The sequence below is a fragment of the Triticum urartu genome, chromosome 3A (genome assembly GCF_056163025.1).
Source record: "Triticum urartu cultivar PI428250 chromosome 3A, HENAU_Tu73, whole genome shotgun sequence".
Classification (NCBI taxonomy): Eukaryota; Viridiplantae; Streptophyta; class Magnoliopsida; order Poales; family Poaceae; genus Triticum; species Triticum urartu.
The window spans coordinates 664,309,984-664,423,328 of NC_141875.1; the positions used below are offsets into that span (position 1 = coordinate 664,309,984).

General features: G+C 45.8%; 15 protein-coding genes, 1 long non-coding RNA gene and 1 pseudogene across 20 annotated transcripts; 10 read left to right on the plus strand and 7 right to left on the minus strand.

Moving 5' to 3' along the window:
* Positions 1–17,891: 17,891 nt before the first annotated feature.
* On the minus strand, positions 17,892–18,473 carry LOC147981196 (uncharacterized). Its single transcript, XM_087515893.1, has one exon. The coding sequence runs from the start codon at positions 18,471–18,473 to the stop codon at positions 17,892–17,894; it is 582 nt and encodes a 193-aa protein (XP_087372019.1).
* A 2,422-nt stretch (positions 18,474–20,895) lies between these two features.
* On the minus strand, positions 20,896–24,350 carry LOC147981197 (short-chain dehydrogenase/reductase 2-like). Of its 3 annotated transcripts, none has more exons than XR_015598894.1 (4): positions 23,933–24,350; positions 23,415–23,609; positions 22,826–23,328; positions 20,896–21,627 (listed from the first exon to the last, which is right to left on the minus strand). XR_015598894.1 is itself a non-coding variant. In XM_087513881.1 (4 exons), exons 1-3 carry the CDS (start codon positions 24,302–24,304, stop codon positions 22,930–22,932), a joined length of 966 nt encoding a protein of 321 aa, XP_087370007.1. In that variant the 5' UTR covers positions 24,305–24,350; the 3' UTR covers positions 20,896–21,627; position 22,929. The 3 variants fall into 3 exon arrangements, 2 of the variants coding, with proteins under 2 accessions (XP_087370007.1, XP_087370006.1); XM_087513881.1 differs by having other exon boundaries at positions 22,929–23,328; XM_087513880.1 differs by lacking the exon at positions 20,896–21,627 and having other exon boundaries at positions 22,741–23,328.
* Positions 24,351–26,054: 1,704 nt separating this feature from the next.
* Positions 26,055–26,375, minus strand: LOC147981198 (uncharacterized). Its single transcript, XM_087517049.1, has one exon. It carries the CDS (start codon positions 26,373–26,375, stop codon positions 26,055–26,057), a length of 321 nt encoding a protein of 106 aa, XP_087373175.1.
* Positions 26,376–26,779: 404 nt separating this feature from the next.
* On the plus strand, positions 26,780–30,422 carry LOC147981199 (uncharacterized). Its single transcript, XM_087515894.1, has 3 exons — positions 26,780–26,872; positions 27,202–28,152; positions 28,263–30,422. Exons 1-3 carry the CDS (start codon positions 26,780–26,782, stop codon positions 30,420–30,422), a joined length of 3,204 nt encoding a protein of 1,067 aa, XP_087372020.1.
* Positions 30,423–33,488: 3,066 nt separating this feature from the next.
* Positions 33,489–40,517, minus strand: LOC147981200 (uncharacterized). Of its 2 annotated transcripts, XM_087513883.1 has the most exons (16): positions 40,201–40,514; positions 39,857–40,040; positions 39,517–39,769; positions 39,144–39,366; positions 38,920–39,040; positions 36,999–37,163; positions 36,414–36,791; positions 36,199–36,222; positions 36,036–36,109; positions 35,890–35,944; positions 35,546–35,612; positions 35,129–35,448; positions 34,844–34,975; positions 34,609–34,757; positions 34,205–34,297; positions 33,489–33,849 (listed from the first exon to the last, which is right to left on the minus strand). In XM_087513883.1, exons 2-16 carry the CDS (start codon positions 40,013–40,015, stop codon positions 33,753–33,755), a joined length of 2,310 nt encoding a protein of 769 aa, XP_087370009.1. In that variant the 5' UTR covers positions 40,016–40,040; positions 40,201–40,514; the 3' UTR covers positions 33,489–33,752. The 2 variants fall into 2 exon arrangements, with proteins under 2 accessions (XP_087370009.1, XP_087370008.1); XM_087513882.1 differs by having other exon boundaries at positions 39,144–39,769; positions 40,201–40,517.
* Positions 40,518–41,891: 1,374 nt separating this feature from the next.
* LOC147981201 (uncharacterized) lies at positions 41,892–44,739 on the plus strand. The gene is made up of 4 exons (XM_087513884.1): positions 41,892–42,312; positions 42,479–42,674; positions 44,003–44,203; positions 44,281–44,739. The coding sequence occupies exons 1-4, from the start codon at positions 42,005–42,007 to the stop codon at positions 44,527–44,529; spliced, it is 954 nt and encodes a 317-aa protein (XP_087370010.1). The 5' UTR covers positions 41,892–42,004; the 3' UTR covers positions 44,530–44,739.
* Positions 44,740–46,034: 1,295 nt separating this feature from the next.
* Positions 46,035–48,211, plus strand: LOC125534996 (putative disease resistance RPP13-like protein 1; annotated as a pseudogene).
* A 311-nt stretch (positions 48,212–48,522) lies between these two features.
* On the minus strand, positions 48,523–50,610 carry LOC147981202 (uncharacterized). The gene has a single exon (XM_087517050.1). The coding sequence runs from the start codon at positions 50,404–50,406 to the stop codon at positions 49,351–49,353; it is 1,056 nt and encodes a 351-aa protein (XP_087373176.1). The 5' UTR covers positions 50,407–50,610; the 3' UTR covers positions 48,523–49,350.
* Positions 50,611–52,655: 2,045 nt separating this feature from the next.
* Positions 52,656–54,224, minus strand: LOC147981203 (uncharacterized). Its single transcript, XM_087517051.1, has one exon. The coding sequence runs from the start codon at positions 54,138–54,140 to the stop codon at positions 53,148–53,150; it is 993 nt and encodes a 330-aa protein (XP_087373177.1). The 5' UTR covers positions 54,141–54,224; the 3' UTR covers positions 52,656–53,147.
* A 6,198-nt stretch (positions 54,225–60,422) lies between these two features.
* On the plus strand, positions 60,423–61,931 carry LOC125528766 (2'-deoxymugineic-acid 2'-dioxygenase). The gene is made up of 4 exons (XM_087513885.1): positions 60,423–60,698; positions 60,787–61,039; positions 61,121–61,442; positions 61,520–61,931. Exons 1-4 carry the CDS (start codon positions 60,488–60,490, stop codon positions 61,784–61,786), a joined length of 1,053 nt encoding a protein of 350 aa, XP_087370011.1. The 5' UTR covers positions 60,423–60,487; the 3' UTR covers positions 61,787–61,931.
* Positions 61,932–72,090: 10,159 nt separating this feature from the next.
* Positions 72,091–73,045, plus strand: LOC147981204 (uncharacterized). Its single transcript, XR_015599880.1, has 2 exons — positions 72,091–72,424; positions 72,639–73,045. It is a non-coding gene; the product is annotated as an uncharacterized LOC147981204 (long non-coding RNA).
* A 1,039-nt stretch (positions 73,046–74,084) lies between these two features.
* LOC147981205 (uncharacterized) lies at positions 74,085–77,298 on the plus strand. Its single transcript, XM_087513886.1, has 3 exons — positions 74,085–75,259; positions 76,102–76,197; positions 76,980–77,298. Exons 1-2 carry the CDS (start codon positions 74,176–74,178, stop codon positions 76,176–76,178), a joined length of 1,161 nt encoding a protein of 386 aa, XP_087370012.1. The 5' UTR covers positions 74,085–74,175; the 3' UTR covers positions 76,179–76,197; positions 76,980–77,298.
* A 3,166-nt stretch (positions 77,299–80,464) lies between these two features.
* Positions 80,465–82,803, plus strand: LOC147981206 (uncharacterized). Its single transcript, XM_087513887.1, has 2 exons — positions 80,465–81,485; positions 82,055–82,803. Exon 1 carries the CDS (start codon positions 80,583–80,585, stop codon positions 81,363–81,365), a length of 783 nt encoding a protein of 260 aa, XP_087370013.1. The 5' UTR covers positions 80,465–80,582; the 3' UTR covers positions 81,366–81,485; positions 82,055–82,803.
* Positions 82,804–83,561: 758 nt separating this feature from the next.
* LOC147981207 (uncharacterized) lies at positions 83,562–84,477 on the plus strand. Its single transcript, XM_087517052.1, has 2 exons — positions 83,562–83,924; positions 84,039–84,477. Exons 1-2 carry the CDS (start codon positions 83,769–83,771, stop codon positions 84,195–84,197), a joined length of 315 nt encoding a protein of 104 aa, XP_087373178.1. The 5' UTR covers positions 83,562–83,768; the 3' UTR covers positions 84,198–84,477.
* Positions 84,478–87,024: 2,547 nt separating this feature from the next.
* Positions 87,025–87,461, plus strand: LOC147981208 (uncharacterized). The gene is made up of 2 exons (XM_087517054.1): positions 87,025–87,168; positions 87,303–87,461. Exons 1-2 carry the CDS (start codon positions 87,025–87,027, stop codon positions 87,459–87,461), a joined length of 303 nt encoding a protein of 100 aa, XP_087373180.1.
* A 518-nt stretch (positions 87,462–87,979) lies between these two features.
* On the minus strand, positions 87,980–91,941 carry LOC147981209 (uncharacterized). Its single transcript, XM_087517055.1, has 3 exons — positions 91,311–91,941; positions 90,759–91,109; positions 87,980–90,668 (listed from the first exon to the last, which is right to left on the minus strand). The coding sequence occupies exons 1-3, from the start codon at positions 91,818–91,820 to the stop codon at positions 90,639–90,641; spliced, it is 891 nt and encodes a 296-aa protein (XP_087373181.1). The 5' UTR covers positions 91,821–91,941; the 3' UTR covers positions 87,980–90,638.
* Positions 91,942–105,818: 13,877 nt separating this feature from the next.
* On the plus strand, positions 105,819–109,860 carry LOC125528765 (CBS domain-containing protein CBSCBSPB3). Of its 2 annotated transcripts, none has more exons than XR_015599881.1 (14): positions 105,819–106,024; positions 106,106–106,271; positions 106,423–106,555; positions 107,047–107,217; positions 107,350–107,428; positions 107,516–107,629; positions 107,750–107,816; positions 107,920–108,025; positions 108,100–108,158; positions 108,425–108,528; positions 108,600–108,726; positions 108,833–108,915; positions 109,064–109,153; positions 109,327–109,375. XR_015599881.1 is itself a non-coding variant. In XM_048693204.2 (14 exons), exons 1-14 carry the CDS (start codon positions 105,888–105,890, stop codon positions 109,513–109,515), a joined length of 1,620 nt encoding a protein of 539 aa, XP_048549161.2. In that variant the 5' UTR covers positions 105,819–105,887; the 3' UTR covers positions 109,516–109,860. The 2 variants fall into 2 exon arrangements, 1 of the variants encoding a protein (XP_048549161.2); XM_048693204.2 differs by having other exon boundaries at positions 108,605–108,726; positions 109,327–109,860.
* The last annotated feature ends 3,485 nt before the right edge of the window (positions 109,861–113,345 follow it).

Here is a 113,345-nt window from a genome sequence, read left to right on the forward strand (position 1 = left end):
TGAACACTCCTGGAAGTAGTGTCGTAGTTTGCGGGATGCCATGAAGACCGCGTATGCTATCTTTTGGTAGTCGGGGTACCGGGATTTGCACGGTGTGAGGACAGTTGATACGTAGTATACTGGTTTTTAGAGAGGAAATTTGTGTCCGTCCTGTTCTCGTTCGATGACGAGCACAGCTCTTACCACCTGATGTGTTGCCGATATGTATAACAACATGGACTCGCCAGTGTTTGGTGCGGCCAGGATTGGGTTGCTCGCTAGGAGGGCTTTTAATTCCTCCAGTCCGGCAGTCGCTGCGTCTGTCCATTTGAAGTTATCAGTGTGCCGTAAGAGGTGATAGAGTGGTAGTTCCTTTTCTCCTAATCTGGAGATAAAGCGGCTTAGCGCTGCCACGCATCCAGCTAGTTTTTGGAGCTGTTTGAGGTCTGTTGGTGTAGCCAACTGTGACAGAGCTCGGATTTTAGCTGGATTTGCTTTGATTCCTCTATTGGAAACAATGAAGCCCAGCAGTTTTCTAGCGGGGATGCCCAAGACACACTTTTCCGGGTTGAGCTTAATGTCATATGCCCAGAGGGTGTCGAATGTAAGACGTAAGTCGTCTATTAGTGTCTCGGCATGCCTAGTTTTGATGATGACGTCATCAACGTAAGTTTCTACTATTTTGTCGATCTGTTTCTCCAGGCATGTTTGAATCATGCGTTGGTATGTGGCGCCGGCGTTCTTGAGCCCAAAGGGCATGGAGTTGAAGCAAAATGGCCCATATGGGGTGATAAATGCTGTTGCGGCTTGATCGGACTCCTTCATTTTGATTTGATGGTATCCGGAATATGCATCGAGGAAACAAAGTGAGTCGTGTCCTGCGGTGGCGTCGATGATTTGATCAAGGCGGGGGAGGGGGAAGGGATTCTTAGGGCAAGCCTTGTTGAGGTCTTTGAAATCAACGCACACACACTAGGATTTGTCCTTCTTTGGTACCATCACCAGGTTTGCCAGCCAGTCTGGATGTTTGATTTCTCTAATGAATCCGGCCTCGATGAGTTTGGCCAGCTCCTCCCCCATGGCTTGTCGCTTGGGTTCGGAAAAGCGTCGCAGTGTTTGCTTAACCGGTTTAAACCCCTTTAATATATTGAAGCTATGTTCGGCCAGCTCGTGTGAGATCCCTGGCATATCTGAACAACGGCTGCTAAAAACGATCAAGAAGTGGGGGCTCCTAAGGTCGGGGAAGGCTCTGATTACCAACTTGTAACGCCCTCGATGCGGCTATATCTCCTACGTGTCGAAGCACGACTTAGAGGCATAACCGCATTGAAAGCAATGTCGCAAGTGAGGTAACCTTCACACAACCCATGTAATACATAAGGGAAAGAGATACATAGTTGGCTTACACTCGCCACTTCACACAATTACATGAATAAAACATTACATCATCCAAATACAATCAAGGTCCGACTACGGAACCAAAATAAAAGAAGACTACCCCAAATGCTACACAGATCCCCGATCGACCCCAACTGTGCTCCACTACTGATCGGCTAGAACAAAACAACACAAAGGACGAGATCTTCATCGAGCTCCTCCTTGAGCTTGGTTGCTTCATCTGCACGGTTCAACGGCACCTGCAAGCTGGTTATGGAAGTATCTGTGAGTCACGGGGACTCAGCAATCTCGCCCTCGCGATCAAGACTATTTAAGCTTATGGGTAAGGTAAAGGTATGAGGTGGAGCTGCAGCAAGCGACTAGCATATATGGTGGCTAACATACGCAAATGAGAGCGAGAAGAGAAGGCAAAGCACGATCGAGAAACTATGATCAAGAAGTGATCCTAGAACAACCTACGTCAAGCATAACTTCAACACCGTGTTCACTTCCCGGACTCCGCCGAGAAGAGACCATCACGGTTACACACGCGGTTGATGTATTTTAGTTAAGGTCAACTTCAGGTTTTCTACAACTGGACATTAACAAATTCCCATCTGCCCATAACCGCGGGCACGGCTTTCGAAAGTTCAAATCCCTGCAGGGGTGTCCCAACTTAGCCCATCACAAGCTCTCACGGTCAACGAAGGATATTCCTTCTAGCGGGAAGACCCGATCAGGCTCGGAATCCCGGTTACGAGACATTTCGATAGGTAAAACAAGACCATCAAGACCGCCCGATGTGCCGACATCCTGATAGGAGCTGCACATATCTCGTTCTCAGGGCAACACCGGATGAGCGCTCCGTACAACTAAAACCAGCCCTCAAGTTTCCCCGAGGTGGCGCTGCAAAGGACTCTAGTTCGGACCAACACTTAGACAAGCACTGGCCCGGGGGGGTAAAATAAAGATGACCCTCAGGATGCGCGACTCCCAAGGGAAAAAGGCTAGGTGGCGAATGGTAAAACCAAGGTTGGGCCTTGCTGGAGGAGTTTTATTCAAGGCGAACTGTCAAGGGGTTCCCATTATTACCCAACCGCGTAAGGAACGCAAAATCCGGGAACATAACACCGATATGACGGAAACTAGGGCGGCAAGAGTGGAACAAAACACCAGGCATAAGGCCGAGCCTTCCACCTTTTACCAAGTATATAGATGCATTAATTAAATAAGATATATTGTGATATCCCAACAAGTAAACATATTCCAACAAGGAACAACATCTCCATGTTCCAACAAGGAACAAACTTCAATCTTCACCTGCAACTAACAACGCTATAAGAGGGGCTGAGCAAAGCGGTAACATAGCCAAACAACGGTTTGCTAGGACAAGGTGGGTTAGAGGCTTGGTTCACAATATGGGAGGCATGATAAGCAAGTGGTAGGTATCGCAGCATAGGCATAGCAAAAGAGCGAGCAACTAGCAAGCAAAGATAGAAGTGATTTCGAGGGTATGGTCATCTTGCCTGAAATCCCGCAAGGAAGAAGAACGAGTCCATGAAGAAGACAAAACGGACGTAGATGAACGGATCCTCACAACACGACGTTATCGGAACCAACCCGAAGAAGCAACACCGGAAAAAGCAAACAACACAGTAAACAACCAACACATCAACATGGCATGATGCACAATCGAGTATGATGCATGTCCGGTTTAATGAAGCATGGCATGGCAAAGTGCACAAACAATCCTACAAATTTAGTGGAGCTCATTATGCAACGGAGTTACATATTGAAGAAAACACCACATGACTTATTTAGTTCTCTCTCGTTTATGTACCCAACAATATTAAATGTTGTTAGCATGGCAAGAGGTGAAGCATGATGAAACTATCTAAGCTAGGCAAGTTTAAATGAGGCCGGAAGCAACGAACAACAATTCCGGAAAACTCCACATGAGCATATTATAGATTTGGTACTGTTCTGCCCTAAACACAATTTTATAGTCGTTCAACATGCAAAGTGATGCCACCATGTTAAACTAGGCAAAATTCTACCCCATTTACATATAAAGTTTGTTAGGTTTGAAGCTACGGTTATTTAATTATGAAATAAAGCATTTTAGCAAGTTATTTAAACAAATATAAACAAACGGCATTTTAAACATTTTAAACATGGATGAAAGTTGCATATTATTAAACTAGATGAAAATCTAAGCAAGTTTCATATATAAAGTTTTTACATATGATGCATGGTTGGAGAGTTATTATATGCATGATCATGAAGGGGTTTTCTGCAAAACTATTGCCTCAGGAATAAGGCAAAAATCACAGACAAGGGAAAAAGAAAATACATTTGGCCGAATCCGAGGCTGGCCCAACAGCACAGGGGAGGGGTGGTTTGGCAGCTGCTGACCATTGGGCCTTGGCCCAACTGGTGGAGAGGGAAGGCCTGCAGGGGGCGCGCAACTAGGCCTGTTAACCCTGCGCTCGGTCAACGCGCGAGCGAGAGGAGCGGGCGAGCTGCTGCTGTTCGCTTCTGAAGAACAGAAACAGCAGCACGTCCATGGTGATGCAGGAGACGACGGCAGGGGGGTCCCGGCAACGGGGACGGCAGGAACCGGCGGGAACGGGCGGATCGAGACGTCCGGCGTCGGTTCCGGGCAACGGTAGCGGACGGAGCTCGGGTGCGGGGCTCCAAATCCATGGCGTTGTCCAAGATGCAGAGAGAGAGAGAGAGAGAGATTATGGACAAGCGGAAGCTTCAGCGGAACAGAGACAAGGGAAGGGAGCAGGTGCAGCGAGGACGACCTGGCCGTGACCTTCGTCGACGGCGGGCGTGGGTGCTCTAGGTGGTCATGGGGGGTGCGGGCAGATGAGAGAGGTTAGGTTGGACCTGGCGGTAGGTAGTGAGCTGTGTAGACGGTCTCGAGTTGAGAGAAGAGAAGAGAAGGAGGCCCGGCGACTGTTTCCGGAGACCGAAAACGTCCGACGTTAGACCGGCTACTATTGCCGCTATATTTATCCGTTAGGGCATCAAACGATCTCCGAATGCGATGAAACTTGACAGGCGGTCTATCTACACTATAATAAGACCACACGTCAACTCTCATCCCATTCCAAGAACATTTTCCGACCACTTATAAAATACTATTTCAGACATGCCGCGGGCGCGTGCAAGTGTGGTTGGGCTCAGAACGGACAACGGACGGAACGAGGAGACCGGGACAGATGCAAGTTTTGAAAACATGATGATGCAAAGCGGATGATGACATGGCAAGATGCAACACGCAAGCAAAAGACAAGGCAACAACAGTGAATAACTGGAGGACACCTGGCACATCGGTCTTGGGGCGTTACAACACTCCACCACTACGAGAGGATCTCGTCCCGAGATCTAGAATGGCACCGGAGGGACAAACGGAAGAGAAAGAGAAGAGGTAAAACTAAGTTGCTTCTTTGACAAACGAGTGAGACCAAAGAACCTTGAAAAGGTTAAGCCATTTCGAGAAAAGAATACAACGGATATGACGAAGTTCAAAAACACTTCGTTAGAAAAGAGGAACAAGGAAGAACAACTTTGAGCAGCACTCCGGTTGAGAAGGGATGCAAGATTTGATAAAGCGAAAAGAGCTTGAGGAAAAAGGACACAACACTCGGGTTAAATGGATAAACCAAGAAAAGAACACGATCCTAACAAAACGAAAAGATGGGTTGAAGAGAGCAACATCACAAAGCCTCCGGAACAAAAGTAAGAATGGAATGGGATGAACGAAGGGAAACAAGATCTCGAGGGAGCACGCTTACAACAAATGCTAGAACGGAGTTGTTGGAAAACCAACAACGAAAAGAATAATCTTGATATGGTCTTATGGAATACATCTCAAAAATTATGAGGTGACAACCTGCCACTCACGGGGAGAAGAATTGGATTGGCATGAACAAGGAGACGAGAAGCTTATTTCACCGGGAGGGTAGATGAAGAACTTGGATCATATATGAGCACCATTATAGCAACAATCCTTAGGGAAGGCTTTAGGTGAAATATAACCCAATATAACTCCAATGAAGAGATTGATGGATTTAAAATACCTCATTCCTAACAATATGTGAATCATGAAGCATGAACTCAAATTATCAAGAATGATGTAATACCATCTCAAAAGATGAGATATGAAAGAATTACGCTTCGGAATGCAAAGAACAATTGAAGAATGAAAAGAATCCTTGGCGAACCATCATATAGAGCCTCCACGAAGAACTCCGGTAAACAAAAAAATAATAACAAAAATAAAGAGAAGTTGGAAAACACAAGGTGAAACCTTGTAATGATTTAGATGGATCTCCGTGATAATTAGAGGTTGGAACTCCGGGAAAGAAAGATAAACAAATGAGATCAAGAAATTTTGATGAGCCTCCGGAATAAGGAATTGAATTTACTCGATGAAGCAAGAATAAGAATTACATTATGCTCATCCTTCACCACTTATGTTGATTACAAATAATGGATTTGGCATACTACTTATTCTCGTAGAAAGGATTAAGATAGATATAGCGCGAACTTGAGAAAGCCTTCAACGAAACACCGGTAGAATTGAAACCACGAATGAATTAATAAGGAAGAGAAATCTTGAACGAACCACCGTAAGAATTGAAAATGAACGAAGAAAAGATGAAGAAACACCGGGAAAAATTATAAAATGAACGAAGATGCTTGAGAGGATTTAGATACAAATGAATGAAGGGATCACGAACTGATTAGAGAATATTGAATGATGCACCAGTAAGATTTAGGAGAACGATAACTGAAAGCTGGGAATGAATAATTATGAGATGATGGGCTCCGGAGAAAACAAACTGAAAAGAATCTTGAATTGCTCCGGATAGGTGAAAAGAATTCTGACAATCAAAAACAATTATGAGAGGATGGCAACAAGCTAGCACCATGAATCTTGAAGAGAATGAAGCAAGATTAAAGAGAAACTCTACTTCGGTCTTCAAATGTCGAGAGTGACGACGAGAAACACCACCAATAATTGTAGAGGCACTCCGGAAGAATCAAAAGCGAAGAGATTGAGCCAATGATAAAAAGAATTTTGAAAGATCTTGGAGAAAGACATTTGACTGATGATAATTCATTCTTACGTCAAACTTGGAGAAGAATATGAGAGTAACTCCGGGAAATCGAAAGAGTCAGGTAAGATCCTGGGAAAAGACCTGTGGGTTAGGGCCCACTCAAGAGAAACACCGTTGAAGGATTTGAAGAGAGATAATGCACCGGTTGAAATAAAAGACTTGAATGAGAGAGCATCCTCGAAAGATTTTGAATGAGAGCTGAGTGTAAGCACGAATCTTCAAGATATCTTGAGCACCCCGGAACGATTGAGTAGCAAGAGGAAAATGATTATGAGGTCCACCGGTAAGATAAAACTTCTGAAACAAGGAAAAGGATATGATCAACACCAAAAGCTTGAATCGGATCCATCGGAGAAGAAAAGAGAATGAAGAATGACGAACTTGAAGCTCCGTTAGAATCTTCATGAGAATCACCGGATAAGAAAATTGATGGAAAAGAATGGAGAGACTTCATAACCAATAAGATGGATACTTGATTAAGAATTCTGAGTCCTCGAAGAAAAAAGGGTGGGTGGGCGGGAAAAAAACAAAGACAACTTGGGGTGGATGAAACGAACAACGTTGAGAAGAAGTGATAATTGATCTTGCGGGAGTTGAAATGATCGGATCCACTTGAAGAGAAAGACGCCGTTTTAAAAGAAATTGGCATGACAATCTCGATTATCATGAAGGATTAGTATTCACATCGGAGTATGAGAACACCATTTGGGGAAGGTATGGAATCAACACTTGACTTCGAAGCAACCCGAATACCACAACTCAAAACAAAACAAAAGGATAGGCTTGCAGAATAAGCCGGAACAAACATATGGTAGAGATTTCGTCTGAAGTTTTCGTGGTGGGGCCTACACGGGCTCGATCGTACAGCACCATCATGTACAAGGCAGTGCACATGACATACGAAGCGTCCCCGAGTCGGCATAGCCAAGGACTCTTTAAGACACAACGAGACCACTGTAAAACCGACCGTGAATAGGCGGACCACTAGACGTCGAACCCCAATTTCATATCATACATTTGTCGGAAAGATATCCTAAGAGCTACTTGAATTCCCACTTATAAACTCCGAAACTTCCCAGTTATGCAATCAGGTGTTGGGGATACAGGGGAAGCATAATATCTCACCCAAAACTAGCAAATCCTACATCCAGCTGTATCCATCCTTCAACACATAACCAAGAAACCTTCGGAAATCGTCTACCTCAACCTTCGAAAAGCATCCGTTATACGAGTTATGGCAATACTCCCGAACTCCCGCCCCAATACTGGGTGGCGTCGAGGTTATCTCACCAACAACTGCATAAAAGAGATTTTCGATGTCGGCGAACTAAACTCAGGTATTCCAGAACTGCAACGATAAAATTGTGACGACAACACCTCGGAGCTCAACTCCCCGGGACACTGCCACAACCCCTAAATGTCAGGAGGCACCAAGAACAATGTTCTCGTCACAAATCCATCGGAACGATTACAAGATACCCGCGTGATCCTAAAAAAAATTTAGTGAAATTTGAGAAGAGAAGAGTCAAAACTCTACGTCAGTATGCCTTACCAGAGCGATGAAGGGACTGGGGAGTAAAAATAATTCCTAAACTCTCCGATATATAATTCCTAAATGACTCAAAACATTTTTCTAGACTCAACAACGGCTGCTAAAAATGATCAAGCAGTGGGGGCTCCTAAGGTCGGGGAAGGCTCTGATTACCAACTTGTAACGCCCTCGATGCGGCTATATCTCCTACGTGTCGAAGCACGACTTAGAGGCATAACCGCATTGAAAGTAATGTCGCAAGTGAGGTAACCTTCACACAACCCATGTAATACATAAGGGAAAGAGATACATAGTTGGCTTACAATCACCACTTCACACAATTACATGAATAAAACATTACATCATCCAAATACAATCAAGGTCCGACTACGGAACCAAAATAAAAGAAGACTACCCCAAATGCTACACAGATCCCCGATCGACCCCAACTGTGCTCCACTACTGATCGGCTAGAACAAAACAACACAAAGGACGAGATCTTCATCGAGCTCCTCCTTGAGCTTGGTTGCTTCATCTGCACGGTTCAACGGCACCTGCAAGCTGGTTATGGTATCTGTGAGTCACGGGGACTCAGCAATCTCGCACCCTCGCGATCAAGACTATTTAAGCTTATGGGTAAGGTAAAGGTATGAGGTGGAGCTGCAGCAAGCGACTAGCATATATGGTGGCTAACATACGCAAATGACAGCGAGAAGAGAAGGCAAAGCACGATCGAGAAACTATGATCAAGAAGTGATCCTAGAACAACCTACGTCAAGCATAACTTCAACACCGTGTTCACTTCCCGGACTCCGCCGAGAAGAGACCATCACGGTTACACACGCGGTTGATGTATTTTAGTTAAGGTCAACTTCAAGTTTTCTACAACCGGACATTAACAAATTCCCATCTGCCCATAACTGCGGGCATGGCTTTCGAAAGTTCAAATCCCTGCAGGGGTGTCCCAACTTAGCCCATCACAAGCTCTCACGGTCAACAAAGGATATTCCTTCTAGCAGGAAGACCCGATCAGGCTCGGAATCCCGGTTACGAGACATTTCGACAGGTAAAACAAGACCATCAAGACCGCCCGATGCGCCGACATCCTGATAGGAGCTGCACATATCTCGTTCTCAGGGCAACACCGAATGAGCGCTCCGTACAACTAAAACCAGCCCTCAAGTTTCCCCGAGGTGGCACTGCAAAGGACTCTAGTTCGGACCAACACTTAGACAAGCACTGGCCCGGGGGGGGTAAAATAAAGATGACCCTCGGGATGCGCGACTCCCAAGGGAAAAGGCTAGGTGGCGAATGGTAAAACCAAGGTTGGGCCTTGCTGGAGGAGTTTTATTCAAGGCGAACTGTCAAGGGGTTCCCATTATTACCCAACCGTGTAAGGAACGCAAAATCCGGGAACATAACACCGATATGACGGAAACTAGGGAGGCAAGAGTGGAACAAAACACCAGGCATAAGGCCGAGCCTTCCACCCTTTACCAAGTATATAGATGCATTAATTAAATAAGATATATTGTGATATCCCAACAAGTAAACATATTCCAACAAGGAACAACATCTCCATGTTCCAACAAGGAACAAACTTCAATCTTCACCTGCAACTAACAACGCTATAAGAGGGGCTGAGCAAAGCGGTAACATAGCCAAACAACGGTTTGCTAGGACAAGGTGGGTTAGAGGCTTGGTTCACAATATGGGAGGCATGATAAGCAAGTGGTAGGTATCGCAGCATAGGCATAGCAAAAGAGCGAGCAACTAGCAAGCAAAGATAGAAGTGATTTCGAGGGTATGGTCATCTTGCCTGAAATCCCGCAAAGAAGAAAACGAGTCCATGAAGAAGACAAAACGGATGTAGATGAACGGATCCTCACAACACGACGTTATCGGAACCAACCCGAAGAAGCAACACCGGAAAAAGAAAACTACACAGTAAACAACCAACACATCAACATGGCATGATGCACAATCGAGTATGATGCATATCCGGTTTAATGAAGCATGGCATGGCAAAGTGCACAAACAATCCTACAAATTAAGTGGAGCTCATTATGCAACGGAGTTACATATTGAAGAAAACACCACATGACTTATTTAGTTCTATCTCGTTTATGTACCCAACAATATTAAATGTTGTTAGCATGGCAAGAGGTGAAGCATGATGAAACTATCTAAGCTAGGCAAGTTTAAATGAGGCCGGAAGCAACGAACAACAATTCCGGAAAACTCCTCATGAGCATATTATAGATTTGGTACTGTTATGCCCTAAACACAATTTTATAGTTGTTCAACATGCAAAGTGATGCCACCATGTTAAACTAGGCAAAATTCTACCCCATTTACATATAAAGTTTGTTAGGTTTGAAGCTACGGTTATTTAGTTATGAAATAAAGCATTTTAGCAATTTATTTAAACAAATATAAACAAACAGCATTTTAAACATTTTAAACATGGATGAAAGTTGCATATTATTAAACTAGATGAAAATCTAAGCAAGTTTCATATATAAAGTTTTTACATATGATGCATGGTTGGAGAGTTATTATATGCATGATCATGAAGGGGTTTTCTGCAAAACTGTTGCCTCAGGAATAAGGCAAAAATCACAGACAAGGGAAAAAGAAAATACATTTGGCCGAATTCGAGGCTGGCCCAACAGCACAGGGGAGGGGTGGTTTGGCAGCTGCTGACCATTGGGCCTTGGCCCAACTGGTGGAGAGGGAAGGCCTGCAGGGGGCGCGCAACTAGGCCTGTTAACCCTGCGCTTGGTCAACGCGCGAGCGAGAGGAGCGGGTGAGCTGCTGCTGTTCGCTTTTCTTGAACAGAAATAGCAACATGTCCATGGTGATGCAGGAGACGACGGCAGGAGGGTCCCGGCAACGGGGACGGCGGGAACCGGCGGGAACGGGCGGATTGAGACGTCCGGCGTCAGTTCCGGGCAACGGTGGCGGACGGAGCTCGGGTGCGGGGCTCCAAATCCATGGCGCTGTCCAAGATGCACAGAGAGAGAGAGAGAGATATATTACGGACAAGCGAAAGCTTCAGTGGAACAAAGACAAGGGAAGGGAGCAGGTGCAGCGAGGACGACCTGGCCGTGACCTTCGTCGACGGCGGGCGTGGGTGCTCTAGGTGGTCATGGGGGGTGCGGGCTGACGAGAGAGGTTAGGTTGGACCTGGCGGTAGGTAGTGAGCTGTGTAGACGGTCTCGAGCTGAGAGAAGAGAAGAGAGGGAGGCCCGGCGACTTTTTCCGGAGACCGAAAACGTCCGACGTTAGACCGGCTACTATTGCCGCTATATTTATCCGTTGGGGCATCAAACGATCTCCGAATGCGATGAAACTTGACAGGCGGTCTATCTACACTATAATAAGACCACACGTCAACTCTCATCCCATTCCAAGAACATTTTTCCGGCCACTTATAAAATACTATTTCAGACATGCCGCGGGCGCGTGCAAGTGTGGTTGGGCTCAGAACGGACAACGGACGGAACGAGGAGACCGGGACGGATGCAAGTTTTGAAAACATGATGATGCAAAGCGGATGATGACATGGCAAGATGCAACACGCAAGCAAAAGACAAGGCAACAACAGGGAATAACTAGAGGACACCTGGCACATCGGTCTCGGGGCGTTACAAGGGCGTGATATCCGCTGTTGAAAGGGGTCATTTGGAAAGTTATTTCTTCAGACCGATAGTTGTCTGGCATGCCAAATACTACATCAAGTGTGATTTTGCCTGCACACCGCGCCTCCCGACTGGGAATAATTCCTCGGAAGGTTGCTGGCCAGCTGCTTGTTCTCCGGCCCATGAGTGTCCTAGCCATGATGTCTGAGGAGAAAACCATACTTACCATCCACGAGCCATGGACACAGCACACGATCCACCATCTTCCAGATGTCGCTGATGTAGACCATAATCTGCATCTGCTCCTGGACTACCTCCCGAGCTCCGCACCGGTGTTGGAGCAGCGCAGTGACGGAGCCCAAGGATACATCTCCACCACAAGGATGTCGGCGTCGCCGCACCATCCTTACTTGAATAGACTGGTTTCCAAATCCATCCAAAACCATAGGACCGATCGCCCCGGTGGAGTTGGATCTGAAGAATATTTACCATCACCACCGTTGAAGCCAAGACAATGAACCACCCAAAACCTATATCTTTCCCTAATAATAAAGAACGGATTGATTCTGTGGGTTCACCGTCACAATACGCTTTTTCTCGTGAATTTACGCTTTTAATTCGAATTTAAAACATATACGTGAGGTGATACTAAATTTCGTCAGTCTGGACCTGGGCGCCGCACGCACACGGCTGGCCATCTCCAGTGGCATCACCCAGCCTCTTTGGTATGTGACGATACCATGGAACATGAGTTGGAGTCAAACTTCACCTTCCTCGCCGCCTTTGCTACCCTCCAATAAATATCGTTTCCCAGAAGAGGGGAGTAGAGGAGAAGTGGACGAGGATGCATACGTTGAGATCGATCCCGGTGTAAAATTTTATCAAAACATCGGTGCCCCTCCTTCCTAGCAGAGGTCTGAGCCGAGTGTGCCGTGCGTGATGGCCCCCTTCTTCCCGGCCGTCTCGGCACCTCTCTCGACTGCGCTGCCACCCCGGCTACTCGCGCGCCCGCTGCCGCTTGCTCCTGCGCGCCACCGCATCTTCTTCGACAGCAACGGGACGCGTCGTTATGGCACACGGGCGGCGCATCTCCCTCTGGCCATGAGCATGTCGCATTTGCCATGTCCATCGTCAACTGCGAACCACATCTACCAGTGCCCCTTTTGCCTTTTCTCGCCAATCTTTTGCGGCATGAAGATGCGTCCTCCTGAGGGTGGACAGGGGTCGGGCCCTCATCGAGCTGCCGTTTGGACTGGCCGCCGGCGGTTAGACCGGACCGGACCGAGCAACTTCACGCTCCTGTTTTTAGGGACCAGACATGCGGCGTCAAAGCTCGGTCCGGACGGAGAGGACCAGCCATGGCGAGGTGGCAGTAACCATGGCGTCAGCTACGGGTCCTAATCAGAGGGGGAAACAAAGGTTAAAGCTACGGGGACTCACGATGAACCCGACAGCGAGGTCGGTGAGGCCGGGGAAGCAGCAACGGCAAGGTAATCGACGACGAACGACGATACTCGGACTTGGAGTTGGAGGATGATGGCGAGGGCTTCAGGGTGAATTCGGCCGAGTCCTTGCGCGGGGAAGGAGATCTCAAGGTTGTGGACCTCTTGGACAAGGTTATTCATTGCGGGGAAGCCGATGGCCATGTGTGATGTGCGTCGGTGGCCATGCATGCTCTGCTTGTGCCTGCCCGCACCCAGCCGTGCGTGCACTGGTTCTCCCGTGGGCTGCAATTTGCACCATGATTCGTTGAGCTTGACCCGTCGGTCCTAGCTCCAGCTGCACCGTGGCATGTGGAGTTCAGCGCCACCGCATCAGCCATCACACGGAGCTGCTACTGCTGCTCTTGTGCTCTAATTTTCTTGGATGCTTAAGCAAAACTAATGAGAAGAGAGAGAGAGAGAGAGAGAGAGAGAGAGAGAATCGGTGATTACAGGAGCATAGGAATCAGAGGATAGGATAGGCACGTGTGTGGTGGAAAGAAATCAAAGATTTTTAGTGTAAAATATAATTGCTTTCCTATTGCAGCACGGCGCTGGAGCATGGCAGGAGCGGCGCGGCACGGCGCGATGCTGGAGACGGACTCGGGACGGGGAGAGAGATGAGAGAGATACAGATTTTTGTGGCAAATAGCTGTTCGTGCAGCTCCGGCGGTGTAGTCAGATGGAGACAAAGAGAGAGATGAGATGATATTCTTTTGTACTATGCTGTTGTTCAATGAGATGAGATGGAGCAGGTTGTTTGATGCTGCTTATAAGATGGATCAATGGGGTTGAGAGAGAGAGATATATCAGAGGGAGAAGAGAGAGTTGTGGTGATTTTTTTAATTTTATGATGATCTTCGGTGTTAGTGCTACTACTATTGGAGCTGAACCAGAGACGCACTATATTGAGTACTTTGCAGATGAAAAAGAGAGGAAGATCGTGTTGCATAGTGCTTGTTTATGATGTTTTTCTGACGGTAAATTTGTTGGTTTGTTTGTTACAACAGACGCAAATAAACGGATTTACTGAGTGACTGAAACACAGTTCCGATGTAATTTAATAAGACTATTAATATATTTTGGGTTACCACAAAAGTGAACCGATGATATAGTGTGGATGTACTCAAGCTGAGGTATGCACCAAATATTAACCCAGATTAGCCTTTTGATCCCAATGCTCATATAAAGTGTTGTTAAGTATTGGCTTGAATCCTTCCTTTTAACGAAAACCCTCAATTCAAGTAATTCAAACCTTCTTAGTTCGTAACATTTGATGCATGAAGTCTTGCTCGTACTTTAATTTTGTTTTACTATTTTTAGGGTAATTGCTACTTTATTTATTCTTTAGTTCACGACCATTTCGTCCAAGATACGTCATGGATAAAAAATGAGGATACATTAAACCAAGTTTTTCACAACTTATTAACACAGCCTTTCCTCACAAGAATACCGGTCGCTTTGTTCGCCGGTCGCCTCGACCAGATCACCCGGTGCTCATTCACACCAGCAAGCAACTCCTTGATCTCTTCTATAAGAGGGCTAAACCTCGAACGGTCTTGATCTCTTGATTGGAAAGCATGTGCCACACCTTGATTGTTTGTCTTGAGACAAAGTTTTTCAATACCCAATTCCATTGCCAACTGAACACCCGTTGTAATATTTGAGTGGTACTCCCTCCGTTAATTACTTGTCGCAAAAATGGATGTATCTAGATGTATTTTAGTTCTAGATACATCCATATCCGAGACAAGTAATTCCAAACAAAGGGAGTAATAAATTACTTTTCTGTTTTCTAAACATTATGTTGCACCCGTTGCAACGCACGGGTACGGATTGACTTTGTCGGGTTCACCGTCACAATACGCTTTCTTCTCACGTCATAATACGTTTTTACAATTTGTATGGACAAAATCGTAATCGTAATCGTAATCGTGATCGTAATTTTTTTAATTTTAATAATAAATCACCTATTGCTTCTGCCCGCTCACCGTCATCGAAGTTTTTTTTTACAAAATTACCCTCAAAAGTTAATGGTTCATACGATCGGTTTTCCATCAACGCGCAGATCGATTCCTCCATCGCTCGCCTGGGCCTCAGGTCGTTCTATTGACCATCATCGCACCCTAATCCTGTGTGGATCCCGTGGAGGCTGAGGAGACGCCCGCCGAGGCTGATCCTGCGGGGCACTTCATCTAGGTGCGTATATTGTGGCCTGACTTCTTCATATAGGTGGTCCTCGACACCTAGCCCAAAGGCACGCGCGACCTACTCATTGCCGGCAAGCTGCAAGTCATCAAGATCGCCTGCAACCTCTGTGACATCTGCAACACCGACAAGTCCGACAAGCAGGCTTTTACGGCGCCTCGCGCTCTAGCTGCATGACGACCAGCCCCCGAGGCTCACCTGCAACGTTGTCATCGTCCAAAATTTGAGCGACGTCGCCGGTAACAATGTTGTGCGCATAAAGTCTGAAAAAACCAACCGTTGTGCTCCTTCAACTGGAATCATTGGAAGTTGGTGCGGTCGAGCGATGAAAGCAGATCGGTGGTGTGGCAGAGAATCGGTATCTTATTGTCTTGCTTTATTCGGTGGTGTGGCAAGCGAATCCAGCGGCAAATAATCTTATTGTCTTGATTGATTGATTCGGTGGTGTGGCGAGAGAATCCAGCGGCAAATAAATCAAGACATAACTATGATCACATAGACTAATCCATAGATTGGCATATAATCGGTGGTACTAATAACAAGACGTTCATTGGTCTCTGAAAAATAAAGAAGCAGCGAAACATATGTGAGTCTTCTTTGCATCTTTTGAGTACTACAACTAGGTTTTGGCAGTGGCACACAATGGAACGCTAGAAACCATTGTGGGGGGTGGGAAGCCAAGCATGTCGGAGACTGATGACTGAAGAGAGTTATGGATGCTAGCAATCCTGATTCCCCTCGGTGGATCAGTGAATCATATAGGGATCAATCAGCATCAATGGAAAAGCCTGGGAAGTGCAGAGAGAAATCAAGGTACATGTGTGGTTATGTGTTGCCTACGTACAATCTTATATAATTTAGTTTACGCTAATTGTGCATATTGATAAATTTCTACAACAAGATGCAAAATAATTGTTGTGTGAACATGTGCTAGATCCTTTTGTAATAATTTTGTACTACTAATAATTTATCAAATGCTTAGAACCGAGTTCTGGTTTGGATGCCCCTGATGCTCTGATTAGCCTTCTGGCTTCCGATCCTAATCCTATCAGTAACTAAATAAAGCTCTTTTTTTCACCGCAAAAAAAAAGCTTTTAAGCAGTGCATGACCATTAACGTTGCTGCTATTTGTTTGGCATGTAAGGACTGAAGTCTGTTGTTGTAATTAGGCTTGGTGAGAAGGGAGGCGTACATGGCTGAGGCGATGACGTTGTCGCATTTGTCTCACTGTATATGACCTTCCTCGAGTAGTAGGGAAGCACTATAAATACTATCACCAAATATTAATTTTGGATATTTCAGACATAGTATTCAGTTCAGAGTGGCGAACGAGGTTGGCGACGATGCAGTATCCAAGGTTAGATCATTCCCTTTGTTCAAACCTCCCTCTCTTGCTATACGATATGTAGACGGACTGAATTTGATATGTGAAATGGTCAGCAGAAGATCGTACTATTTTGGCCTCGGATTCACTTCTGTAATACAAAGGTGCATGTGTTATTTTGGAATTGTGTTTTCAGGAAAAGGGCCGGGGGCCAACATTTGGGAAAGTTGGACCGACTAAGCCTCGTGGTTGTCCAAGGAGGGACATTGCTTCCAAACTCCCCTTTTTGATAACAAGGTCGCTCTTTATTGTAGTCAATCCTTACAAGTTACAAGAGGCGGGTATGGACCAGGTGCAAAGAGTAGTTTAGGGGGGGGGGGGGGTACAACTCAATGAGGTCAATGAAGTTTGCTTTTAAAGTTTTAAACATTCCATTATGTTGTGACACAGGTGTATCACCGTGTTGAAATAGAGATCGTAGACTTGTGCGGGTCGTAAGCCATGCTTATTAAGTTATGGGCATGTGACTTTTTCCCCGTTGCAACGCACGGGCATATTTGATCGTAAGCTACTAATGGCTAAACGATCCACATGTGTGAATCCGATGACTCCACTCACCACCGACCACCGAGGTCGTCGGCAGAGGGGAGCCGTCGGAGGACAGCAGCGGAAGGAAGCGCTCTTGGCGGCGGCGGCGAGATCGCTTTCTATAGATTATAAAAAAAAACATGCTCCCTCTGTAAGCTAATAGAAGACCTTTTAGACCATTATAGACAATCTAAAATGTATTATATTAATTAAGACCTTTTAGACCACGATAGATAATCTACAATGTCATGTATGTATGTCTCCGTAGCAAACGCAGAGTCTTAGAGCAACTCCAATGGGGCGACCCATTTCGTCCGCCCACGTCCGTTTGGGTCGGCGCGGGCAAAAGTGGCGGCCCAACGCGCCAACCCAAACGGACGCGCGTCCGTTTTTCGTCCGCGGGCGATTCATTTCAGGCCCATTTTTAAGCTGGATTTGCGTCGGCGCGGACACGAGACGGACACGCGCGTGCTCGCCCGCTTTCCTCATCGGGCCCGCTGGTCGGTGGCACATTGGATTCACACCCTCGCCCGCCTGCTACGTCGCTGACGCCGCCGGCCATTTTTTCAGATAAAAATGGATACATAGATAATTCTAGCGTACACAGATAAAAAGAAAAGACCACTACTCGTCGATTTCTGACTCCGACTCGGTAATGTCCTCCTCCGATGTCTGAATGTAGGTGTCCGCATACGCCTTGTCTTCAAAGTCCCAACCCGCCGTTTCTCGTAGCTTCAATTTCAATTGAGCTGCCTGCTTCCGCGAACGCTTGTCCTCCCGATAGGCGGCTCGCTCCCTCCTCCTCGCGTCCCTCTCCAATCTCAATTGCTTGTAGAACTGGCGCTCGTCGATGATGTCCTGCGGGTAGCCTCCACGCCACAGCACCAAGGCTTCCACGTCCTTCTCTGCGATGGCGAGGCGACGCTGCCGCCTCCGATGGGCACGACGATCCTTGTCGGTGAAAAGCCGCGGGAGAGGCGCCGGATCCTGCGCCCGCTGGCTCGACACGTTGGGAAAATACATATCCCGACGAGGCCTCAGGAGGCGCCACGCCGCCGCGTTGTGCGCGCGGGCCGCCTCCTCTGCGGTGTCGAAGGTGCCGAGGGCGAGACGTTTCTCGCGAAACCAGATCTCGGCGGAGAAGGCGCCGGAGCGGCGCTCGCGGACTCCGCGAAAATCCGAAGCGCGTAGGCGGCGGATCGACATGGTGGCGCAGAGGCGGCGAGAGTGGGCGACCGACAGAGTGTGGAGAGAGAGCCTTCTTTTATAGCGAGCGCCGGGCGCGGCGCGCGCGCGAACCTTTCCCGCTGGAGCGTCAAAATCAGGGCGACGGTACGATGTTAAACGCGCGCGGTCATGAAAATGTGTCGGCCCGTTGGGCGCACCGCCGACGCAAAACTAAAAAAGGGCGGACGGCTCCAAAACTAAAAGAGAACGGATGGCGGGCGGGCGGCCCATCCAAACGGACAAAAATGCCGTCCATTTAGGTCGGCCCGCTCTTAGTGGTATTCTCAGTGACTGGGTATTGTACTTAGAAATAAAGGCAAGCCCGCTAGAAGGTGGTGCATGGACGGAAACCGAGCCGGACTCAGCCTAGCGCACCGTCTTAATTCCCAAATCCCAAATAAAGGGGCCAGCCCAGCCCGGCCGGCAGGACCCCAACCAAACAAACCAGCACGGGCTTGAGGGCTTGTGGTCTAGGGTAGGTATCCGCCATGAATCCCCATCCCGCCGCTGCCGCTGCCCCTAGAACATCTTGTACTGGTACATACTTTTGGGCAATCCTGAGGTAGGCTTCGCAAACTGCAGGAGATCCGAATCAGGATTGATGGTTTTCAAATATTTCTATCTTTCTTTGCGAACAAATTTTCGCTACATTACATTTATGCAATAGTTTTTTAAACTTGTTCGCAGAGGCTGATCGACCTCCCGGGATTACTAGGGCTGCTTGACGTCGCCCCTTCCCCAGGTGGTTCCGGCCCTAGGCGTGCTGGCCCGGCCATCCACAAGAAGGCACCACTCGCCGCCACTAGTCCGATTGAGTACCTCCCAGCCGGCGGGGCGGCGGCGCGGTGGTCGCCTGGCAACCAGCCGCGGCAGCAGCAGTAGCTGCCACGGCCTAGCTGGTCCCTCAAGAATCACTACGGCGACCCCCTGTTCGAGATATTTGGGGTGTATGCGAATTTCCCCCTCGTTGGCCAAGTACTGGCCTCCGGCGGCATGGTCACCGACATCATCTGCCAGCTCCAAACTGCCAAGCCGTTTTACTCACAAAGAGCACGATGGGCAATGCAACATCCCGAATCCCAACTTGTTGATTTCAGGGTACGTATGTATGATCTTGCCAAAACTTGCTCATCAGTCTCTTCTAGTTGGTATTTGTCCGGCTCACATATACAGTACTACTATTGCATGTATATATGCAGATGAAGCTGCCTCCGACGGGGCCATCTACTTACATCTCTGCCTGCTCAGGCGTCGCCCTCGGAGTGAAGATGGACGCGTCCAAGAACAATGCCGAGGAGGAGCTATCCAGCCTGGTGCTGGACTGGGACGACGACTCGCCAATGTCTGACAAATGCAACACCGTCTCCATCGAAACAAGCAAAGGCGTCGTAGACGTGGTCTGCGCGGTGATAAGTGACGCCGTCGAGCTCGGCCTGTGCATCCGGAATTCCGGATGTGCATACCCTGTCAGCCTGTAAGCTCTGCCAGTGTATACGGTTCCATCACCGCGCGCACAGACACGTTTGATCCCAAGATCACCATATTCACCAGAGATGCCAAGTCGGCCATCAATCTTCTTCGGCGTGTTGCCCATCCGGTACCGCACTTTCTGTGCGCTGAATCATACCGCCATGTGACCCTCCCATTGGCGCGGACTTTTCTGGCCGTGCCGACTCAGGCGACGCGCGTTGATTTTGAGTGGGAGCTGGCGATGGCAGGGGGATCGGAAACCATCAGTGTCACGCAGTCCATTCCTATCGATGCCGAGGAAATTAGGACCCCGTGGGTCAAGCACGGAGACTGCTATACTAGCCTGTCCATGTGTGTTCACTGGGCTCGCTAGTGTGCACTACATATGATATGATGCTCAGGCATGGCCCAAGATGGCTAATCAAACTACATACTCAAAATGTTGTGCGCGCTTTTTATTCCTGTGGATCTACATACCCAAATGCTACATGGTGCTCAGGCATTGTTTCCGTATCGCGCGGAAATGCCTGAAAACACCAGCTGGATGCGAACCAACAATTGCAATCACAACCCAATTGTCCGGCCTGAAATCGGCGTGCCACAACGAATTTCTCTGTCCCATGCGGCATGCTGGAGTCGATGTGGATTTCCTCTGGCACTAGAGAGTGATACATTGTGTCAGAAATGAACAAAGCCTTCCGACCGGTATATAAAGTAGCATGACATTCAGTGTCCTATGGGGTTTACCTCCTCGGGTCTCCTCTAGTGCATCGAGTGCAACTGCATGCAACTTTGTAAGAGTTTTCAATGAAATATGACAGTTTATTCGCCAGGGATTTGTAAATCTATTTATTTTACTATATCTTATCATTCACGCTTATATAATCGCACAACAGGGGTACCTGTCACTACATTCCTCCCTATAATGTCATGAAAATCATCATGGGAGTAATTCTCAGGATCGTTGTATTACGTTCGTAGTTAACAGCTCTATATCTTATTTAATCGTGAGACACGCACATATATTGTCGCCGACGGACAGCATAGTTGCGATGTTGTACGTGAGCCCGGTCAAGAAAAAGATGCAACGGTACTCTTACTACACAGTGCATGCCAAATCACACGATCCAACCAAAACATCAAAATCGGCAGCTATGCATATCTTGGACCAACACAACGCGTCACTCGCTTCAACAAACCAAAGCCGGCATGAATGGCATAGCCATAAGCATACCTCTGGAGTTCCCAAGGCAGGCCACCGGTTCCCAAACATATCGATCATCTGCATCAGCGTTACATTGATCCGATCCATATGGTTGTAAGAATCCACCTGCACGTGGAAGATGATGAGAGGGTCTGACAGTGGAGCTGCTTGAGATCCAGCCTAATCATATATTCGGTGCGGCAGTCCAGCTTGCCATGCCTGCCTGCTGCCGTTCTGGGCTGGTGGTCCTGGTGAACATTCCCCTGTTTCCAGCCACTTCATTCACGGCCATGGGACATTTGGTATGACATCATTTATCGAGAAATTTTTAGAGAATGAGCCTTCTATTAATGTGAAGACTCAGATGCTCTTTGGCCACCTAGAGTCACTCAATCATCTGGATTGTTCTTCATTAACAGGCCACTGGCAGATCCACCATTCCAGCCATATAGCAATGACCTACATAGTGTGCATAGGTACGATCAAATGTATGTTAAGTATCAGAACAGTAATTCTGATAGATGAATCAGTTACTGCAAAAATGTCAATACATGAGGTTCAACTGTTCTTCAATCACCTACATAGTTTACATAGGTAAAGTCAAATGTATATTAAGTCTGCTCTGAGCTAGAATCCTGCCACCATTTATTTTTTGGGTGTGTTGTTTCTTTAGAATTCTGGAGAACTATCATGCAGCTGACTCGTTTTAGAGGGGATATCAGTATGTTGTCCTTCTCTGAATGCTGGTCTAGGGGTGATAGTTTTGCTGCTATTAATATTATGCATGCAGCTGGTTTTTGGACTATCTGGAATTTAAGGAATGACATGGTTTTCAACCACAATCCTTGGCCTGGTCTACAGGTTTTTTGGCGCGGGACGGCAGCAAGTCTTTCTCTATGGGAGCGGCTGTCCTCCGACTGTGTGAAATCCCAACTGCAAAACATGGCGTAAAAGCTGAAAAAGAAGACAAGGGAGCCGCCGCTACTGATGTGGCCAGACCCAGGCTGATTGAGTCGGGGGCAGGGGCTAATCTACTGGGGGGCTTTAACAGGCTCAAGTCCCCCTCCAGCACTGTAAAATTTGTATCTACTACTAATTTTAAGGCCCAGCCCAGCTACTTGCAGGCCCAGTTCAACACATATTTGCACGACCCAGGCAGCCCAGCCCCCCCTCCATTTTTTTTCTAGCTGCGGTTATGTAATATGTGTGTGGGAGCTCTGATAGTTTCAGATTTGTATCTGTGCTGCTAGAGTCGCTGCATTAGTTTACCTCTGTTTGTTTCAGTTTCTTTTGTTATGTCCTACTAGTTTTATTTAGTCCTTGTTGAGGTAGCGGTGGGGCTGTCCTCCGCGTGCTGAATTGGTGTTTGTAAGACAATTTGGTTTCTTTGCTATGCAATGGAACCAGAGCCCTGGTGCTCTTTTCCTCGAAAAAATGTATATTAAGTAGTATCAGAACACCAATTCTGAAAGATGGATCCGTTACTGCATTAAATATCAGAGGAAATGGGAACACATCTCAGTTCTACTGCTCTTCAGCTAACGTGCAAAATAAAAAGCAAACCACAAGCCCTTTAAGAGGACATAGATAAAAGTAAGCATGTATCACTTCTATGCCAATAGGTGCAAGTAACACAAAGCAATTTGAACATACGAACCTTGGGTCATGGCTTTTCTCTACTTATAGCTGGGGGCAAAACTATGGAAAATTTCAACTTGTAGCTCTCTAGCTGGAGCAAAAGTATGGACAAGACTAGTCACCTCAGAAGCTTATCTCGCGTCTCTCAGCATAGAACTTTCCAATTGTTGCTTGTGCCTGGGGTAACAGAGCAAGCCACACTCCAGTATCAGCACCTTCTTCGGCTGAAATGTTCCCTTCCCAATCAGTCATGGCAGTCTTTACCCAGCCAGGACAGAAACAGTTAATGTAAATCTTTTGGCCTTCAGACCTGTCAGCAAGCCTCTTAGCCATGAGTCTTGTATACACATTAACAGCAAGCTTTGAGATAGAATAGTCCGTGTACATCTGAGGCCACTCAATGGAGGACCAACTATTTTGCTTCACTTGTTCAAGGAATTTAGTGACCATCCCATCAATCAATTCCTCAGATAAGCAATCATCAGTTAATAGTTGCTCTCTTAGGATCGCATCGCCGATTTTCTGATAGGTTAAAAAAGCGAAAAGACAAGTCAAGGAAAATTCAGAATGGGTCACTTGGGAAAAAAGAAGTTAATGGTGAAACTTACATTGCGCCTGCCATTGGCCCTACCAAGCCTTGAGCTCACATTCACTATCCGGGCACCATACGGAGAAGGTTTCAGTAATGGTAGCATGGCTTCAATCATCCGCTTTGTACCAAAATAATTTGTCTCAATTACTTGCTCTGCAAATTCAACAGAGTTATCTGCTCCTCTGTTGAAGTTTACACCTGCATTGTTAATCTGTAGCTGGGTTACCAGAGATATTCAGACGGGCACCCATGGTTTTCAACTATGTCCAAGCTATTTTCTGCCCATGTCCAAGCTATTTTCTGCTAAATATTCAGACTTCTATGCATGGTAGTAGGAATTTTTTGAACATAAATATTCAGATCTTAATGCAGCTTAGGCAATTAGGCACCACTACTCTCAGCCGCTCCATCACTCAATTGGATAGAGATGAAATAAAATTGAAACCACAGCCGTGTATGAAATTGTCGAAACCAAATTGAAGCGTTCCATGGTACTCCGTATAGAGGAAGAGCATGGCAGTTGTGGAGGCTCACAAGGACATGGATGCCGCCGTGGGTCCGCGCCGTCCAGGCGGCGAAGGCCTCCACCGACGCGGCGTCCGCCACGTCGAGCTGCCGCCACTCCGCGCTCGTGCCCTCCTCGCGGAGGATCCTCTCTGCGGCGTCCCTGCCTCGCGCGGCGTCGCGCGAGGCGAGGACGACGTGGAGGCCGTGGCGCGCGAGCTGGCGGGAGATCTCGTAGCCGATGCCGTGGCTGGCCCCCGTGACCACCGCCACGGCGCGCGCCGGCGCGAGGTCGTCCCACCACCGCTGGTGGGGCTCGTAGGGTACGGCGCGGAGGAGCGTGACCTCCCGCCGCCGCTCCTCCCGGCGCTCCCTTGCCGCCGCCTTGCCCCTCTTCCCCATGTATCTCTCCCTCTGCTGTACTGTGTTCGCCGGAATCGAACTCAGATAGGGGTGTTTTTTGGGACCACAGCCCCAAGACCATTAAGCCCAACAGAAAAGAGCAAATAAGAGTCCATGGGCTTGTTTAAGGTGGGCCGTTAGCCTGGTCAGCTAAAAAAATAGATGCTTCAACTTGAATTTATGTTAGTTTAAAAATATACTCGAATTTATGTAAATAAAAAGATGGTCGCTCAAATACTTTTTTTTTGCGGAAAGATCAGAATTATTATAGAAGTCATTGGAAGTACAAGGCATCTCAAGCATAATAAAAATTACATCAAGATTCCGAGACCACCGAAAGAGTACTACTGCCGCCAGAACGAGCCCTTGTCATTGTCACTGCTTCCCTATTGGAGACGGCTTGACCTTGTCGATGACAAATGGGAAGTCTGCGTGCACATGCCCCTAAGGACCAGCACCCTGAACAATTACATGAATCTAAAGCACCTGACACCAAATCTCGTCACATGACAAGAAACCCTAACCTCACCGTCCGAAGTAGACGGCAGGAATGTACGTCAGAGCTCCGTCGAACAAGAAGTGTCGTCATCTGCCCGAGCACCGCACCTGCGAGGACTAAAAACCCCTAACTTAAACTACTAACCAGAGCGAAGGAATCGAGATTCTCCTCCCCATCACCGGCCGCCGAAGCAGCATGCAGAGGGGAGACAAATCTACAGGCTCGCTGGTGAAGTCTAAAGGAGAAAGTTTTCTCTAGCCGCCTAGGGTTAGGGGAGAAAAGGAGAGAAGGTTGGTCGCTCAAATACTAATGGCAGAAGAAAAGTGATGAAATTTCTCAAGAAAGAAAATGAAGTGATAAACATATGCCATGAAGGTGGCGTCGTGTGCCCCTTGATGGCATGTCTTTTTTATAAGTACTCCATCTGTTCATAAATATATGATGTAGTGGATATTTCAATATGAGCTGGAATGAATGAATAATACACTAATACTACAAGTCTATATATATATATTCAATTTGCAAAAAAAGGCAATGCAAAGGTTACAGGATTCATGGTGATTTTTTCCTTTCTGCAAGTGTGTCGTCTCATATTTTTTGAACACAGTACAGACGCAAGTGTTTATATACACAGGCACACGTACACCCTACCCTTATGAGCACCTCCAAAAGACTGAGGCGGCATATCATCTTAAAATTTAACATCTCCTCCCACTGAATGCGCATCACCACAAATTCTAAAATAAATCTAGAAATAAATGCGAGGATTAGGATTTGAACTCTGGTGTGCTGGGAATACCACAGTCCCTCTAACTATCCAACCACAGATTGATTCGTGTGTGTTGTCTCATATTATACCCATGTGTGAGCATGATTGTAACCTTACTATTCCTGTTTAATACTATAAGCTTTCTTCTACACCTAAAGAAAAGATAGAACCTCTTATATTTGCGAACGGTGGGAGTACTACATTTTCTCGTTCTTCCATCATATAATTGGTTAGTATTTGAAGTTAGAACCACATAAATAGAGTGGGATAGAGTCATTATGTAAGTACATAATAGCAAGCTGTGTATATTCACCACTTCAGCATACAAGCTCGTGTCTAGTCGCACGTGTCGACTGAAACGAAGTACAACTGATCTTATTCATACGTGAGAGGGTCCGGGGTGGAACGTGTATACTTGGATGCGGTGCGTATGCGTTGATACATCGCTAGCCGGATGGATTGGTCGATGGATTGATCGGGAATCAGAGCCCCTGGGTGGTGCAGTCGGTGGCGCAGAAGACGGCGTTGTTGGTGCATCCGAGGTAGCAGATGGGCATGGTCCCTCCCGTGGACGTGTTGTAGCAGTCGAGGAGGCACGATGCGACCTTCGTCCCGCACCCGCCCATGCACTGCGTCAGCCCCGCTGGCTGGGCCCGGCCGCCGCGGCGACCGCCGGCAGCAGCCGCGCTCATCTCGTAGCCACCAGCGGCCGCGTCGACCGCGGCGGCGCCCGTGGCCACCAGCGCCAGCAGGAGCAGCACCGCGGCAGCTGCCGTCGTGGTCGTGGCGCCGGTGCGTGCCATACTTGCGTCTGCGTCCGTGCGTGCGTGCTTCTTGTCTTGTCTCGGGTGTGCGGTGTGGTGAGATGCAGAGGTGTGCTGGGTTGGATCGCTTATATAGGTGCTGCAGAGCATCGGGAGGGAGGGTGCGGGTGCAAGGGAGGAATGTATGAGCTCTGTCTCCGTGGAGCAAGCAACGGAGGCATGCGATGCAAACGCAGTATGTGTGAGCAATAGAAACCGGCCCTTTTCTTGTCGAACTGCACTACTGATTTTTGCAGATAAGAAATTTCCGTAATACATAGCTTTATTTTCAAATCCCACTGTCAACAAATATTTTACTTTATTTTTTAAAATTCATATAATATAAGCTGCGTGCTCTCAGGGATGCTTTTTCCGGCTGTTCCCCCCGGCTCAAGACCAGGGTGATGAAAGATAGGCTGCTGGACTCGGTGATCGCCCCCCTGGGCATGAAGCCTGTGTCCGATCTGCGGGCTGCCACTTCCATCCCTGCTGCCCCGGTGACCGCGAACGACGATGTTTAGCTCGGTCTTCTGTCGCACGTCCGACGGCGCGTGTTCCCGCTGGGGGAGCCTCCTTGGCCTCGTCGCCTCCATGCATGTAGCTCGTGTAGTCTGCATTTGCGTGGATGGTTGTATCCTTTCCCTTTTTCTCATGTGTCATAGTGCTCGCCTCTTCTGTCTGGGTGTTGGCTGTTGTAATGGGTAGTTCTCTTGTTCTGTCTCTCTGTCTGTTATCCTGGAACGTCCAAGGCCTGGGAGACAAAGATAAATGTCGTGTTGTTAAAAACTCCGTTTGTTGAGCGGATCCCAGCTTTGTTTGTCTTCAGGAAACCAAACTCGCTCAGCTCGACTCCCGCAAAGCTGTCTCGTTCCTCCCTGGGCGTCTATCGCAGTTTGTTGCCAAACTTGCCGATGGCAGCCGTGGAGGGGTGCTTACGGCCTGGGATCCCTCCTCCTTCTCTCTTGTCTCCTCCTTGGAGTCCGCCTTCTCGCTCACGGTCATCCTTGCCTGTGCATCCACGGGGGAGCGTCTCACGCTGACAAACGTTTACGTGCCCTCAGACCACTCTTTTACGATGGATTTTGTTGACGACATGCTCACCCTCCCTCCTAGCGTTTCGGGGGCTTGGCTTGTGGTCGGGGATTTCAACCTCATTCGTCACCGCAGCGAGAAGTGTGGGGGGGTTTTTCACGCCGGGCACGCGTCCGTTTTCAACTCGCTTGCGCTTCATGAGCTGCGCCTCTCTTACCGTCTTTTCACTTGGTCGAATCGTCAAAACCCGCCGATCCTGGCTAGGCTCGACCGGGCGTTTTTCGACAACTCCTGGGACGTCGCCTTCCCAGACACAAACCTTCAGTCGCGCCCCCGCACCACCTCGGATCACATGCCGCTCCTTGTCACTACTTATAACAAAATTCCCAAACCGTCGCGTTTTTTCTTTGAAAATGCCTGGCTCCTTGATCAGTCCTTCCTCCCTACCACTCTCCTCGCCTGGTCGGGTACGGTCCGTGGCTCTAGCGCCGCGGGTGTTCTGGCCGCCCGGAAAAAAGCATTCAGGTACGCCGCCAAGGTATGGAAAAAGCAACACCGGTTCATCCCCACCTTCGATAACGACTGTCGTTTCTTGATTGATCTTTTCGACTTTTGGGAAGAAACACGTGATCTCTCTACAGCTGAGGCGTCCCTCCGCTCGACGCGCGGCTTGCCCTTGCCGCGTCGGTTCGCCGGCAGTGCGCTCACTGGCGGCAGCGAGGGAAACGCCGGGCGGTCCGCGAAGGTGACGAGAACACCAAGTTCTTCCACGCCTCTGCCTCCACCCGACGACGTCGAAACACGATCGGTGCTCTGGAAGTTGAAGGGGTGCGGGTGGTGGATCATGCTGGCAAGGTCGCTGCCTTGCTGGGCTTCTACTCTAAGCTGCTGGGCCGGCCCAGGCCCCCCACCTGGCGCTTCGATCTGCCGGCGCTCTACGTTGACGCTCCTGTGGTGGACGGGGCGGCGCTGGTGGCTCCATTCGACCACGTCGAGATCAAGGCCGCCGTCGACGCCCTAGATCGCACCAGCGCCCCAGGCCCGGACGGGCTGGGGCCTGCCTTCTACAAGGCGGCGTGGATGGAGGTGGCACCGGACATCCACCGCCTCTTCGATGAATTCCATGCCGGAACGGCCCGCCTCGATGGGATCAACAGAGCCTACATCGCCCTTCTGCCCAAAAAACCGGCCGTCCCAACCCCGGCTGACTTCCGGCCCGTCTCGCTCCAAAACGACGACGTCAAGATCCTCTGCAGGGGGCTCACGACGAGGCTTCAGCAACAAATCGCCCTCCTGATCGACGAGGATCAATCCGGCTTCGTGCGAGGCCGCAACATCTTGGAGAATTTCGTGTATGCCACGGAGCTGGTGCAGTGCTGCCACAGGCGGCGCGCGCCGGCCGTGGTGTTGAAGCTCGACTTCGCCAAGGCGTTTGACTCCATCAACTGGACTAGCTTGCGGGCTATCATGGAGGTGCGGGGGTTCCCGCCGCTCTGGTGCGCTTGGATGGACTCGTTGTTCCACTCCTCGCGCTCGGCCGTCCTCCTCAACGGTGTGTCGGGTAGGTGGTTCCAGGTTGGCTGCGGCCTACGGCAGGGGGATCCCATTTCCCCCTACCTCTTCATCATCGTCGCCGACGTCCTTCAACGTCTCATCCGCCACGACGAGGAGCTGCGCCACCCCCTGCTGCCGGACGCCCCGGCGGTGGTGCTCCAGTACGCCGATGACACCCTGATTATCATGAGGGCGTGCGGGCGGGGGGCGGCGCGCCTAAAGCTGCTTCTGGACCAGTTCGCAGAGGCCACCGGGCTGGTGATCAACTTCGCCAAAAGCACCCTCGTCCCTATGCATGCCGATGTCGACGTGGTGGAGCAGGTGGTGGCTGCCCTGGGGTGCACCGCCGGCGTGTTCCCGCAGTCGTACCTGGGCCTGCCTCTGTCGTGCGAAAAACTGCGCTTCGCCGACTTCTTGCCCATGATCACGAAGGTAGATAAATACCTTGCCGGATGGGCTGCTCGCCTTCTCTCGCCTACTGGGCGGCTCGTCCTCATCAACGCCGTCCTCGACGCCCTGCCAACCTACGCCATGGCGGCGCTGCTCCTGCCGCCTGCTGTCATCCATGCTCTGGATTGGCTCCGTCGCGCGTTCCTCTGGAACGTCGCTGAACGGGCTTCCGGCGCACAATGCCTGGTCGCATGGCGGCAGGTCTGCCGTGCTAAAGCCGAGGGTGGCCTGGGTGTGCGTGACCTGGCCACCCAAAATGAGTGCCTCCTTCTCAAGATGATACATCGGCCGCATGCCTCGCCACGGTCGAGATGGGCGTCGTGGGTCTGGGCTGGCGCAGCCGGTCACTCTCTCCTCTCGCGCGGCGAGTTGGCGCTGGGCGAGCACCGGGCCTCCATTGTCAAGTTGTTGCCGCTCTACCGATCCCTTACAAGGGTGGACGTGGGGGATGGCAAGTGCTGCTCCTTTTGGTGGGACTGTTGGCTTCCCTGTGGCGCAATCGCCTCGGCCTTCCCTGCTCTCCTCTCGCACGCTGTCGAGGTCGAGGTCACAGTGTGGCAGGTGAGGCGGGACGGGCTTTATAGCTTTCTGGTCCCAAGACTCACGGCCGTGGGGGCGCGCAAACTGCGGGAGGTTCAGAGGCTGCTGGGCGAGGCGCCGCGCCGTGATGGCACCGATGAGCGTCAGCTGATCCACGCTCGGGCGCACGCGGAGGGCTTGTCCTCCAGTTCGGTCTACGCCCTCCTGCGGTTTGGCGGGGTCACCGTCCCCTTCGCCGCTATGATCTGGGGTGCGCGAGTGCCGTCCAGAGTCAAAGTGTTCTGCTGGCTGCTGGTTCAGAGACGCATCCACACGCGGGACGTCTTGCTTCGGAAGTGCATTCTTGCTGCCGATGAGGCTGGCTGCCCCCTGTGCCCTGCCGTGCTCGAGACTGCAGACCACCTGATGTTTACCTGCCCGTTCGCGGCAGGGTTCTGGCACAAAGTGGGGGTGTGCGTGGACGGGGCGTAGGCTTCCAACCTGAACACCCTCGCTAGGGCGGCAAGAAATGTGGTCGCCTCTGAGGGGGAATTTGTGATGTTGTGCTGCTGGCAGCTATGGAAGCATCGCAACGCCGTGGTCTTCCAGCGGCTGGTGCCGTCCTTGGCCAGGGCCCGTCAGTGCTGTAGAGAGGATGCCGATCTGTGGCGTGTGCGCTTGCAACAAGACTATCGGGCTCACGTCGACTGCTGGCTTATGGCCCTTGCAAACTAGGCTTGTCTCCCCCTCTTGGGTGGTTTGTACCCTTGTTTATCTTGTCCTGTCTGTAAAAACTCTCTCTATGTAAAACTCTGGAGGCCTAGCCGCCGTGATCAATATATTCAGGTGGGGGAAACTCTCCCCCCCCTCCCGGTGAAAATTCAAAAAAAAAAAGATGTTTCACATCCTTACTTTAGCAAACGTTCCCCTTTTCCATTTGTGAAAACAAAACTTCTGTGAAGCACTTCTTTTTGGGGAGGGGGGGTTGCTATGTTTATGCTGGTCGATCCAATGTTACAATCGGATGTGTGCAGTGCTCTAATATCTTCTCAATCTAGCTCGTGAAATTCACTCGGTATTTAGCATGTTTTTGCTACCACGCGATACTATTTTTTTTTTGAATTTTCACCGGGGGGAGTTTTTCCCCACCTGAATTGTATTCATTTTTTGCCTATAGACTTTGTAGCCTAATACAAGATAGGGTTCAAGTGAACCAGAAGAACAGGGGGGCACAGGAAGAGAGATAAAGTGAAAAAACACAAGGTGGAGGGGGGGCACAACACAACGGGGGGCACCCCCGAGCACTCGACTGCAACAGTCAGCCGAGACCAAACCATGACACTGTACCGTCGACGCAATCGAAAGGCGCCAGCCAACCAGGACTGCATAATGCCGAGACACTACCGATGTTATGGGGTACAGACTGCACAACGCCGCGACACCACATGTGTCATGGGGTACAGAACGCGATACTATTTACTCCGTGGTTAAATAGTTTGGGGCTTGGGGTCCCTAATATTCAGGGGATTGACAGTTCAAAAAAAATATTCAGGGGATTACCATCTGCCTACTAGGAATTTGGATCAAAAGTTACTCTGAGTTGATCTGTGAGGAGTAGTTGACCACTAGTGTGGATTCATTTCATGGCACAGAGCAAAAGGACATAACATTTTGGCAAAGTGTGCATGATTGGTTTCATGAACAGAAGTGATCCATGTCCGTAATAAAGTCGCTAGCCCATCGATGTTACATCATTCAAGAAGACTCAGTTAGTCCTAACAAGTGCAAAACCGTTGGCCAAATGGCACATCACTCCTTGAGCTTGTAAGTTTCGTGGCTTGTTGCTCTATAGCTACAAGGAAGAAGTCTGAGGACATCATGACCAGAAGGCAGAGCTAGGTGCCAAACCCTACGAGGTCAAAGAGGAAAAGAAGGCGGAAAGGTTTGGCATGTTCATGGACAAGTAAAACAAGAAGCTCAATCTCGAGGAGAAGAAGCTTATGATAAATGCCATTATCGAGGAGCCCAAAATGTTTATCGTGAAGGCGCCAGACTTGAATCCTGATGCGGCCAAGTATGTGCAAGATCACTGTGCTACCATGTTGAAGCTCTTAGTGCAAATGGATGGTGAAAAGGAGGCCAAAAATTAAGGCCTTTGGCACGGACAACTAGACTTGGAGTTTTTGGGATCGATGGATGTAAAAACTGGTTGAACATCTGGTGCTTTTGGTTGCGATTGCATATATTTGCAGCTATTTAAATGTATGGTTAAATTATGACTGATGTAGATATCCATGTTAAAGGGGAAGCCGGATAAATGACAAATATTTGATGCCTACGGTTGAACGACCGACACCCTGTCTACTATCTGCGAACAGGTCCGAACGTATTATGTGGATATTTGGTGATATCCATTTAACACATCTCCAAAACGGATCTGTAAATCGTTCGTAAATGTACGGTCTGAACACTTTTGGACATCCAACAATGATTGTTTGGTGCCTATAATTGAATGACGGCCCCTACTTTCGTTTTGTTTGTTTGGGAGTTGGGTTAGAGTTGGATGGATGCTTATATTTTTCGACATCCAACAGAACGTTTATATTTTTCTTCTATTTTCCGTATTTTTTATCTTCTTTTTCTTTTTCTCTTTTTTTATATTTTTCTTAAATTTTTACACCAAAACACCCCCCACAAGGCCGAAATGCAACGCAGGCCGGCCCACTCATATATGGCAATAATCGCTCTATCTCTCTATCACTTCTCCAATTTCTTAAAAACCTGGTGGGCGCTGCGATCATGAGGCTTCTTCGTTTTTGTTGATCCGTCGGTGTCGGCATTTTTTCTTTTGCTTTTCTCTGTCGTTTCTTTTGGGCGTGACTGTACTGCTTCCGCCCCAGCATCTATCCATGTATGGTTCGGTTGGTTGCTTTGTATACAAAGCGGGGAAACCCTTTTTCGATAATCGGTAATTTTTTTTAAAAAAAACTTCTCCAGTTCCCTCAAAAAAAAAAAATTCGCCAGTTCGCCCTCTTCTCTCCCAGCCTCCCAGCTCCCACCGCGCCTCCCGCCTCGACAAATCCCCCTGCTCCCGGCCGTCGCCGCCACCATCTGCTGCCGGCTGTGCGCCCCTGCTCCCGGCCCCGGCCGCCATAATCTTCCTCCGGCAGTGCGCCCTCCGCCATCTCCACTTCCTGAACCATGCGATGCGCGTGGCAATCTCATACGAGAGCTGCGCGCGGGCCGCCCTCCTGGTGGACGACCACGAGCCACACGGTCGTCGCGAGCATGAGCCCTGATCAGATGTGCTGAATGTGGCTAAAGTTCAGGTTGAACTGGCTGCAAATTTTAGCGCATACCAGCCAGGTATGATGCTTTTCGCATATCAACTTAATGTGTCGCTTTACTGATTAGCTGAACCTAGATTATATATCCATTATTCCTAGAGAATGCATAGCACGGTATTTGTCAGGATGGATTTACAAATTAGCTGAAGTCTCGTGTGCTCGCTGAACCTGGTATGAAACTAAACAGAAATCTGAACATAACAAACAGGTGTAAACATCTTAAAGTGCTCTTTTATCGGACAATGAACAGAGTCAGCACCTCTCCTGAACAGAAAGCAAAATGATCTCTGAATAAATCCACACTGCACGTCGACATATGGTTCACCAAAATGTAACCTCGGATTTGTGCCAAATACTAAAATCCAGTGCCAAATCAAATACACAAACCAGAGTTCACTGCACAAACGTGCATCTGCTAAGAAGTTGTCGATTGACCTCAGTTCGCGTGAAAGTTGTCCATTTCCTAGTACGTCCCTCATATGGGGTTTTCATTGCTGTCCTCACTAGCAAATGGTTCATCTTCATTGTCGATGGCCATGATTGACACTGTGTACTCTTGTCCGATTACAATCCTAAAAGATAAAGTTATTTAGTATTATGCGTTTGGCATCACAAGAAATGGTAATGATATTAAAAGGTGTGGCACATCCTATAAAAAAGGCAGAGTGCACGCATATACGATGCAGAGGTTGAAGATTAAGTATCTTTCATCAAGAAAATAAACATCCTATTCGAACAAACTACAACATTGCCAATCCTTATTCAATCAGAATTTCCGTAAGCCCTGGTCAGATCTCATACGAACTTAGCCTACAAATTCACTCTTTTTTTTGTCTTGGTGCCAAAACTCTATTGTGTTTTACTATGTGACAGAGATCCAACAGTTGTCCGTCAACAAAACAAAACAAATAACATGAAGTTGGTTACCTTCTTGACCCCATGAAACATCCGAGACCCCAAATAGCTCCACCAGAGCCAAAGTTAACGATTCTCTCCAGCCTAGGAACCATGCAGAAATCACTTGCAAAAAAGAAAACCAAAAACATCAGTAAGGAGCAGAGGTGAGAGCAAAGTAAACATGGTTCATAAGGCTAAATTTCTTTTGTTTTGTGTGGTAGCTGGAAGGTTTGGGTTGTGTGAGCGTTAAGTGGCAAAAGCATGTTTGAGCCTGTTTTTGTTTCTTGGATGCTGTATTGTTTGATAGTGGAACTTGACCCGAAAGTCGTATGAAAAAGTGAATATGTGCAAACTAGGCACCTATATATCACATCTAATACCATATTAAGTCATGAGGATGTTAATAGTTCAAAAAAGCTCAGCCAATATGATACCTGAATTCACTGGAGCTCCAGAAATGAACAGAGCCATCTCTTGAACCTGTAATTAGATATGAGCTATCGGGAAAGGCCATGACAGAAATTACTGGAGACACGAAAGCTTGCATCGTATGAACACAAGCCTTTTCCTCCATGTCCCATATCTGTTGGACAACAAAAGCGCACACACTATTATTAGCAATGTTACACTCGTATGATACCATTGTATTTGTCAATGATAATGGCATACCTTAGCTGTGTGGTCATCAGAGCCAGTAATCAAATATTGTCGATCATTACATGTGAAGAAATTGAGACAGTTCACTTTGTCCTGATGCCCAGACAAAGTATATTTTGATTCAGGAGAATCGATGCTCCAAACCTGAACATCAGGTATACGAATTGCAATTAAAGGTTTTTGGATTCCGAGAGAATCATTATTCTCCAAGTCCCTCTATCATACGGTGTACATGCCAACAATTAAGCTACAGGAGCCAAACTGATCAGTTGGCAAAAAGGAGAAACCCATATATACCTTTACTGTGTGATCATCTGAAGCACTTGCAAAGATATTGGAGTCCACTGGGTTAAATGCGACTTGCTGTATAGTATCGGAATGTTCCTGCACGAATGATTGTGTGCAGTCCCAGTCCCAGAGCTTCATATCACGATGAGCCGATGACAATACATATGGATGGGTTGGATGGACGGCCATTGATGTGATGAAGCAATCACTGGCGGCTCTGAAACTCCTGAGTTTTTGTATTTTGTTGTCGTAATTGTACACATGGATCACACCATCAGATGTCCCAGCCACAAACCATTTCTTTCTTGAGATAACCTTAACAGAATGAACTGTATTGAGAAGAGTGATCGTCGTATTAGCATGCAGTGTATGATGATGGGAAATTAGGGAACTTGGTAAACAGAGGAGCCAGAAAGATAGGCTTGCCTTTATTAGACAATGAGTAAGAAGGCATGATTGACTCCTTTGAGACATTAAATGAATCTGTCCGTCTCTGCCGGTAAATATAAATGACAGTGTCAGTTGAATGCAGACCGAGTTTTCATTTGCTAATACAAATTGAGCTTTTTTGTGATATGCATTTGGCAACAGTAATCGGAAAACCGTCATGGGAAAATATATCGTTACAGCCGGTACCATCCGGTATCACCAAAAGGAAAAACATCACCCTTCTTCGATGACAATAAACTTCAGTAATCGCCAAAAATAATGTGTGTGAACTGCAAGCACATGGTAGTATGTAATATAGAAGATAGCATGCATTAACTTGCCTGCGGGTCATAGTTCCATACGCAAACATCTCCGTGCTGATGACTTGTTACAATGCTGTGTGACAATAAGATATTTATCATAATCCAGATTCATTTGAACGGAGGGAATTATTCTGGTGCCCATATTATATATGCCATGCACTCACCATGGCTCGGTGGTCTGTGCATCAAGGGAGCACAGCATGCCATGAGTATTCTTCAGGGATATGATCCATTGATCCTGATCCAACAGAAGACAGGGTCAGCATTAGAAAGAAAAAAGTAGCTCAAAATTGGAGCATGTATGCAGGCAAAAAGAGAACTCTGTACCTTTAGTCTTCTTGAGATTGTCGGCTGCATCGCATGTAGTACCAATTAATAAGATCAGTAAAGCAAATGCATGAAAGGGAAGATAACAAAAAGATATATCAGGGTACAATAGCATAATTCCAGTAGCTTAGCTCTTAGACCATGTGCAGAGACGGACATTACATCTTGTTCGAATGGTAAATATTCCGAATTGTATTGATTAAAAAATGACTGACCTCTGATGTTGTCGGTCCTTGCGAAGCAAAAACAGTTTTCAGCATCACCTCACACACTGCATTCCCTGACTCTTTAGCTTCGTCGAAAAACTTGTCATACTTAGATTGGTCCCTCAAAGTAGGGATGCTTTTATCCCCTGATAGACTACTCTGCAGGATCAGATCGCACTCCGTTTCTTCTGGTAGCCTCTCTTGTTGTTGTGCTGTAACAACGAGAGTGTAAGTAGTGGACTTGGGAGGTACAATTCCATATACTGGGAGACTTGCGAAGCAACGCCAAGGCTTGGTGCTCTTCTTCATAAGCCTGAATACTGCATGTTCATCTGTGTCGGGTTCGACAGGGAAGTGAAGCTCGACAAGGTAGACGTCAAGTAGATCCTGCAGAACAACAACTCATGTTAAGCGAATATTGTAGAGTTAACTTCTCGATGGATACTCCATATGGATGTATCAAATTTGGTCAAGGAATTCTATAACAAGGGAAATATTTTTCGTTTGCATAACTAACTTGACCTCATCCAAAAGCTACGAGCAACCAACAACAAAAGTAAAGGGAAAACACAAAAGCTTAAATTTTAAACATACCATTGTTCCCGTGCTTTCTGTTTCAGTAAGCCTATCAACTACATATTGCGTACTAGTTGGCCTTCTCTTAGGACTGCGTTCAGTGCACTGTAATGCTATCTCAGTGCATACTCTTACTTGTTGTCTCTGTGATTTCTCCAACCTATTGCTCCAACTTTCAAGTACCTGTAAATTTGCAATTATGAATTAGCATTTCTTTTATATAGATAACCCTTTCATTAATGCATCAAGATAATGTATAGGACACCGGAGTTGGCAACAAAAATACGTCAAAGGGATGTTGAGGAGGCACACACTAAAAAAAGAACATAAAAAGAGAGAGAGAAGAGAAAAAGGAAAAGAAAACATTATGGCTTCAACAATAATTTGCAACTCCAACCTCCTATTTCTTGAACAACACCAGGCATCGAAAAAGGTCCTCAACGCAAGGCCTTCAACAAGGAAACAACGTGTCTATGTCGTCATTGTCATCAATCCACTAAAGGTCAGATCAGGATTTTCATCAAGAGACGTCAAAAGAATTCTAAGCACCGTCTTTGACAAAGAGACAACACATGCGTCGTCATTACCAGTGCAACCAGTTAAGGCATGACCTAGAGTTAATATTTAAAAGGCAGCATCATTTGAGATTAAAAAACAGAATAGGTATATTATATTATGTGAGTAGGGTGTTTTGGAGCTCGCGCTCCATGAAGAATTTTGTTTTTGCCATTCTAGATTTTGCCAATTTTCCTTATGCCACTCTAGATTTTGACATTTCACTTTTGCCACTCTTAGTTGTTGACAATTATCACAATTGCCATTCCCGCGGCAAAAGCAAAATTTTCAAAGTGGCAATTTTCATACATTTCAAAAGCTAATAGTGTCAAAAAATGAAATAAAATTATTTTGCTTTTGCCACGGAATGGCAGTTGTGATAATTGTCAAAAGCTAAGAGTTGCAAAAGTGAAATGTCATAATCTAGAGTGGCAAAAAATTTCCCCGCTTCTTTTTTTGATAATTTCGACAGTTAAATTTTAGAATTTCAAAAAATTCTGAGAACATTTCCACATATACATAGGATGTATTCTCTATGTGTATAAAGTTTCATGATAAAACCCTTTAACACGTGAGCTAAAAATATTCGTGGAGGTTAAAAATCCACAAATTTGTTTTTTTTGTGTGTTAGCCCACACGTTAAAATATCTCATCTCGAACTTGCACTGTTCACTGTTAAACCACTTTTTTTTGTACCTCACATGTTAAGTATCTCATCACGAAACTTGATAAAAATTTCAAACCTTCATTTTGTTTCTCCCTTCTCCCATAAGGAAAGAACAAAGGAGTGAGGGAAATCCTAGGATTTTTTTTTTGTTCAGTTGGAGGTAAGGCCGGGTTCACTTCCGAACTTGGCCTATATGTCCGTTCAATTTATGTCAATTATCCAATCTAACCCAAGCTACACTAAGGTTAATTAGTTTTCTAAGTGTTCTTGTTTAGCAGTTGGATGAATTTACCCCTTTCAAATGATAGGAGGTGTGTGTCCATGGCTGAGATGCGGAAGGAGCCCATGGTTTCCCAAGTCATTGCTATATCAGCATTCGGTGTGGCAAAAATAAAAGAGAACCATTATAGAAGGTTATTTGCACTGAATTACTAGCGTCACCGCATGGAAAGTTTCTAAATAGTACTATAAAATAATCCCTCTATTCACTATTATAAGATGTTTTGGATATTTCAATATGCACTGCATACGGACTAAAAGGAGTGAACGAAGACACTAAAATGCGTCTATATACATCCGATTCAGAAAAAAGTTGGAACATCTTATAATAGTGAGCAAAGGGATTATTATATTCTTAAAAATTGCATCAGTCACAGTAAAAGCACACATAATTATATAAAATAAAGCTTTTATCTGGGGATTGCCCATAGTTCTTACTTCATCAACATCACTATAACCTTTTCGTCCGGTCAGTATCTCTGTGATTATTACTCCAAGACTGTACAAGTCATATTTATGTGTAATTATGCCGTCGCCGAATTCTGGTGCTAGATATCCACTGCATGAAAAGGTGCAAGATGATCAATTAATGTGCAGAGATAGTGCATGTAAATCATCACTAGCAAGAAAGGCTGAGTTTTCAAGTAGCTTAGCTAGCTTACAGGCTTCCAGCAAATGTTGTAGCAATAGTGCGGGTTTGCTCTTCCTGAAAGCACCTCGATAGGCCAAAGTCACCAATTTTCGGCACCATTTTAGCATCCATGAGGATATTTGCCGGCTTAAGATCAAGGTGAACAATATCATTTCTGTGAAGGTAACCCAATCCTTGGCAGATTCCTTTTATTATTTTGTAGCGGTCTCTCCATTCAAGTCCACTGGACGCATCTACATAAATTGGACACAAGAAAGGTGGTTTAGTATCTGGAATGAAGTCCTTGATATTCAAACTGTAGTTAGTACATGACATGGAATGTAAAACTGTGTATGAATGTTCATGAACCAAATAATCTTTAGCAAGGAAAATTGTGGCCCTACCGGAGATATAGTTGGAAAGATCCCCCTTGGGTAGAAACTCAAAGCAGAGTAATCTTTCTTGTATGTCAGCCATGACAAAATTTCCTTCATGCGTGGCTACTTGACCTTGTGTGTCGCAGCAATATCCTAAAAATCGTACAACATTTCTGTGCTTCACCTTCATCAGACATTGAATCTCCGTCTGGAATTTATTCTCATACAAATACGTGTTGGACAGCTTCTTCACAGCGACCATGCCATTGTCAAGGACCCCCTGCAGTGCAAGCATGCCTTGCCTCTTCTTAGATTAACTAACTGGGACTAAGGCAAGTAAGACCGGGTCAGTTTCGAATTTCCTTACCTGATAAACCACCGCGAATCCGCCACGTCCAATCTCATGGTCAGCGGAGAAACTCTTTGTGATGTCTTCAAGGAGTGGCAGCGGCAGAGCCCTCGGCTCTTTGGTTTCATCCAACAGCATACACTCCAGGTCGATTCGCGCACTAGCTTGGCGATCCATTGCTGATTAGATAACCATAGTACCCCTGAAACAAGAGCATCTCTTGAGTCTGCGGGTGCCCTCGAAACAAGAGCGCGAGAACGTTTTCATTTCATACAAAACATGATTATAGGTCGGTGCTTGCTCTTCCGTTTTGCGAACAGAAGAAAAACTATCTTCTCAAGGGAAGAGAAAACGGGAATTACCTGGAGGCTGCTACCACTGTACAGAAAGTACAGTAACTCTTCTTCCCTTCCCTCTCAGTAAAGAAAGAAGCAGAATTCGCCTGGAGAAGCCCGGCTGTGTAGCTAGTGATGAAGACGGGTTTCAGATCGATGTTATCCGCAGCTGGGAGACGGACGGGCCGTCTAACGAAACTATCAAACGGAGGAGACAGATCTGCATCTACCTGCCTACATCCTGCTTCCAAACAACTAACCCACCCGCTGTACAATTAATTATTATTATGTGAGATCTTAGATTACCTAGATGAGTGTTTGCTCAAATTTCAAGCAAAAAAGCTAGATGAGTGTTTGCTTATCATTTAGTTCACGATAGACATGTCTATGTGTGACGCACTGAACCGCATTATTATCTTCACAATCTTTTTCTTTCTTTTTGGAAAGCCCCGAATTGCTGAGATGCTTTCTGTCGGTCCGGCATTCTTTAACGCTCCACCAAACCGAGGAAAGAGATGAGAGTCCTTCTTGAATAGGAGTACATCAAATCTGATTTGATTCGTGTATTAAAAAAGGAAATGATTACCCCCCCCCCCCCCCCTCCCCCGTTCTAAAGAAGAGCCTGCCTAACATTGTCGACGACAATTAGGAAATCTCCGTTCACATGCCCCAGGGATCAGCTTCCCAGAGCCGCAGCCGTCATTGTTGAACCCTTGAATCGATCCGGCGCATGTATTGACAACGGGAAACCTTAACCTCGCCGTTTCGAGGAGCCGACATGAACTGCGCCGGAGCCCCATCGAATCCGTCTATATGGACAAACTCAAGGAGGATCAGAGCCTCGTCGAATCCGTCTTGACAGTAATCCGCGAGGACTAAAACACTAACCTATCTCCTAGTCGGGTTGAGGCATTGAGATTCTCCTGCCTAGTACGAACCACCAGACCGGCGGACATAGGGGGATGAATCCATGGGCTTGACGAGTGGTTGTTTCCACCTTAAATCTGAAGTTGTAGCTTTGTTCTAAGTCAATTTTTTTAATTTCGGACAAATCAATAAAAGTAGTAGCATTTACAATACCAAATTATCTTCATTAGATTTGTCGTATTTGATATTGTAAAACTATTAACATTTTTTTGATAGATTGTTTATATATACTTGGTCAAACTAATATTTTTTAACATAGGGGGAAACAAAACTAAAAATGTCTCACAAAATTGACAAACTTATTTTGGGACGGAGGAATCAAGGAGCAACTGATTACCAACACTATGCCCACACGTGTGACTCGTGAGCATCGAGACTCAGTAAAAAATTTCAGAGACAAGGCCTTTCGATCCTGCTTTATAGAAAGCAAATCGCACCACGGCTCACGCACACAGAAGCACTGCCTCCTATCTCAATATAGTACTACTACTGTACTTTCTAGGCAAAAAAATATTCAAGGTGAGCCATGATGATGCGCCCCATAATTACCCTGAAGCGACTTTTTTTCATAAACTGCGATTATATTTATATAAAAAAATCAGGGAACCATCTCTCGAAACAGGATCCCGCCCGCTTTAAATCAAAGTACATTTTGAATATGGCTGCCTCGAAGCATATAGTTGGTGTATCCACAAAAAAAAAAGAGCATATAGTTGGTGGAGAACGGATGACAATTGACAAGTACAGGCAGCCAAACTGAACATCATCCTTATTTTTATGGAGAAAATTGTGACAGATACATCGCATCCCCTCCCTTCTTCACCACTGCGGCTCCCTCTTCCACCTCCAACGCAAAGACACAAGAGGCCTAGCTAGGTAGGTAGCTTCCCCATACCCTGAAGCCATGGCCGCCAAGAACCCTTCATATTTCCAAAGTATTCCTCTTCAGCAAATCATCGAGCAAAAGGAGCTTCGCTTGCACTTGTACATATTCCAGCAATGGAGCAAAGGCCCTCGACAGAACCAGCAAATTATGACAAACTTACAGCTCCCCAATCAGTGCGGTCTCAGCACTGTAAATGACTGGCCTATACGGGATGGCCCCGGCCACAACGCAGACATTGTTGCCCGTGGCCGAGGCCTGCATTTCGGGACCGCTATCGACGAAGCAGACTATTTTCACTCTTTCGTCATCATTTTTACCGACGAGAGGTTTGTCAACATCTTTTCTATTTTGTATACTCTTTAAAAAATTATACTGAAGCCTTTTCCCCATTGTTGATATTGCCCGCATATTCTTAATTCAATACCCATTGATCTTTTAATTCTCCATGCATGCATATTCTTAGCCTTCTCATTAATCTTGCGTGATATTTAGGTTCAAGGGATCCAGCCTTCAGGTGCTCGGAACTTCGAAGGCTAGCAGTCCAGATGGTGAATGGGCGATCACCGGTGGGACCGGAGAGTTTGCCTTCGCACAAGGTGTTGTTGCTCACAAAATGTTCGGGAGAGATCACGCTTCTTGTTTCAGGGAGCTTCACATCCGTGTTTTGTGCCTCGCCTTTCCAAAACCAGTGAGTGAGATAAATTCATCCAATGCCTTCTTTTACTCTAGCTAGCTTTTAATTATGGGAAATTTAATATACACCTAAATGTTTGTTGGACTATTCACTTTCTCTAGAAAGTGACATTTTTCGACATCAATATGCTCTCCAAGTATCACTTGGACACTTAATTTCTACTACAACATATTTAAAAGTCCAAAGGAACAATATATTGTCAAGATTTTTTTGAGATAAGTTCATACACATTACTTCCAAATTTCTGACACAAATATTTGTAAATACATTCATTGTTAAATTTCCGAGATTTTGACTATTTGTAATGATATTAACTGTTAGATTTTACAAGTTTGATTGTGCTCTTGCTTAAAAATGATAGCTTTTACAAGACCATACTGAGTAGGAGGTTATATTTTAGAAATGACCCTATCATGGTTAGTATACATTTCCGCTGCCTTTTATGCAAAGAATGTACAAGAGATGCAAATAATGGTGACTCAACGCTAGCATGAATTCGTACTACTGACTTTGAATGCATCATAACTTGTGAGAATCTGGACGTTGGCATACAGACGATCGAATTCGGCTAAAAACAACAGAGAGATAACTTAGTGGAATGAGCAATAAAATTAACATAAAGAAACATGTTTTAAGATTTTAAATCCTTTTGAGTGTTTTGCATGTTTGCATCTGTTTCTTTAAGTAAAAAATAGCATGAGACAAAGTTCACCCGGCAAGCATGCTCCCAAATTAATGCTCTGGAAATAAAACAACATTTCAGGTCATCTCCTAAGGTACACCCGTTGCATGAAAAAAACTGGCATTAACCAGACTCTCCATCTCAAACACCAGAGATCTCGCGGCATAACCTCGCCACATTTAGAGGAAGTTCCAACGTCCGAACACTTGCCAAAGGCAGGCATTTTGCCCATTCTATTAAGATAGAAAAGGCGAAAACAATGCATAGTTTATGTACATATGACTTGGCGACCAGGAAAACAAAAATTAAAGATAAAACAGCTACCAGATTTACATTGTCGCCCGAACACTTGCCTTCTCTGTGTGAGGTCCTCCACTAGACTACATGCCACCTGCAACACAACTATGAACATCCCTTGAAAGATATACAGCCAATCCATATATTCCGGAGAAATGTTTGCGTCAGACAGTTAGGATTTAAACTTCTGTCTCACCTCTGTACAAATAGGTTGGAACGTCTTCAAAGAGCCCCTTAATTGTAGCCTGCTAATAATTTGCCCATACACAAGTGTAGGTAGTTTGTTCATCTTTTTTTCTTTTCTTGCTGAAACAAGATGTTGTTCCTTCGCCTATATTTGTAGGTCCTTGTCACCAAGATTGGACCATGGGGTGGGCATGGAGGAAAAGAATTTGATATCCCAGAGTTGGTACCTCAACATCTAGAAAGTGTGACAATTAGAAGTGGTGTTGTCATTGACTCCATTGCGTTCTCCTACGTTAATCAAGCTGGAAAGAAGCAAACTCTTGGTCCGTGGGGTGGTGATGGTGAACTTAGTGACACGGTGAGTGAATGTGCAGCACAATGCTAGTTCCATCAACTTTTGCCGAGAAGATAATCGATTTATCTATTTCCTTGTAGATCACTTTTGCCCCTTTAGAGATTGTGAAGGAAGTTTCGGGAACAACCGGTACTTTCGGCGGAGATACTGTTGTGACATCGCTTACTTTCGTCACAAATGTGAGGACATATGGACCTTTTGGAAAACCAAGCGGTGCTGCTTTCAGTGTCCCTCTTACGGACACTAGCGTTGTGGGCTTCTTCGTCCGTGCTGGAAGACTTGTTAATGCTATCGGGGTTTATGTGCGTCCTTCTGTTCAAAATTATTAGTACATATGTTGCTCAAGAATAACCAGCTCTTGGACGAGCTGGCATGTTATGGGTTGCACTGGTCTCATGTATTACAACTTGGTTTTCCTTTTAGGGTTTCATGCATTTGTTACATGTTATATGTATGGCTACTAGCACGGATCAGGCAGTCTCACGCGCGTGGCTGTGTTGAAGTTTCTGGATTTAAATTAATGTTGACTTTAAGAGCAATTGTCGTTTATCTTCGGTTTATTTGGATATCTACAACTCAGTTCAACTTGATTTTAACTATATAACAATAAGAGTGGTCCAAAAATATTTGGCAAAAATATTAAAAACCCCTTACAAGTGAAGACCGTAAATAGGTCCATTATTGTTCAATTAAAAATGATACCAAAACAAGTTACATAGATATGTGGATAGAAAATAAGTCAATGTTTGTAAAATGACATCAACAAAATATGGATTAGCTTTACAAAGAAAAGTTGACCTTTCCATCCCTATCGCAGATTCACACGGGACATGATGAAATACTACTGGATATCAACCGGTGTCACATAAAAAACACAACACTCCTGTAGAACCAAACTGGAAACATGAAAATGGAACAACAGCTTCATTCCTCTGATAAACCTGTAAAACATACTAATACTAATAAGTAGGCATAATCAAATTAGTCCCTCTAGAAACTCGTACTTCACCTCCGCTGTCCATATATATCCACAACCGTCACAGTAAAGAACATACGGACATAATAATCTTACATGATACTATACGAAATTTTGACTTTCATTTAGCTCACAAGATGGCAACATCATGTCTAATTCCGTTACTCCCATCCAAGCAACACGTGCCTAGAAGAAGTCCTGATGTGCAGCAGTATGCAGAATTTCTGATGGAAAATGCGAAATATAAAGTATGGATGTGTGTATGTGTGTGGGTGGGTGGGTGGGGGGGGGGGGGGGGGGGGGGTGTCGGCGAAAGTTCCGCCCTGGTGGTACGGGCTGGCAAATTGTGAAGAGCTGGCAACTATTTCTTACAGCCTATACCTGCATCCTATATCCATTTTCTTGATTTATGTTTGTATATCAAGTTTGTTCTGTTCTTCAGACCTTCAATCATAAATTGAAGGTTTGAGATTAAATTCCTCATCTTATACATTTGAATTTTTGTTGTAAAGCAGTGTATTTGCTTTTCTAAAAAAATCATGGCCATACCACCGGAGGCAGGGCAGAGCATATACAGTGAGGGAAGCCCTTGGGTGTGGGGGCATATACAGTGCTAGTGAGACTACTATAACATGCGTGAATTAAACATGTTCCCTGGAGATGCAAATGCTTGGATTACATAGGGCATATATAGGGGTCTTTCGGAAACTCTCCGCTTCTAACACCGCTGCGGGAGCGGAGCGGCATTTAGTGTAATTTGAGCGAGCAGCCAAATGGGCGCTCCGCCGGCTCCGCTCCCTGGTGAAGGAGCGGAGTATTACCGAACACGGCCATAGTAACTAAAAGTTGCTAAATTTTTTTCCGTTTCAAAAATAAAATAAAATAGTACTATTAGATTCAGATTTTGTCTGTCATGTCAGCTTCAGGGTAGATTTTCCCGCAATAAATACAAATACATAAAGGAAAAGGAAGTAATGCCACCTGTTCTTTAGCCAAGAATCAGTCAAACTAGCGACAACTAAATTCCACACGTCTTATGGCGTGTTGATTCGTCCAGCATTGTGCTCCACTAATTGCAGTCATCAGTCAAGCAGTCACCTTCAAACCTTCAATCCAGAAGCCTCTGCGAGTCTTTAGTCAAGTCCAAACACCTTCCCCAAACCTGACACCACCCAGCAGCTAGCACTCGTTGCTGTTTACCCCGCCATCTTCCGTCGCAGTACCACGCCTGGTGCTGGAGTCAAGGAGGTTCACATAACAATGGACATCCTCGTCTCCGCAATCCTAGGTGACCTCGTCAGCAGGTCGGCGTCGTTCGTGATCGGCAAGTACTTCCGGCAGCAGCCTGGCATCGACATGATTCTCCAGAGGCTGCAGCGAGTCGTCCAGAGAATCGACACCGTCGTCGAGGAGGCCGAGGGACGGCGCATCACCAACCAGGGGATGCTCCGTCAGCTGAAGACGCTGAGGCAAGGAATGTACAGAGGCCGCTACATTCTTGATGCCCTGAGCTTCCAAGCCGCCCTTGAAGATGAGGAGGGGGTGAGCCACCCACTGACTGCTGCTCTGCTGTCTGAATCCAGTAGTCTCGCCAAACGGCTTCGTTTCTCCGGTGGTGCCGGTGGCGGTGGTAGCAGCAGCAACAGAGAAGCAGCAGGAGTGTTAATGTTCGGTGCAAAGAACAGCATACGAGAAGAGCTGCAACGTGTGGTTTCTTCTCTTGAAGACACCATGGATGCAGGTATGAAGGAGTTCCTTCTCTTCTTGGAGTCGTATCCTCGGGTACTCCGCCAACCATACGCCGCATATTTGCTCTTGGAGAACTGCATGTTTGGTCGCCAAACGGAACGGGAACGGGTCCTGGATTTCTTGCTCCATCCTGCTGCTACTCCGATCTTGGCTGTACTTCCGATCGTCGGTCCCCTAAGAGGAGGGAAAACCACTCTTGTTGAGCATGTCTGCAGGGATGAAAATGTGCGCAGTCGCTTCTCGACGATCCTCTTCTTTCCAGAAGGCAGCCTTGAGGATGAAGGCAGACTTGAGAGGGGGCAGCAACTTCAAAGTCAGACATCAGAATCACGCCACTCAGTCTCACACCAGGTTTCTGATCATTGTCGAAACCGCCAAGGACATCAACGAGGGAGCATGGAGAAGTCTGAAATCGTGCGTCACCCGTATGGCACCTTGCGGTGGGAGTAAAATCATAGTCACCGGTCGGTCAGTCAGAATAGTGGATCTTGGAACGACGGGAGCGCTTTCACTGGGCCGTGTCCCTCGAGAAGCCTACTGGTATCTCTTCAAGTCGCTCGCGTTCGGAAGCGCGAACCCTGACGAGCACCGAAGCATGGCAGCGATGGCCATGGAGATCGCTTCGGAGCATAGACAGTGTTTGATCAGCGCGCATATGGTTGCCGGGTTACTGCGAGATAACTTCAGTCCCGGATTCTGGCGTGCAGTCCTTGGAAGCGTGAGAGCGTATAGAAAGGCACGTCACCTTGCGTGCGAAGATGGACAGCGGTATTATTGGAGGCTGGGAAGGAGCTGCAAATATTTCTTGATTTGCAGCCATCACCAGTCAGATTCAAGTGAGCAAGTCTCCAAGATCAGTGTGCAGGAAATCATCTCGGGGCGTGGTGGTACATTGCCCAGAGGGAAATTTGAGGCTCTCGCATGGAGGTCTTGCATACCGCCCTACTACAACTATACGGTAAGCTGTATGATGCCAGCACCGCAATCTACGGTGGGAAGGAAAAGGAAAGAGGTGTCTGCTTCAGAAGGAAGGACACTTGGTTTGAGCTTGTGAGTCAGTGACCGCATAGTCTTGCGAATCACAAAATGTCATTACATTATACAGTATATAATTGCTTCCATACTGACTATTGAGTACGGCGTGTTTGGCGAAGTATAAGTCAAGCTGCCGGTTATTTTTTTACATCGAGAACCATGACAAGTTGTATTAGAAATTTGAAGTATGTATTCTCTTGATTGATGTGGATACTATAGATCCCAGGCTCCATGGAGCCCCTTTTTTGCAATGACGGAACAATATTGAAAACCTCAAAATTTTCTGAAGAAAAAAATATATAGTAGTATGATTTTTTTCATTAAACTATATTTTTCTTTTTTTGAGTGAAGGCCATCATGGCTAAAAATATCTTTTCAGTTATGTGCACACAAATAAGACAAATATATGGATGAAATATAGATTGACTATTTGCTATTATATGGATATTCAAATTTGCCATTTTGTGTAGCTTACAAATTAACGTTGTAATTATTTAAAATTTGTACAAATACACATAACACACATTCACATATTTTATGTCTTGTCAGCGCAAACTTGTTCTCTGGGGGTGCATAGGGTTCTAGGGGCACATATTTTCTATCTTGTCGGCGCAAACAGGAATACTATGAATGTGTGTACTTTAAACAGCAATTTCCTGATCCTGCTATAACAAGGTCAGATTCACGGTGCTCATTGCGCTCTTATGGAACATTTGGATGCGAAGGAATGCAATGCCATTGCGCGAGGGACTGTATGTCTCCCTGATGACTTGATTATTTGGTCTAATCGATGCCCCAATGATGTACAAGCTATTCTTCTCCGAGATTGGGGGTCGATGTTGTTTCATTTATCTGAGAGAATTTAGCCTTTCTTCTGTTGGGGTGCGTTCAACAACCCTGTAATTAGCAGATAACTTTGTATCGCTGTTCTGTAGGTTTCTCCTCTGATCTTCTCAATACAAGTTCAGGCCGGCACAAGCTTGCCATAGTCAGCGTCAAAGAGAAAAAACTTCATTGAAGAAATAGCCAAATTAATCAAAGAGCTCGAATGCTGAATGTGGTGGCGTAAGAAGCATATGCAAAGGAAGCATGGATGAGCGGCTGCAATTCGGATACTTGGAATGTGATGATGTATTGTGTTGAACTGTAATAAGTAGTTTAGCTCTGCTGCTTACTCACTCTACCTTTTGTCTCTACATTTTGATGTGCTGAACTCTGTTACTGGCGGGTTTTTTCTAATGCAAACTGGAGAGCCGGCTCGTTTTTATTTCTAAAAGAATATCGCAAAAAAGGATATATTATTTTTTAAACTTTTAAATATCAATCATACTGTAAGAACTAATCGTGCTTTACATGTAAAATTGTAAATTCAAGATGAGTATCACATTGCTTAATCAATCACGGAGGATTTAGCTATAGCTAGTTTCGTCCTCGGTTGAAGGACAGCCGGATCATGATGATGCTCCATGCACCGGTGGTAGAACACCGCGGCCGCCACCGTGGACAAGAGCTGCACGCCGACGGACGGGAGAAGATATCCATGGAGGACACCGATGATACCGGCATCGGGTGCCCTCTGAGAACAGTACATGGCAAACGCGTACGCCGGGGAGATGGCAACCGGAAGGAGGCTCGCCACGACCACCATCACGGCGGCCTCCTTCCTCCTCGCCCTCTCGGCCATGAGCCGCCACGCCAGCCGGAAAGCAGCGCGTGTTCCGCCTTCCCCGTAACCTTCATCTGCCGCCGACGCGGCGATCGCCACTTGGAACACCGCGGCGAGGAAGAGGTGCGAGAGGAGAAGGAGGAGGAGGAGGAACAGCACGTAGCCCGTCACAAAAGACGCTGCGGCGTCCGACCGGGCAGCGGCACCGCTCGTCCACCAGCGCCACGACGCGAGGGCGAGGCACGACGCGAGAAGAGCCGCCAACGACGCGTGCTCGACGACGGCGACGAGGGCGGCGGTGGCCAAGGTGCCGCGGACCCTCCCCGCGGCCGCCTTGCCGCGGACGAGCTCGGCCAGCGAGCGCGGGCGCCGGTCACCCCGACACGTCGCGGAGGCGGCGAGCGCGACGGCGACCCGCGTGGCGAGCTGGCTGGCGAGGTACGCGAGGTAGACGACGAGCAGCTTCTTGGCGTGTCCCCGGATCTCGTCGTCGCTTTCCGACGCGTAGACGACGTGCTGGCTCCTCCCGGGGCCACCGTCGTTGTCCCTGACCAGCGAGTACACGCGGAGGAGGACGGCGGTGGCGAGGGGGTGGGCGTAGAGGACGGCGACGGAGAGGGAGACGAAGGTGTGGACGTAGACGAGCGCGAAGGCGGACGCGAAGAGCCTGCCGTTGCGCGTGGGGAGGATCAGGGAGTCCGCGACGAAGCTGGTGCGCGGCGACGACGAACCTGCGGTGCTTGCTTCCCTGGCGGTGGCGGCCATGGTGGATGGATGCATTGGCTATGCTCGATGAAGAATCGGCGGAGAGGTTGGCCAGAGCTTGATCGCTGACGTGTCGTATCTTAATGCCGTTGTCACGTTCATGGTGGTCATCGGACGAAAATTCTCGGGAGAGACTTTGACCTTTCGGAGTCACAGGCCAGTTACTGTCATTTATTACATCCGATGTGCCACTCCATGGTTGAACAAGGACAACGATGCTTATGAGATCCAGCAAAAAAATCTCTACAAATATGAGCTAAAAACCATAATGAAAGAGGACGAGATCGAGTGGATCTGGAGAGCCAAAGGATAAGGATAAGGATAATGAGCTTGGACCTTACTTCACAACTTATAAAGGTGTGAGGCAAGGTGTTCCTTACCACCCCTTCTATTTAATATTGGAGTGGATACACTTGCTTAGTTGATTCATAAGGGGCAGTGGGGTTGGGTTCATTAGAGGTTTAGCCTCTGACCTTCATGAAAATGGACATGATATCCTGCAATATGTAGATGATACACTGTTTCTCCTAAAGGAAGGGGATGAGAATGCTAGTAATTCAAAATTATTTTTATGTCTCTTTGAACAACTGGGTTAAAAAATTTCACAAAAGTGAGGTTTATTGCTCTGCAGATGTTGTTAAAAGAGCATTTATGAGAATATTTTCACTTGTCAGGTTGGTCAGTTGCCTATTAAATATCAAGGCATTCCAGTTAGTAGTGTTAGGATCTTAAATAAAGATTGTAAATCTGTCGAGGATGGGATAAAGAAGAAACTTAAATTTTGGCAAGGGAAGCTACTTCTCATTTGAGGTAGGCTGACCTTGCTCCTCTCTTAGTAAGAAACCTCTCTACTTGCTATCTTTCTATGGAGTACCTAAAGGGTTGTAAACCTTGAGTTTATGAAACATAGCCCTTCTTGGAAAATGGTCATGGAAAATGTCATTTGTCGAGAGTTGCTCTTTAAGAAATATCTCAGAAGGCGGACCTTGTCAAAAGCCAACATTTTATTTAGCAAGTCCCAATTTTGAAATGCCTTAATGGACGTCTGTTCTATACCTTTTGTAGAAAAGAAGTCCATGATGGTAAGGCTACTAGAATCTAGGAGGATCTTTGGATTGGAGATCAATCCTTGGCTACTAGGTTTAGTAGATTTGATGTGTTTACTTTCTCATTGAATATTATGGTTGATAAGGTAATCATGAGTGCTTGTCAGTGTTTGAGTTTTAGAAGAGCTATGTGAGGTGTTTCCTAGAACAATGAGTTGCTTTGAAGGATCTTGTGTCAAATTTCTCCCTCTGAGGAGGCAAAGATATATACTCATTTATATGCCTAACCCAACTAAAGGATTTATTGTTAAATCCTTGTATCAACAAAATTATTCACACTCGCCCTTTGATGGTTGTCGTTTCCTTTGGAAGGTTAAGATTTCACCAATGATTATTGCTTTCTCATGGCTGGTTCTTAAGCATCTGAACTACAGATACCCTACTAAATCGTGGTGGGTTGGAGAAAAAAGTTGCAAGATGAATCTACTGACCATCTGTTTTTTGGGAGTTCAGTAGCTAGGTTCATCCGGGGGATTGTACAATGCACTTTTAAAGTTGCATCAACCCTTGCTAGCTTTGATCAATGCTTGACAATGATCTAAAGTTTTCCTCCAAAGAGAAGGAAAACACTGTAGTGGGGACGGCTCATGTTATATAGGCTATCCGGAAGACACGCAACAAAGTGTGCTTTCATAAAAAAAAAGTACCCTAATGATATTGTTAGTGTCATTCATTTAATATGTCGGTATATTGATGACCGGTCCGACTTGCAGAAGGAAAATGTGATGGCGGTTCTCCAGCGAGGATCCAGAAGACTCACGGTGGTGGTGGCTGAGGTGTTTGGCCAGCAGGCGAAAGGATGGGCACCACTTGGGCATCGTGCTGTTGGATGATTGTGTAGCCGGTGGTGCATTGGCTTGCCCACGTTTGGTCGTAACTCTGAAGTTTTGTTTTGCATGCCATGTTTTCTGTAGTGTTCTGCATATGCAATTTGGGTGTGTCATTTTGCTGAGTGATGAACCTCCGACTATGTTAGAGATGCTGCAATGTTAGCTATGATGCTGCAATAATTAGTTTAAATCTACTATTTATTCACTTTACTTTCTGTCTCTATATTTTGATGTATTGGACTCAATTTCTTCAGTGGAGTTGTTTAAAAAAATCAAGAGGATTTTGTAAGAACTCTAAAAGCATTTACCATTGTAGAAACGGAAGAGATTCATGGAGCCCAAATTGGCACTCATGTCTATCAACTTACACCACGACAGAGAATTTTCAGCACCCGGGTGCCCCTACACAAATAAAAAAAAATCTGAAACTTTGGGACATCAAACTTGATCAAACTTTTGATGATCTTGAAAAGTTTTAGTTAAAAATAACATTCGAGGAGCCCTCACCTAAAAATCTAAAATCATTGTTCAAAGTTGATGTACATTTTTGAGCAGTGATTTTGTTTTTTTGTGGTGAGGGCTGCACGAAAGTTATTTCTTGCTGAAACTTTGCAAGAAAATCAAATTTTTGAACATCTTTGATCCCTGAAAGTTTCAGATTTTTTTGAACTTTTTGAATTTTTTACAAAAATACTGTTCATGAGGGTGTAGGGGCACCCGGGATCTGTTACACCTTTCTCCTTACACCAAACACTCAATCAGTCTCGTTTTTCCGTATCCAAATGAGTACTATCGTATATCTTCAGACCAGAGGATTGACCTAGCTAGCTTGTTTCATCGTCAATGGCATGACAGATTCATAATGATGCTCCGTGAATCGGTGATAGAACACGGTGGCCGCCACCGTGGAGTAGAGCTGCACGCCGGCGGACGGGAGAAGATATCCATGGACGACACCGAGCACAGGGGTGTTGCAGACACAGACGCCGCTCTGCAAACAGTACACGGCGAACGCGTACACCGGGTAGATGACAACCGGCAGGAGGCTCGCCACGAGCAGCATCACGGCGGCCTCCTTCCTCATCGCCCTCGCGGCCATGAGCCGCCACGCCCGCCGGAGAGCAGCACGCGTTCCGCGTTCACCATAACCTTCATCTGCCGCCGACGCGGCGATCGCCACTTGGAATACCGCGGCGAGGAAGATGTGCGAGAGGAGAGCGAGGAGAAGGAGGAACAGCACGTAGCCTGACACGAAAGACGACACGGCGGCGGCCGTGTCCGACCGGGCAGCAGCGCCGCGCGTCCACCAACACCAGGACGCGAGGCACGCCGCGAGGAGAGCCGCGGACGACGCGAGCTGGAGGACGGCGACGAGGGCGGCGGTGGCCAAGGTGCCGCGGATCCTGCCTGCGGCAACGAGCTCGGCCAGCGAGCGCGGTCGCCGGTCGCCGGCGCACGTCGCGGAGGCGGCGAGCGCGACGGCGACCCGCGTGACGAGCTGGCTGGCGAGGTACGCGAGGTAGAGGAGGAGCAGCTTCTTTGCGTGTCCCCGGATCTCCTCGTCGCGTTCCGCCGCGTAGAAGTCGTAGCCGTCGTCCTCCCTGGCCAGCACGCCGACGTGTTCGAGGACGGCGGCGGCGAGGGGGTGGGCGTAGAGGAGGGCGACGGAGAGGGAGACGAAGGTGTGGGCGTAGACGAGCGCGAAGGCGGACGCGAAGAGGCTGCCGTTGCGCGTGGGGAGGATCAGGGAGTCCGCGACGAAGCTGGTGCGCGGCGACGACGAACCTGCGGTGCTTCCTGCCGTGGCGGCCATGGATCAATTGGCTATGGAAGACTGGCGGGAGCTTACAGCTTAGCTTGACGTGCAGCAGTATCTTGTGAAGCAGCGATGGGCGGATTTGTATCGCGATCACCGTGGTCATCCGAAGAAAATTCTCGGTGGACGACCTGGACTTTTCGGAGTCGTCGGTCGGTAATAAATGTGACATATATCGTCAGATTTGCCACTTTACAATTTTCTCAACGGAATTGCTAAATTTCAGTCGACTGAGTTTTAATAGATGTTATAATTATGAGATCTTAAATGGAGATCTGTCCATGAAACGTTTAATTTTTCTGTATTCCTTTTTAAATGTTGTGTCACTTGATTATGCCTTAGTTAAGTCTCATTCAAGTGAGATTTAGCTACACCTTTTTTTCCCCTATAAATGACTGATACAATGTCTAGCGGCACAACACACCCACCATGACTACAACTACACACAAACCCCCTTATCGGTCTCAAGCCACGAACGATAAAGAGGTAGGACACAGAGGCCAAGGCCGCGTCTTAATCAATGTTGAACACCTCGGAAGCATGAACAAAACTTCATGCCTGACTGACACAACACATACCCCATCCTTGGCGCGTAGGAGTACAACAGGTGGACAACAGTTGTGCCTCTCTGAAAGAGAAAAAAAACTCCTTTTTCTCTTCCGCGAGAGGCGCTGATTTTCTTCGTCGTGGAGGCACAAATTTACATTCGCGAGACACAGAACTGTGCCTCTTAAAAAAGGAAAAAAGTGCATTTTTTTTTCTTTTGCAAGAGGCATGAATTTGCTTCTCGTGGAGGCACAAGTTTGTTTCTACATGAGTCACAGCTGTACCTCACGGATAGGGGAAAACACGATTCTTTTTCTATGAGAGGCACGTATTTGCTTCACGCCATGGCACATATTTGCTCCCACCACAGGGATAGTGCCTCTCGAAAGGGGAAAAAATGGAGGAAAGTCATCCTTCTGTCTTGGATTTTTTACCGGTTTTTCGTGATTTTTTTTATCGAAACCTACTAACATGGGATCTAATGACTAGGACCTTGACATGAAAAATCCATAGGTGAAAACTTTTCACGATTTGAATGTAAGATTCAAGAGATAAAATATTTTGAATAAACGAACCTACAAGAAAAGGAAAACTCTAAATATGTCACTCGTCATAATTTGGGAAGGTAGGAGTGACCTTTGTGAGGCATACCCATTAGTTAGTGATTTTGCTCCTTCGGTCTCCTCTGAAACTTTGTCCTCGTGCTATAACGACTGGGCAGCCCATTTACGTCTGTTTATTTTCGTTCGGGAGCAACTAGTTGACGAGCGCTCCTTCGGGAGCCTCGCAACGATCATCGCCACTTGCCGCGCTCTCAGCCATTTGCCACGTGTCGCGCTCTGAACGCTCCCTTCGGATTTTAATTTTTTATTTTTCCGCACGTGTTTTCGGCCTTTTAAACGGGTTTTTGCCGGTTTTTTCTGACGTTTTGGTTTTCGCCCGGTCTTTCTTGGCTTTTCGACCAAAAAAAAATTTCGAATTTTTTTGCGCGAGAAAACGCGTTTTCTTTTTTTCCCTTTCGCGAAAGTCATGGTTTTTCTTCCGTGAGAGGCACGGTTGTGCTTTAGCAAGAGTCACGGTCGTGCCTTTCGGATCTACTTTTGAAGATCTCGACGCGAGGAATCCAACGGTGAAAACGGTTCGAGATTGGGATGCACGGTTTAAGAGATAAAACGTTTTGAATAAACGGATCTACGAAAAAAGGGAAAACTCCCAGGTTGCGACAAGTGGCGCGCTGCATGTGTGCCACTTGTCGCAACCTGGTAAAGTGGAGTGCTCTTAGCAACGAGTACCTCTTAATTAGTGATTTCGTCCTTGTACTTTGTTCGAGTTTTCTAGTTTTCTTTCGTGGTTTTCTCGGCCTTTTGGTGTGGGTTTCTTCTTTGGGTTTCACTGTTGGTTTCTTTTTTTGTACTTTTCGGTTTTTTATTTATTCACCGGCTTTCTTGTTTTTTCTAATGTTTTTGTTCTTTTCCTACTTGGTCTTTTTCCTTTTCACTATTTTCTTCGGTTTTTTCTCTTTGTTTTTTTTCATTTCCTTTGTATTTGTTTTATTTTCTTAGGTTTCTTTCTTATTTCTGATCAGTTCTTCATTTGTCTTTGGTTTTGATTTGTTTCCACATATGTTTTCACGTTTTTTTGTAGTTTCTGTTTTTTTAGGTGTTTATTTCCTCCATTTATTTGGTTTGCACCGCTTTTTTTCAACACATGTCTGTATTTTTCATACACTCTTGTACATTTTACTTATAAATCAGGAACAATTTTGATACATGCTTAATATTTTTCTAATACATGATTAACATTTAAAATAGAATGGCTACATTTCTAATTCACATTGTACATTTTTGGTATATGCCAGGAACATTTTTTAATATTTTGAATATATAATTAACATTTGTTACACATGACAATATTTATTAAAAATTATGTTTTTTTAATTTTTTAATATGCGTTCTACATTTTTTCCATACATAACGAACATTGTTTTACACTTTTTAGATTTTTGAAATAAATGATTAACCTTTTTTCATATTTGTGTTCGATGACTACATTTTCATACACTTTCTACATTTCGGTATATATGAGGAACTTTCTTTATGAAAAAATAATATTTTCAAAATATATGATTAACAATTTTTTGATACACGATCATTTTTTTTTGTATTTACGTTTTTCATTTGAAATTTTTAACACACTTCTACATTTATTTTATAAATCAGGAACATTTTATACAAGCATTGAACATTTTTAAAATAAATTAGTGACACTTTCCAAATGATTGATTAACTTTTTAATGCATGGTCAACATTTTTTCCTATATATATTTAACATGTTCAAAATTCGTCACTAACAGTTTTCAAATATAATATTACGTTTTTAATAGATTGTCAATATTTGTTTCTTTACATATTTAATGTTTTTCAAATGTTTGGTTAACATTTTTCTAATACATGGTCAAGATTTTTTTCTATAACCATTTCACTTATTTCAAAAGATTTATTAATATTTTTAAAATACTTAATTTAATAAATTTAAATGCTTGATTAATAGTTTTTTAAATACATAATAAACTTTTTTTTCAAAAACGTTGTATATTTTTTGTATAGATGAGAAACATTTTCTCTATTCAAATTTAATTTTTCTTGTAATGCTTGGTTAAAATTTTCTAAAATGTTTTATCAAATTTTTTGTAATACGTTTATGTAGAATACTTGGAACTATAAAGTAAAGTAAAAAAAAGAATGCAAATATTAACTTCAAAAAATTAACTGAGGTGGCCTCCTGTGCATCTGGGCCAGCCCATCTCGCGCACGCCTTCGCGTGAGACTTGACTACTTTCTCTTTTATTTATTTAGTTATTTTTACCTAAAAAAATAATCTATTTAGTTATTTTTGCTTTTGTTTATACTTTCAAATATTTCTACGAGAGCCCCATTTCTATTTTTTAGATGTTTCAAACAAGTGATTTTACAGTTTTATCCTTCCTGTCTTTCCACGGTAACTCCTCCACCCGTATTGTTTGCTTTCGTGGGGCTTTGCTGCGCTTTGGATCTTAGCAGGGTTGATGAAAATAGATCCCATATCTAATAGTATATGTACACTCCAATGGGAAGTGGGATGAAAAACACATAGTAGCAGATTGCCTACCTACCACGTCTCGTAGGAGACCCAAACCTCGCATACGGGTGGACAGAGTCATGTGAGTAAGCTGGATTGCTAAGTTCTACCTCCTGCCTTTTGACCCTTTTAAGAAAATAAAATCAGATGGAGGAACGCATCAACTCTAGTGCCTATCATGGCCGGAGAGGTCAAGGAGGCTTCTGGATGGGCAGTTCTAACTAAAATATGTTCACCCCCAAGAGAAAACTAAAATATGTATTTCAGTTACAGCTGAACACAAACACGAACACGAACACAAACAAGATCTGACTGATCTCTGGTTCTCCACGTTTATCATACTCACGTTCCAAAAAATTTAATATTTAAAAACTTGAAGCGATCGCACAAAGAACAAAAGATAGATAAATACTGTATTTTCTTTTGTCGGATACGAACCATTTGTTAGTTTTTTTTTAAAAAAACTTTCAATCTATTCATTTTCAATCATAATAATATAGCGAACACAGGAAATAGTAAAAATTACATCCACATCCTAGACCATCTAGCAACAACTACAAGCACTCAAGCAAGCCGAAAGCGCGCCGCCGTCATCGCCCCACCTTCGCCGGAACCGGGCAAAGCTTGTTGTAATAGGCAGTTCGAAAGTCGTCATGCTAATGCCCCATAGGACGAACGCACTGGAACAGCAACCGCCGCCATTGAAGAGTAGCGTAGATCGAAAGGATCTGACCTGAAGACACACAAACATAGATGAACTACGATAAGATCCGAGCAAATCCATCAAGGACAGATCCGCCAGAGACACACCTCCATACGCCCACCAACGATGCTAGATGCACCACCGGGACGGAGCCTAGGCGGGAAGAGCCTTATTTCATCTTCGGAGAGCCGCTATCGTCTCATCTTTCTCAGTAGGACACAAACCCTAATAAAACTCAAAGAAATTCCTCAATGTTGTTCACGACATGATGGTCTCAAACTCCTCGATGTTAGTAGTAGTCAACTTACTGTTTCTTTGCTGACCATTCTTGGACTATTGTTTATTATCTCCGTCCGGGTTTCTTAGTCTCTTTCTATTTTGGGTAAATTCCGACCTTTGATTTAACTCCAGAAAATAAGGTATATACTACAAAAATAGTGTCATTGAAAACTTCTTTGGAATATGAATATAACAATATAATTTGTATGACATACAGTTTATATTTTCTTAGTCAAATCTATAGTTAAAATTGGGCATAAAATACAAATGAGACCAATAAACCCGGACAGAGGTAATGCTGGGTTGTCAACTTGACACTATATATATGATCAGAGTGGTTGATCGACGTCTGGAATAGCCGGATTTATTTACTGAGTTGTCAACTTGGCACTATATATTCCCCCGGATAGGCATGGTGGGGGAATACATAGGCATAATGGTCAGAGTGGTTGCATCTTGCAGACATATGATATGCTTGTTGCCTAACACTAGGTTTTATTTACTGAACTGATCCCCTGGCTGCAGCGCCAGATTCCAAATCGGCACGCGCGCTCCTTGTTATCAAATGCATGCAGATACGATCTTGACCGAAATGAGCCGATCTAGAGCACCATTACTCTTTCATTTCTTGTCCGTATGGGGTAGCCACGTGACGCAGTAGGTTGCCACTCGCTCCCTCATGCGTCAGCCGTGACTCAATAACAATGCCGGGGGAAAGGCTATCACATTCATGCTACGGAAGGAAAAAACAGATAATATAAGTACTCCTTTCGTCTAGGTGCATAAATTACTTACGAAAATCAAATAATCTCAAAATACTTAGATATGATACATTAACTTCCTTCTCGTTTCTTATTTCATGACATACCAATCAATAAAAAATGTGGGCCGTGCATGATTTCAGTGACTTAAGACTACCAAACATGACATACAGTGGTTAGTTTATTGCATGCAATGCTATTAATTAGAAGAAAACATTAAGTTCTCTTGTTTTTTCCTTTGTCTTAGTCGCGTTGCACAACCTAAGATGACTTATATACCTAGACGGAGGGAGTAAGTACAGTGTTAGCTGAACATCTATACCACAATAGCTACTCCCTCTGATCCAAGTCGTGGTTTTGAACTAAGATTGAGTGAAACTTTTTGAAGTTTCAATCACTATTTGTGCCCCGTCGATAAAATTCAATCACACAATTAAGAAAATAACCGCAAAAACATAGGTGCAATTGTATCAAAATAAAGTGTGGTTGCAGGTTTCTCGTATTCAGATACACATCCACGCTTACTCTTTCACAATATGGGACGGTGGCTAGAAACACATGCAATTTCCGACAAAAATAAGGACTTGCTGTAAAAATTGCCATGTTCGCTTCGAGAAATTGTCATGCACTGCACAATATAATTGCCCTGAAAAATGCTCATTTTGCCATCCTGTCCCACTGAACTTTCATTGAATAACATTACCCAAATGTATAACTATTTATTTCTTCCTCTTTCTCCGTGGCATGTCGAAGAAGAGATGCAGAGGAACAAGGCCCCTTCTCTAGTCTAGTGCCTTCTCAATCAAAAAGGAAAGAAAAAATGCCTGCGGTAGGTAGGCCTTCTCAAACTAGTATAAGTGCATGTGATAGAGTGGTGCAATACAGACAGAAAAGTAGTATACGGTACAGAAGTCGAAGCCAAGAAGAAAAGCGAGACAATGAAGCTCATCTGCGACTTCCCGTCGCCAAAGTCCCTGCCGGACAAGTACGTCTTGCCGCCGGAGAGACGCCCTTGCAACCACGAGCTACAAGGCGACCTCTCGGTCGCTCTCCCCGTCATCGACCTCCAAGGAGCTCTTGGAGATGGCCGCCGACAGGTCATTGGCGAGATCATGGAGGCTGGCAAGGAGTATGGCTTCTTCCAGGCACGTTGCCTTGCTTCGTTTCACTGCCATGCATGTACTGCGCTCCTGAATCCTGATCAGTTCTTACATTGCATGCATGGCGTTGCAGGCAGTGAACCACGGTGTGGGGGAAGACGTGATCCAGGGCTTCCGTGAAGCGGCGGCAGAGTTCTTCAGGATGCCGGCCGAGGCAAAACTCAAGCACTACTCCAACGAGCACAACAAGCATTGCCGGGTCTTCTCCGGCTCCGTCACGTCCCACACTGACACCAACGACATCCGCTACTGGCGCGACTGTCTCAAGCTCCGGTGCTACCCGGTCGACAAGCTGATGGACCATTGGCCATCACAGCCAGAAACATTTCGGTAAGAGTACATTCGTGTTGATCCCTTATACTCTCACCTAGCTATAGCGGCATTGTATTCATGGGTTGCAACCCCACGCAGGGAGCGTCTTGCAAAGTACGCCGTGGCAGTGCAAGAGCTGGCACAAAGGCTCCTGCGACTCATCGCGGAGGGGCTCGGCTTGGATAGTCAATTCTTCGAGGGCGACCTCACCGGCGGGGAGACGATGATGAACGTGAACTACTACCCGCGATGCCCCGACCCGAGCCTCACGCTGGGCATCCGGCCGCATTCCGACCGCTACATCCTCACTGTCCTGTCACAGGGCGACGTCACTGGTTTACAGGTGAAGCACAAGGGACGCTGGATCGGTGTCCAACCCATGCGCAACGCGTTTGTTGTCAACTTTGGGCTTCAGCTGGAGGTGAGGTCGCATCACATCGCATCCACCCTATGGAAGAAGAGAGCACATGATAGCTAATTCTATTTGTTCTTGTGTAGATGGTGACCAACGGGGTGCTTACAAGCGTGGAGCACCGGGTGGTGACGAACTCGGCCAAGGCGAGGATGTCGGTGGCAACGCTTATCAGGCCAAATATGGGCTGCAGGATTCGTCCGGCGCCGATGATGGTGAATGGAGAGACCAACCATCGTCCTAAGTACAGGGACTTCACGGGGAGCGAGCTCATCGAGGCGTATGAGGCCACTGCGGGAAATAGGGAGGCCCTGCTTGCCTTGTTCAGGATCCATCACACCAAGTTGCTATAGCTAGCGACAAGTACACAAACACACACTGTCGACCATCGCTTTCTTAAGTTCAGTTTGTCGATCGTAGTTTACTACTCCCAACAATAAATGATTGTTAAATCATGCATGCCGATTGACATGTGCAGTCAGTTGTTTTAATTTTCAATTATCTGTTGTTATATTTTGCACTGTAATAAGGGCCAGTTCTTTTCTAGCTTATTTCAGCTTATTGTCAAAATAAGCCAAAAGCTCAAAAGAACTGGATTTGGAAAAGCTAGCTCAGCTTATTTCCATCACTCTTCCCTTCACAATGAGAAAAAGCTGGGTGGGAGGAGCTTCCCGCAGCTTCCGACTTAACCCCGAAGGGGTATAGCTATGTGGCCCTGTTATTTGCCCAATTTACAGCAAAAATGCCACCGCCAGGTCCCAGTTTAGCTCCCGCAAAAAAAAACAGGCTCTCGTTCGGTCGTTCCCATCCCGCATCGAGCTCCCGCAAAATAGAGGCGCCGCTGCTGCTAGGGTTCCAGCTAGCCGCCTCCGCCGCCGGTGCCCTGCTCCTCTGCTGCTGCTCCTCCCTCGGGCGAGCGCATGGACGGCGGGTAGGCCTCCATCCCCCGCCGCTGCTCCTCCCTCGGAGTACCCCCTGCCGCCCCGGTCTCCTACCAGTTACTCCAGATCGATCCGGCGGGTGCTCAACTCCGGCCGCGGACGCCGCACCCCGGCGGAAGGACCTCGTTCCCCCGCCGCTGCTCCTCCCTCGGAGTACCCCCTGCCGCCCCGGTCTCCTACCAGTTACTCCAGATCGATCCGGCGGGTGCTCAACTCCGGCCGCGGACGCCGCACCCCGGCGGAAGGACCTCGTTCCCCCGCCGCTGCTCCTCCCTCGGAGTACCCCCTGCCGCCCCGGTCTCCTACCAGTTACTCCAGATCGATCCGGCGGGTGCTCAACTCCGGCCGCGGACGCCGCACCCCGGCGGAAGGACCTCGTTCCCCCCCCCCCCCCCCCCCCCCCCCTCCTAGAAGTAGATGATTCGTGTGATTGGGTTTTGGATATGGTTTGGTCTGATTGTTCAAATCATCAGCATATATGGTGTGGTAATACAAGAAGGTTGCTCTCTGCCATAATGTTCAAAGCATTATATATTGTTCATATAGGCAGAAAAATGATAAAATTTTTTTGCACAATATCGTTTAATGTGAACAACAATATAGTTTAAGGGCATTACAGACTTTTCACTGATCATACCACACATAAGCTGAACAAACGGGCACCGAAAAGAACTGGCTAGCTTATTCTCTGGAGCTTATTTCCACATGAGCTTATCTTGAGCTTATTTTCATAGAAGCTTATTTCCACAACATAGCTCAAAAGAACTGGCCCTAAGCAACAGAGTGATTGCTATTCCATCCGTTTCCTAATGTACTGCATACAGTACACCTTTCAAAAGTCAAACTTACTCCATCTCTCTCAGTTTACGGGGCATGCGCGTATCCCTAGGTCGTCAATTTGACCAACCTAATACAAGTCATATATTACAAAAATATACTACCAATATAAACTTCAGATGTTCTATTTTCAAATGATATAAATGTTTGTGTTATATAGTTTATATTAGAGTGATAAAATTGGCAACCTAGATATACATGCAGGACTTGTAAATTGAAACGGAGGGAGTAGCAATCATTGACCAAGTTTATAATAGCAACTCCTTGTGCACAAAAGGAGGGTGATTAAGGCATGCATTCCAGATTTCCGGACACTTTTAGCATAAGGAAACAAAAACAAATAACATCTAGATACAACTGTTTGAGCATCAACTAATTTCGGTCAGAGGGAGTATGATACTTGACAGCGATAGGTAATCATCAAAAGTCAGCTCATCACAAAATGAAATAGCTGTTTGGAGCTCTAACAACCAATATGTATCTTTATTTTTTTTATCAAAATTAATATATTCATTAAATATAATAATAATAAAAACTTCAGTGGTACATGAATAATTTCTCTTACATGGAATAAACCTCAACATCATCAGTACGCTACATAAGAGAAACTACTTATAGCTCTAAGTTCAGTAGCATACTGCACTTGTTGAGGTCCATTCCACATACTCCCTCCGGTCCTTTTTAGTTCGTATATAAGATTTGTCTGAAGTCAAACCTCGTAAACTTTGACCAAATTTACAGAAAAAACACCAACATTCAAAATATAAAATCAACAACATTAGATGCGTCAAGACTTTAATTTTCATATTGTATAAATTTAGCATTGTAGATGTTAATATGTTTTCATATAAGTATGGTCAAACTTTACAAAGTTTGACTTCAGACAATTCTTATATGCAAAGTAAAAAGAACCGGAGGAAGTACATAAGAGAAACTATTCATGTCATACCACTGAAGTTTTCTATTATTACATTTAATGAAATAATTTTTAGACAACAAAGCTACATATTGGTCCTTAGAGCTCCAAACAGCTATTTCATTTTGTGATGAGCTGACTTATGAAGGTTACCTATTGCCGTCAAGTATCATACTTCCTTCGCTCGAAATTATAGTTGATTATCAAACAAATGTATATATCTAGACGTAACAGAGGAAGTAGATGTTACTTTTCGTTTTCTTATGCTAAACAGTGATTGGAGTGCATACCTTAATCACCCACTTTTTGTATACAAGGAGTTGCTATTATAAACTTGGTCAATAATCACTAAGTTTGACTTTAGAAAGATGTAATAAAAAGTTTATCTTCAAAGAAAAATATGCACTACATTAGGGAGCCAATGGAGTAGCAATTACTGCATTGCTTATTGCAGTGCAAAATATAGCAGAAATATTGAAAAATCAAAACAACCGACAACATATGTCGATCAGCATGCATGATTTAACAATCATTTATTGTTGGGATTAGTATACTATATCGAGCTTGGAATACGAACTAGGATTCCTGTCTTAAGCAAGTTATTCTTGTAAGGAAGACACGATGAACTTAAGAAAGCAAAGGTCGATTGTGTGTGTGTGTGTCTAGTACTAGCAACTTGGTGTGGTGGATCCTGGCAAGCAGGGCCTCCCTATTGCCCGCGGTGGCCTCATACGCCTTGATGAGCTGGCTCCATGTGAAGTCCCTATACTTCAAATGATAGTTGGTCTCTGCATTCACCATCACCGGCGACAGACCAATCCTACAATACATATTTGGCCTGATAAGCATTGCCATTTACATCCTCGCCTTGGCCAAATTGGTCACCACCCGGTGCTCGCTTTGTGAGCATCCCGTCGGTTAACATCTACACCAAAACATATAGAATTAGCTACCATGCATATAGTATCTTCTTCTGTAGGATATATGTGATGATGCGACGTCACCTCCAGATGAATCCCAAAGTTGATAACAAATGTGTTGTGCATGGGTTGGACATCAATCCAACGTCTCTTGTGCTTAACCTGTAAATCACTTACGTCGCCCCGCGACAAGACCACTTGGATGTAGCAGTCAGAATGCATCTGGATGCCTAGCGTGAGGCTAGGGTCGGGGCATTGCGGGTAGTAATTCACGAGTTCATCGTCGTTTCCTAGCCCGTTAGGTCGCCCTTGAAGTATTGGCAAGATGCTCCCTATGTGTATTGCAACCCATGAACAATGGCACATTAGGGCATCTCTAGTTGATCCCTAATAAATAGTTATAGAGCAGTATATTTCAGTTGTATTTCTCTAACAGGCACCTAGCCAATCTCCTAAACCCATTTCCACCGAAAATTTGGCCCGCGGCGCCTAAAAGCACTCGGCCCCCGCGTGGCTGAGTAAACTTTCCCCGCCTCCTCTCCTGCCGCCGCCTCCCCCACACGTTGCCATCACCACCGATGACCGCTGTTCTGGCTGGAATGGGTAGCCAAGACCCTTCTGCTACCCCGTCAGGCGATAGAAACTACCCCTTCACCGTTGCTGTAACGAAGTAAAGGTTGGACTCAAGACCCTTCCGCCACCCTGTCGGCCGCCGGAAACCACCCCTGCACGCCACCCACACCAAAGAAAAGGTTGGGGACCAAAAATGTTGTACGGCCCACCAAGCCGGCAATTACTACCGGTCGCAAGGTTGGCAGGGTGGCCACTCCATTCTGACAACAATGGGTCGCCTTCCCGCTGCTCCGGGCGGTGGAAGCGAACTAGGAAGCTGACGGTCGCCGCGTCCACCCACGCTAAGGAGGCGGCGAAGAATAAGATCCACTCCGGCCCTCAACCCCGTCCAGCGGCTCGTGCGGTGTCCCCACCCACCCCTACGGCCATTGCTCCGGTGCGTCCAACCACCACAACCGACAACAAGGGCCGCGGCCGCCAAGTGCTCGATGAAATGCCTACAAGGTTTTTTTTTGCTTTTTCAATTTTGGCCTATGCATTGTGCGGTGATTGTTGGTGGCGATGGATGTTGTTGTTGTTGTTGTTGTTGTTGTCGTCGTAGTGCGGATATGAACATGGCCGAATTTTGGGCGTCTTTGAGGCGTCAAATACGCTTGGGCTTGAAGATCTCAATTATGATTCGGTGTTCAATCAACAAGTGGCCGAAGAGGAAGAGGTGGATGATCCCATGGAGACCGAGACTTAATCAAGCATGAAGCAACAAAGGATAAGGACTCACAACTACAACCAAGTTGAAGATGTTGATTTGTGCTATGCTTGGATGAACATCTCTGTGGATGCAACGGTTGAAATGAACCAATCAAAGGACTGTTTGGGGGGGGGGGGGGGTAATTGCATAGTAGTACAATAACTCTGTGGATGTCACATCAAGCCGGATCCAATGTTCTCTTGGCCATCATTGGGGGACGATCCACGACCAATGCAACCGATGGTACGGTTGCGTCGACCAAGTGAATCATTCACTACCTAGCAGTGTGTCGGTCATGGAGTATGGCCCCATCATCCAAGATCTCTTTAAACATAGAAACAAGAAGTTTTGCCACAAGCCCTTCACTTTGTATCATTGTTACAACAAGCTTGCAACCAATGAGAAGTGGATTTAGAGATTTGCGGAGACCACTCCAAAGAGATCAAGGTTGAGTATATCCATTGAGGACGATGACGGGGAGAATGAAGATGCCTACAAGAGACTGAACGGCTACAAGAATGCAAAAGAGAGAAAGAGGACAGGAGCATTCGATGGCACATACAAAGATGAACTTGTGGATATGATTAAGGCCAAGAAAGTGTTGGTGGCCGAACGCAAGGAAGAGAAGATGGCGAGATGGAATGAGTTTAAGATGTTGGAGGATGAGAAATGGAAATCTAAGTTGGTGAGAGAAGAGAGGAACTTGAACGCGCAGGAGCGTAGGCTTGCACTCGAGGAGGAGAGGCTTTGGAATGCAAAGAAAGCCGAAGACCGTTCTATCATGTTAATGAACCCAACCACAATGGATGAGACTGCAAAAAAAGTTTTGGGATCTCACTCGTGGGGAGATCTTGACCCAAACGGAGGTCTCTCTTTGGAATAGTGGTAGTGGTGGCCGAGAGGGTGGTGGTGGTGGCCGAGAGGATGGTGGTGGTGATGGGGGTGTCCATGTGTATGGTGGTGGCGGTGGTGATTTCTTTGGCGAGGACGGTGTTTGAGTTCATGCATGCCATTGGTTGGCCTTGATCCGCAACATAAAACATGTTATGTTGTGAAGCTTTGGATCGAACTTGATTGATGATGTGATGCCTTTTGAATGAACTATGCATGCTTTAATTTGAATATCTCGATCCGTGAAATTTTACACTCGTTAATGTTTTACATATTATGCATGTTTATCTTCAAATATTTTAATGATTAATGATATACTGTGCAATTGTTTTTACTTCATGCGGCTAGGCTAAAAGAACTAAGCAAAACATTAATTCATAGTGATGTATGGACCTCTCATGTGCTATGAATTATTTCTAAGGGAAAAGATGCAACAAAATATGAGAACTAAATGAAAGACAAACATGATTTCCAACACGACGTGTGTGGCAAATACAATCGTCAGTTTTATTACAAGTAAATGAAAAGCCTGAAGAATATGACAAAGGGTAGTAGCTGTGGGGTAGCCGAGGGGGCCGTGCCAGAGATCAACACTGGTAGAGACGCATGGGCTATCACGTCTTCAACAGAGAAGCCAAACTCATCAAAATTCAATGGAAACAAGATTATCACTTGTAAATGAGCAAACAAAATGAGGTTCTTAATAAGATTTGGAGATACAAGAACATTACAAAGAGAAAGCGCCAAAGAGGAGGAGGGAAAGTGAGCATGACCAGTATGAATAATTGGGAGGGGGAGCCATCGCCGACGATGATGCGAGAGGTCGTGGTGGTGTGCTAAGAGGATAAATTACCGGGAGAGTAGGTTATATTCATGGGACATCGCACCGATGTCCATGTATCAATCGCTGCTACCGTCATATGTGTTCGAACAAAGGGGTGGTCTGTAGCACGGCGAGAAGCACGGAGTCCCATGACGAGGGAGGTTGCGGGGTCGACGGTGGACCATAGTAGGCATCGACTACTGGTGTGCGGCGAGGTGGACTTGGGTGGTTGGCCGGTTGACAAAGCTTGAGGCACGAACATGGAGTTCGCATGGACAACCCCAGTCCAAGGGTTGTGTTGTGGATGGAGTTCCATGGCGGCGGTGGTTGCTGGTACGCCAGACGAGGAGCCCCCCCTGTGTAGGTGTTGTGGGGTTCTTTATTGCGGCCATGCTTCCTTTATCGGCCATGATCCAAGGGAGGCGAAGTTGGTTGATGCTGCTGAAGTGGTGTTGGGGCTGTAGGGGCCGCATGCGGCTGCGCAGGAGCACCACGAGAAATGCTGGCAGCCAGAGCGATGTGGACGGCCTACGCACGAGTATACATCATCCAACGCTCCTCGAGGCGCGGGTAGGCCACAACCTTGCTAAAAGTAGGTGTGATGAGAAGGGAAAGATTGGAGGCGGTGTTACCAAAATCCTTGTGGTGGCCGCGCGTCAGGTTGATGAGGAGCATGTCGTTGGAGACCGGCACTTTGATGTCGTGCATCTCGTCCGACATCATGTTTAAGCGCATGCAATAGTCATCAATCGAGGAGTCATGTTGTTGGAGGCCTAAGAACTCATGTTGGAGGAAGACGATGCACTGCAACTGATTGTCGGTGAAGAGGCCACAGATATTGTTCCACACGGAGTACGCCATTGTCGGCCTCGCACACGTTAAACATATCCTTGAGATGGTGAGATACAACCACCAGATAATGGTCGCATCGATGGAGGACCAGTCGACCGTCCTTCATAGTGTGGGCATCGACGGTTATGTGATCACGCAGTTGGAACGATCGGAAGATGAGAGAGAAGTATGTCTTTCATGCATAGAAGGTGGAGTCAAAGGAGGAGAGGCACATGGGAACGTGGTCGAATATGTTAACATGGTTTAGGCCGATGAAGGTGGGAGGCGCGGAGGCAGCTTCAACGAAGGGGTTAGACTCACCAGAAACCGAGGAAGGGGAAACCATGGTGCAATAGGTGGAAGCTAAAGAAGTTAGAAAGGAGTTAGTTGAGGATGTGTGCTGCACCTTATACCGGTATAACTATATATGCACTGGATGCTGGCGACCATACATGTGTTGCATCCCAAAACTCCCTTTGATTCTCTACACTTCTTACATGAAAAACACTTCCTTTAAGATTTATGCGTCTACTTAATCACTTTTTATCTATCTTTGGATGTACTAGAATTATAAATTAGCATTGTTTATGGCATCTTTTGTAACGCCTGCCAGGCAGTATTTTCCTCATCTTGTTTTCCTTTAACAGATTATGTGAAGGTGGAGAATTGCTAGACAGAATGTTAGCCAGGTACCTATTGCAATTTCTTCATCCACTGCAAACTAGTTAATGCTTACCAAGAATAAAATCTGTTCTTACATTTAACTAAAAATTCCAAGTGTGAAAGTAAGATCGTCATATCGAACTCAACTGTGAAATTAAGACTAGATGCTGCTAAAATTTCTATGGCATCATTAATGGTGGCAACATGTGTCATTCGTGCACACCCGAACATTCCAACCATCACTAAATCACAACAAAATCATCACTAAGAAAAAGTTGCAATTCACTGGGTATTGGAACAAAATTACGTACTGTGTCATTTAGCATAACCAGTAACTCTAAATTACAACAAAAATGCGGGCTGGAACCTGGAAGACAAACATGGATTCGCCGGCGGGTGCCTCGAGGAGATGGAACCGATGGACGAGTGGAGCATCCCCATCTGCGTCGTATCAGAGAGAGGACGAGCTAGCTAAACCAACACTATCAGAGAGAGGAGCAGAGAGGAGAACAGGAGATCGTGGGGATACCTATGACGATGAGGACCTTCTACACAGCACCTGCTCTGCGTTCGGTGGCGGACGGCTGGTTACGGAGTGCAGGGCCTGCCGGCGAGCGAGCTCGAGGCGGACGGCGCGGATGTACGCAAAGTACTTCATTCCGCCGTCGGGGAGATGGCGGACGATGCCAGGGAGCCGCTTCTCTAGGCGCCGCAACAGTTCCGCCAGAGCGAGGTCCGAAAGCTGGCGCAGCGCGCCGTGTCTATCCACCACCGCATCCTCGACCCCCGCCTCGCCGCCGGAGGGTATCGCACTCACCGTGGCGCGGTGCCGTTTGCTGCCTCCCGAGGGGGCGGCGGAGCGACCGAGAGTGGCGGAAAATGCCGAGGGCAGGGCCGAGGAAACCTTCCGGCGTTGAGCGATCTCGTGGCGGATGTCACGGCACAGCTGATGCATCTTCTCTGAGTTCTCTCCGCCGTCGCCGAGGCCGCTGTAGACGCCTCCGTCGATCCAACTCTGTATGCGCCGCAACCTCGCCCGCAGCTGCAGGTCCGAGAACTCGGCAAAGCGAACGGCACACGCGTCCTCGCCAGCGGTGGCTGGTTCCGCGGAACCCGAGGCCATCGCATTCAACGGGGGCGCCGCGCGCCGGCAGGTGTAGGGTTTGCTGTACTTTGAAACCCTCGGCCCGTATGGCCCTCGACTGATTGCGAAAATGCCGCTCTTTCCCAAGATTTGAAATTCTTCATATCGCTCCTTCCTAATATTTCAAATTCTGCATAGAAACTTCTGTTACTTAAAAACTGCAGACTAAATACAACAAAGGGGATTGTGCATGATGATATGTTTCTTTTAGGGTTTGCATGATGATATGTTGATTGGTTTTTTTTTTGAGATAAGATATGTTGATTGGTTGGCAGAGGTTGTACAGATGTTGGGCCCCTTTTTTTCTTCGTTTCGTCTAGGTGATCTTGGACTACATCGTTCAGCGGGGAGGATGGCGCCATTCAACAATATTAGCGACAGTTCATATTTTGTCCTTCTGGCTTTTTCTCCGCTCAGTGATGCACCACTATCTTCTGCTTCGTTGGAACTTGGAAGCTACTGAGGTAAGGCCTCCTGAAATCTATCTTGTTAGCGCGACTACCTTCTGCTTCGTTGGAAGCTATTGAGGTAAGGCCTTCTGGAATCTATCTTGTTGGATCTACAAGGGTTTTCTAGCCGTCTTCATTTTTGGGAGGATAATTTGATCCTTGGTTCCGTGTAGCTGGCTTAAACCGTATCAAGCCTTTCCGAAAGGCTGAATCCATCAGGTTTTTTTTTCTTGTGTCAACCCGAGACAATGTCTTAGAGTGAAGGTATTTATTACCGAGCAACTCATATCAAACACCCTCAAGCACTTGTTCTTAATTTCGAGATCATTGCCCTTAGTCCTTGCTACCTACACAGAATGTCCCACTTAGCTAAGCGGCACTTACGTTCATGTTCATCACTTTGCAAGAAAAATCTAGACATGTAATAATCAAATCTTGTCCAGAAACCTTGGCTATTTCAAAGAATGAAAACATGAACATTGGTAGGCTAGTAACCACAACATTTGTGAGGACTAAATTCCCTCCATAAGACGTAATTTTTTCTCTATTCAATAGTTGAGCTTCTTTTCGAACACGTCTTGAATACACTCTCACTCTTTGTTAGTAAGCTTACGGAAGTGAATCGCTATCCCAAGATACCGGAATGGAAGTTTACCAATCTCACAACCTAAAAGTTGTTTATAATGGTCCTCTTCCTATCCGGTGCGTCCAAAGTAAAAGAATTCACTTTTCTAGAAGTTTATTTTAAGTCCTGATAGTTGCTCGAAGAGATAAAGAATAAATTTCATATTAACGAACTTGTCCGAGTTGCGTTCCATGCAAATGATGGTATCATCAACATACTAGAGAATGGACACACCCCGCCCACTAAATGTGGAAGGAGGCCAACAACCTCGCCACCCTCCCTGTGGATCACTAGCATATGGGCAACAATCCCCGCCCACCCCAGGACGAGTTTCTGACCCACCCATCCACGGCCTCCGTTCCACCTCGTCGATGCGCCATATCCTCCGGCGGCCACGCCGATAATGACCCACCACCTGCTCACCGACGAGCTCGTAACCTCCCTCGTCTCCGTGCTTAACTTCGTCAAGATCGTGCGCTGCTCCACCTGTACTTTCGGTCTCTGATCCAGCTCGCCTGAGCGTCTTCTCGGTTTGGAAACGAGGCCAACTGGGAATCTGGGATAGCCTCTCACGCCATGCAGAATGGTGGATTGCCAGGCGATGTTTTGTCTCAGCATCACATGCGGCAGGTAGGTAAGAAGTGTGAAGCTCATGCAAGTCCCCATTGATGCTCTAGCTTTAAATTTCATTAAATCATCATGAATGAATGGAGGAAGCATAGTTTGTATTATTCTTTTTTCCCCTGTTTATTATTTTAAGCATTGTAGGGTTCTTCTCCATTGCTACTGGATATGTTCATCGAAATTTGTTAACTCTCTCCCATGATTATGTCTTGGATTTCAGGAAGCACAGAAGAAGGTAGTAATATGCAGCTTCTTTCCACAAGGCAACGATGCCAGACAATGTCTTCGCCTTTTTGCATATTGTGTCACTGCCCATAGATGGTGCAGTGCTTCATGATCACCATGGAAACAAATCCTCTGTTTAATCGAGATAAATCTTCACCATTATGGAAACATATCCCATATAGTTTAAAATTTATGTTTTTTTCTTTTTGATGGACACAAATCTATGTTCGTATGGAAACAATTCTCTGGTATATGAAAATAGTAGTATCATAATGATTCAAAAGCAAAATATATATCTATGGAAGCACGACATCTGTATTGTTGTGCCCAGGCGATGCAAACCTGGTCATATGTGTCAATTTTTGTTGTATATGGAAGCAAATCATCATTTTTTGGATGCAAGTTCCAAATTCGTTGGAATCAAATTCCTATTTCTTTGGACGCAAATACCAAATTCTTTGGAAGCAAATTCCTATTTCTTTTAACGCAAATACCAAATTCTTTGGAAGCAAAGCCCCAATATAGTTTGTTTGAAACTGTTAGTCACAATGGTAAAAGAAAGGGTGTTTGATAGAATCATACATTTGTATCGTTCGAAGCATTTTATTGTTACATTGCAGACACTTCTACGGTCATTCCGAGCAAAATTCCCCGCAATATAAACAAAATAAAAGGCCGCACTGGACAAAAACCTCACCAGGTTGAAACAATATAGTTTGATATGGAAGCAAATTTGCTAGGAAATAGAAGCAAAACCAATTGTTCTAGTACTAGCACGTGTTACCATAGTATGTGCTTCTGTGTCACAAAAACTGGCCAACGGTATGCATCAGATGCACTTGTTTTCTTTGGAGTAGTTTAGTGCAGATTTCGAAGTACGTACAGATGAAGCATTACTAGAGCTAAAATAGTGTCTAACGTGATTTCTGGGGAGTAGTAGACGGGAAACAAATCACAATTAGTACTACATGCAAACTAACTACCTAGACCCGCCTCTCTAATCTGACGTTCCAGGCTACATCAATCCAACGGTGGACTAGTAGTCTGACGGAAAGCTTAGGCCCTGTTTGGTTCATAAGTCATAGGACTTTTTTTGTCCCAACTTATAAGTCCCAAGTCCCTAAAAAGTCTCTACCTGTTTGGTTCCTGGGACTTATAAGCCTTTATAAGACCATATTACAACTATAAGTCCTATAAGTCTATCCTTGAGAGTCTTATTTTATAAATTCCAAATGCCCACTTTAAGTCCCTATAAGTCCCTCCTATTTAGTTTAGATGGGACTTATAGGGACTTATTTAAGTCCCTAGACCAATAAATCCCTGAAAACAAACACCCTCTTCTTAATATAGTGGTCTGATTCTTAGCGCTGCCCATGAATGAGTCCATGAATGAGTGAGGTGTGCCTTTTCTTTTGAGATAAAAGTGAGGTGTATCTAACGGTATATGAACCTGCTGTTGACTTGTTGACCTGTGCGCCGGCAGCCAATTCCCCAGATCAATTGACATCCTCCGCCTGAGCACGAGAGGGGAGATGGCTCCCCGCCGGCGCAGCCCCTCTCCGCCTCCTGCCTCTCTCCCAGACGACGACGACATGCTCCGGGAGATTCTCCTCCGCCTCCCCCCGCGGCCGTCCTCCCTCCCCCGGGCCTCCCTCGTCTGCAAGCGTTGGCGCAGCCTCGTCGCCGATCCCCAATTCCGACGCCGCTTCCGCGACCACCACGGCAAGCCCCCTCTCCTTGGCTTCTTCCTCGAGGACTATCCGTCCTCTCCGTTTGTTCCAATACTGGATCCACCAGATCGCATCCCCGGCGCTCGCTTCTCCATGACTCTCAACAAGGGCAACCGCATCGTTGACTGCCGCCACGAACTCGTCCTTTTCATCCGCCGGAGCCCGCGGCGCCGCCTAGTGGTGTGGGACCCCGTCGCCCGCGACCAGCGCCGGCTCATCGTCCCGCTAGAGCTGGACAACGACCAGATGCTCGTGTTCGACGGGGCGGTGCTTCGCCCTGCCCGCAGCCAAGGGAGCCATTTCCAGGTGGCCCTGATAGCCTGTGACACAGAAAATACAAGAGTTTTCACATGCTTCTACTCATCGCAGACCGGGATATGGAGCAAAATCAACTCACTGCAGCTGCAATCGTTTATGTCCACGCCAGAACCCAGTACTTTGATTGGGAATTCCTTTTGCTGGTTACTTAAGGTGCATCCTGACCTTCAACATGTCATACTTGAGTTTGATCTGGATAAGCAGAGCCTAACTGTGACAGACCTGCCACCACAAGTAAAAGCTCGCCCTTTCAACTTGAGGATTGTGCCGACCGAAGATGGTGGGCTTGGCTTCATCCATCTCTCAACATTTCACGGCCAATTATGGAAGAGAGAGCCTGGTTCTGTATGGGTGCACGACAGAGCTATTGAATTCGAGGAGTTCAGATCAGCTTGTAAGGGAGACCGATACCCCCTCATAGTGGGGTTTTCCGAGGACAGTAATGCAATCCTTTTACAGACGAATTCTGGTGTTTTCATGGTCTATCTCCGGTCCATGGAGTTTAAGAAAATTTCCAATATGGGGGACTTCCATCTCCATTATCCATTTGCATGCTTCTATCCTGCAGGTAATAGCCAGCCTTTATACAATTCAATTCGCAGTATTATAAGATAAATTGATTCTTAGTACTAATTAGTTGCTGAAATGCCTATCATATCCTTGAGTGTTACGCTGATGATTGAAGTTCAAATCACATCAATTTTCCTTTTGCTGCTTGACCAGTTCTTTGAAAGAAAATAGTACTTACGGTCACTGTTCTACGCTGTTGGTCATATGTATAAATTGTGTTTCAAATGTAGTCTTATGTGCCTATCTGAAGTATATATCTTTTCATTTCAGCACCAGATGCATAACAGTTAGAAATCGACCCAATAGCTATTGTCGGTTGTGGAAGAGCCCTGCTGTGATTAGCTAGTTCAGATGTACAACTGGAAAATAATAAATAGGCCGAACCTATTGTGTTGCTAGTCAGGTTTTTAGTTTTGGCATGTCTTGATTTCTTTTTGCTTAGTCTGGCAAGGAATTGGGTTTACTAAATATAATTTCTAGAAAGTATATTTTCTCCTGTGTGAATTGTGTTATGGTAATATTCAGTACTGGGACGCGGTTCTCTTGGCAATGTGACACATAACAGCTAAACATGGGAGCTGAGACTGAACCAGTTGAATGTGTAACTCCATTGGCACATTTTAAAGCTAAAAGCTACTCAGTTACACTCTTCATTTGGAAGCTGAAACCAATCCATTTGCACTAGAGAATAAATAATTTCCTTCATGTGTCGTATTTTTTTTCCGAGGATCACATAACTACACATCTCTTAGTTCACCTAGATATCCCACTACGATTCTCTCCTCTATCAATGGTTTTCCATCAGGATTGTCGTTGGTTCCTGACCTAATGTGCTTGTAGGTACTGGCATTGGTGATGGACATGGTGGAGATGACGTGTTAGAAGATGTGAAATGGTTGTTTGTTGAGACATGCTAGTACGATGTGATGACTGAAGGTGACGTAACATTATCTATGCTATTTTATAATTTACTGGTTATTGCTGCATGGGCTTTGACTGACGATTTTTCTTATGAAATTATTAACTCCAGTAATTTGTAAGGCAACCACCATTTTGCCTAAGTAATTGAAAGCTATATACACCAGAAACTAAATATTTAGAATTCCATAGTTAGTACAGTTTCTGTTAATTAACACACACTGCTAAGTTATTACTGATAAGTATCTCTAGTCGAGCCAAATGTTTGCTTTTGTTCTATATGCAGTCAATTTCTCAACTTTATCACTAGTTTATACTCCCTCCGTCCCAAACAAGTGTCTCAACGTTAGTATAACTTTGTACTAAAGTAAGTGCAAAGTTGAGACATTTATTTTGGGATGGAGGGAGTACTATATTGCACAAGATGAAAGTCACACGACTAGGTTCATAAATACAAGATATTTCCAGGTCACATGACTTGTTAACTCTTGACAGTAATAAAAATAGTGGTCAAAGGCTTATCTTCTCTGACCTCTAATGACGTGCAAAGTTTAAAATGGCATTCATTTTGGGCTGAAAGAAATGTTGTTTTATGAGTTGATAAAGTGTCTGCTAATAATAGTTCTTCCGTGAGTTGTTCTACTTTGTATAACAAGCATACCATGCTTATAATTAAGCTGAATGCTTTTTTTAACTTTCTGTTTTTTTTTCATTTATTTCCTCAGTGATATTTAGTCAGTTGAGTATTTGCCTGTCGCGCATTAAAGCAAAATGTAACTTATCGGATTGTTGTTATGTAGGTATGGCTAAGTTGGAGGAGTGGCTTATCGGTGTAGGTTATTCTATTTCGTGTTTTCTGGTGTTGTGGCCAGTGATGGTCCATTCCATCTGAAAATTGATCCGTTGTAGTATGTATTTATCATGAAGTGTGAAGTACATTTGCATGAACGGACTGTTTAACTTGTTAGCTCCCACTATATATTTCTTCAGTGGCCTCTGTAGGCAGTGAGAAAATTGGCAGTTCGGCACGGTGGGTCTGTGCCTTGTAGTTGAGTAAAGACTTTCAGTGGTTCTGCAGCCAAGCAGCATCACCTCTTAGTTTGATGGGTTGGTGTTCAACTAGTCTCCAGTGGGTCGCTCATGCTGGAAACACCAGAATTCAGAGGCTAGCTTCCCTCTCTGCCTAGCAACTACTCCAGTCCAGCAATGATGGTCATTTCCCGGCTTGCGTGGTTAGACCTGATCTGGTTGCCTTATGCGTGTAAGTGATCTGATCTAGTTTATCTTGCCCTTCTGTCCGTCATAGTTAGCAGGGATGCCGAACAGCATGATGATCTGCTGCTGCTGCTGCTGCTATTGGGGCTGTAGAATTCTACTTACGAAGAACACCATCAGTATAAGCAATGCTTGTGTAGAAAACAAAAGGACAGATTCGCAATTGTTAGAAGTGGTTTGCATTCACTGCTAATCTATTATCATGCATAACTGTTGTGGATACCCAGACAAGACCAAATGAAAACTCCATCTACAGACACAGATTCTCAATGATACTAGTTGGTATCATTCAAGGACATGAGCAAGAAATCAGAGCCTAAATGCCAGGAACAAACAAAAACATCGCATAGCATTAGTGCTCAAACATAACCATAACCTGACACATCTGATCCGAATGCTCACTAAGTCAAACCCATTACAAAAAATCAAAGAAGCACACACATTAAAAAAACTATGATACTGGACAAACTTTAACAAAGTTATACTGACATGAAAAAGTGGGACAACAAGAATCTAGACTGAAAAAGAATCCAAAACCCATTCCTACCTACCAGACACAAGCATTAGCTCAATGGGAGAACATGGAGTATGGCGTTTTGGATCCCGGCCTCCATGGAGGCTGAATTTTTGAAAAAAAAAACAAAATTCAAAATTTTTGGTTTCAACAAAATTTGAAAAAATGCGTACAAGTAAACAAGGATGTGAGGTGTATGTCTGTAAAATTTCAGGATGAAATACATTGAAATGTGACCTGCACAAAAAAGAAAAATTCCTGGTATGAGAGAATGAATAGTATCATGTGTTAAAAAGCCTCAGATTTTTTTCTTCTGTACAACCCTCATTTCAATGTTTTTTGTCATGATAATTTACAAAATTGTGCATTATGCCTTCATGTATGGCTGTATTTTTTCAGAATTTTTTTAAATGTAGAAATATGAATTTTCACGAATTCTGGATTTTGCATTTGGAGGCCTCCATAGAGCTCGGCTGCCAAAAGCAATTTCCGACATGAGTCTATGTTGATAGAAAACAAAACTTGTTTCACATAAAAAATGTGCCTGTGATTTCGAACCCTACACTAATCCACCACCATCACTGCTGCACGCTGCCGAACCTAGCAACCAAAAAAAAAATACCAACCCCATGAAATCTCTGTTCAAATCAGACAGAAAAACACTAAAACAAAATCAACTTATTGCTGGGAAAAAGAACGAACGGATCACCAACCCCATGAAATCTCTGTTCGATTTGGACAGAAAAACACTAGATCAAAATCAACTTATTGCTGAAAAAGAGGAACGGAATCCTACCACCTAACTGAACATCTAGACATGAAATCTATCCCCCCTCCCCACCCACCACTACCATCTTAAAAAGCCCCCTCGCATTTGTACACATAAATCTCTCCTTTTGGGCAAACCCTAGATTGATGAGAGTACACACAAACACCGCGCGGAGCAAAGAATCAAACAAGCATGGGGAAAAGGGGATGGGCAAAAACCTGTTACGGCTCTCTCCTTACCGTCTTCGGTCACGAGAATAGTCGCCGCCTGAAGGGATCACTGTCCCGGAGAGGAAAGGCGATAGGGGTGACGAAGTGCGAGTGGATGAGGGAATGGAACAATTCTTGAACGATACACTCACTTAGTTTTTTTTAGAAACATACACTCACTTAGCATTTTTTTAGGGGTATACACTCACTTAGCCGAGCCGTGAAAACGCTCGCTCTGGACAAACAAAAAACGACTCGCCAGCTCAATAACTTGAAAAATAAAGATAACGGCCCGTCCTAACTCGTAAGGAGTTTGTACACGGCCCGCTGCACGTGACAACGAGGCGCGAACCGGCGCGAGCGAACAAAACAATTGCGCGAATCTTGAAGTCAATAAGGATCCAATGGTCCAGAACTTAGAGCATCTATAACTGGACTTTACAAATTCGACCCCTCAAACGCTTGCGGACACGTCCGCGGGCACTGACCAGTCAAGCCTTAAATTTGTGTTCTCACAATCAGATATCTCAAATCCATACAAACTCATGCAACTACGTCGATGCACTACACACATCATTCGGCTACACCATCACTACTAACTGTCATCGGGCTATCAAAATTTGGCATATTTGACTACGGTGGGGATCATCTATGGCTGCCCTTGCCCTTCTCGGCACCGTTGTTGTCCTTCTCGTGAAAGTACCGGTCGAAGACGCAGTAGAGATCAAGTCGGATATACTCCTCGCCACCGCCGTCCTCCTTCTCTCCCTTTAGTGGCAGTTCGGCCATGCCACGGACCGCCCGATTCTACTCTCGGGCGAGGGCGCGCCTGTTCCTCTGTTGCTGTTTCTTTACAATGCAGGCTTCCTCCTCTGCGGTCGCCTGCGCCGCCGCATCCACCGCCGTCATTTCCGCCGCGGTATGGGCCTCGACGGCCCTTATACTCTCCTTCCCACGACGGGCACACCGGGCTCGATGGGACTCATAGTCCGCCCTATTGGTGATGGGGAAGGAGATATTTTCTGGCTACCTGGACCGCGGTGATCCAATCCTAGAAGACCTGAGCGTCTATTGAGCCGACGCTATGGAGTCACGCCGGGCAGATCGTGCCATCGGCTGGGCGCTGTCCTCCTAGGAGCGACGAGTGCAATGCGGACCGCCATTGCCTCCTCCAACCCGCACGGGATGACACCTCAGTCGATGAATCTGGACTAGTTGGAGTCAGATCCGCTGCCCATCATGCCGGAAACGTCGAATGTGGGATTGGGTGGTGGAGGGAGTGAAGGAGAGTAGAGTGTGAAGTGGCTAGGGTTTGATCCGGCGAGCGGACGAGGATGAATATACTGGCATTGGGTAGGCCCGCTTGGGCCGGGTCTGACGTGGCAGACACACCCGCGCGCCCCATATATTTACCCTATATTTAGGCTGAATATAATGGGTGTTGGTAAGCTCAGACGTTTAAGACACCTTTAAGACGTCCGTCTTGATCTAAATTTAATGCTAGGGCGCTCGGTTGTAGACGCTACAAAACGGTTCCCAAAATCAATCCCCTCGCTTCGCTAGTACTACTCGCCGGCGGCGTCGACAACGCCATCCTCCCCAGCCGACCAAATCACCCACCGGGAGGAGCCCTAGCATGAGCACGAGAGGGAAGATGGCTCCCCGCTGCTGCAGCACCTCTCCGCCGCCTGCCTCTCTCCCAGACGACGACGACATGCTTCGGGAGATTCTCCTCCGCCTCCCGCCGCGGCCTTCCTCCCTCCCCCGGGCCTCCCGCGTCTGCAAGCGTTGGCGCCCCCTCGTCGCCGATCCCCGATTCCAACGCCGCTTCCGCGACCACCACCACGGCAAGCCTCCTCTCCTCGGCTTCTTCTTCGAAGACTATCGCTCCTGTCCGTTTGTACCACTGCTGGATCGACCAGATCGCATCCCCCGGGATCGCTTCTCCATGTCTCGCCGCGAGGACAACCGCATCGTCGACTGCCGCCACGGGCTTGTCCATTTGATCAGCGGAAGGCCGCCGCGCAGCCCAAGTGTGTGGGACCCCGTCGCCCGCAAGCAGCGCTGCCTGACCCTCCCACCAGAGCTGGACAACGACCGGATGTACCTTTTCAACGCGGCGGTGCTTCGCCCTGCCCGCGGCCAACGCCGCCGTTCAAGCCAATTCCAGGTGGCCCTGGTAGCCTATGACGACAGAGGAGAAACAAGAGCTTCGGCATGGGTTTACTCATCGGAGACTGGCATATGGAGCAAGAGCAAATCACTGCAGCTGCAATCTTCTGTACCTATGGACAAATCCAGTACTTTGATTGGGAATTCTCTTTACTGGTTACATACCTATGCGGCGAATGTGCTTCAGCACCATGGTGAGTATAGGTATGTAACCAGTAAAAGCACCATGGTGAGTATAGGTATGTAACCAGTAAAGAGAATTCCCAATCAAAGTACTGGATTCATCCACTACTTTGCCTGAGTAATTGAGAACAATATATACCGGAACATAAGAATCCTAATCAGCACAGTTTCCGTTATCACACTAGTAAGTGGTACTAACTTATAAGTATCTCTAATCAAGTCATATGTTTTTTCTTAAAATGCAGTCAATTTCTCAACTTTATCACTAGTGTATATACTGTTGACTAGGTTCATAAATTAAAATATTTCTAGGTTACATAAATTTGTGAATTTATATGGAGGTATTATATCATTTTGTTAACTCTCGACGGTAATAAAAATAGTGGTCAAATGCTCAAAGCTCTGCTATTGTAGTGCCATGCAAAGGTTAAAATGACATCCAGTTTGGGCTGAAACAAATGCTATTTATGAGTTAATAAAGTACTCCCTCAGTCCCCAAATGTAAGACCATTTTTGACACTATGATATATAGTGTATGAAATGATCTTATATTTTGGGACGTAGGGAGTACCTGCCAATGCTATACTTGTTCTTATGTGAGTAGTTCTACTTCAGTTTATAAAAAGTATATACTATGCTTATAATGAAGCTGAATGTTTTTACTTCCAATTGTTTTGCCGTGTATTTCCCCAGTGATATTTCACTACGTAAAGTATTCTTTGTGGGCTAACTGATTGGATTGTTATTATGCAGGTATGTCCAGGTTGCAGGAATGGCTTATCGGTGTAGGTTCTTCTGTTTTCTGGTGTTGTGGTCAGGGCCAGTGATGGTCCACTCCATCTGAAAATTGATCCAGTGTAGTAGTACTCATCAAGTGTGAAGTACACTTGGAGGAATGAACTGTTTTAACTTGTTAGCTCCCACTCTTATTTCAGTGACCTCTGTATAGACAGCACGAAAATTGGCTGTCTTTTGCTCCCTTGTACAAGTTGATTAAGGCTTTCAGTGGCTCGTTTGCTTGTGTATCACCATTTTGAGTGCATTTGCCAAGCAAGCTCGGCTCTTGGTTGACGAGTTGGTGCTCCATGAGTCTCACAGTGAAATTGGTTGCTCATGCTGGAAACAGGGAAATCCAGACATCTTCATAGGATTCTGACGCTGCCTAGCAGCTAGCAGTGATGGTCATTTCCAAATCCATCTTCTGCAAGGTGGTCTGGATTCCATTCTAGACGAGGGAACCCATATGGACGGCCTTACGCGATCAAGGAATCTGATCTGGTTTATCTCGCGCTTCTTTCTGTCAGAGTTAGCGGGGATGACATTACCGCCGCTGCTGGTGTTGGGGCTAGACTAGAATGCAAGGCGAAACGGAACCGCGAGTTTATCCTTGTACCTTGTGCGAGTGAATAAGCCTTGGTTGTCGGGTTGGTGGTTCCTGAACGACTGAACCAAGCCGAAGGTGTTGGGACTAGACTTAGGGGTGGAAACGGATCGGATGCGGATCGGATAGTGATTTTACCACTTTCATTTTCATATTTTTAAAACGAATACGAATCTGAATATGGATGTTCTGGATACGGATGCGGCTCGGATATTATTCGAATACGGATACATATCGGATATTTTCTTGATTCGGAACGGATACGAATTATATCAACTTGTTGCTTAAGTAAATTAGTCGATAGCTATGTAACCTAAAATAATCAACTTGTGACATACAATAAGTCAATGATAAATAGGTTTATGGATAAATACTATTGTAATGCATAATAATTTATAAGTTTAATCATATAAAGAGTAAAAATTGACCACTTATTTGGCTTTTATTTTGGATAATTGGAATATTGGGCCTAGAATTTTAAAAAATACCACCCATAATCTTATTCGGATACGGATATATCCACTTCCATATCCATATTTGTGTCAAAATCTTCTACCATATTTTATTTTGTATTTGTTTAATAAATTGGGATACGGACAATTTCCATTTTCATTTTGTTTCGGATGCGGATGTTTCGGATACGAATAGGCATTTTCTCGAATACGAATATCGGATATTTCGGATTATCCACTACCACTTTTCACCCCTAACTAGACTTGAGTCCGTGACCAGCAGAGCAGTCCGCCCCTTATCTCTTTTTTTTGAGTGTGCAGTCCGCCCCTTTATCGAGAAGGCGAGGCATCTCTTGGGCCTGTATAAATAGGCCACCAACACCAATTATCATTACAGATTATTAGGCCCAGATTATTATCGTTACTCTTTGCCAGCCCCACCACACACAATTCCTGGGGGATCCAGGCAGTCCGGCCCCGGCACGACGCCCATCCTCTGCGGCGACTCGGAGCAGTCTCGCCTCCGAAGCGTTTAAGATAAACTCAGGTTGAAACGCTGCCTCCTCGGCCTCTGTCTCTCTAGTGCTAGTAGTTTCCCCGCCGGCAGTCAGATCTGCCGTCACCGCCAACCACCATGATGCACTACCTGTACCAGCAGGAGATCCAGCGAGAGAACCGGCGGCGGAGCCTGCTGCTCCGGCAGATGGAGGAAGGCCGCGCCGAGCTGCTCAACTGGCCTGATCTGATCCACCGCGGACGATATGCGCACCACCTTAGGATCATCACCAGGGTACACTCCGTAAATCACCACCATCTATCTATCTATCTATCTATCTATCTATCTATCTATCTATCTTATGTAAGTATTGAATTTGTATGCTGAATTGCTTTTTGTCAATTGCAGTGTTCTACGCCCGTGCTGGGTCTGGCGATTCTGGTCACCGTGTTGGTGCTCAAGTACAAGTACCACGTGCCCGAGCTGCAGGATCCTATTGACATGGGGGCGTGTGTGTTTGTGGCTCTCTGCTTCATGCCATCTGGCTACCTCTGTACTCAAGACTAATTATGCCACATCCAAAGTTGGCTTCTTGCTTGCTTGCTTGCTTGGAGGATTAGGTAGGCATTTAGGCAGGCTCATCACGACAAGTGAATAGTCTGTTGCTCTTCTTGTTCGGCTTCTTTCAGGCAGCAGCTTGCAAGCCAGAATATCAACGACGGTTGAGGGACAACTTATTAGGCATTTGAGTGTTTACATGCATGGCTCGTGCCTAGATAGACGATGTTGAAATTGTTTCTAAGGTTCTCTCTCTGTGCACTTTGGTGGTTGCTTGTCAGCGCATGGAATTGCTTACATTTATTCACTACCTTGCATCTTTAAATGCAACCGTGCAATACTTTCAATTAACCCTTTTGGTATATAGGTAACCAAGCACAAGCTCCGGCCCAGGTGAGTCTGATCTTGTGCAAGCGACCAAATAAGGAAAAAAATATAAAAATAAATAGGAGTACCTAGATTCTAAATTCTCGTACTGTACATGCACCACTGGCTTTTTTTGTTGAACATTCCCTCACCGCATCGAGAATGGAAGGGAAAACCATAGTCTTATAAGTACCACATGCACCGTATAACCATTACTGGATCACACATCTAACCAATTGTAGGTATGTTCATGATATTCGTTGACCTCTTATGTTGTAGAATCATCTGCTAAGGCATATGAGAATATGAAAATGGATGTGATCACGTGTAATTGCTTTGATATACATCTAACTAGCAAGAAAAATAGCATTGGCAATGTACCATGCTTTAGTTTGTGAATGAATCTAGTTTAAGAGAAGGTCTCTTCACGACCAATCAGAACTTGCAAAATAACAAATGTTCGACAACAAAATTGGATTTGAATTGGTAACAACAACCATCATAATTATATAATAATACATAAATATGTGTTAATACCGAGCTTCTTAGTTAGTTGACTAATTTTGTTAGGTGCAACGAAAAAATATTAATTAAAATTTTGTATTACACATGAACGGTATATAAGTCGTGAATGTTAATGAATGGTATATAAGCAAAAACCCGGCAAGAACTCGTATTCAAAACGGCACCACAACTCCTCTTCTTTCTTCTCCTTTACCTTCCTCTTCTCCCTTGCAACAACCTACTATTCGTCCTCATCCCCCATAAACCCCCTCATAAGTGGCTCAGTGATATCAATTATTGTCTTCACTCAAAGATGCTTCCCCACCGCCATTCCATATGTTCCCACGTCAGCCTCCAGGAACTTCCCCATGAAATTGCCTATCACCTCCCTAGCCTCCCTACACATCACGCCCAGGGGAACATAAAATACTCTCACCCTTATGATCCACCGGAACTTTTAGTCGGCACAAAATCCTCAAAATTTCGCAAATTCCCACGGACCATCTTCAAATACCTTCCACTTTCCTGACTGCTGATGAAACATGAACAAGAAAATGTTTTCTCCCAAATCCTTACATTCCAGGCCCTTCATAGGACACCAAACCTAGTCAGCGCCCTGCCAATGCTACCGCCATGGATGCCTTATCTGAGAGCAATTTTGTGATCGCCTACAGTTCTACTGCCCCCACTTTGCCTCCTCCACTCTAGATGATCTTCCTCCCCTTCTTCTCTGACTCCAAAAGTTTCAAACTCTTCATCAATCCTTCAACGCGATCCATCACTGCACCTTGCAGCGAGCACGAAATCAAAAAACCTAAAACCTAGGGTTCTCTTGGTGGTGTACGATCGTGTGCCCAAGCACACACACAAGGCTTATGATGGTGGAAGGGGGAACACATGACCTAGCGAGGAATGGTCGGGATGGTGGAAAGAGTGGCCGTCGGTGGCATGACCAGAAAACTTAGCCCAGAAGTGATCACCAACCAGTCACTAGATAGGGAACCTAACCGTCACTCACGGGACGGACCCTGCTATGTTGTAGCTATTTAGAGCATCTACAACCACAAGTACCAAAATCTGGTCTTCAAACGCCCGGGCGCGTCCGTGGACAGTCGGGCAGCACAAAAAGAAAGTCGTTTCCACAACCGGTACATCATTTTTAAATCATCAAATCCATATTATAACATGCATCGTGAAACTAATCTTGAGTGGAGCTCGTCCAACTCCACCCTGTCCATGTCCGGCGGCTGGCTGCGCCCATCAGAGTGTTGTTGTAGTCGTTGGCAAGGTGAAGTAGGACATGGGAAACGCATCGGCTCACGAGACTCGAGTCGCCGCCTTCTTCCAAGTCATACTCTTCCTCGTCGGAGCACGTTGCCTACATGTCACCGGTGGACGTGAGATCCATGATGGATCCATCGTGGTCGGAGCCGGCCACGTCCATCATGACGCGGTTGCGGCGCCTGTGGGGCCCGTGCATCATATGCGGCACTCGAGAGTGCGACTCCGCCTCACCAATGTCTCGCATGACGCCCATTGCCTCGCGTCGGTCAGTCCGGGCGTTTGGGCCGGATATGGGATGTTCGGTTGGGTGGCATTTTTCCGTTCAGTCAATGTGTGGGACGGGTATGGGATCCGGTTGTAGATGCTTTTAGCCCCTTGAAGGAGTTGGTGATGAGCCCTAGGTGACGAGGCGCCCTGTTTAACTTAGCAGCAGCTCTTGGGACCCTGTACGGCTGTACATACAAATAGTCAGGTGACCACAACAAATATTACTCAAAATTCCCGGGGAGAGTATTACGCAGATCGCTACTCTTTCTTTGCCCCTTACAATTCCCGCGATCCGGTCCTGGCACGACGTCCGTCCATGCCTCTCGTGCGCCGACTCGGAGCAGTCTCGACACCCGAGAACTAAGATAAATCACCTTCTCTTACCCGCCGGCAGGCCCCCTTACGGTCAGGCACCATGATGCACAACACGATCCAGCGGGAGATCCAGAGGGAGAACCGGCGGTGGCTCCTGCTCCGGCTGATGGAGGAAGGCCGCGTCGACCCGCCGGCTCCTGCTCCATCTCCGATCTTCCGTCACCGTGCCAACATCTTCGTCAGGGTAATCTATCCATCTATCCACATAAACTCTTAAACCCATCGCCGCCTGCACCGTCAACCAATTATCTACGCCAGTGTCAAAAGCCTCTTATATTACGGAACGGAGGGACTAACATGCTTCAATTATCTTTGCAGTGTGCTTTAACCATGCTGAGCCTGGCGACACTGGCCTCCTTGTTCGTGCTCAAGTACAAGTACCACGACCCCGAGCTGCAGCACCCTCTCCTCATGGCGCTCTGTGTCTTTCTAGCTCTCTGCTTCATTCCAGCCGGGTTCCTATGTACTCAAGACTAATTGCCTCACATCCAAACTTGGATTCTTGTTTGCTTGGATGGAGGATTCTTCTTCTTCTTTCAGGCAACAATTTACTGTTCAGAAAGATGAACTGTTGACCGGAAAGGCAACAACTTATTAGACTAGATAAACTGTTGTTAGTGCATCACATTATCAGCTACGGCATGTGCGCGCTCTCTTCCTAAGTTTCTGTGCACTTTGGTGCTTGCTTGCTTGCTTACACAAGCTCGTCGACGGCGCGTAGAATTGTTCACTGCCTACCTTGGCATCTTAAACGCAATACCAGTCCATTTATTTATCTAGCCAACTGAAGTGGTAAAAATAAATAAGAGCGTATGATTAAGCATACAAAATTCTAAAACGCAATTGTACATTTTCTAAAGACAGTTTGCAAATGCCGTCTCCATCTCGCAATACCATTTTCAAAGATAAAGGCTCCATGTCGCCTAGTTTTTTTTTTATCAAAAGGGGTTTCCCCCCAATCCATTTTATTGATAAAACAGAGCATAGCATCCAGGACAGTTAATAGCATTCAGGCCTACTTGGAGCAGCAGGCCAGCAGAAATATAAGTACGCTAGCAGTTATGAAATAAAAGGGGCCACGCAGGGCCATGGAATGACACATCCGAACTGGGCAGAAGGAAAACTAGGATCTACTGTAACAATCTCACACACAGCAGCTCCGCCAGAGTGAGCCCTGAGATAGAAGACACCTAGTCCTCCCAGCGCGCCTTCACTTCCAAGCGATGCGTAGCAATTCACCTCTTCGACGGTCCAGCAGCAGGAGACAGCATCGTAGTAAGACTGATTGGTCGCCCCCACACAGGATCTTCCATTGGTGCAAAAGTGAGCTGGCCTTCCCTAGGATAACCTGAGTGCTTGTCCACGGCACGCCCTGAAAGCACATTTTGTTACGCATGGTCCAAATGCTCCAAATGGCAGCAACACAAGCAATATTAACAACAGTTTTCTTATTGTTACGGCCTCACAAGATAGACAACTCCGTCATATTATGTGGCCAAGAGAAGCTGAAAGTATTAGCAAAGTCTTTCCAAATTTCCTTAGCAACAATACAATCAAAAATAAGATGATGGACAGATTCATTTTCACCAATATCACCTAGTGCAGTCTATCCACGACGAATCAAATCACTTCCAAAAATATCAAAGAAACCATCTGCTTTAAGCACATCATAACCACTTCAGCATCTCGTCTTTTTTTCTTTTGCCATCTAATATTGCATTCTGAAGTTGTCATAAAACTGAAATTAGAAAATGCCTGAATTTCTACTTCATCTATCATCCATGTTTCTTTCATGAAAGAACATAGGAAGACGGGGCATCGTTCAACTAAAAGTGTCGACTGAATTGCTTCAAGTGGGCAACAGAGCTTGAGTCAATGTGTGCTAGTACAAGCACTGAAACATCTCAACTCCGATCAAAACATTGAAGATTTGGCTTCAGTTTAAGAGCACCTGGGCTACCAGCCTGCCGACAACAGAGATTTTTTATTTATTTTAAGATTTAGACTCCAAAGGACCATCCACATTCCAAAAACTGAAACATTGAAGACTTGGTTTCAGTTTAAGGGCACCTGGGCTACCGCAACAAACAATTTTTTTATTGTAAGATTTAGACTCCAAAAGACCATCCACATTCCCAAAACCGAAACATGACCTTGGCGCTCCAGCAAAACATACTCGTTTTGGGTTCCCAATGCAGTTTGTTTTGTAAATGTGGCTGTGCAAATTGACAGAAAATAAGATTCGGTGTATCCGAGGATCTTCAATTAACTGTAAGTACTTCCTTGATGTTTCCGTTAACGTATCTGAACATGGATTGAATAAGTAAGTTAGGAACATGTACGTTAACCAGAAAATAGACTAATAATTGCTTTATTGTGAGAATCAAGTATTGTAAGCACATACAGTTTCAGTTGTGCTTTCTCCTCGTCAGTGCACATTTATGACAGAGAAGAAAGAACCAATATTGCACAACTTTACTTACTCTTCCAAGCTACACATGACTGGGAGAACCAAAAGTGTGCGCCCAGTTTATAATACAAAAAGCTGTTGACTTTGAAAACAGAAAAATGACCCATCATAGTGATTGACCTCAAAATACCTATTTAAAATGTGAAGCTTATTATAGCTGCATATCTTCGTATTACCGTGTACATGTGAAATTTTGATGTGCACAGCAATAATGCTTAAAAAATTGGAGCAGAAATATGGGATGATACCCTTATTCAAAATATGCTTTACTTAATATAAACCAAATAATGGTAGCAGTTAATTCCCTCCAACATTGTAGCAGCTATTTAACTAGAGAATGTTAAAAAAGCTGGAGCACACCCATGTCATGATAACATTGTTTATAAGATGAAATCAAATAACTTGCAAGTCATAAATGAAACCAAAGATGATTTTCAGTGAAATAACATCATACATTTTGATTTAATAAAGAAAGCTTCTCTTGGCCTGAAATACATATAAATTTGCAAGTCATAAATGAATGATAAAATGAGATTGACAGGATTAACATAACATGTTTCATGAACATTTTACTTTAGGATATTCCACAAGCTCTGTGAAACATATTCAGTCGGTCAAATTGCAAAATGGTGGTAGTGGCCAGTGGGCAGTCCATATCATCACTTGTTTGGATGACCCAACATTTGAAGAGCTGTAATCAATAATCAATCCCAACCCGCATTTCTCTGATACAGTGCCTGAACCATTCAAATCATTTATTGCAATTTTTTGTTGGTAACCCAAACAGAGTACACTATGGTAAACAATTCAGATAACATGATAATCCAAACAGATTACACTATTGGTAATCCGAACAGAGTACACTACTGGAAACTACTCAAATCAAAACTATTCAGATAAGATGATAATCTAAACAGAGTACACTATTGGTAATCCAAACAGGGTTTACTATTGGTAAAGAAACATGATACTATGTTCATTTCAAAACTCAGTACACGGCTGAATCAGGACTGTAATTTCTCAAATGTAGCACAAACTGTTGTATGTACTGTACAGTGGGACTCCCTGTTTTTGCTAACAAAAATGCTGAAAACTGTTTTAACAATGGTCATATGTTCAGTTATCTGCCATAAGTTGCCTATTCCACAGTTAACGAGTCGATCGACATGAACCAAGACTACACACTACGCTGCGCCTCCGATCCATTTGCGATCCTGCAGCATTCATAGGAACATAAAACTGTCAGAACATACAGATGAGATGATAATAAAAGTGTAGAAGAAATGAGAAGTTTAAAACTTTACCCAGGCCCAAGCAATGATCTGCAGAATGCAAGCGAAGCCCAAGATGACGTAGGAAGTCACAGGAGCATCCGGTGCTATCAGGACGTGGCTGTACCAAATCACAAGGGCAGTAATGCCAGCCATGCCAATGTGGCTGGCAACATCAGCAAAACGGAGCATGAGCGCAGAACCGCGGCACTGCCTGCAAGCGACAGCTAGACCAACCGCGCCCCAAACCACAGAGAAGGCGACATGGAAGATCAGCTTGCCGGTCTTGGACAGCGTCTTCATCACCGGTCCCGCGGGGTCCAAGTAGGGCAGTAAGGTCAAGGATCCAAACAGCGCGTAGCTCAGGAACTCTGCCAGGTTCTCCTGCACACAAACGTGAGGGGAAAAGCTCGGGATATTCAGATATCAGAGAGAAACGCAAGAAATTGGGATAACTATGGTCAAGGAAAGATGGTGGCGATTGTTAAATTGAACAAAGGCAACCAATATCGGTGTTAAACTGCAGAAAGACTCGTTTTTTTCAGTTCTTGCGGGAAGAACAATCAAGCAAGCAAAGGGCCATACCTCCGGTCTTGACGCAGTGGAGAGCGAGTTCGACACCGGCCAGGCCTTATGGTGAAGAAGCGCTTGCCCTAGGCGGCCGTCGTCGACCACATCTGCATTCCTCCTGTCCTTCTTCAGCCACAGGATCCATTTGCATCTGCTCTCATCTCTGCCCTGTGAGTCGGCCGCCGCCGCCGCCACCGCCAAGCTCAGCTCGCGTGCTGCCACCTCCAGATTCCGACAAGTCACTACAAGATCCACCCCTTGCAAATATGCCTCCAAAGCCGCCCTGGCGGCGGCGCTGCTCACCAAGCCCGCGGCGTTCGCCATGGTCTGCAGGTCCGCGCCAGCAAGAACGTCGACAGCTTCTTGAAGCTCCCTGGCGCGATCCAGAAACTTGCACCGCTCCAGGGCGCGCACCACCAGCCCCGCCACCCAGACGAGACGGATGGAGGAGAGGTGGTCCGCCTCCGCCGCAGCCCGGGCCGCGGCGGAGGAGGCGCGGTCTAGCACCGAGGCGGTGCTCTCCATGCTGCGGCGGAGGCCGTCGGCCGGCGGACGGCGGGGGCGGGGAGGAGGGAGGGAGCACCAGCGGGCGGAGGGCTTTTGGAGTTCTTGGATTCTTTGGTCTCGCGGGAGCCGGTGAATTGGGGGGCGGGAGGGGAGGGGAGGAAGGAGGAGAAGCACGGGGGTCCGTTATAACTCGCTCTTGGCGAGCGGGTGGGAGGGCTCGCTCACGCGCGAATGGCCCAACGTCTTTTTTTCCTTGATGACACGCCACTGTGCATGTGAGTTAAAAAAAACACCTGTATCAAAAGGCTTATTCGTATTTCCACTGTTTAGTTTTTATCGTTTATTATTTATATATTTATAAATAATATTAGCGTATTTTTGGTAAAGCATGCTAATTTTTTATGTTATTTTAAAGAAATGTGCATGCAGTTCAAAAAGGTGTTCATGTAGTTTAAAAATGTTTCATGAACATTCCCAATGTTACATGCACTCGGAAACAATTTTCATGAAAAAATTAAATTGTTCTTGCAATTTAAATAACATATTCATGTATTTATAAAAATGTTTATAACTTTTTAAAAAGTTTTTATAATTCACAAAAAATGTTCACATGTTTAAACATTCTTCATGAAATTTACTAGAAATATTTATGAAGTAAATGTTTTCTACAAACTTTAAGAAGGTGTTCATGACATATAAAAATGTTCATGACATTTTAAAAAATTGTTATAATAGATTAAAATTTCAAAAATAATCGGTGATGTATATGAAAAAGGTTAAACATATATTTAGAAAAAAATGTTCAATGTGTATTTGAAAAAATATCGACGTGTACTTAGAAATGTTCATGAAATGTAAAAATTATTTGCATACTTTCAACAATAATATGAAATAAAAATGTCGTACATTAAAACTGGTGTTAAAAGTTCATGAATTTTAAACTGAAGAAACAAAACAAAATAAAATAAAATAAAATAAAAATATAAGCCGCCAAAAATAGAATAAAAACCAACATAGAAAGACAAATAAACTGGTAGAAAAATATTAGAGAAGAAAAAAAAACAACCTAGAGTCTTCCTCAAACCTCCCAAATTGGAATAGAACCTTGCCAAAACTGGAGGTAATTGGGACGGTCCACATCTCCCCATATTGTAGGGGCACTAGCGTGTATCTCATAATGATAACCGAGATATATCAATAGTGCAAAAAGGGGTTTCTCCGTTTTTTTAATGAGTTTGGAATGTGCTATCTTTGCATTTTCAATTGGACCCCAATTTTATTTCCTTAGCTCTTGCAACCAAAGGAAATAATTTACTAGTGCATGCTATTATGTGTGATGAAACCCTTCCAAGAAAGGCCCAGATTACAATATTTTAAATGAAATTAATGTGAGAGCACACAATTTCAACAAAATTAAGGGGCACTTGCAAAAGTTACTAAAAACTACCCTGGTGATGACAAGTGACGCATAGTTGTTGTAACCTAGGAGTTTTAGTTAGATTTCTCCCACACACACACCGAAGGGATGTGTGGCTTTTATGTTTTCATATCCGTCTTTCAAAATGAAATATCTTTTGAACCTCGTGTTAAAATTATCAACCGTTTTCACCGTTGTGTTCCTCTCATCAAGATATTAAAACATGAACCTATCTTAATAGCTTTGACGAACTTTTTTTAAGCGCAATTTGTGCTCGTAACTAGAACTAAACTATGCTTCCAGCCGGAACTAAGCTGTCCACGATGCCATGCCCTAGAGGGTGTGCCAGCAGGCCAAGAGTCGATCCATCAGGCCACTGGCGGAGCTTGAGGAAGTTCGTTGGGGGGCTAAATAGAATATATGAGCTAGTGGGGGGCAAACACATAAATTTTCATCATCTAATCTCTCTCTAAAAAATTTATGCATGCATGTGCCAATCTTTTGAGGGGGGCACAGCCCCCACAACCATGCACTAAGCTCTGCCATTGCAACAGGCCATTGGGCGAGCCAGGTACATGACCTGGCTACTTACATACACCATGGTGCACCAGCGACTTGGTGAAGAGCTAACAAATCAAAACAAGAGAAAAGTGAAAGCTCGAGTCGAAGAGTGGAGGTAGCTCGGTAACTCAAGTCGATCATTCCCTTTCATTCTTGCCCGAAATAAGTGGGCTATTCATTCTGGTACCACCTTTGTTCAATAGAGTGCATGTTCTCTATTTCCCAAAACCCATTCATTCACCGACCCGTGGACTAGAGGTTGCTTGCTTGGAATTGAGCTTTCTAGTTTTCTTTTGTACAATCTTTTTGCGAGAGCAACCCTGGCTTCATTCCTAAGATGCACTCACAACTTTCTTTTTGTTCATATTCTAGCATAGGAGATAATAGTGGTTGGACAAGACTACATTGCCAGACAATCTAGCGAGGATAGACTAGATCATAACCGACCCCATTATTAGGTAAACTCTAACCTTGCTCCCATATGCAAGGCAAGGCAGGGTCTCCTTGTTGGAAATATGCCCTAGAGGCAATAATAAAATGGTTATTATTATATTTCCTTGTTCATGATAATTGTCTATTGTTCATGCTATAATTGTGTTATCCGGAAACCATAATACATGTGTGAATACATAGACCACAACATGTCCCTAGTGAGCCTCTAGTTGACTAGCTCGTTGATCAATAGATGGTTACGGTTTCTTGACCATGGACATTGGATGTCATTGATAACGGGATCACATCATTAGGAGAATGATGTGATGGACAAGACCCAATCCTAAGCATAGCACAAGATCGTGTAGTTCGTCTGCTGGAGCTTTTCTGAATGTCAAGTATCATTTCCTTAGACCATGAGATTGTGCAACTCCCGGATACCGTAGGAGTGCTTTGGGTGTACCAGACGTCACAATGTAACTGGGTGGCTATAAAGGAGCACTACAGGTATCTCCGAAACTGTCTGTTGGGTTGGCATGAATCGAGACTGGGATTTGTCACTCCGTATGACGGAGAGGTATCTCTGGGCCCACTCGGTAATGCATCATCATAATGAGCTCAGTGTGACTAAGTAGTTGGTCACGGATCATGCATTACGGAACGAGTAAAGTGACTTGCAGTTAACGAGATTGAGCGAGGTATTGGGATACCGACGATCGAATCTCGGGCAAGTAACGTACCGATTGACAAAGGGAATTGTATACGGGATTGCTTGAATCCTCGACATCGTGGTTCATCCGATGAGATCATCGTGGAAGATGTGGGAGTCAACATGGGTATCCAGATCCCGCTGTTGGTTATTGGTCGGAGAGTTGTCTCGGTCATGTCTGCATGGTTCCCGAACCCGTAGGGTCTACACACTTAAGGTTCGATGATGCTAGGGTTATTAGGAAGACTTGTATGTGATTACCGAATGTTATTCGGAGTCCCGGATGAGATCCCGGACGTCACGAGGAGTTTCGGAATGGTCTGGATGTGAAGATTTATATGTAGGAAGTTGTCATACAGTCACCGGAAAGGTTCCGGGGCATATCGGTATCGTACCGGGGCCACCGGAGGGTTTCCAGGGGTCCACCGGGAGGGGCCACCTCTCTCGGAGGGCCTAATGGGCTGTAGAGGAAAGGGAACCAGCCCTACATGGGCTGGGCGCATCCCCCCCTTGGGCCCATGCGCCTAGGGTTGGGGGGGAACCCTAAGGGGGGCGCCCCCCTTGCTTGGGGGGCAAGCCCCTCCCCTTGGCCGCCGCCCCCCCTCTAGATCTCATCTAGAGGGGGCCGACCCCCCTTCCTCCTTCCCCTATATATAGAGGGGCAAGGGGAGGACTGCACACACGATCCAAGGCGCAGCCCCTCCCCTCCCCAACACCTCTCCTCCTCCGCAAGAGCTTGGCGAAGCCCTGCCGGAGTACTGCAACTCCACCACCACCACGCCATCGTGCTGCTGTTGGAGCCCTCTTCCACAACCTCTCCCTCCTCCTTGCTGGATCAAGGCGCGGGAGACGTCCTCGCTCCGTACGTGTGTTGAACGCGGAGGTGCCGTCCGTTCGGCGCTAGGATCTTCGGTGATTTGGATCACGACGAGTACGACTCCATCAACCCTATTCTCTTGAACGCTTCCGCTCACGATCTACAAGGGTATGTAGATGCACTCCTCTCTCCTCGTTGCTAGATGACTCCATAGATTGATCTTGGTGATGCGTAGAAAATTTTAAATTTCTGCTACGTTCCCCAACAGTGGCATCATGAGCTAGGTCTATGCGTAGTTTCTATGCACGAGTAGAACACAAGTTGTTGTGGGCATCGATTCTGTCAATTTACTTGCCGTTACTAGTCTTATCTTGATTCGGCAGCATCGTGGGATGAAGCGGCCCGGACCGACCTTACACGTACGCTTACGTGAGACTGGTTCCACCGACTGACATGCACTAGTTGCATAAGGTGGCTAGCGGGTGTCTGTCTCTCCCACTTTAGTCCGATCGAATTCGATGAAAAGGGTCCTTATGAAGGGTAAATAGAAATTGGCATATCACGTTGTGGTTTTGGCGTAGGTAAGAAACGTTCTTGCTAGAAACCTATAGCAGCCACATAAAAACTTGCAACAACAATTAGAGGACGTCTAACTTGTATTTGCAGCATATGCCGTGTGATGTGATATGGCCAAAAGGATGTGATGAATGATATATGTGATGTATGAGATTGATCATGTTCTTGTAATAGGAATCATGACTTGCATGTCGATGACTATGACAATCGGCATGAGCCATAGGAGTTGTCTTAATTTATTTATGACCTGCGTGTCAACTTATACGTCATGTAATTACTTTACTTTATCGCTAACCGTTAGCCACAGTAGTAGAAGTAATAAGTTGACAAGACAACTTCATGAAGACACGATGATGGAGATCATGGTGTCATGCCGGTGACGACGATGATCATGGCGTCCCGAAGATGGAGATCAAAAGGAGCAAAATGATATTGGACATATCATGTCACTATTTGATTGCATGTGATGTTTATCATGTTTTACATCTTATTTGCTTAGAACAACGGTAGTATAAATAAGATGATCCCTCGCAATAATTTCAAGAAAGTGTTCTCCCTAACTGTGCACCATTGCTAAGGTCCATTGTTCCAAAGCACCACGTGATGATCGAGTGTGATAGGTTCTAACGTTCGCATACAACGGGTGTAAGCCAGATTTACACACGCAAAATACTTAGGTTGAGTTGACGAGCCTAGCATGTACAGACATGCCCTCGGAACACGAAAGACCGAAAGGTCGAACATGAGTCGTATAGAAGATACGATCAACATGAAGATGTTCACCGATGATGACTAGTCCGTCTCACGTGATGATCGGACACGGCCTAGTTGAATCGGATCATGTATCACTTACATGACTAGAGGGATGTCTATCTGAGTGGGAGATCATGAAATAATTTGATTAGATGAACTTAATTATCATGAACTTAGTCTAAAATCTTTACAATATGTCTTGCAGATCAAATGGCCCACGCTAATGTTGTCCTCAACTTCAACGCGTTCCTAGAGAAAACCAAGCTGAAAGACGATGGTAGCAACTATACGGACTGGGTCCGGAACTTGAGGATGATCCTCATAGCTGCCAAGAAAGCATATGTCCTTGAAGCACCGCTAGGTGAAGAACCACCCCCAGCAAACCAAGACGTTATGAACTCTTGGCAGTCCCGTGCTGATGATTACTCCCTGGTCAGTGCGGCATGCTTTATAGCTTAGAACCGGGGATCCAGAAGCGTTTTGAGCAACACGGAGCATATGAGATGTTCCAAGAGCTGAAAATGATTTTCCAAGCTCATGCCCGGGTCGAGAGATATGAATTCTCCGACAAGTTCTACAGTTGTAAGATGGAGGAGAATAGTTCCGTCAGCGAGCACATACTCAAAATGTCTGGGTTGCACAACCGCTTGTCTCAGCTGGGAGTTAATCTCCCGGATGATGCGGTCGTTGACAGAATCCTTCAGTCGCTCCCACCTAGCTACAAGAGCTTTCTGATGAACTTGAATATGCAGGGGATGGAAAAGACCATTCCTGAGGTATATTCAATGCTGAAATCAGCGGAGGTGGAAATCAAAAAGGAACATCAAGTGTTGATAGTGAATAAAACCACTAAGTTCAAGAAAGGCAAGGGTAAAAAGAATTTTAAGAAGGACGGCAAGGGAGTTGCCGCGCCCGGTAAGCAAGCTGCCGGGAAGAAGCCAAAGAATGGACCCAAGCCCGAGACTGAGTGTTTTTATTGCAAGGGAAGTGGTCACTGGAAGCGGAACTGCCCCAAGTACTTAGCGGATAAGAAGGCCGACAACACCAAAGGTATATGTGATATACATGTTATTGATGTGTACCTTACCAGTACTCGTAGTAGCTCCTGGGTATTTGATACTGGTGCGGTTGCTCATATTTGTAACTCAAAACAGGAGTTGCGGAATAAGCGGAGGCTGGCGAAGGACGAGGTGACGATGCGCTTCGGGAATGGTTCCAAGGTCGATGTGATCGCCGTCGGCACGCTACCTCTACATTTACCTACGGGATTAGTTTTGAACCTCAATAATTGTTATTTAGTGCCAGCTTTGAGCATGAACATTGTATCAGGATCTCGTTTAATACGAGATGGCTACTCATTTAAATCCGAGAATAATGGTTGTTCTATTTATATGAGAGATATGTTTTATGGTCATGCCCCGCTGGTCAATGGTTTATTCTTATTTAATCTCAAACGTGATGTTACACATATTCATAGTGTGAATACCAAAAGATGTAAGGTTGACAATGATAGTCCCACATACTTGTGGCACTGCCGCCTTGGTCACGTTGGTGTCAACCGCATGAAGAAACTCCATGCAGATGGATTTTTGGAGTCTCTTGATTATGAATCATTTGACACGTACGAACCATGCCTCATGGGCAAAATGACCAAGACTCCGTTCTCCGGAACAATGGAGCGAGCAACCAACTTATTGGAAATCATACATACTAATGTATGCGGTCCGATGAGTGTTGACGCTCGCGGTGGCTATCGTTATGTTCTCACCCTCACTGATGACTTGAGTAGATATGGATATGTCTACTTAATGAAACACAAGTCTGAGACATTTGAAAAGTTCAAAGAATTTCAGAGTGAGGTTGAGAATCAACGTGACAGGAAAATCAAGTTCTTACGATCAGATCATGGGGGAGAATATTTGAGTCACGAATTTGGCACGCACTTAAGGAAATGTGGAATAGTTTCACAACTCACGCCGCCTGGAACACCTCAGCATAATGGTGTGTCCGAACGTCGTAATCGCACTCTATTGGATATGGTGCGATCTATGATGTCTCTTACCGATCTACCGCTGTCATTTTGGGGCTATGCTTTAGAGACTGCCGCATTCACTTTAAATAGGGCTCCGTCGAAATCCGTTGAGACGACACCGTATGAATTATGGTTTGGGAAGAAACCTAAGCTGTCGTTTCTAAAAGTTTGGGGATGCGATGCTTATGTGAAGAAACTTCAACCTGAAAAGCTCGAACCCAAGTCAGAAAAATGCATCTTCATAGGATACCCTAAAGAAACTATTGGGTATACCTTCTACCTCAGATCCGAAGGCAAAATCTTTGTTGCCAAGAATGGATCCTTTCTAGAGAAAGAGTTTCTCTCGAAAGAAGTAAGTGGAAGGAAAGTAGAACTTGATGAAGTATTGCCTCTTGAACCGGAGAGTGGCGCAGCTCAGGAAAATGTTCCTGAGGTGCCTGCATGACTAGAGAGGAAGTTAATGATGATGATCATGAAACTTCAGATCAAGTTTCTACTGAACTTCGTAGGTCCACAAGGACACGTTCCGCACCAGAGTGGTACGGCAACCCTGTCCTGAAAATCATGTTGTTGGACAATGGTGAACCTTTGAACTATGAAGAAGCGATGGCGGGCCCAGATTCCGACAAATGGCTGGAAGCCATGAAATCTGAGATAGGATCCATGTATGAAAACGAAGTATGGACTTTGATTGACTTGCCCGATGATCGGCGAGCCATAGAAAATAAATGGATCTTTAAGAAGAAGACAGACGCGGATGGTAATGTGACCATCTATAAGGCTCGGCTTGTCGCTAAGGGTTATCGACAAGTTCAAGGGGTTGACTACGATGAGACTTTCTCACCCGTAGCGAAGCTGAAGTCCGTCCGAATCATGTTAGCAATTGCCGCATTCTATGATTATGAGATATGGCAAATGGACGTCAAAACGGCACTCCTTAATGGTTTCCTTAAGGAAGAATTGTATATGGTGCAGCCGGAAGGTTTTGTCGATCCTAAGAATGCTGACAAGGTGTGCAAGCTCCAACGCTCAATCTATGGGCTGGTGCAAGCATCTTAGAGTTCGAACATTCGATTTGATGAGATGATCAAAGCGTTTGGGTTTACGCAGACTTATGGAGAAGCCTGTGTTTACAAGAAAGTGAGTGGGAGCTCTGTAGCATTTCTCATATTATATGTGGATGACATACTATTGATGGGAAATGATATAGAATTCTTGGAGAGCATAAAGGCCTACTTGAACAAGTGTTTTTCAATGAAGGATCTTGGAGAAGCTGCTTATATATTAGGCATCAAGATCTATAGAGATAGATCGAGACGCCTCATTGGTCTTTCACAGAGTACATACCTTGACAAGATATTGAAGAAGTTCAATATGGATCAGTCCAAGAAGGGGTTCTTGCCTGTGTTGTAAGGTACGAGATTGAGCACGGCTCAATGCCCGACCACGACAGAAGATAGAGAAAAGATGAGTGTCGTCCCCTATGCCTCAGCCATAGGGTCTATTATGTATGCCATGCTGTGTACCAGACCTGATGTAAACCTTGCCGTGAGTTTGGTAGGAAGGTACCAAAGTAATCCCGACATGGAACACTGGACAGCGGTCAAGAATATCCTGAAGTACCTGCAAAGGACTAAGGATATGTTTCTCGTTTATGGAGGTGACGAAGAGCTCGTCGTAAAGGGTTACGTCGATTCTAGCTTTGACACAGATCTGGATGACTCTAAGTCACAAACCGGATACGTGTATATCTTGAATTGTGGGGCAGTCAGCTGGTGCAGTTGTAAGCAAAGCGTCGTGGCGGGATCTACATGTGAAGCGGAGTACATGGCAGCGTCGGAGGCAACACAAGAAGCAATCTGGGTGAAGGAGTTCATTACCGACCTAGGAGTTATTCCCAATGCGTCGGGCCCGATGACTCTTTTCCGTGACAACACTGGAGCTATTGCCCTTACCAAGGAGCCCAGATTTCACAGGAAGACCAGGCATATCAAGCGTCGCTTCAACTCCATTCATGAAAATGTTCAAAATGGAGACATAGATATTTGTAAATCGCATACGGACCTGAATGTCGCAGATCCGTTGACTAAACCTCTTCCTCGAGCAAAACATGATCAACACCAGAACTCTGTGGGTGTTTGATTCATCACAGTGTAACTAGATTATTGACTCTAGTGCAAGTGGGAGACTGTTGGAAATATGCCCTAGAGGCAATAATAAAATGGTTATTATTATATTTCCTTGTTCATGATAATTGTCTATTGTTCATGGTATAATTGTGTTATCCGGAAACCGTAATACATGTGTGAATATATAGACCACAACATGTCCCTAGTGAGCCTCTAGTTGACTAGCTCGTTGATCAATAGATGGTTACGGTTTCCTGACCATGGACATTGGAAGTCATTGATAACGGGATCACATCATTAGGAGAATGATGTGATGGACAAGGCCCAATCCTAAGCATAGCACAAGATCGTGTAGTTCGTCTGCTAGAGCTTTTCTGAATGTCAAGTATCATTTCTTAGACCATGAGATTGTGCAACTCCCGGATACCGTAGGAGTGCTTTGGGTGTACCAAACGTCACAACGTAACTGGGTGGCTATAAAGGAGCACTACAGGTATCTCCGAAAGTGTCTGTTGGGTTGGCATGAATCGAGACTGGGATTTGTCACTCCGTATGACGAAGAGGTATCTCTGGGCCCACTCGGTAATGCATCATCATAATGAGGTCAGTGTGACTAAGTAGTTGGTCACGGGATCATGCATTACGGAACGAGTAAAGTGACTTGCCGGTAACGAGATTGAACGAGGTATTGGGATACCGACGATCGAATCTCGGGCAAGTAACGTACCAATTGACAAAGGGAATTGTATACGGGGTTGCTTGAATCCTCGACATCGTGGTTCATCCGATGAGATCATCGTGGAACATGTGGGAGTCAACATGGGTATCCAGATCCCGCTGTTGGTTATTGGCCGAAGAGTTGGCTCGGTCATGTCTGCATGGTTCCCGAACCCGTAGGGTCTACACACTTAAGGTTCGATGACGCTAGGGTTATTAGGAAGACTTGTATGTGATTATCGAATGTTGTTCGGAGTCCCGGATGAGATCCCGGACGTCACAAGGAGTTCCGGAATGGTCCGGATGTGAAGATTTATATGTAGGAAGTTGTCATACGGTCACCGGAAAGGTTCCGGGGCATATCAGTATTGTACTGGGGCCACCGGAGGGGTTCCGGGGGTCCACCGGGAGGGGCCACCTCTCTCGGAGGGCCTAATGGGCTGTAGAGGAAAGGAAACCAGCCCTACATGGGCTGGGCGCATCCCCCCTTGGGCCCATGCGCCTAGGGTTGGGGGGAAACCCTAAGGGGGGCACCCCCCTTGCTTGGGGGGCAAGCCCCTCCCCTTGGCCGCCGCCCCCCCTCTAGATCTCATCTAGAGGGGGCCGACCCCCCTTCCTCCTTCCCCTATATATAGAGGGGCAAGGGGAGGGCTGCACACACGATCCAAGGCGCAGTCCCTCCCCTCCCCAACACCTCTCCTCCTCCGCAAGAGCTTGGCGAAGCCCTGCCGGAGTACTGCAGCTCCACCACCACCACGCTGTCGTGCTGTTGTTGGGCCCTCTTCCTCAACCTCTCCCTCCTCCTTGCTGGATCAAGGCGCGGGAGACGTCCTCGCTCCATACGTGTGTTGAACGCGGAGGTGCTGTCCGTTCGACGCTAGGATCTTCGGTGATTTGGATCACGACGAGTACGACTCCATCAACCCCGTTCTCTTGAACGCTTCCGCTCGCGATCTACAAGGGTATGTAGATGCACTCCTCTCTCCTCGTTGCTAGATGACTCCATAGATTGATCTTGGTGATGTGTGGAAAATTTTAAATTTCTGCTACGTTCCCCAACACTCCTTACAACTCATTTCATACTTATGTGATCCTTGCGATCTCACCATTGTGCACCAAAGCCTAGCTCATACGAGGCTACTATCCCGTAATACACCAAACCCACACCTCCACCGTGAGGGCCCGAACCTCGATAAATTCGCTCGTGTGAATTCCATTTGTGCATCCTACTACGTGCACAACCCCATCGTGATTACTGTCAGGATCTTGTACTGACGGTTGGTGCATCAGGTAGGGGTAGCACTGACTAGAGATCAGATCCAGATGGGATCCCACTTCATTGTCGGAGTTGAGCTTGTCATCTCGAATGACCTCTTCTTCTTGTCTTGCCTCATGTGCTTCTTGTATTTCATCATGTTCTTGGCATTCATGTTCTTCATATAGATGTTGTTGGGAACGAAGAGCTGCATGCGCTTGATTCGCTTGTTACTGAACAAACTTCTTTTTCTCAATGTGGGTATGCTCTTCCTCTTCTTGATGGTTGCGCTCATCATAGGCTCCTTCTTTTCAATCTTGTCATTGTCATTGCTCATGATCCAATATGCGGTCTTATAGTCTACTGCCATGATGAGGTTGTGGAGAGCAATTTTGCTCTTGTTCTTCTTAGCAGCTGTGATGTCGAGACTCGTGTGAATTTGCATGTGGTGGATTCTTAGAAGCATTTGAGCTTGCATAGAATCTTGTTGATGAAGAAGATGACACGTTCAACTTGTCGTACATGTCTATGATGTTGTCCATTTGTGCATCCAACTTGGAGTTGAGGTAGTCTATGTTGTGAGTTTTGACTTCACGCAACTCAGCATGCAAGTCGGTGGCAAGATTATCATGCGCTCATGTAGGATGGTGTTGGCATCATTGATGGCTCATTTGAGGCCAAAGTGATGTGCCTTCGACGCGTAGTTGTTAATGTCTTCTTGGTCGTCATAGACTAGATTAGATGTACCTTCCCTATCCATCAAAATACTCGAGCAGATTGTGAGTAGAAACAGAGATAAACAATACAAAAGTGACCTCTTACCGATGTTAGTGAAGGACCAGGTGATCTCACAAGTGTCAAAGCAAATTTAGTAACTTGGTATTGCCTTGTCCAATCTCAAACCTACATAGAAGGCTTAGAGTGGAGCTTGCTAGCGATCACTGGCACGAAATTAAGCAATTTGAAGTTCAAGATTTATAAAAAGTTGAAGGTGAATCACAATGAACTCAAAAGGCTATGCAAGTGACCACAAATGTAAGGATAGAAAGGGAACAAAAAAATGCACGTGCAACACGACTAAGGCTTGTGCAACCAAGGGAATGCGTATACAAAATTCGCCTAGTGAAGGCTAAGCTCGTGTTGCACAAATGCAAGGAGAGACGCTAAGAACAAAGATTCGATCACTTGGCTACCACTCTACTACTAACAAAACTTGATGTTTCTTGTAAGTATCCTTGGCACTCATGTTTCTTTTGCTCTTTGCATCTTTTGCTTATAAGCTTCTTTTTTTCCTTCCTTTTTGTCTTTTCTCTTTGAGCCAAGATTAAAATATATGACCTCATGACTATTTAGTACAACATGGTTTGCCCAACTCTAGGTAGGGCGGGGCGATGACGGCAGTGTGTCTTCGGCTTGCTCCAATGCTTGTAGTCGTCGCTAAGTCGTCGACGAATCTGGGATGTAATTTCTGTTACTTTTGGGGTTCTTTGTACTGCCATGACAATTGATGAATATACAAATCGTAAGTTTTTCCAATAAAAAAAATCTGAACCATCAAATCAATTTCATTATCTTCCTTATGAAATATATACTTTCATGCTATGTGACATTAGATGTTCTAAAATTTACCATATTATTCAAATTTGGACAATATTGAGCAAGTTTTCTTTTGTGAAATATGGCATAGATCTATTAAAAAGGTTTATAAGAAATACAAAGCACCCTAAACATAAATTTGCATCGAGGATCCAGCTCCACTTAGCAACCAGTACCACCACCAGAACGAGTCACAGACGCGCCGCTTTCGTCGCTCCCCTACCAGAGTGGGCTTGACCTGGTTGATGACAGCTGGGAAGTCTTCATGCATGTGCCTCTAAAGACCATCGTCCCTGCCATCACCATTGTACCCTTGAATCGATCTGAAGTGCCCGACACCAAATCTCGCCGGCCCGCAAGCACGATGAAAAATCCCAACCTCTCCCCCAAATAGTATAGCAGGATTCCATGCCGGAGCTCCGCCAACTTCATCCCAATGAACGAATTTGAGGAGGGTTGGAGCCTCGAAGATGAAGCGCCATCTACCAAACCGCCTCCCCTGTAAGAAAATACACTGACCTAAGCTATTAGCCGAGCCAAGGAACCCCCCCCCCCCCCCTCCCCGCCACCGGTCGCCTGAGCGGCAGGCAGAGAGGAGGTTGATCCACGAGCTCGCCGCCGAAGCTTGGAGGGGATGAATGTCCTAACCATCCTGAACGGAAGAGGGAACGAGAAACGCTAGCAATATTAAACAAGGTTGACCGGAAAGAAATCTAAAATATCTATTAATTTTAAATGAAGGGAGTAATATGACACACTATTACACCTGGTCGGCCGCTGTTACGGACTAGGCCGTATGGTTGGTGCCCACAGAGTATCCGGACGGTTGGACGGACTCAACGATCTGCGCGCGCACCTTCTGATCGTTCCGCGGCGCACCTTCACCGACACACAGACCCCACAGCCTCCGGACCCCACGGACCAGTGACACGCCACGGAAGTCCCGGCGGGCCCACCCGGACCAGCTCCTCCACGTCCGCTGCAGCAGCACGCGACGCGCTTCCTGTCCTCTGCTCCCCGCTAACTCTGTCTTCCTTGCCTTCAACTCCATTTCAAACCAGGCCCGCGATCGCCGCCGCCACCGCCGCCGGATGCCGATGGCCGCGCCGCAGCCTCGCCGACACCACGCCGCCTTCCTCCGCCGCAGGCCCCCCACCCCCGCCGCTGCCAATGGGAAGGTCGCCGCGGCCGCCTCCGCCAGCTCCAAGCCTGCCCAGGCGCCACCCCCGTACGTACGCACGCCCGCCTCCGATCGTATTTACTAGCCGCCCCTTGCTTTCGATTCTGAAGATTGATGTGTGCCGCACAGGTCGCTGGAGGAGAGGACGGTGAAGCAGCTCCGGCTGACCAAGGCGCTGACTCTCCCGGAGGGCACCGCGGTGTCCGAGGCGTGCCGGAGGATGGCCGCCAGGCGCGCCGACGCCGCGCTGCTCACCGACGCGCAAGGGGTGCTCTCCGGCATCGTCACGGCCGAGGTAAGTCAACTGAGAACCAGTATATATGTATGGAGGAATCGTTGAAAACAGAGTAATATCATCAATGATGGATGTGCATCAGGTTTTGTATGATGAGATTGGTGATTAGGATCAAGTTTTCCATGTGGCACTTGTTTGCTTTTCTCCGCAGGACATATCGGGTCGAGTGATCGCAGAGGGTCTGAGGCCCGAGGAAACGAGCATGGCCAAGGTGATGACGCGGACTCCGGTTTTTGTCATGTCCAACTCATCGGCCACCGAGGCACTGCACAAGATGGTCCAAGGTCATCTCCTTATTTTTCTTCAGTACCAAATTAGTGGAGTAGTATTTGTTGCTAGTTTCACCTTCAGTATGAACATTACTAATTAGTTCCATCCAGTGATCTGATCGGTTGTCCATGGTTCATTGTGGTGCTACTGCTATGCACCTAGATGGGTGAGAACAAGTTCAGTTTATCATGATTGTACAGCTACAGCATGATGGGGCCAGCATTGCTCCCATAATCATAGGGGATTTGCAATTTGTCAGTGACTGAAGTTACGGGCGACAGTAAACCTACAATACCATATATTCGAAAAAAGAAATCCTTTAGTCAATTCGAACCGAGGGTAGATCATGATGAGTAAGTTTTATTGCATCTTGCCTAATAGCCAAAGGCAAGAAATGTTCTCTTGAGAAATTCCCGACATGTTTACTTGCTAACATCTTGTTGCCATTCATATATCGTATCATGTCTCTGCGATTTCTTTTTAGTCACATGGCTTTCATGTACAGGCAAATTTAGGCATCTTCCTGTAGTGGAACATGGTGAAGTCACTGCCATGTTGGACATTACCAAGTTCCTCTGGGATGCAATTTCAAGAATGGAGCAGGCAGCAGAACAAGGCAGCGCTATAGCAGCTGCCATGGCAGGGGTTGAACGGCAGTGGGGAAACGAATTCGCAGGTTTCTTTCTTCAGTTTATTTTAGTATGATTAGGTTAGCTGCTTATTTCAATTTTGAAGACCACTCATGATGCATTCCATTCAGATTTCTTTTGTTAACTAGCTGATGTTATATTTCGGGTCCTTACTTCAGGCCCGCACGCGTTCATAGAAAATCTTCGAGACCAGATGTTCAAGCCTTCCCTGTCAACTATCATAACTGAAAATAGCAGGTCAAATTTCTACTTACAAGAAAATGCGTGATCCGGTTTTTTGTTGTTGTTATGACTTATGACTGAATATTTCTATCGTCTTTGTAGCGTTCCAGTGGTTACTCCTTTAGATCTAGTAACCGTCGCGGCCAAAAAGATGAGAGAATACCGAGTTAACTCAGTGGTTGTCATGACAGGGAACATGTTGCAAGGGATCCTCACGTATGTTCTTTTTTAAGTCGTGTAGATTTTAAATTGTCCCTTTTGTCAAGTACTATCACTCATATAGTAGGATATATTTCTGGTATGTTTTCCATTTTAAGAATTATGGGTATTCTGCAGCTCCATGGATCTGGTCTTGCGAGTAGTGGCACAAAGTCTGTCCCCGGAGGTGACCCTCGTAGAGAAGGTATGGTAAAAGAAACTGAAGCACCCACATTTTGAGCAATCATGATTTTGTTCCTTATATATTTTTTCACTAGTTGGTTAAATATGCCATTATCTTTCCAAAGGTTATGACTGCAAGTCCTGGTTGTGCTACATTGGACACATCAATCCTCGAGGCTCTACAGTCAATGCAAGATGGCAAATTTCGTCATATTCCTGTTGCAAACAAAAGCAAGTACTACAGAATTCTAACAGTAAAGAGAAGTTCCTTTCTATGTACATGTCTAAGTTAACTCTTTGAATAGGAGGACAGATTGTGGCCTGTTTGGATGCTCTACAGTTAACCCAAGCAAGCATCTCAATGGTAAGAATGAATTATATTTTCACAACCAAGGGAGGTTAATTTGCAGTATCTCATCCTGTTACAGAAATTATAATATTGTTGTGCACAAAAGCATTGGCGCATGAGTTCTGTTTTTGTAGTATCAAACTGATTCAGTCATGGTAATGTACATTAAATGAATTAAATGTTCTGTTGGCATATGATAGTTTTCATGACATTGTACTGTACAAATACGTTCTCTTCATTTCTCATCATCCTGTAATCCTGACTTTTCGTGTTTTCGTTAGGTTGAGGGAGCCTCGGGACGAAACGATGTGGCAAATGCTATGGTTCAGAAGTTTTGGGATTCAGCTCTTGCCTTGCATCCAGGAGAGGAATATGACGAGCATAGGTTTGTTATTTTTCTATTTGCTTATGCTCTTTCATTTTTTACGATCATTTGATCAGTATTTTGTTATGTAGTGCAGTGAGGAATCTCGTACGGCAGCGTCAGACAGTGCTGAAGGGAAGCATACGCCCCCTCATGTTGGCAATGCATTCTCTTTCAAAATTGAAGACAGGAAAGGACGGATGCACAGATTCAGTTGCGGTTGGTGCATTTCTCATCTTACTTTCCTGACTTTGGTTTTGTTGATAAAGTGTTATAAATTGTGCTTGCCTGCCTGAAGTTCTCATTATGGACCTCCTTTCTGCAGTGTCAGAGAGCTTGGATGAGCTTGTGTCTGCTGTTGCATGCAGATTGGGAATGGAAGACGAGAAGGCGAATGTAAACCTTCTGGTAAGAGGTTGAGCTTTGCTTATGCAGTACTGTGTCCCCCTTCCTTCAAGTGAGCAACAGGGCAAGCAGAACCTTGCAGATGGGAATTTATAAGTAGGATTTGTGGACCTATATTTTTTCACATCTCACTTACCACTATTTCAAACAGTACGATGATGATGAAGGTGACAGGGTTCTTCTGGCTACCGATGGTGACCTCGTTGCGGCAATTGAGCATGCGAGATCAGTCAGATGGAAGGTCTGATTTTACTCATCTTTTCTAGAACAGTAACTTGATCTGCATCCTTGCTAGCTATGCGCAACAGCTAGAACATTTTTTAACTTGTTCTTGCAACTTAGTTTCAGTAGTAATTTAATGTGAGGCTTACAACAATTTCCTTCTTTTTTGATATTTCGTTTTCTTTGTTTCAGGTTCTGAGGCTGCACATGGAGGACGGGTCCAAGACCGAGACCGGGCCGGTGCCCGTTTCCTCGTTGCCTGTAGATACCTCGATGGCGCGTAGAGGCTGGCCATCGTCCCTCGGGCTGGGGATTGTGGCCAGCGCGGCTGCGGTCACCGGCGTCCTGGTAACTGCCTACTTGAGACGCTCCGAGCTGTGACAGTCTGACTTGAAACATACTCCATTCAACATTGTAAGATGCACTTACACAGGACTGGGGGGCTTACACAGGTCACGCGGGCAACAACACGCTGAGAGTTTTTGCTTTTCTTCCGGGGTTTGCATTCGTTGTAACTGGGTTCAGAGAGTGTGTTTTTCATGTTGGGCGTTCTAAGTACTTGTGAGTTTTGACAACAGGGGTGTGTATATTCAGCCGTTCAAATATAGGAACCTTACGAGGAGAGAGAGAAAATGATGCACCGGCAGCAGTCCATATATCTAGGCACGAGCCATGCATGTAAACACACAAATGACTAATAAGTTGTTCCTCAACAGCTGATATTCTGAGTCGCAAATTGCTGCCTGAAAGAAGACTTTCCTACGGGAGATGATGAACCAGCCTGATCCTCCAAGCAAGCAAGCGAACAAGAAGCCAAGTTTGGATGTGAGTTAATTAGTCTTGAGTACAGAGATACCCAGATGGCATGAGGCAGAGAGCTACAAACACACACGCCCCCATGTCAATGGGGAGCTCGGGCAGGTGGTACCTGTACTTGAGCACCAACACGTAGACTAGAATCGCCAGGCCAGCACGGCCGTAGCGCACTGCAATTGAAAAAGGCAATTCAGCATACAATTCGATACTAACATATTAGAGGTCTACGTGGTTGGCTCTTGGGCGGGCACGGTGACAGTAATGGCTTTCTCTCTTGGTCATGTGGGCGGCGATAGGGGGAGCGGAGGGTGGCTTGGCGCTCTCTGTCACTAGCAGTGGAGACGTCCGAATTCGGATCTGGAGTTCCGAGGAATGGGGGAGTTGCCAAGCGAAAGCTCTACGCTTTATCGCTGAAGACGGCGACGTTCGTGGGCGTCTCTCTCTTTTTGAAGACATCATTGTGGTGATCCTCTCCGTGTCAGGGTCCCGAGTGAAAAACCTTGTTCGTGGTGGACTCCGCAGTGGTGACAGTTATCGCCGCTATCCCTCCTGAGAGCATTCTCGTGGAGCTTAGGTGTTTTAGGACGCTGTGTGGTGTTGTACTTGGATCTTTCTGTGCTCTCTTTTCGGTAGCGTAGTCGGGTGCGTCTTACATGAACCGGTTATCCTGGGATTCGTGTTGTATGAAGGCTACCTCATCATCTATTATTCATCCATGTACTTTGTTCGGTTGTTGCTCTCTATATAAAGAGAGGCGACAGCCTGTTTCGAGAGGGAGTCTGGACCACCGCCATGTAGGACTTTGGCACCCCCGATCCACTTTTCTTTCACTATGCCCCTGACCGCCTTGCTTTGCATCCGCACCCTACTCGTCCGACGCCGTCGTTGTACCTCTCCTATCGTCGCCCAGTCATGCTTAGACGCCCGCAACCCCGACTCACGCGCCTGCGCGCATTGGACTATGCCGCCGTCCACCTAGGAACCGTCCATAGCCAGGTACCCTCTGCCCCTTGTTGACGCCGTCCATGACAGACACCACACCTAGTAGGTGTTCGGACAAATGCCATAGATATTCTTTTGTTGAATTTTCATTGTTTTCTAGAGTTAAGCACAATGGCAGGGTATTCGGTGATGGAGACGAGTTGATGTGGGATGCATAAAAGATCGTTTATGAGGACTTTGTAGGCATGAGAGAGGCAAGACGACTTGTTGTTTTGGCAAAACATGCATGCTTCGTTTCTTGAGCAAAAGTACTTTGCGCCTTGTGACGCGCACGTGACCCGATATCGCAATGTGAAGTCGCTAACCCACCAGTCATATACTAGAAGCATGTATTATTGACCAGACGAGGGTCGATGGCAGATTTGAAACAAATTCTTCAAAGGAAGTTTTTTTTGTTGAAGAAATGAAAACCAAGCAGGGCAAACAAATACTTGCTAGAAGAAAAAGTAAGCTAAGCAAAGTCATCAGAACAAAAGAAAGCATACACAGTAAGTACCAATACAAGTAAACAAGACGCACAAACATGCAAACACACTTAAGTACTACATGACTTAAGACAAAGCAAAACATAGCATGCACAATGAAATATGAAAGTCTTCAGACAAAGTCGTCAGAAAGGGAGGAGACAAAGTCTTCACAATTCAAGTACTGAAAGTAAAGAGGCGAAGAAATGAAACCAGTTGCTCACAGAAGACAATGGATTTGTTTCCTGTTCAAGTTGTTCTGACAACTCTATATCTGGTTGGAGAGACTAAGATTCAACTTAGAAGACAAAGTCTTCACCTTATTCTCCTTGAGCTAAGGTCACTTAGATCTCGGCCAAATCACTCGTCGTAAGTCTTCGCGGTAGACTTTTGAAACCTTCATAGACTCATTCTTTGGTAACCCACAATTCACACTTGGACGCTAAGAGCACGACACCTAACCATCTAGAAGATCACAGTCTTCAAACGTAATAAGTCTTCGGTTCACTCAGAACAGATTCTGCAGTGATGCTCAATCACTTTGGCTCTGGGTAATTTTATTTTCCTCATAAGGATTACCCCAAATGCTTCAGAGGATAGGTTGCTATAAATGACACTTGTCGTGCAATAACTTGGAGCAGCCGCCAACAAATAGTGGAGGGGCAGCTGTTTATAGCTGGAGAAGTCCCAGGGTGAAATCACCAATAGGTGCCTGAGCCACATTATTGACAACTCGACACGTGTTTAACGGTCGGATTTCAAATACACGATAACTTTACTTGAGGAACAAGTAAAACTGACTTCTCATATAGAAGAGATTTCGCTCATCTTATAAGTAAAACGCCCTTTTCATCGACATTACAAGCACGCATACATGTCATTTTGGTCTGAACATGGGAAACCCCATGAACCCTGGTGTTTCCCTAGGACATGAACTTGCACGTTTGGCAACTCCAGGGAAAACATCAGAGACTTCGACGTCTCCTTCAGTGTCATGTCGGATGGTCAGCGCACGCGAGCAACACGTTGGCCAGGGGGGAAACGTCAGGGCAGTCGCTCCCCCGTACAACTGAAACCCCAGAGATGTTGGCGTGACCAAAAAGAATATCAAATCCAAATAATACTTTCATACGAGGTCTAATCATGGTAATCTTTGTGTTTAAGGTCAAAACAGTGATTTCGACACGTCGACTTCTTCAAAGAGACGCCTTGTCGCTGGACTACAGTGTGGTGAGCGTCCACTTTGGGAAGCGATGGATGCAGCTGCCATACATCTTCTTCCTGCCTCCCCTGCTTCACTCTAAACAGGATCAATCTCTCCAGCTCAACATGGAAACAAAACAATTTCTTTGGTTGAGAGCATAGACCAAAGAAATTGTTTAGACAAGTTGAGAGCATAGACCAAAGAAATCTGAACCAACGCTCATCGTCTCTAGTGCGAGATCAAGAGACTTCATTTGGGTGCACTTCTCTTTCCAATGCCACTCTACACCATCTGATCTAAACCAACGCTCATCGTCTCTAGTGCGAGATCAAGAGACTTCATTTGGGTGCACTTCTCTTTCCAACATGATATCTGGCCTTCTATTGCTGGATTTGCTCTAACACTACACCTTGAGTTCCATCAGTCATTCGGGAACCACCAACTCGACAACCAAAGAAACTCAACATGCGGATTCACTTGCACAAGGTACTACAAGGTGGAACTCATGGTTTCAGTGTTTTCCCAACCTTGTATTTGTATTATTCTACAATCCCAACACCAGCAGTAGCAGCATATATCATCGTACTATTCCACATACCTGCCAACTTGATGGACAGAAAGAAGTGTCAGATAAACAAGATCAGATCACTCCCATCATAAGGCCATCCATATGGGTTTAGTCTACAATGAAAGCCGGAAAAGACCATCATTTCTAGAGTAGTTGT

Coding starts and splice junctions, on each gene's coding strand:
- LOC147981207 (XM_087517052.1), top strand. CDS start 83,769: ATGATGCACTACCTGTACCAGCAGGAGATCCAGCGAGAGAACCGGCGG. Junction 83,925..84,038: donor ACCTTAGGATCATCACCAGG/GTACACTCCGTA, acceptor TGTCAATTGCAG/TGTTCTACGCCCGTGCTGGG.
- LOC147981209 (XM_087517055.1), bottom strand. CDS start 91,820: ATGGAGAGCACCGCCTCGGTGCTAGACCGCGCCTCCTCCGCCGCGGCC. Junction 91,110..91,310: donor CCACTGCGTCAAGACCGGAG/GTATGGCCCTTT, acceptor GTTTGTGTGCAG/GAGAACCTGGCAGAGTTCCT. Junction 90,669..90,758: donor AGATCATTGCTTGGGCCTGG/GTAAAGTTTTAA, acceptor TGAATGCTGCAG/GATCGCAAATGGATCGGAGG.
- LOC125528766 (XM_087513885.1), top strand. CDS start 60,488: ATGAAGCTCATCTGCGACTTCCCGTCGCCAAAGTCCCTGCCGGACAAG. Junction 60,699..60,786: donor GTATGGCTTCTTCCAGGCAC/GTTGCCTTGCTT, acceptor CGTTGCAGGCAG/TGAACCACGGTGTGGGGGAA. Junction 61,443..61,519: donor ACTTTGGGCTTCAGCTGGAG/GTGAGGTCGCAT, acceptor GTTCTTGTGTAG/ATGGTGACCAACGGGGTGCT.
- LOC147981203 (XM_087517051.1), bottom strand. CDS start 54,140: ATGGCCGCCACGGCAGGAAGCACCGCAGGTTCGTCGTCGCCGCGCACC.
- LOC147981200 (XM_087513882.1), bottom strand. CDS start 40,015: ATGGATCGCCAAGCTAGTGCGCGAATCGACCTGGAGTGTATGCTGTTG. Junction 39,041..39,143: donor ACAACATTTGCTGGAAGCCT/GTAAGCTAGCTA, acceptor CTTTTCATGCAG/TGGATATCTAGCACCAGAAT. Junction 34,298..34,608: donor TGGAGCTCCAGTGAATTCAG/GTATCATATTGG, acceptor CTTTTTTGCAAG/TGATTTCTGCATGGTTCCTA.
- LOC147981201 (XM_087513884.1), top strand. CDS start 42,005: ATGGCCGCCAAGAACCCTTCATATTTCCAAAGTATTCCTCTTCAGCAA. Junction 42,675..44,002: donor GCCTCGCCTTTCCAAAACCA/GTGAGTGAGATA, acceptor CTATATTTGTAG/GTCCTTGTCACCAAGATTGG. Junction 44,204..44,280: donor ATGGTGAACTTAGTGACACG/GTGAGTGAATGT, acceptor ATTTCCTTGTAG/ATCACTTTTGCCCCTTTAGA.
- LOC147981198 (XM_087517049.1), bottom strand. CDS start 26,375: ATGGCACGCACCGGCGCCACGACCACGACGGCAGCTGCCGCGGTGCTG.
- LOC147981196 (XM_087515893.1), bottom strand. CDS start 18,473: ATGTCGATCCGCCGCCTACGCGCTTCGGATTTTCGCGGAGTCCGCGAG.
- LOC147981197 (XM_087513881.1), bottom strand. CDS start 24,304: ATGGGGAAGAGGGGCAAGGCGGCGGCAAGGGAGCGCCGGGAGGAGCGG. Junction 23,610..23,932: donor ACGGCGGCATCCATGTCCTT/GTGAGCCTCCAC, acceptor ACCCAGCTACAG/ATTAACAATGCAGGTGTAAA. Junction 23,329..23,414: donor GGGCCAATGGCAGGCGCAAT/GTAAGTTTCACC, acceptor TTAACCTATCAG/AAAATCGGCGATGCGATCCT.
- LOC147981205 (XM_087513886.1), top strand. CDS start 74,176: ATGGCTCCCCGCCGGCGCAGCCCCTCTCCGCCTCCTGCCTCTCTCCCA. Junction 75,260..76,101: donor TGCATGCTTCTATCCTGCAG/GTAATAGCCAGC, acceptor ATGTGCTTGTAG/GTACTGGCATTGGTGATGGA.
- LOC147981206 (XM_087513887.1), top strand. CDS start 80,583: ATGAGCACGAGAGGGAAGATGGCTCCCCGCTGCTGCAGCACCTCTCCG.
- LOC147981208 (XM_087517054.1), top strand. CDS start 87,025: ATGATGCACAACACGATCCAGCGGGAGATCCAGAGGGAGAACCGGCGG. Junction 87,169..87,302: donor GTGCCAACATCTTCGTCAGG/GTAATCTATCCA, acceptor TTATCTTTGCAG/TGTGCTTTAACCATGCTGAG.
- LOC147981199 (XM_087515894.1), top strand. CDS start 26,780: ATGAAAGATAGGCTGCTGGACTCGGTGATCGCCCCCCTGGGCATGAAG. Junction 26,873..27,201: donor CTTCCATCCCTGCTGCCCCG/GTGACCGCGAAC, acceptor GTTTGTCTTCAG/GAAACCAAACTCGCTCAGCT. Junction 28,153..28,262: donor ACGCCGGGCGGTCCGCGAAG/GTGACGAGAACA, acceptor CATGCTGGCAAG/GTCGCTGCCTTGCTGGGCTT.
- LOC147981202 (XM_087517050.1), bottom strand. CDS start 50,406: ATGCATCCATCCACCATGGCCGCCACCGCCAGGGAAGCAAGCACCGCA.
- LOC125528765 (XM_048693204.2), top strand. CDS start 105,888: ATGCCGATGGCCGCGCCGCAGCCTCGCCGACACCACGCCGCCTTCCTC. Junction 107,630..107,749: donor ATGTTGCAAGGGATCCTCAC/GTATGTTCTTTT, acceptor GGTATTCTGCAG/CTCCATGGATCTGGTCTTGC. Junction 108,026..108,099: donor TATTCCTGTTGCAAACAAAA/GCAAGTACTACA, acceptor CTCTTTGAATAG/GAGGACAGATTGTGGCCTGT.